The sequence below is a fragment of the Triticum dicoccoides genome, chromosome 4A (genome assembly GCF_002162155.2).
Source record: "Triticum dicoccoides isolate Atlit2015 ecotype Zavitan chromosome 4A, WEW_v2.0, whole genome shotgun sequence".
NCBI classification, from domain to species: domain Eukaryota; kingdom Viridiplantae; phylum Streptophyta; class Magnoliopsida; order Poales; family Poaceae; genus Triticum; species Triticum dicoccoides.
In genome coordinates this window covers 426,284,661-426,428,839 of record NC_041386.1, presented here as the reverse complement: position 1 = coordinate 426,428,839, position 144,179 = coordinate 426,284,661, and positions in this window count along the sequence as shown.

The window sequence follows — 144,179 nt, the reverse complement described above, 5'->3', positions numbered from 1 at the left end:
CGGACACCTGCACCGACATCATCGAGACGGCTCAGCGTGCAAGTCCTTCCCCGATTCAGCCTGCATCAAGGCATGTTTTCGTAGCTGCCATCCATGGGGCGGAATATGAGGATGGACCGGCATCTGATGGAGAAACCATTGTCTGCTATGATGACAAGTCTTCAACGTGAGAGACCGAATCACTGTATCAGTTGCAGGACGGCCGAATTAGTGGAGGTTCCAATGGAAACAGTATTCCGGACCCCCTCTATCTGCCAAACCGGGTTGCTATCTTCATGGCCGGTACACAATTAGCGCATCACTCATCCACCGCCGCGGCAATGCTTTCCGGTTCAGCAACAGCAACGCCAGCGGGAGCAGGGGGCTCAGCGCCGCCTCCCGCTCAAGTTTTGTCTGATTTGTTCGACGCTTTGGCAACATTGATGGCTGCAGAGGTGGACGCGGCAGCCCGAGATCAGCACAATGCGGAGATTGAAAAGGTGAAAGATCAGATAACTAAGGCTAAAGCAGATCCTGGCAGCAAAGAACGCTAGGATGGCAACAGAACGGACCGAGTTGGAAGCTCGGGCCTACCCGCTTAGGTTGGACCAGAATGCCTCAGAAGAGGTCATGAGAAGAAGATATCGGTCGCACCTCCCGCCGGGTTATGAGCCAAGAAATCTTTTCAACACGCCAGGAGCCGGAACCAGTAACCAGCCAGTGGTAAACCGGACGAAGGCACCGAGAACAGGAGCGCCGGTTCAGCCGCGCACGATGGACCAGCCTCGTCAGAACAACGTTGTACCGCAGTATGTTCCGACGCCCCCGGGGGATTACTCCAACCCGTTAGACAACATTGTGGCCGCCGCTTCACGATTAGCAGCACTCCAAGCTGACGGCAAGTCGCCAGTTGCGATTGAGACGCGATGGGCCAGAGAGCTCCTTCACAGAGCTTTGAACCAGCAGCAAGCTTATTCACATAGTCGCGAGAGGATTCATTCCTCCTCCCGTCTGAGCCGGAGCTACAACAGGCATGTTGAGGATGAACCGGCTGTATCAAGCAGTGCACGTCACCGTAACTCGCCGCGAGGGTACAACCCGGCGGGTGGAGGTGCTAATGCACAGGATGTGGTGGATCATGGTCGTGCACGTCGAGAGGCCGAGTTAGCCGCTCTGCATGCAGCTCGTCAACCTACTCTGGTTCGCCCTACCGCTTCAGTGGAGCCAGGGGTGGTCTTCAGTTCTTTAGGGGTGCCGTGTCTTACCCCCGCTTTGCGCAATGTACGACCGCCCAAGGATTTTAAGGGCCCTCGTAAGGTACCCAATTACACCGCCGATTTGCAACCAGAGTCATGGGTTGAAAGTTATGAGATGGCAATGGAGATGTTGGATGTGGATGAAGCAGTGTGTGCTAAATACTTCACCGTGATGTTGGAGGGGACAGCTCGTACTTGGTTTAAGAGCTTACCAGCTAACTCTGTCGGATCATGGGCCGAATTGAAACACCGGTTTATCCAGGATTTTAAATATACCTGTAAGCAGCCTATGTCGATTGTGGACCTGGCCGCTTGTGTTCAAGAGGATGGAGAGTCTACAACCCATTGGGTGAAGTGGGTCTCATCTATTCTGCATTCGTCGGATCACATCAATGCGGACACAGCAGTGTTAACATTGGAGGGCAATTGCTGGTTTCTACCGCTAAAACAGAAGTTAGGAAGGCTCAAATGTCACTGCAATGACATGGCAACACTTATGGCCACTTTGGTTAAATAAGCTGATTCAGATAATACCAAAGACCCTGACTCAGAGGAGGACAAACCTGGGAAAGGGAAGAAGAACGACAACACCAAGGGACAACAGCATAACCCGGCAGGTCATGGGAACAATGGTAAGCGCAAGGCAGACAATAGTTTGGACTTTGTGGCTAACACCAACGCTCAGTCAGCGTCGTAAGGGCAAACAACCCCAGAGGGGTAGAGGTTCAGGCCCCAACCTAGAGTGCCTGTTAAATCAACCTTGTCCAAAGCATGGATCGAAGGAAAGGCCAGCTTCACATCTTTGGAAGGATTGTTATATCATGCGAGAGTTCAAGAACTCCAATATGTTTCAATATGACAATGGCCCGCCTGGTGGTTCAGGAGGTGGTTACACTACAAAAAAAGACACATCCATGACATTTTCGGCCGAACGAATTTTTTTCTATCATACATATGACACTTCTATGATGATAATTGTGACAAAACCCGGTATCATCATAGATGTGGTGGGCTCCTACTTCTATGACAAAAAATCATGACAGAAAATGGGCTTTTCGTCCTGGGCGGGCCAGAGACGCGGCTGCATGACATTCTTTGGGCCGTCCATGACGGAAAAAACCATGGTAGAAGCGAGGCGGGGAAAATTTCGGGGAGTTCCCGGTTACGGTGGGAGGTCGGGGGCCGAGCGATGTGCGTTTCTCTCATACACGTACGTGCATGTGTGCGAGGCGTTGGCTCTAACTGAACCCGAGCAAGGCATTGGGCTCTAATTGAACCCGAGCGATTGCACCGCCGGCTATACGTTACTAAACCCGAGCGATCGATCGATGGTTGTTAACTGAACCGGTCGAGCGATTCCTTCGCTACTGCTGGTAACTAAGCCGATCGATGCTGCCTCTCGGATGAACAGTGAGTGTTGCGGGGGGTGGATGAACAGTGAGCGGTGGCGTTGCCTCTGGATGAACAGGACCCCGTGGTGTGGTGAAGGGTTGGATGAACAGTAGACGGTGGATGGGTGCCCGTGGAGCGGTGGTTGAATAGGACCCCGTGGTGTGGAGGGCTGGATGAACAGTAGACGGTGGAAGGGTGCCCGTGGAGGGGTGGTTGAACACTAGCCGGTGGAGTAGCGCGCGGTGGAGGCTGGATGAACAGGAGCCCGTGGAGGCTGGAGGAGGTCGACGGTAGCCCGTGGAGGCTGGAGGAGGTCGACGGTGGAGATGAATAGTATCCCATGGAGTCCCGTTTTCTGGTACGCCACACTCCTCCCGATGAACAGGACCCCCGTTTTGACCATGGCGCTCCAACACAAGTCCGTTCTGTCCGTTTTGCGGTACGCCACACCCCTCCCGATCAACAGGATCCCCGTTTCGACCGTAGGAGGTCCGTTTCGTCCGTTTTGCGGTACGCCACACCCCTCCCGATCAACAGGACCCCCGTTTCAACCGTATGATGTCCGTTTCCTCCGTTTTGCGGTACGCCACACCCCTCGCGATCAACAGGACCCCGTTCTGAATTTAGGAGGTCCGTTTCCTCCGTTTTGCGGTACGCCAGGCCTCGTTTCCATCGCCTGTTCCGTTCAAGCCATTCCAATCAACACGACCACGCATTCCGTTCCGACCCAGCCGGTTGGCTCCCACGTGTACCGTTGCCTCCTGATGAACACGACACATTCCGTTGCCTCCTCATGAACACGACACATTCCGTTGCCTCCCCATGAACACGACGACGACGCTGTTTCTCTGTTCCGACCCAGCCATGTACACGAGCCCTGGCCGTACGTATGCGCGAGTAGGCGTTCAAGACCCCGCCCGTATGTACACATACGTGGCCGTATTTTCTTTCTTGCACCCTGGCCGTTGTACGTACGTGTACATGCTACGTGCGTGCCTCTACTACGACACGTGCGCGCCTCTACATCCACTAGTATATATGTATGTACACGTTCGCGACCAGAATGACAACGCTACGTACGCTTCGACCAGGTGGGTCCCGGCTATCAGGCACTTCCTTGCATGCGAAGATGTAGCTGGTGGGTCCCAATAGTCAGGGGGAAACGTTTTTTTGCAAAATACGGTGGCTTGTCCGGTGGGTCCCTGCTATCAAGTGGAGGAATAATTATTTTGCATGTAATAAGGAGGCACTTCCTTGCTGCGGCCATGGACCCAGCTATCAGCCTCTCCACGTACAGTCCACGTCCGATGGAAGCCGTTCCTTGACCACGTTGACCACGCCGCCAAGAGCACCAGGGCGATGGACGATGGCAAGGCCTAGGAAGGGGACGACGCGGAGCCGGGGAATACGCGACAGTGGGTGCCCACGCGTAGAGGAGTACGAGGGTTCACTAGTTCGCTGCGGTGTGAGGCTGCCGTCGCCGCAGAATAACTGGGGGGGTGTGGGTGAGTAGAGGGATGGCCTGGCCAGCGGTGGGAGTAGTAGGGGCCGGTGAGGCCTCCGCCGCATCGCAGCCGGCCACTGGAGGCAGGAGCACGAGGCACGACCGGCGCTAGTTTGGGCAGCTGGAGCAAGAAGACCAGAGGTTGAAGAAGCAGTACGGCCGTCGGATGGACATCGTACGGTCACTTGAGCTAGAATCGTGCATATTGACTAAGTTGACAAAGCCCTCCGTCCCCGTCAACTTAGGAGGCCCACAAGTCAGCCTGCCACTATACTGGGTCCCAGCTAATAGGGGGAGTATTCATTTTTTTTGTGCGTAATAATGAGGCACTTCCTTGCGTGCGAAGATATAGCAGGTGGGTCCGAGCTGTCAGCGGCGGTAATGTTTTTTTCGCGAAATACAGAGGCCCTTTTGATGGGTCCCTGATGTCAGGTGGAGGAATCATTATTTTGCGCGTAATAAGGAGGCATTTCCTTGCGTGCGGCCATGGACCCAGCTGTCGGCCTCTCCACGTACAGTCCACTTCAGATGCATGTCGATCATTGACCATGTTGACCAGGCCGCACCGAGAGCACCAGGGCGGTGGACGACGGCGAGGCCTAGGAAGGGAACGACACGGAGGCTGGGAAGACTCGGCAGTTGTTTCCCACGCGGAGGGGAGTACGACTGTACGAGGGTTTACTGGTTCGTCTCCGTTGCCGGAGAATAACAGTAGGTGTGGGTGAGTAGAGGGATGGCTAGGCCAGCGATAGGAGTACGGTGGGGCGGTGAGGCCTGCGCGGCAGCAGAGCCGGCCGTGGGGAGGAGGGAGCAGGCATTCTCGCTGGCGCTTGTTTGAGCGGCTGGAGTAGGAAGAGCAGAGATTGAAGAAGCACGACGGCCGTTGGATGGCCATCCAACAGTCACTGCTTGTGCGTCAACCTTTTTTTAGGAAAGCCTCAAATCTATGGAAAACAGCATACAACCGATCTGCCATTATTTCTAATAATTTACAGCCCATTTGCTAATTATTAAGGTTTTTTTGAGCCCATATTCTTTTTGTTAGCATTACAGCCCATATTGTGGCCACGGTTAAAAAATTATACAATTTTTTGCATATTTCGGTGCGGTCCAAACTGTTTTTAATCCCGAAATTTTGATTCACATTCAAACTGATTTAAAAAATAAATGTATATCAATATAAAATCCAACAAATTCTCCACGCCTAAAAATTAATGTAATTTAAAATCTCGAAATGAAAAAAAGATATTTGAAACTAATTGCTGGTTTGATGTGTGTTAAAAATGTACAGCCCATTTCTCATTACTGACGGGCCATTTTCTCGGCCAGCCGAATGAAAGCTCTCCTCGTCTTGAAAGATTTGCAGCCCAACAGGCCTGACAAAGCGACTTACTTGGCAAATCACAAAAAAACTGGGCTGTGGCCGTGGACCCAGCTGTCAGCCTCACCACATATAGTACTCTTCTGATGGAATGTCGTTGACCACGTTGACCACACCACACCAAGAGCACCAAGGCGGTGGACGACGGCGAGGCCTAGGAAGGGGACGACGCGGAGCCGGGGAAGATGCGGCAGTGGATGCCCACACGGAGAGGAGTACGAGGGTTCACTGGTTCGGCTGCGGTGTGAGGCTGCCATCGCCGCAGGGCCTGGCTAGCGATGGGAGTAGTAGGGGCGATGAGGCCTCAACGGCAGCACAACCGACCACTAGAGGCAGGAGCAGGCGGTCTCCCGGCGCTGGTTTGGGCGGCCGGTGCAAGAAGAGCAGCGATTAAAGAAGCAGCAGGACCGTTCGATTCAAATCCAGCGGTTACTGATGCTAGAATCATTTGTTAACTAAGTTGACAAGCCCTGCGTACGCGTCAACTTAGTAGGCCCACAGGTCAGCCTCCCAACCGGTGCGCCCCAAATGTTAGTGGGAGGAATCTTTTTTTTGCGTAATAAGGAGGCAGTTGATTGCGTGTGGCCAGGCCAGCGAAGGGAGTAGGGTGGGCCGGGAAAGCCTACGCGGCATCACAGCGGGCCACAAGAGGAGGGAGCAGGCAGTCCCAGCGGCGCTAGTTTAGGCGGCTGGAGCAGGAAGATCAGAGATTGAAGAAGCACGTCGGCCGTTGGATGGACATCCAACAGTCACTGCTGCTAGAATCGTGGGTTCACTGACAAAGCCTTGCGTAAACAAGTCAGCCTCGAAATCTTTGGCGTGTACAACCCATTTGTTATTATTTTTATAATTTTTACTCATTTCCCAATTAATATGGAATTTATTGCAGCCTGTTTTCCATTTTTAGAATTGCTGGCCATTTTCTGGTCACTACCAAGGTCAAAAAATTAACTAAATATGTGGGAAATTTTGAAAAAATTCGCAAATTTTTGCTGGGGAACGAAATATTCTTAATCGAAAAATTAATAGCCATACTAAAACAAATTTAAAAATAAATTAGTACTATGTCATGTTAAATCCAATGAAATACGTATAAGATACAAGTGAATAACAAAAACAAAAAAAGAAACTTATATCCCATTTGCTATAAATTTTTTGGAATTTTCAACCCCTTTTGATATTACTTTTAACAGACATTGACCATTCTCTTCAGCCAGGCCGGAATGCATCCCTCCTCGTCTTGAAAGATTTGCAGCCCAGTAATTCGGAGAAAACAAATAGGCCTAGCTTGGGTATTCTTCAGAAAGAAATACTGGGCTACCTATTTTCCCAAAGAACTGGTGCATGAGCATTTAGCTTTATTTATTTACTTATTTATGTTTTGGGGACCATGCGCATGTACCTGGGCCGGATTCATGTGAGAGCCTCCCTTCCAGTTAATTATGGGATTCTCTATTGGGCCTTAATCAGTGGGCTGCATGTTATCAACAAGTGGAAAATGTGTTCCGTACGAAAAATAGTATGCGCTACATACGGTACGGGGCACAAAAGGATCGAACCGTGCAATGACTTCCAAAACATTGTGTTTGTCGTTCTAAAAACACATTTATTCAACCAACAGACGAAATATACTACTGATTGTACATTGAAAATAACAGCAGCAGCAACCAGGGTTGGGGGTGCAACAGAAGTAGTAAGCAGGCCAGAAGAGTGAAGACGCAGCTCTCTCTTCCAAACCAAACATCAGCCATCATTACAAAAGGGCTACCAAAAAAGAACAAGTGTATGCATCAAACTAAATAAAGATCCTAATACACCAAGTGTACGGATCTAACTAACTGGCTCAGTTAGACGTTACTATTTATCCAGCTGTGGAGATTGGCTGACGACTTGCACCAGATGGGTGCCTGACGGGGGAAACTCCAGCTAGCAGGTCGAAGTTTGATACTTGCGACCCTCTCTCTTTCTTTGGGCTGCAGAGTGTGGCGGCACATATCAGGGTATGGTGCATGCAGAGACGCATGGTACGTTGTGTACACACAGTTTTGCCTGATGAACGAAACCGCGCTGCCATGATGATCCTTGCCATCGGTTATCTCCTGGTTAATCGGATAATTTAGTCCGACAAATAGAGAGCATGTACCAAGGCTACTTACCAGCCTCCAGTCAAAAATTCCTGAAGGCCCAGAGAAGCTGGGATCCTGCTCAAAGACCTTGCAGTGACTGTGATTGTATTCCGCGAAACAACACGTCCGGTACGTGCGAACGATCATCAATCTTTCGCCGTCGTCTGATCGATCCAGGAACCACCTGCAACTGCCATGCCGCTTTTCTTTGAAAGGTTCTGGGATTAGGAAGGGTAGGGACACCAGGCGGCCTACAACATCATATCAAGTTGGAGTCAAATAAAAAAGGGCTCTTGATTTAGTCAATCTTAAGAACATCATGTTGACAGTAATATAATCAAGCCATCATGATATCATAGGAAAGTAACATACTACTGTAACAGTAGTTTGAAGCGATGACTGGAGTAGGCCAGCAATACGTCAGCCATAGAAGGAGTCGACAGCGTAAATGAAGCCCTTGTGTTCAATGGCATTAGAGAACCATGGAGGATGTATGATCCCGCGATGGATGTGCAGATTTATCCACTTACCGCAGTGACCTGTCAGATAGGCGAGACCGCAGTTGAAGAACACAATTAGCCCAAAGTATTTATAATTCGCAGATCTTGTGGGCACTTGGCAGATTACAACCTTGAGCAAATCAAACTTGGTATCATGTTGGCTACTGTAAGATTCCAAGTATTCTGGGCCGCGGTGCCAAAGCAGTGCAGTGTTAATTGAAGGAAGGGGGATCAATCGCCAGGTGTAGACCTCCATGAGCATCCAGCTGCCGTGACCGTCGACGAGCACCATCCAAGACGTGTTCATGCCGACCCAGTACATACCGTTAATCTAGTTGAGGCTGACGGGGATCGGATCGCAGTCAAGGGGGTTGATGCTCGCCACACTACGATCGTTATGTTGCATGACATGCTGTTTCTGAAGATCAGGCAGCATCAGCAAGCAAGGAGATGGCTTAAAAAGCTCCGGCCTGAGGGCTTTGAGTAAATGGTAGAGCCCCGACGAGCACGCGGTGAGCGGCATGGTATTGAGATTGTCCACACGCGAAACAATGAGCTTGATTACCTCTGTGGGGAGAGAATTCCAATCACTCTTTCGGCGGATGCTTCTCGGTTCTGCCGTTGTTAGTGCTTGGGTTTTGGATGAGGGGGGGAGGCGCCTTAGAGGGGATGGAAGATTGGACGAGATTATGTGCGGACAAAGATGGAGAAGCGAATATGTGCTGCGGGAAGTGGACAGGTGATGATGACTGCAGCACGCCGCTTGACTTACGAGACACATACCAGCAGCGTAGGGTCATGTCGATGCCACACAACTTGCTTGAGTGATCACAGTACTGGTACTCCCTACACTGCTATGCCCTAACTTGCTTGAGTAGAGTAGTAGAGTAGGACTCTGCTCTACTACTAGCACTGGAGGAGTAGTATATTCTAATCTAAAATAGTTACAAACTTCAATGCCCAAGAGTGGAACGACTACGAACCATGCTCAAAGACCGTGTCTACATGGTGTTTGGACATGGGCGACAACCTCAACGCCAACGGTGCTGCTCCCGTTGCACCGTATGTGTTTCTGTCCTTCCTGTTCGATATCGCTCAATGTAATCCGCTGTCTAAGCATGTGGAGACTTCCATGCAGGATCTTGCTCTATTGGAGTATCGCGCATGAATAAAAGTGTATCCGTTTATGGTTTAGTCCAGAATCTTCCATGTATGAATTTTTACTACAGTACTAGTGAAAGACTTATGATGAACCATTTCTTACATCTCCTCTGCCCGCTTGCAAGTCATCCTGATTTAATCCCTCCGTCTAGGTGTATAAGGGCATGGTTAATATTACTTAATAGTATAGGCAACTGTTGACTATAAGAAAGTGCCATGTCATCTGTAGCCAACATGTATAACAATTGATGCTCAAAAACTAATTCTTAAAGATCATTTCTTGCAAAGCACGATAAGTGTTATTTCTTCACATGTTTTGGATGCAGGTTGAAGAGTTGAACACTTTTGTTTGCAAAAGATACCTTTTATGTATTTCACCTGGATGTTTGTGAGCTCTAGAGATGAAATAATATCTGAAGAAACCTATGGATACCCGTTACACATGAGATGACCCCCACATGCTCTGTCAAAATAAACAACTCCCCGATCAATGCATTTCACTCTTCGGTGCAACGCATAGGCACCTTACTACTATAGATTAGTACGACCAAAAATTGAAATAACATTATATATAGTACGATAATGCTGATGCATGTCACCTAAAATTATATCATTCGAAACTATGTTCAAATACGAATCCAACGATATAGTTTTTGTTGACATGCACTAACATTTTGTCAGTTAAATCTTTAGTCAAATTCAATGGGGGACTAATAAACCACGACCGATGTAGTACAAGTGTAGAGGGCGGCGCTGCACGGGAGTCTCACCTCTCACCCCACTCGTGGCGCGGCAGTAAAGCCGTCATATCACAAAACCCGACCACTCCCAGTAATAAGTGGCCTGGTAAAATAAACGGACAAGCAACCCTCACATCCCTCCATCTTTTTTGCATTTCATCTCTCTGCCTTTACTTTCTCCGGTTCATCTCGCACACTCGATCACTAGCTACTACTCCTAGGGCCAGTTCTTTTGGCGGCTTCCCCAGCTTTTCCCACAAGACTAGTCACAGTGGAGAGTACTACTCATTTATTTGGGCTTCTAAACTACTACTCCGTCCTGGTTTATTCCTCACCATTGTAATTTGTGCTAAATTTTAACCAAAGATTTAACTGGTTTATTCCTCACCATGGTAAACCCTCCGTCTAGGTGTGTAAGTCATCTTACGAAAACCAAATAATCCCAAAACACTTAGGCGCAGTGCATTAACTTCTACCTCGTTTCTTGTTTCTGGACATATCAACCAATAAGAGATAAAGAGTGTGCATGCTTTTAATGACTTGAGATATCAAACACAACATGCAGTGGTTAGTTCATTGCATGCAATACTATTAATTAGCAAATAAACATTAAGGTTTCTCGTTTTCTCCTCCTCCTTGGTCACAGTGCACAGCCTAAGATGACTTACTCACCTAGACGGATGGAGTAGTGGTGACATGCACTAACATTTCATTAGTTAAATTTATGATCAAAATTTGACACAGATTACAATGGGGACCAATAAACCAGGACGGAGGTAGTAGTTATGGGATTACTAATCTAGAAGCCTAAAAGAACTGGCCCCTGGTACTCCTACTAGTAGTAGTACTCAAGTTGGAATTCCAATTGCACGGCACAACTTGTTAGGCAAAAAATTCGATACAGGGTGTAGGAAGCGGTTTGGGAATTTGCATGCCTTTCCAACCAGTGAGATACTCCGTACAAAGTAGGACAGAGAAATAACCACAGAGAAGGAAGCTAAAAGTAAACAATCAAACGAGCATTTTTGCATTTGTTTTGCATTGAATCGTTTCACAAGCTTGACTAGTGTTGTTTTTCTACTTTTACAAAAACTGCATCGTAATGTTAAAACGTGCATTTGCACGTACATAAGTAATAGTGGTACTCCCACCGTCTAGGTGTATAAGTCTTCCCTCCTTCTTGGTCACGGTGCACAACCAAAGATGACTTATTGACCTGGACGGAGGGAGTAGCACAGTCTGCAAGCATATATCGAGAGAGACGTGTAGTGCGATAGTATATATTAAAGTTTGTGCTATATGCACGTACTTGCAAAATGCGTACGAATACACAAGGTTTCCAAACTTTCCCTTTTACATACTTAATTAAGGACGCTAAAAATTCCTGAACATTCGGGATTTATCATTTGCGTCCCAAAACTAATGAGATCGCCTTACGAAACAAAAATTATACTCCTCCTAAAAGCCGGCGCTCGCAAGAGCATTTGCGGCGCTCCACGAGTGCCCTGGTGCGCGGTCGTTTCCGGGCGCGCCGACACAACGCCTCTTCCTCAGCCTTGCAACTCGCGAGGTGCTGACTGGCGGCTTGCCGGCGGGCGAGCGCGATCTCACCGGTGTGGTGATTCGATGCCAACAGGTACTCCTCCTTGCTGGAAGCGTGCACCCTGTCCACGTACCGCCAAGCGTAGAAGAGGAGCTTGGGCCCGACTGCACTCAGGGCATCGGCACGGGCGTCCCCTGCCACCCTCACGGCCCTCGCACGAGCCTTCTGCCAAAGAGCCAATTGCCTGACTCTCTCAGACGCGACATAGGCCTCCCAGGCAGCTTGTTCCGCAGTGCGCTTCTCTTCCTCGGCCTTCTTCTCCACCAATATTTTGGCGCGCTCTCCTGGAGGCAAAGCCTCCCACAAGGCGACATCCATTTCTTTCCAAAGCTCCTCAAGGCTGGGGGGGCTCGGGCGGGTGGTGCGGCGTTCTCCTTGTAGCGGGGAATCGACGCGTCCTCCGGCGCGCGTGCTGGTGAGATTGGGAACGCCGACGCGTCCACCTCGACGCGTCGCGGCGAGGAGCGGAACACCGACGCGTCCTCCTTGACTAGTGGCGGCGAGGAACGGAACGGTGAGGCGTCGCCGCGAGGAGCGGAACGCCGACGCGTCCTCCTCGACTAGTGGCGGCGAGGAACGGAACGGCGACACATCGCGTAGCAGCAAGGAGCGGAACACCGACGCGTCCTCCTCGACTAGTGGCGGCGAGGAACAGAACGGCGATGAGTGACCGTCCGCGCGGTGCAGCGAGGGGCTCCTATGGCTTGGGAGGGGTGATGCCATGGTGGTCGACATGAGAGGGAGGGGGAGGAGATAGCGATGAATGTGAACATGAGGGGGAGGAGATAGCGATGTCGTGGGAGGCGCAGTATTTATAGCGAGCAATGGCACACCTACATAAGATATGGACTGAGCTGCACTGACTTAACTGCAGGTCCAGTTGCGTCACTGACATGTGGGCCAGACCCCTGTTGGGCCCATATGTCAGTGACCCAATGCACCTACAGCTAAGTAACAGCTACGTGGGCATATTTGTTGGAGTAAATTACGGGGGAGCGAAGGGGTGGAAATATTGTTGGTCACAATGGATTGGACGAGTGCGGGGGGAGGAGGAGAGTTTGGCAGGCATATTGTTTCCACACATGGAGAGGAAAAGATTTGGAGACGAACGGGCTTCCTGCAGGTATGGGGAACGGTGCATAATAAGTCATCTTGCATGCCGGGCTAGGTATAGTCTCAAGTCATTAAAAACATACACGCCCCACACATGTTCATATTTCAAGGTGCACTAAATTATTGCGTGTGATGATTAAGGCTGGCCATAATGGTGGTATCTTAGCTGGTATCATGCACACGGGAATAGAAAACATGCTGATGTGGCAAAGAATTAAAGAAGAGAGGAGGGTTAGAGTAACTACTGTTCATGCATGCATTGGTAAACACATTTTTTTGTGAAGAACGACAGCACTAGTCGAGTACTTTTGCAGACTTCAAAAACTATTCCACCGCCTCTGCTATCTTGCCAAGAGTAGGTGAAATTTTTGAATCGAGCCCTTTAAACTAGAAGGGAGGTAGTGGTACTCTAATAGCTAACCTTGTTGTGATGACAAGATAGGACATGGCACGCACCTCGACGGAGGAACTAGTCTGCATTGTGCATTTAAGTTTTGTCTGAAGTCAATGTACCTCTACTTTCATTAGACTTATAGAAAAATGTGTCAACATTCACAATGTCAAATCAATATTTTTACACTCATTATAAAACATAGTTCTTATACTCATTATAATCAATATTGTAGATATTGATATTTTTATTATAAATTTGGTCGTGGGATTTCATTGATGCATGTCAAAGCGTGGAGGAAGCAGAGCTTAGGGCTTGCATTGCCGGTCTCTACATAGGTATTTCTCTTCATAATCCTATAATTTTATAGACTGATTGCGCTTTTGTGGTAGCGTCTCTTGCATCGGGGGACTATGACAGGTCTGCTATGCGTGACCTGAAGATGAAAGCGTTGAGCATCTCGAAGTTGATCAACAATCTTCAATTGTCAAAGATTAGCCATTCGGCCAATAAGGTGGCACAGTTAATCGCTAAGTGTAGCTTTGACAATAGATTAGATGGTATTCTTGTAAATAACGTACCGCCCTGTGTGGTGAATATTGTATCGAATGAGTGTACTGGTGTGGCTGGTTAATTAATATAAGGTGGTGTTCAAAAAAAAGTATAAATTTGGTCAAATAGTTTGCAAATGGTTGACGGGAGTAAAAAGGACTAGAGGGAGTATCATGCATGCGGAGTAGGCAAAAAAAATTGCTTGTCTAAAAAAAGACAAAAAAATGCTCATTTATAGCCGGTCGAAGTCTCAAAGGGCGCGACAGCGCGAGGGAGGCGAAGGTCGTGGGAGGCGCAACGTTTGACGGAATTAAGTGAAGTTACATCCACGCGCCGGCATGGCTTGCGAACAGGCAGAAGCTATACCGTCAGGCCTACGATATGGGTCTAGTAGACATGACATCTAGTGAGTCCCGCATAGTTCTCGAGAACTCTTTGGGGGCTTGTAGCTATTTATCCACTAGGCAAGCCAGCAACCCCACACCGTTCGCATGCCCTACTCATCCCCGTCTTCTACCTTACAATAGTTCGCTCCCAGTCGTCCCGTCCTTTCACATTAGTTCGCTCCCAGTTTTTTTGCGAGGTACAACAGCTCAACTTCTCCTAACCCTCCTCCAAAATCCATGGCCTCCCAAATCTCCATGGTAGCCATTGAGTACCAGGTTAGAGCCATCACCGGCGATCAGTTCATCGTCATCTACACACGTGGATCCGAGACAGTGAAAGCATGGCTTGCTCGCTTCCTACGCATGTTCAACAGTTCAATGGATGAGTGGGTCGCTGGGCTAGATGTTGAGTACACCACAGTCCTGGGACTAGAGAAGGATCTAAAGGACGAAGAGAGGAAGAAGCCTGCCGTGATCCAGATTTGCATACATATGCCATGCCGACGTTGAGTGCCAGGATTTTTAGAACTTCCTCCAGGACAAAAGAGTGAAATTCGTTATTGTAGGCTTTAAGAATGACAGGGATGTCCTGAGTCGGATAGGTCTCGTTGTAGGCCAGCCCTTCGATCTCCAGAAGAAAGCCTGGTGTCCTCCTCTCAGCCTTCAATGCTGACCCTGGCAGCAGCCATGATTGATCCTTTGTACGGTAAACTGAAGAAACCTCATCACGAGTTTCATCATGCATGGGAGTCAAAGACATTAGATGAAGATCACATCCTGTACGCAGCAATGGATGCCTACCTTTGTTTAAATATCTACAAGGGTTGGATGAAGAAGCAGAGCGCAGTGTCCGGTTCAAGCAAAGAAGCATCGGCGAAGATGAAGAGGAAGAGGGACGAGGACAAAGTCGAGGACGTGGACTCGGACTCCGAGTAGGTGGCAGTGTCGTCGCTCATACTGGTTCTACTACAGTGTCAAGCGGACTTGTTGCTTAGTTTATTTTCAAGGGTGTGTTGTGCTGAGGCCCCAGCAGAACTATGTTTATGTTCTTTCTCGTTATTTGAACTCTTTAATATGTACAGTAGTACTAGTACTATGTCTTACTACTGTTCTTCTTGCAGTTGGTACTACTGCTCGTATCTTTGTGTTCCTACTGTACTTAATACTTTCGTACTAGTAGTATAATTTGGGTCAGTCGATTTGTGAAAGAAGTTCGACGGAGCGAAGGAAGAAGACGGCAGAAGAGGTGGAAGAAGCCCTTCTAGCCATCCAAGTTGCATCAAACGGCTCACATGAGTTGACTGACCCAAATTGCTCCTTCGGATTGCAGAATCCACGTGGCATTCAAGGTCTCGAAGGTAGATTCCGCGTCTGCACCCGATTCGCAGGCTCGACGCGCGCGCGACCGGCTTCCGCCGCGACAACCACCATGCGCACCTCCTCTGCGGGCGGAGACGACAATGACATGCTAGTTCCTCCTTGCCAGCGTGCTGGAGCACGCGCTCGTCCTCCTCTTCGTAAGCTGCGTGCATAGATGCGGCTCCACCAGCTGCTCGCATGCTTGGCAGCGTGGCAGCATCGCGAGGAGGGACTGCAGACGACGTGAGAGGGTGAGCCTTCGGCTTCATGGCACAGGGATGGCGGCGACACGGCGGTGATGGGCGAGAAATTGTTAGCCGGAGCAGGCGGGCGCTGGCTTGCGCAACCGCGGCGGCATATTGATGAGTGCGCATGTGGGAGCTTACTTTAGTTTTATATATAAGGTTGGTCAAACTTAAAATAACACCGTACTAGTACACGTAAACGTTAGACTTAGGCGGCGCTTTTATTAGTTAGTACCAAAACCACGATACGGAATCCTGTGCAAGCGCGTGAACCGCGGCCGCGTGGTCGATTGAACGATGCGTCACCGTGTCGCGCTCGAAGGACATCCACTGAACCTTTTTTTTGTGTGTGAAAACAATCCTCGAATATTACTCAACTTTTTTTCCTGTGAAAGTTCTTGATGCTGCAATATTTCCATATATTTGAATTTAGCTCCAGTTCATGTTTATTTGGATTTGGACGTTTTAGGTGCGCCCTAGTTTTTTTAATAGTGATTTTGTGTGTGTGACCGAGATAGAACGTGTGTATGTGTCCATATGTGTGTTGTGGCGGAAGGGCAATGTGGTGACGGTGTGCGTGTGATACAGACATAGAGATGTGTGAATGTGCAAATGATCATGCATGAGTGAGACAGAGACAGATGCCGATACATTGTGTATACATGAGAGAACGGTCTTCTAGTTTACTTGTGTGTGTGTGTGTGTGTGTGTGAGAGAGAGAGAGAGAGAGAGAGGAGCATCCGTAACACAACAACCATCTCTCTCAATTCGTCCGTCCATCGCACGGTCGCATGCAACACATGCATCAACGCGCACATTTTGACACCCTCACCCGGCCCCTGCCCACCTCAAGGCCCGCATAATCTCTTCGTGAATACCCATTTATCTCCTTAGGTTTGTTTTCTCTCAATATCTGACACACACACACACACAGAGACACGCAGCACAACACACACACACACACTCCCCCGAGCACACAATTCATCCCCATCCAAGGTTATACGGCGACCACTCTCGCTTGTGCTTCTTTGCACCCCAACATGCACAACACCTCAATATTCAAAGAGGGCATCGAGCAGATCGAAGACGGCGACCACACCGCGCTAGAGAATGCGGGATCATTTGGAAGCAGGGTGATGTGACGACGGCTGACTGACTCCTGCCCCCACCCTCTCTCTCTCTCTCTTGCACAAAATTACCAATCCCTCTCTCCCCCGCACAAAATTGTCAATCCCTCAACCCATGAGATCCTTCCCCTCTCGTCCATGTTTTTCCAGCTCTCTCATCAAACATGTTGTCTCTTCTCCTTCCACGTATACAGAATCCAGATGCACACGCATCTCATGTATATTACATGTATCCATCTTTCTCACAGACCTAACTTCTTCCTCTCTCTTTCCCTCTCTCTCTCTCTCTGTCTCGTTAGGTTTGTCTCCTACTCTCTCGTCCACATACATACAATCTTTCCCGCCCTATCTGCTCCATCTTCAAAAGCTCTCTCTGCACATTTCATTCACACATTGGGATATGTCAAAATGTTGTTTCTATAATGGCTGATGTAGAGTTATGGTTGTTTTTGTTGCATCCTACAAAGTAATAACTATGAAATGCATTTAGATTCTCATTTGACTGGGATTATGTGAATTTGAGCATGTTGTGAAGTACTATAGACCTTGTATACATCTTGGGATTCGACAATGATTGTAACTATTGAATTGTATAGACCATTACATTCGAAGTCAATAGCCTAATATATTTATTTCACAATTTCAACAAATGATTAGTTGACTATAAACTAAGAAAACAAATGTGTACTCCCTCAATTTTTATTTAAGTCCGCGTATTAGCATTGGTGAAAGTCAAGTTTTGTAAACTCTCAGAAAGTTTATAACAAAAAATATTAACATATACAATAACAAATAAATACCATTAGATTCATTATTGAATGTACTTTCACATCATAAATATTTGTTATGGTAAATGTTTATATTTTTCTATAAACTTGGTCAAACTTTAGGAAGTTTGACTTTGGTCAAACCTAATATGTAGAGTTTATTACTACTTCTCGCTAGTTGCTTAGCCGAATCACTCAACATGCCACACAGGGAGTCCAGTGTCACAAAATTTTGAGGTCGGCAGGAAAATCTCCCGCGACCCTGATTCGAGCAGTAGGAAGTTACCATCATAGCCTTAGGAACAGGCCTACGGATGACTCTTGGTAGCGGCTGTTTTCATAACTTCAGGTTCACCCTACCCAGCCAACCCCACCCCAACACCTAGAGTAGTACACCTGAATACTCCCCATTTTCTATCCCCACCACAAAATAGACTTCTCCACGGCATGGTAGCCTTCTTGCTCCTCCCCTTTACATCGGCGCACTCGTCCACCGCAGCGCATCTGCCTCATCGACGACCTCGTACGCCGCACTAGAGCCGGTCCACCATCGTCGTCGTACACGGAGCCTCTTCCACGACATCGTCTTCCACGGTCTCGGATCTGCTTCCTGGAGGCCGACGCCAAGCGCAGAGGTACCACCATCGTGGACAATGAACTGACTCCTGTTGCCGACCATGACTCACAGAGGCCGCCGCGACCATCGTTCTCCTCCTCGATTGGTAATGTGTGTATTGAATCACTTAGCAGTACATGTGCAGTTCCAATTTTGTTTATACCTACCCTTCAAATTTCCTGGGTGCTATTGTTCCCATAAAAGTAATTGGTTATAGCCTCCATTGTCCAACAAAATATTAGCTTGTAATTGTGCGTCGCTCCTGTATCGCGCTGTGCTTGGGTAGGTTTTTCATCTGCAACCAGTAGTGTGGCAAATGATGGAAAGGTTTTTAGAACTAGCAAGATGCCCATGCGTTGCACGCATCAGGATGCATTTGTATGAGTTGTTTATCTTGTGGGAGAAAAGGATGAATGAGGGAAGGCCTTATTTGCAAATCTGGAGAGGGGTATGGGTATATTTTTGCATAATTCCCATTTGTTCTCTTCCTATCTGTCAGATATAAATCAGACGGCCTATATTGCAAGAAAAAAAGTATAGAGAAAAAAAGTAGACAGTAAAGGAAGTAGAGATAAATATTAAATATTAAATATTAAATAAATATAACAGTAGAGAAGAGAGTAGAGATAGCATGTTGAGATTTTTAAAGCGCCGCGCGTTGCGATTCTGTTGGAGATGCTCTAACATGGCAGAGGAGTGCTTTAATGTTGCCCACAAGATGCACGAATATTACTAGTAGTATATTTTTCTTTCAATGCTGAGATTTTAAAACCACGAGTGCGAACATGTAGAGGAGCAATGAAGACCAAACACGGGATATTCGGGACATCTTCAAGGAGCATGGCAAGTTAAAGAGGAGCTGCACCGAACCTGTAAAACGAGCTTTGGTAAGTAACACCCTTTCAATTACTTTCGTGTAGCCTCGTGTTCTTCGATGTGTATATGTTGTAGTTTCTATTTCTCTTAAGCGTGGTGTTCTTCGATGTGTAATAAGAAGAGTCTTAATCGTCCTAATGCTTTCGTTTTTAGCTTGATGTAGGAAGTGGGTGTTCTCACCTTGTAGTCTATTTTTTTCCTTTTGAATTCACTTCTCCGAGTTCTGTTTATCTTGCTTCTACTAAATGGATCTAGGTCGCTTTGAGTATTGATCTAAAAAAGAAGTAACTTCATGTCAGGATGCAGTTCCTGCGAGGAGGGAAGTATGGTCAACCTCGAGATCATGTTTCCAAAATGAGGCTGGATTACACACAAGGTGCCAGTTCCCTAATGATGCTGGATTAGACACAAGGTGCAAATTCCCAGATGATGCTGGATTACACACAAGCCAGGTGGAGTCGTCAGCTGTTCGTGTCCTCATGGCATTAGTAAAGGCTGAAAGAAAGCGTGCAGCAGCCCTTGAGAATGTAGCTGAGTTCCTGAAGAAGCGAAAAGAGCAATCAGATGCTCTCTTCACCCAAGCCAAAGAAGAGATGGAAGAAGCCAAAAATAAGCTAGCAGAGGCAGAGCAGGCTAGGCGTCTCCTGCTATCTAAAACTGTTGTCAATACAAAATTTCCTTCATAATAGCTAGGTTGAAGTGTTTATCCAGTCAGCATGCATGTTGTGATGTCCGTGCATCTACTGATGTGGCACAAAATGTTTTTTTGGGTCATGTAATAACAGCAATTACTTTCCAAACAATAACAGACAAAGCATTGGACATGGTATAGTTCATGCGCAAGCCCGACATTCCAAGTTCAACTTCCACATCAAACTCATGTTCACAGATATCTCCACATTCATACATAATGTCCACAACCATGATTCACTTCAAAGCCAAAAAATGTGAGGAGAGTTATAAATAAAGAAAATCCTCTACTAGTTCCTGCTACCAGTGCGAGCACAACAAGTCAAGACCATGCGTAAATTAATTATATTTTAGTCATTTTTTGTGTTCTAAAATGCCTGCCGGCTCGCGGAAGGACGTGTTGCCGGCACACGCGTGGATTCAATGAAGGTAGGCGGGGCAGTCTTAAGCTGGTTGCACGCGGCGAGGAGGCGTGCTCAGCCGGTCCTGCAGCGAGTGCGGCCCTCTTGGCTGGCGCGCCGGTTCAATGCCTGTGCTATGAGAGGTCGCGTCCGTGTCAGAGCAATCACTCCCCCTAGTCCTTTTTTGTTTGGGTATAACAAAATCTCGTTTTCCATTCACATTTTACAAGTAAAATTCATGGACAAACTTTGACCCAATGGACGATGGGGACTAGTAAACCAGAATGGAGGTAGTAGTTTTTTTAATCAAAGAAGGGTTTCCCCTTCCGATTTTCATTACTGAAAACTAGCATCTAAATCAATGTTGGGGATATCGCTTATCGGGAACTTATCAGTCGACCCATGATAAGGGGTAAATCGGCCAGTTTATCGGCGTATCGGCCGTTTTATCGCCATATCGGCTGATTTATCTTATCGGTCTGACAGCGGTAAGCGATAAATCAGCCGATTTATCGGCATATCGAAAGATATCTTGAACAGTGATCTAAATCTAAACCATAGTATTTGCCCTAGAACTACCAGGTTCAACATCTCGCAACATAAACCCATACAACCTCCATCGCAAAAAAACCATACAACCATACGCCAAGGAGGTACGTAGTACTATGAATTCCATTTTCACTCCATACCAATCGTTCTAAAAACTACTTACTACTTATAACGCGCCATTGAAAATCGGAACTCTTAACCCCGCTAAAAACAATATTTTAAACGTGGCTACTCGATCTATGGCAACTGGCAAGCCACCAAGGTCCAAGTCATTCACCTGTGGTCCCGACCATCAACTCCTACGGATCAAATTATCACGTGAGTTGACTATTCCTACAAAGGTGCTCCACCACGTACCCGGTACCCGCGAATGCAGCAATCGTGCACCTAGGGTTTTAGGGTTTATTTGTTAACGTCGCCTTTACGTAACACTCATGTGTGTGAGACAGCGAGAGGCCGACTGCGTGCGTGCGCCTCTTCTCTTCGTATATGTACTCCACTGTTTGTCTGGTGTCCAAAAAATTATAATAACTACTAGCAATGTGCCAATGCGTTGCCACACGATCAAAGTAGATTAATACATATTCACTGATTTGATAGAAAAAAGTCTAGTTTTGAAATACGTATATCACTAAAAATATGTTATGTTTCACTCAAAATATATTCCTTTGGCAGTTTTGATGAGATAAGGGAGGAATGTTGTTTGTTTCAAGATTCGAGAAGTGGTATATGTCTAATTTCTACTCTTACTAGCAAGATGCCCATGTGTTGCACGGAACATCAAGATCTTGTGGGAGAAAAGGATGAACGAGGGAAGTCCTTATCTGCAAATGTGGTGAAGAGTGCGGGTAAATTGCCATATTTTCCTTCCTATCCGTCAGATATAAATCGGACGACCTACATTGCAGGATGGCAGGCCCACCATCATCACCAACTCTATTTTTTATCCTTACTCTTATAAAAAGCATTTTCGGTGATGACCGTGTGCCTGCCATCCTGCAATATAGGCCGTCCGATCTATATCTGACGGATAGGAAGGAAACTATGGCAATTTTTCAAAAAGATACCCACACCCCTCTCCACATTTGCAAATAAGGCCTTCCTTCGTTCATCCTTTTCCCCCACAAGATAAACTTCTCATACAAATGCATCTTGATGTTCCGTGCAACACATGGGCATCTTGCTAGTTGTTGCAAAAAGCCCATGTGTGTGAGAGAGAGGGAGAGCGGAGGAGGACGGAGTGCATGTGTGACAAAGACACAAGGAGTGTGTGTGCGACAGGTATCAGCTTAAAATGAGGCGATAGTGTGTGTGTGCACGATTGAGAGGGCGTGTCTCAAGAAGGGAAGAAAAATTTACATAGATACAAGGAGCGGGAGAGAGACATGTATGCGATGGTGGAAGCACAAGCGTGTGGGTGTATAAACCTATCTAGAGGCTAGCTAGTCGATAAATGTTTGTGAGAGAAATACGAGTCGGGGTGCGAAAGCGAGAGTTTTGTGTGTGAGAGAGAGAGACGGTAGTCGGGAAGGGGAGTGGAAGCAGGAGTTGTGTGTGTGTCTGTGAGAGAGAGGGAGAGGAGACGGTAGTCGGGGTTGTCTGATCGGTAAATAAATGAATAATGTCAGTCTGGGATGGAAACGAAAAAGAGACCGCAACAAATGTTGTGTCTATAGGAGAGAGAGAGAGTAATTTTAGTGGTATGAGTCATATATAGAGACATATAGGGTGTGTGAGAGAATCCCATAGAGAGAAAGACAAAGTGAAAGACGAGTGGAGACTCTGTGTGTGGCGGTGAAAAAGAAAGCTTAAGTACCGAGTGATACCAGAGAATAGTAGAGACATGAGAGATAATGAAAACCGTGTAATGTATAATGATAGGGAGAGTGTGACACTTCTCAAGGGAGACGTTGAGAGACCATGTTTGCGAGGATAGGAGACACATAAAGTGAGCGTGTGGGTGAGCTGGAGAAAAGAGAGTGATAGCTACCTAAAGGAGCATGCATGCGAGAGAGATGGGCGTGAAAGGAGTGAACAAAAAAGGGATTCAAATATTTGAATTCGAGATGATGATACATGTAATCCATACTCGAACCAAAATTGATCTATCAAACATGCATACTCATATGAATTCACGCACATCTATGTTATTTAATATGTAGATATTACTGATCCATACATTTTAGTAGAACATAATTTGGTTAAATTTTTTCAAATTCAACCTTAAGATTTCGAGATCATTGGATTTGTAAATCATATTATACATATAAAGGAGCTGAATTCTTTGTTGTGCTTTTGAAAATGGATCTCGCCCAAAAAAATAGAATACAAACTGGATTCGAATTGAGTTGGCACGGTAAATGTGCACTCTGCAAAATTTGAGCGAAGCGGGGAAAGTCGCAGTAATCGCCCAAAACCAAAATCTGCGAGATGGAAATCACTACTGCCTATCCCTGCCACGCAAAGCCTATCTACTGGATTTCTATAGGTTTCGATAGGGGTAGGTTTGTAATTTCACCCAAACGTGACGTAACCGCCTCTCACCTGGATTCATACATGGTGGGCGCCAAAACACAGTGTGTCCTCGGCCGAAATCGACTCCCTCCCTGATTCATATTCATACACGGTGGGCGCCAAAAACAAACTCTCGTCGGCAAATATTCGGTGTATGCGAGATTACCGTCCAATCCCCAACCAACTAATGTTGTTGTGATGTAGTAGAAATTTGAAACGGGGGCTACGTTTGTAAATTTCCTTGCATTTAAGACAAGCGCGCCCTGAATACATGGTTCCCCCCTTCCTCTCTACCTCACTTTTCCCTATTCGTACTCCGTGGGCGCCAAAACACCCTCGCCACCCCACCCTCCTCCGTCCGCCGCCGTCCGCCACCCCATCCACCGCCGTCCTCCTCCACCATGTCGGAGCTAATACCCCAACGCCGCCTTCCATTACAAGAGATCGACCTCTCTCATCCACGGCTTCGAACCGGGATCCTTGCATCCCGTCCTCTCGCTTCATCCCCGCCGTCGTCCACCTTGCCTGTGCCACTCCTACAACCGTCTCGTCCACCGCGCCCCGCCGCCACCGTCTACCCTCCTAGATCTGCTTCCACGCCACCGACAGCCATCGCTACCGCAGCACCGTCAAATTCTCAGCTGATGCATACACGGCGCCGCACCAAAGGCGGTACTCTTTCGTATCTGCTCAACTTATTTATCATAGCAAGAAAATAGATCGCCACTGCTTTACTCTGATTTCTTGTCTTCGTTGCGAAGTTGCCTTTGTCCGGTTTGCACCTTCAGATCTGCCATGGCACGCTCAACACTATACTCCCAATGCTTATGGTTTTCCCCTTTTATATTCCACACTAGTTAAATCACAGTAGACTAAATTTCAAAATTGGGTCAGTCGATTTTTCAGAGCTCGACGGAGTTCGCCGGTGCGATCGAAGGGGCTCGGGTGGTTGTGGGGCCTCGCCGAACGAAGAAAACTCGACACAGGTGGGGGTTGGGGCGGGGTGGGGGTGGTGGAGGAACACAGGTGGTGGGGGCCGGTGGTCCGGCCGGCGGCCCGTGCGGTGTTCTGTATGGGAAGAATCAGAGACGAGGAAGAAGAAGGGTTAGGGGACGTAGGATCTTCATCCAATAGCCTGAAATGGTCGAGAGACAGCTGGGAGTTGCATTCTTAATGCGCTCTGGTTCATCATGTGTGGGCAGTGCGCAACCAACATTTTATTATCCAAAATCTGCTCGCTCTTCTTTACCATGTTCCTCTTCTGTTCTTCTTTAATATGTACTCTCTCCATTCCTAAATACGAGTCTTTGTATAGATTCCACCATGGACTACATATGGATCAAAATGAGTGAATCTACACTCTAAAATGTATCTGGATACATCTGTATGTGATCCATAGTGGAAATCTCTACCAAGACTTATATTTTGGTATGGAGGGAGTATGATAGTAGTACAGTATGTTCCTTGTACTGAAGATGAGCAGGGACATTTACAGTGTAGAGGTCTATACGGTTGGTTGTGATGGACACTTTGAGCCTCTTTGATTCGTAGGATCTTGTAAACATAGAAATAGGATTTGTAGTGGCCTTCCCACTTGAATCCTATAAGAATAACAAGGAAATGCGGGGAGCTGTGTCGCCTTTGAGAGTTACACTGATATTAACAGTACCGTGCCTTCACTTGAAGAGAGCTGGTATCCGAAGCCATTCTAGCCGTACCGACAATACTTGCACATATATTCCAGCAAGTTCCACTTTGCTGATTTTACTCTGATGCTTAAGGTTTTCCCGTTATATCTACACTATGATCTGTGTAGCTGCTTTGTGTCGCACTAGCAGCAATCCACTCTTGAAGCTAAACACTGCAATGACTTACAAAATTGGCACCAAGGCATTGAGTGCCATTCTGGATGCAATGAAACTCATACGCTCCCCATATGTTGATTCTTGTTCAGAATATGATCCTAATGACTATTCTAACCTCGAGGAGTCAAAGGCAGATGGCATGTCCTGTTCACCCATCAAGGTGCCTGTTCTAATTTGGCAATGTTTTATTGATTGCGGGTATCTTGCATATGTTGTCTTGCATTTCTTCTACTTTGTTGCACCGCCATCTGCTTAGTTTACTCATCATATATGTCGAGATCCCATGCCCATCCATTATGAATACATATTCCATCTGTCATCATACCATGTTTTTCCACTCAAATGCTGTTCTTGTGCATCATACATCAAAAAGGAAGAGGGTGATTGCCGAACCTGAAGGAGCACTAGCAAAGTCCTTGAAAAATGTGGTGGTGCCGGAGAAATCAGACAGCACCCCACTTATATTGGTTGTACAACCAGTGACACAAAACGTAGGACCGACTCCAGCAGACTATACCCATACTTCACTAGCCACACCACTAGCCCCACCACATAGGACCTGCACTCCAGCAAAAGGTATATTGATTTCATTTGCCATAGCACCAGCTGTACCACAGAAAAATCCCACTCCAGCAAAAAGTACAACAAGTCCACCGACCGAGGACCTATCCCAACTGCAGAGACGGCCAATTCTTGCAGATTGGAACCCCATTCCATTTATTCCCAGTTTAAAAGACAATTCTTTCAATGTTGTTAGGGACTACGTGCATATATTCCCATCATGGGAAGATTATTGTGAAGACAAACACCATTTTGACATCTTCCCGTCCAACTTACGTGTAAGTGCTATTATTCATGGTTATTATTTTCCTGTTTTCTGCTGATTGAACACATCAATGATTTACATTACATTGTTGTAACTAGGCGAGGGTCAATCTGGATAGTCATGACGAGCAAAGCTGGCTTGTGCTTTTCAAGGAAGCATTGTAGCAGTATCGGTGTTACCTGAGGAAATCACACTTTGATGGCAAGTCTATAAACGAATTTCCGGTGAAGTCTCCTGTGCTAAATTTAGAAGACATTGAATGGAAATACCTTGTTATGCACTGGTCTCGTTCCCAGGATGAGGTGCTGTCTATGAAATCACATGACAATTTGAACTTCTACTTTTCTGCATGTGCCTTACAGATCTTTTTTGCAGGAAATCTGCTCGAAGAAGAATTCCGGTTTGACAAGAACGACAGGATATCGCAAATATGTTGCCCGCTGCTTTGCTCTTGTTAATACTTGTTGTCCTGTATCACTGTACTTGCATACATACCTGGTTCATTATGTGACAGGAGTATGCATGATAGCTTGCTTATCAATTGTTCGCTCCAAATTATCTGATCTGTATGAATGGTTACATTAGTGTAGAATATATCCAATGCCAATGTTTTTTTAGCTTTGCATTGTTCTTGTAAGTACATGTTGTCCTTTATTAGTGTACTTATAATGACAGGTAGTTGTTCATGTACCATCACTCTGCAGCTTATTTTCCTTTGCCCTCCATTTTCTACACATCAGATCTATATTTACTCTTACCATAAGGTTGGTACTGAAGAAGTTTAGCTGTGCATTGCTCTTGGCTGTACCTTTTTCCCGTATCGCTGCACTTACATTTATAGCTACTTGGTTGTGTAGCATCACTCTTCATCTTATCTTAAATATTCTCCATTTTCGTATATTATCACATCTATATTTATGCTTAACAAAATGTAGAATAAAGGCAATGCTTTTGAAGAAGATTCTATGGTAAACTTCTTGAATTGCCCCCCCCCCATCAGCATGGACAAGGCCTTTATAGAGCCTGTCTTCACCAATAATGAAATTTTGTCCATCTCAAGCCTTCAAAATTTGTTGTATTTATTTGGTTAGGCATGACTGCAACAGCTATTTATTTTTGGTGTTTGCATCAAATTGCTTGTTTAAAGTTTATTATGTAGTTCATAAACAAAAGTTTGTCCTTTCTCAATTTAAGTTTTCAGTTGTAGAACCAAGTTCCTTCTTCATACCATGTAAATTAAACTATACAGAGCAAGTGATCTTATTTTGCAGTGCATGTATGCTTCTATTCTTCATCCGTAATCCAGTGGTGTGGTGAACCTACCGACTACAGCACAATGTCATATTCTGCAATGTCTTAACTATGAACAATGTCATATCATTCTACTATTATTTAAACCGTCTCTTTATTTGCCAATATGAAATGATATAAATTGATTGCACACTAACCATTGATACTTATGAGTTCTTGATCTGTAATCCAGTGGTGTCGTGAAGCTGCCAACTCCTTCACAATGTCATTTCCTGCCATGTCTTGACCTGAACAATACCATATTGTGTTAATGCAATTTTAAACTATGTCACTTTATTTGTCAGTAAGAAATGTGATGAATTGTCAGCACTGATACTTTTATGTGCAAAACCTCTCATCTGTCTGCTTGTTTATCTTTTAGAGTGAGGAAGATATAAGTGTTGAACAAGCACAGTCTCATCATCTTGCTCAGCTGCTTGCGCTGTAGCTCCCCAGCAGGGCTAACCTTTCTTGAACTCTATTGAAGTGCTGTCGGTTTTGTATATTATTTTGTCGGCATGTTTATTTGCACTGGTGGCGATCTTTGATGCCCGGTGTATGTAATCTGCTGTCTGCTTGTGCTTTATTATCATAGTGGCGAAATTTGATGCCCAGTGGATGTAATATGCCGTAGTTTCTTTATTGTATAGTCTAGGTTTTTTCTTATTCACGATGTTGCAATTATTTTACTGTATATATATATATCCTGTCTTCGCAATAAACCGGCCAAACCATAAAATTACGGTACATAATCGGGCCGTCATGCAATCACGATGTAGGTTGTGCTTGAAACGTGCCGAACAGGTCACGGGCCGGCAGCAGCGGAAATGAACCCCGACCCATGATTATGCGAATCAAATCACGGGCTTTTAACATGCCATAATTGTCTTGGTCCTTGTTTGGCCCAATCAGATATCGGCTGCGAGCAGGCCGGATGCAAACCAGGCCGTAGTTAGGCCAAACTATATGACGGGCTTTTAATGGGCTGAAATTAATATAGGGCCGAAATGTTAAACGGGCCCTTAACAGGACAAAACTAATATCAGGCCGAATTACTAAGTGGGCCTTTAGCAAGTGGGCCTTTAGCAAGTGGGCCCAAAAGCATAGTGTCCAGTTGATGGGCCGAATCTGATATGGGCCATAATTGAGCCCAAAGCCTCTTAAAGGGCCGGACCTGATCTGGGCCGTAATTTGGCCCAGAACGTGGTAGCCTTTTAACGGGTCGGATCTCTTATGGGCCACTATTAGGCCCGGAGCGTGGCAGGCCATTAATGGACCAGATCAAATATGGGCCGGCATTTGGCCCAAAACATGGCAGCTAGTTAATGGGCCGGCCTACTAGGGTCCACAAAATCTTGTGGGCCTACAGCTGGGCCAGCCCATTAATGTCGACGAAATCTCATGGGCCTTTAGCCGGGCCGGCCCATTATGATCTGCAACAATCTTGTGGGCCTTTACCTGGGCCGGCCCATTATGGCACACAAAAATCTTGTGGGCCTTTAGCTAGGCCGACCCATTATGGCCCACAAAATCTTGTAGTCCTTTAGCTGAGCCAGCCCATTATGGTCCGCAAAATCTCGTGGGCCTTTAGCTGGGCCGGCCCATTATGGTCCGCAAAATCTCATGGGCCTTCAGTTGGGCCGGCCCATTTAAACTTGATGGGCCGGTCCACGTGACAACATATCATAGGCGCGTCTCACCCATTGGATGAGTGACACCAGCGCCAACGCGGACCTGACACGTGTCTCCTCCGGCCAATGATGATTTTACACGTGGAAAATCCCCATTGGTCGAGGCTGTTAACGGGTTATCGGATCCAAAACCCGACTCGATAGCTTAACGGTGTTCCGTTACGGTGGACGCCACGTGTCAGTCACCCTTGACGAAAGCACTTCTGTGACGCAAGATTTATCTTCATGGAAGTGGACACTTCCGTGATGATAATTTTGGTAATGTCATGGAACACTTCTACGACAGCACATGTATGACTATCTTGATTCTGTCGTAAATTTGTCATAGATGTACATGCATGACAAAAAAAGCGACCTACTGTGACAAACACGTATCATCACAGAAGTGTATTTTTTGTATTGTTTTCATGGATCGGGTTATGGAGGCGGTAGCTCCGGTTCAGGATTTCAAGGCAATCAAACCGTACATAGCAATCAAGGGAACCAGGGCAACCAGGGAGGTTATAATCATCAGGGGAATCAGCAGCAGCAGCAGTCGGGTTATCAGAGCAATCCGAAGCAGTTGAATAGTGGGCAGTATCATGTCTTCACAACTATCTTGTGCAAACATGATCAAAAGCTTCACAAGAGGGACGTGAACTCTGTTGAACCGGCAGTACCTCAGTATTTGTGCTGGTCTGAGCAACCCATTTTATGGAGTAGAGAGGATCACCCACCCCGGGTTGATAATCCGGGTCATCTGGCCTTAGTGGTGGCACCCCAAGTTGGGGGGTATAAGTTCACCAAGGTGCTCATGGATGGAGGGAGCACTATCAATATTCTCTACTATAATACCTTCCGCCGTATGGGGCTGACAGATAGGAATCTTAAACCATCGAACACTATTTTTCATGGTGTGGTTCCCGGTAAATTTGCATATCTGGTGGTCAAGATAGCTCTAGAGGTGGCCTTTGGAGATGATTATGATTCAAGGTCAGAAATGTTGACTTTTGAGGTGGTGAAAATCAAGAGTCTGTATCACGCTCTGTTTGGGCGACTGGCTTATGCCAAGTTCATGGCAAGGCCATGTTATGTTTACCTGCAGCTTAAGATGCCAGGTCATAAGGGGACCATCACAGTACATGGGAGCAGGAAGATTGCTTTGGAATGTGAGGAAGGTGATGCGGCTTACACTGAGTCGGTTTGTGCTACGGAAGAGCTGAAGTTTTATAAGGACAAGGTTGATCCGGCAAACATGACTTCCTTGAAAAAGCCAACTACAGAGCACGATCCGGCATTGAAGTTTAAATTGGCCACAAACACTAAGATGGTTGATTTTGTTCCTGGCAATTCATCCAAGCAGTTCAGCATCAGCGCTAACGTGGATCCCAAATAGGAAAGGGCGCTCATCGAGTTCATCCATGAGAACCGGGACATCTTTGCATGGAAGCCTTCTGACATGCCAGGTGTACCCAGGGAACTCGCTGAGCACACACTTAATATAGATCCCAAGTTCAAACTGGTCAGGCAGTTTCTCCACCGCTTCAACAAAGAAAGGCGTAAGGCTATTGGTGAGGAGGTAGCTCGGCTGTTGGCCGCAGGGTTTATCGTGGAGGTTTTTCACCCTGAGTGGTTGGCTAATCCGGTGCTGGTTCTTAAGAAAAACGGCACTTGGCGTATGTGTGTGGACTACACAGATTTGAACAAAGCTTGTCCAGCAGATCCTTTTGCCCTCCCACATATTGATCAAATTATTGACGCTACGGCGGGTTGTGACCGTTTGTGTTTTCCGGATGCTTACTCTGGTTATCATCAGATCAAAATGGCAGTTAAGGACCAGGAGAAGACAGCTTTTATACCTCCCTTTGGAGCCTTCTGCTATGTCTCCATGCCCTTTGGGCTCTAGAGTGCCCAGGCGACTTATCAGCGTTGTGTTCAGAATTGTCTTCATAAACAAATTGGGTGCAATGTTCATGCATATGTAGATGATATTGTGGTGAAGTCCAGGAAGGAGGAAACATTGATAGATGACTTGAGGGAGACTTTTGACAACCTCCGATTTTATAAGATGATGCTTAATCCGGACAAAAGTGTCTTTGGTGTTCCAGCAGGGAAGCTCCTGGGTTTTCTGGTGTCAAACAAGGGCATTGAGGCTAATCCAGAAAAAATTAGAGCGATCACGTCCTTGGCTAAACCGGCGTGTATCAATGACGTTCAACGTTTAGCCGGCCGGATTGCGGCGTTGAGCCGGTTTATCAGTCGTCTCGGGGAGAAAGCTATCCCTTTATATCAGATGCTAAAGAAAACGGATGACTTTGTCTGGAGTGATGCGGCTGATAAAGCGTTTGAGGAGTTGAAGAGGCAGTTAGCTGAACCGCCTTTCCTTGCGGCTCCGATCGATAAAGAGCCTTTACTGCTATATGTGGCTGCTACTGCCGGGCTGTTAGTGTGGCTATTTTTTTGGAGCGCAAGGAGGCTGGAAAGGTGTATCCGGTTCAACGGCCGGTTTATTATATCAGTGAGGTACTTATCGAATCAAAGCAGAGGTATCCGCATTGGCAGAAGCTGGTGTATGGGGTGTTTATGGCAAGCCGGGAGCTCAAGCATTACTTTCAGGGTCATCCTATCACAGTGGTCAGTTCAGCCCCTCTGGGAGATATCATTCAAAACAGAGAAGCAACTGGCCGGATTTCCAAGTGGGCTATTGTGCTTGGACCTCACGGGCTCAAGTATACACCTCGCACAGCAATCAAATCTCAAGCACTAGTGGATTTCATCAATGATGGACAGAGTTGTAGGCACCAGAGGTAAAGACAGATAACACTTATTGGACTATTCACTTTGATGGGTCCAGGCAATTGGAGGGCTCGGGGGCTGGAGTCATATTAACTTCCCCACGAGGTGACAAGTTTTGTTATGTTCTTTGCTTAATGTTCCCTTATACTAACAATGCATCTGAGTACGATGCTTTACTCCACGGTCTTCGGATGGCTAAGGAGATGAACTTAAGCCGGGATAAGTGCTTCGGTGACTCGGACCTGGTGGATCAACAGGTATCTGGCACTTGGATTCTAAGGACCCACTCATGGCTGCATATCGACACGAGAGGTGGATATAGTGGCTAGGCATTTCAAGGGTTATCAAGTTGACCATATAGACCGGCGAAAGAATGAAGCGGCGGATGCTTTAAGTCGCCTTGGCTGTCAGCGTAAACCGGTCCCACCTAATGTCTTCCTCGATGTACTGCATAATCCGTCGGTCAAGATACCAACAGAGGAGGAATTGGCTATTCCTGACCTGGAGGCCCAATTGGTGGTAGTTTTGCATGTTATACAAGATTGGACAGTCCCGTACTTGGTTTACATGAACCGGGGCGAGTTACCTGAGGACGAAACCTTGGCTCGGTAGATAATCCGGCGTTCCAAGTCAATGACCATAATCAATGGGGAGTTACATCGTTATAGCGTCACAGGGGCAATTCAGTGTTGTGTGTCTCCTCAAGATGGTTGTGAGATTTTGTGAGAAATCCATGAAGGAGATTGTGGTCACCATGCCGATTCAAAATCCTTGGTGGCTATGCCTTTTCTCCATGGTTTCTATTGGTTGACAGCTCATGCTGATGTTGAGGATTTAGTCAAAAGGTGGAAAGTTGTCAAAAATTTGCACGCTGCGCTCATGTTCCAGTTCAAGAATTGAGGATGATTCCAATAACTTGGCCGTTTGCAACTTGGGGGCTTGATATGGTGGGACCCTTTAAGAGATCCAAGGACAAAAAGACCCACCTGTTAGTGGCAGTGGACAAGTTCACCAAGTGGGTGGAAGCAGAGGCAGTCAGTAAGTGTGATGCAGCCACAGCGGTTCAATTCATCAAAAAGGTGATATTCCGGTTTGGTTTCCCACACAGTATTATAACTGACAATGGTACTAATCTATCAAAGGGTGAGATGGAGGAATTTTGCCAACGTGAGCACATCTAGCTTGATGTAGCATCAGTGGCTCACCCCCAGTCTAATGGTCAAGCAGAGAGGGCAAATCAAGAAATTTTGAGAGGTATTAAACCCCGGCTTATGGTTCCTTTAAAGCGGACATCGGTTTGTTGGATGGAGGAGTTACCTTCTGTGTTATGAAGCATCAACACCACACCTAACATATCTACGGGTTACACGCCTTTCTTCATGGTTTATGGAGCAGAGGCGGTTCTCCCTAGTGACATCCGTCACGACTCGCCCCATGTGGCGGCTTATGTTGAAGCTGACAATGAGAAGGCACGTCAGGACTCACTGGACCTGTTAGATGAGGATCTTGCAGCAGCACGTTCGGCGATTTATCAACAAGATCTCTGACGTTATCACAGCCATCGGGTTAAGACCAGAACTTTTCAAGAGGGTGATCTGGTGCTCTGGCTCATCCAGGATCAGACTGATATGCACAAGTTATCCCCACCTTGGGAAGGACCTTTTGTGGTCAGCAAAAATCTGCACAACGGGTCATACTACCTCATTGATGTTCGAGAGCACAAAGACTCACATAAATCGGAGGAAGAGACCAAGCGGCTGCAGAATATAGCTCTTTTTCGGCCTTACTATACTTGATCCACGGGCTCCTCTTATGCACATACTTATGACAATGTATATATTATATAATAAACCAGAGCCTCAAATAAAGCGGGGTCTCTGTTCTTTTTACATCACGTGTGAGCCTGCAAGAGCTTCTACTGACAAAGCGGCGTTTAATTAAACCGGCCTATACGACCACACAGATATAAAGAAAATCACTAGGGGGCTTGGTCGTATCCGAACCATAGCTACACCTCTTGATCGGTTTAAAACCAAAAAGGGATATCACTAGGGGGCTTGGTTGTTTTCACACCATAGCTACACCTCTTGATAGGCTTCAATCCAATAGGAAATTATGTGGAACCAAAGAGATAATTTTACATTAAGCACAACTCAAACATAGGTAACCATTGACAACAACTCAAATATTACCTGGGGGCTCCTTGCTTCTCAAAGAACAACGAGCTTGCACCCTTGTAATAGGCTATCAAGCCAGGCTTGGAAGCCAGGTGTATTCACCTAAAACCTCAGGTTATCCTGCCTCTTTAAAGTAAGCCACTCCGTCCAGGTAAACCTGGTATGACCCATCGAACGTTTGACAAGTCAATCCCATGGACCCTGAACTTGTAAAAGTTAAAACGGTGATTGGTTAAAGATTGAGGTCCATCTTAAAAGGCTTTGCAAAATGGTTTAACTTAGCGGCCTGGCAGCCCATGAAAAGCCTCGATTTAGAGCCTGGAAGCCCATGAAAAGCCTTGCATATTTCTTTTGTCTTTGCTATTTTTTATGATAAGGGATTTATGAATATTTTTGTGATAAACTGGTGTTCATTACAACCCGGCATGACTTTCAACGCTTAGTTGCTAGTACATGATCAGTTTTTAAACAGGTAGCATATTGCTCCGGTCTGGTTTTGACTAGATGTCACCAGTATTATATGAACAAATCAAAGGCTATAATAGCCCAGTATGGTTTCTGTATGAACCGACAAGAGGGCAAGGAGTTATCAACACTCCGGATTGGTGTTGTTCACCTTTACCATACAAGCAGTTGGTCAGCCAACGAGGTATGTCACAGATATTATTTATTTTATCTGGTTTATACAAATCTTGGTTATTCATCCATGTTATGTATATACTTTTGGGCATCATGACCCGTCTAGTGGTAAACCACTAGGACGCTTTCAAGTTCTTGTATGCAGGAACAGAAATCATAATGGACTATGCATAAATAGATCCCAAAAGTGAAACAAGTTTTCAAGATATCAAGCAACCTAAACATGCTCGATGACATGGCCGATAAAGGAGTTCCTGCTATCCTCTTACAAGGCGTTTCAAAACGGCCCAAATTGAATAATTGTTTTCAAGACGTGGCAGACTGTAGCTGATATACCGGCCGCCAGTTTAGGATCCTTCATTGCGACGGCTTGACGATTGAGGGTCATCTTGCGCAGTTACATCCTCTTGATCCCTCCCCAGACGCTGGAAATCAACCGTCGACCAATCGATTCCAGTTAAAGCTTGAAACATGGCCTCTTCATGGATAAGGCTGGAGGGGTCAATGTCAGGAGTGTACGTATGCTTACGGATTGGAGGCACAAGATCTTCAACATCATGGATCACCGCGGGCTGTCTCTTTCCCTCAGCATCATAAACCGGTTGGAAATGAGATAAATCTGTGTCTTCAACATCATTGGCCGCATCTCCTTCGTCAACCTTCGTAGATCGTCATTGTTGAAGTCTGAGCCATCTTATTTCACACCAGGATACCCCTTGATGATATCTGCCGGTTCAAGATCCGGAATCCATGCCTTGGCCCGGATTAGCGCGGTCAGTGCTCCTGATTTGGCGGCTGATCTCTTCAGTTCATTGATCCGGGCAGGTAGCATGGCTAGCTTCTCAAGTGTTTCCTTTATCAACGATGGCACCAGCTTGTTATATGCTGCAGTGCAAATGGCACGTTGGGATCCAGAGAACAACTGTTCTATTAAGTGTAAGCCGCTTTAAGTTTCATCCGCATATCAGAGCCCAGATGAACAATGCAGGTCCCTGTCATGGTTCAGCATCAGTAAACCGGATATTGATAAGATCTTATGAATTAGACGAACTGCATGTGAGGGCACTTACCAAACACAGCAGAAGTCATGGCGTCAATTTGCCGTTTTAAGCCGGCCAGTTCTTCCACCACCAGTTTCAGGGCTGCCTCTGCATCCTCGGCCTTTTTTATCAAACCGGCCTTTTCTGTTTCCCAGTCAGCACACTCCTTGTTGAAGGTCTCTTTTAACTTCTCCATAGCTACCAAAGCATTGGTCAGCTCTTCTTTGGCTTTGAAAGCCTCTACTTGTTGATACTTTACATTCTCTTGAAGGTCTACGGTTTGAGCATCCTTCTTATTCAGCTCAGCCTACAAAGATGAGATATATCATTAAAATAGGGTATGAAGTACCAAGCGTATAAACAGTTATGCACTTTGTACTTGGGGGCTAATGCCTATTTGTTCTATCATCAACACATTTTTAACAAGTCTCAAGTGCAATGCAAGAATTATCCTTAACACTTGGGGGCTAATGTACATCTGTTCAAAGCTGACGAATTGATTCATGACCCGGTTTACCTCGCACAGCTAAACCGGCCCTTGGGGGCTACACAGGTGAAAAACTATAGGAATATAATGGTCACGTCTGATTTACTTCAAACGATCAGTTGGTATATGGAGGACAAGTTTGTAAAGGTTACTGTTTTACAAAGTCTCAGTTTATGATTATCATCATAAACCGGCCCTTGGGGGCTACTTGGGTTGATGCTTGTACTTTGGATTTAAGGAACGAAAGTGATAAAAATACCTCATAGTGCTCTTTCATCAAATTCACCAAACCGGCTTCATAATCACGGTTTGAGTGCAGATGGTTTAGAAAGTCGGAGTGGAGTTCTTGAGCGCTGAGATGAGCGTAGCTTGACAAGTCAGTGCTCTATTTGCCTTTTTTTCATGGTAGCACGCTCTTCCTTGGCACTATGTTGGGCCAAGATTACATGATGGCCAGGAGAGGTGTGACCAATACCAGTAATGGTAACCTCGCCTTCTTTATCTCTAGCAGCTTTTTCTGGAGTTGATGGAGTTTCAGTAGCTCTCACCGGACTAGCCCGGATTGGATCTGCCGGTTCAGCATCAGGCACAACAGTATCAACTTCTGGTTGTTCATCGATATTGTGATCTTAAAGGGGTGGTTCATCAAAGCTAGCTTCATGATTGGGACCCTCTGGTTCCATAGCTTGTTCCGGTTCAACCGTTTGCTCTGGTTCATGAGCTTCCTGGTCTTCAGATGGATTATTCACCCGAGCCTTTTTGCTGGGTCTGGCCTTGGCTCTTAAAACAGAAAAGCTGCGAAAGTTAAGCATAGTATACAAAGTATGGAAACATTCAAAGAAGGGGTTTAAGTACTTACCCAGCTACAGTTTTCAGGGGAGGAAGTTGGGTTGCTGTGGACTCGCCAGAAGATGAGGGAGGTGTCACCTAATAATTTGAATCAGACGGATTAAGATGTTGTCGGAAATAACCTACCTTGGGATAAGAATTGTCAGAAGGAGGTGAGACCTCAGATCGGCGCTTTCGAACAGGGGTGTCAGGTAAACCGTCTGAGGTGACCTTTTAGCCATTGTGCCGGGTTGTGCAGCGAGCCTCGTGCTGCTGCTTCTTCAAAATAAATGTTGGATCCAAGTGAGCAAGAGGATGTGAAAAGCTTACTTTCCAGATCGCTTGATGGATTTTTTGTGTTGGCAAAGAGTCTGAACCGGAGGAAAGGACAATTACCTCTACATCGCCGGCTTTGTTGCCTTCCGCGCCCTCCTGATAAATATCATTGTTAATGAGATGCATAAAAAGGGAACCAAGTGAATCAAGTTCTACTTCAACTTCCGGTTCATCTGCGTCGTCATCTAGTTCCATGCTGATATGTTCAGCTGCCTTCCGCTTTGAGGTTTTCTTAACGGTTTTTGTTTTGGGGCAGGAAAGCTTTGCCGCTTTTTCTGCAGGTTTCTTCTTCCAGAATGGATCATCACCCTGTTTATAAACAAGCAGAAGGATATTCACAGGTTGAACAGTTTAAAAAGATGTCAAAGGTGAAAAGGAAGGACAGTACTTACAGCAGGCGGTTTGTTTTTTTTGCGTAAAAGGGGTTTAAGTAGGTTTGGCGGCAGACAAATTCCGATTCATTCATAATCTTCTTGACACCCTCAGTGACTTCTTCATCAGTTAACTGAATGTTGATGTGACGTTGGGAGTCTTCTACTTCACCAGTGTACTCACACATTAAACCGGAGTGACTACTTAATGGCAAGATGCTCCAGGACATCCAGCAATGCACAAACTCGACACCTGATAAACCGTTGGCCATAAAGGCTCGGAGCTTGCCCAGTTGAGGGGCATAAGAGGCCCGTTCCTGGGCACTTACACGTTGCGGCAGTGAATGAGTGTTGGAAAGTCGATGGGCACGGTAACCCGGCAGAGGGTTCTCGTCTTCAGGGGAGGTGTCTTTACAGTAGAACCAAGTTTGGTTCCACTCTTTGGGCTGACTGTGCAGCTTGGCATGAGAGAATTCAACTTCTTTTCTTTTTTGAATAGAGACGCCACCAAGTTCAGTGTTGAGTCCGTCTACAAATTCAGTGCGCTGGTTCAGATGGAAAAAATCCCGGAACAGCTCGGCAGTTGGTTCTTCTTGTAAGTACACTTCACAGAAGACTTGGAAGTTGCCTATATTGGATACTGAGTTAGGTCCAATATCTTGAGGGTGGAGCTGGAAACTGGCAAGCACATCCCGGAAAAACTTTGACCCGGGCGTTTTGAAACCACGGCCTATGTGATCAACAAATACCACTACCTCCCCCTGCTTAGGGGTAGGAGGATTTTCCGGTCCAGGAACTCGCCACCGGATCTCATTCTTTTTTGGCAAGGTACCAATTCTGACCATTCCATTAAGCTTCTCTTCGGTAACCCGGGAAGGAGCCCAGGTACAAGCGTAAAACTGTTTGGCCATTGCAAGAGAAAAGCTGAAAGGAAATACCGGTTTACAAATCATTCATGGTGATACATAAGATGCGATGGAATAAAGATATAAAGGTATGTAAATTGCCTAAACTGGAGGCTGATACAATAATGAATGACAAGGAAATATCAGAACAAAAGGTATACACATGCTGTTAAACCGGAGTACAACAACGGAGGTAAAAAGGCTTGCCGGTTCACCAGGGGATTAATGGTATGTGATAGATTGCTTTTACAAAGGTAAAACCGCCTATGTGGTAAAGAGGATACAGATCTAAAGTAAAAATTACTGAGTAAGGTAAAACATATTTCACAAGGTTGAAGGGAAATTTTCGATCTACCGTAAGACAGGAAATCAAAAAGATTTTGACCTAAAAGGGTTGGTCCCGAAGGAGTTCACGAAGGACCAGATCAGTTTTTATGCGCATAAGGGTTTGTTGTGGTAGCAGAAGATAAACCATTACACAGAATATATCAGGCTTGAGGTTTTTATCCATGGACTAAGGAGGAACATGGAAGAATAGCACCGGAGCCCTGATGGACTTCGATGAACTACGAAGAACAAGGAAACCCTAGACAGATCTACAAAGGGGGGAAGGAAAAGACTTACAGCGACTGTTGAAGCAATGGAGGCATGTCGCAGCTCTCTGGTGTGACCAGGTTGATGCAGCGGCCAAGGAGAGGCGGAGGTAAAGCTCGGCGACGGCGGCGGCGCTCGGATGCAGAGACGTCGCAAGGAGGAAGAAGAAGTGAAGGAGGCGAAGGGGAAAAAGAGAATGGCCCTTGGCCTATTTAGAAGGTGAACTGATAAGCGACAAGTGCGTAAATCGAGGAGCTTAAAATGGATAGTTAATAAGGATGTCGACTCGAGGTTGGATATTCGTTAATGAAAGGTATCTTTGGCTTCAATGGATAGATTACATCATGACGATTTATTACGGATCTAAAGGATGACATCATGGTGGTTTACCATATTTATGCGAAGGTGCCAGGGCAAGGTTTTTTTGAAGTATCGAAGATTGACATGAACAAGTTCAAATCAATCTGGGGCCTAATGTTGGCGATATGATTACTAGAGGTAAACCGGCTAGGAGTTGCTGGGTTAGCTCCATGAAGATAGAAGCCCATGAAGACGTGAGGATGGTGGCGCTTTAAGAAGGCCAAGGCCCAAAGGCGGGTTAAGGACTGTAGATGTAAACTGACTCTTTCATGTAACTTGTATTGTAAGTTAGAGGAATAGAGACCGAGCCGGACACGTTTATGATCTGGCCTCGGGACTCTGTAAACCGGCGGGCGTCGACCTATGTATATAAAGGGACGACCCGACAGCGGTTTAGGGACGACAGACAACAACTCGAGAGCCAGGCAAGCGGATTCGCTCCCTGGTCATCGAAACCCTAGCAATACCAATCACAAACTAGACGTAGGCTTTACCTTCATTGAAGGGGCCGAACTAGTATAAAATCCCTCGTGTCCCTTGTCCGGTTTAACCCCTTTAAACTAACCCGTAGCGATGGCTCCACGACTAAGTCCTTTCACGAGGACATCTGCCGTGACAAACCCATGACAACACCAGCAAGCTCTTCACCAAGGCAGTTCATTCGCGCCCATCGCCTCCTGGAAGAGCTCGTGGCGGACCACGCTGCGCCCGCGAACGAGCTCGAGCTCAAACGCTTGGCCCACCTCGTCCTCCACCTCAGGGGCTGCGGGTGGAGCATCAAGTGGCGCACCACCTCCCGGTTGGGGCTGGGGCCTGGCACAGCCCCAGGCGCCAGCTGACCCTCGCGAGGGGCACTAACCGAACAAGGCCCGCTGCTTGAAGAAGACTCCAGGATCAAGGCTAGCCAGCTACCAACCATGACTAAGGGAGGATCCATTGGCGCGCCTGCTGCGCTCCAAGCAAGGCCGCGAAGAAACGACGACGAAGGCGCAAGCTCGAGGCGCCTTGATGATGGACCAACTCCCATGGCTGACCCCACGCCATAGGCAGCATCTGACCTTGTAGCACTGGAGCTTGGCGGGTGTGATGGGACGAGAGGGAGCTGCTTCTCTGGAGATTTCACGGCCTTAGCAGAAGGGGACCTGAGGGGACAATCGTTAGGAAAGGAAGGCGGCACATCGAAGATCACCAAGATAAGGTACTTACTCATCGATAGCGATGTACTTCCGTCGCTTCAATGGTCTGAAGATGTTGCCGCCGCTAGGGATCCTTTCCTCTTGCAAAGCTCCTCGAAGTCCATGCAAAGGCGACCGAAGAGCTGGACGTGACGGTCGGAGCGCGGCAGAGCCAAAGAAGAACCAAGAGGGATGGCTTCAGGGGAACCCGGCTACAGCGAACAACCCGACTCTTTCTCGCTGCGACCTCCTGAGGCTCCTGGAGCCTCGGCCTCGGGAGCCGCATGCCGCATCTCATCAGTGACCGACGCCTCAAGAGGGGCGTCGCAAGCTCCCGAGGACGATGCCCCCGGATCACCACTCGGCATGTGCTCCTCGGCACCTGAGCAGCCGGCCCTCGTCGCAGCTCGCTCCCCCGCACTGTCACCTGGGGCGAGCTCGGCACCAGCAGTGAAGAATGGGACCACAATGACGGGATTCTCGCGGGGCCCCACCAAGCATGTTCGCGGCAAAGGTGACCTTGTTCTCGCAGCGGTACAACATGCAGCTTTTCCTGGGCATGTCGTCCAGCAGAGGGACATCAGATAGGACCGTGAGCCTCGTTTGCCGCGCAGTGAGAGGAAGCCCTCCTCCTGAACCCTCATGTTGTCCTGCCTGCTGAGCAAGTCCCACATAGGGCGAGAATGGCGCTGAAGCGGAGCAACTCGACGCCTGACGAACTCCCTCACCACCATGGGCGCAGTCACGCCAAGGTCCTTCAACCACCTCAGCCTAGCCCAAACGGGGGCAAGGCAGGGGCTCGTGAGCTTCTGATGACCCCAACCGGAGTTTGGAATGGCAGGCCCCACCGGAGCTTGGAGCTGAGGGTTGAGCACGCCGGCATCAACAAACACCCATCGCGTGCGGAACTCGCTTGCGGATGAAAGGAGCTCGAAGTCGATCCCCATGCCTGCTGTCGTAGCCACAGCCTGGAAGCCCACACACCCTAAGCTCTGTCGGGCACCGGTGAGATGCAGCGAGAAGAAGTGGCGGAGGAGTGCCACGGAGGGGGTGATGCCCACCATGGCCTCACACACGAAGGCAAAGACGGCAAGAAGGGTCACAGATTGAGGGTCGAGATGGAGCATGTGGATCTGATAGTGCTCGAGCACCGCGTGGAAGAAGGCGGAGAAGGGAGGAAGCAGGCCAGCCCTGAGGGCGTCAATGAAGATCAGAACCTCGGTGACTGACCGAGCTATACTGGAGCGAGACGCAGGCCAGGCCGGCATCTCTCCCCACTAGTTGAAGCTAGAGGCGAGCATGGGGCGCACCTTGCCCATGGCCTCGTCGTTGAGCACCAGAGGCCGGCCGAGCGCCAGCTCAAAGGATGGAGGCGCAGTTGGCAAGGACAGAGGTTTGTTCCCCTTTTAGGCTTGCTTCGGCGCCATGGCAGTGAAGCGGGCGGAGCGCTGGTCGGATTGGGAAGGCGGAGCAGGGCGTCGACGAAGCAGGGAGATTGGAAGAACCAGGCATGGTGAAGGAAAAATAACTGTGTAGGCCGCAGGGGCCGCATAGCCAGGAGGATTCAAGGGCAGCGAGGGGAAGCGAAGACGCCCACGTCCAATCAACCGCCACGCGTCAACTGAGGCCGCAGGCTTTTGGGGCCCGCGGTGCTCCGAACTTGACCCTTGGCTTCGCTGCGAAACCAAGCCCGAGCGCACCTTGGGCCCGAGGGCTACTATCGGTGCTCTGGAAACGGGGTCCCCAGACTTGCCTGCCTGCGGCCCGCGGCGTGGCGGAGCGAGCAGGCCGTACGACCCATCTTCATCAACAAAGCATCCAAGGCCCTCACGAGGGGGACGACACAAGGCCTCCTCCCGAGCGGCCTAGTCAGGCAGGCTCACGAGGGGCGGAGATATCAAGGCGAGGCGAACCTCACGAGGCTCTCGTGACGTGAGCCATGACGATCGACACTGGGCAGGCGCCAGGCGGGCGCCAGCGCGCGCAGTGTCCTTGTTTCCCCTTTGGTGCAAAGGAGGCAAGCGCAGCCGCATAGTACCGAGGCCTCAGGCAAAGGTTGCCATTTCGGTGCAACAAGACCAAGACCATGGACTGCAAGACGGAGGTCATCGTGGAGCCCAAGACGGCGTCACCCCAGAGCCTTTCACAGGCGCAGACTACTTTTTGTCAGGATAGCTTGTACTAGGTGTCCCCCTTCAAATTAGCCTGCCATTGTTGGCTCCCTTCCCGCTTAATATTTGGGAAGAGGACCAGGGCCTCTATAAATAGGACTAGCCACCACCATAGTAGGGGATTGGATCGCATCTCATCTTAGCTTAAGGGAATCTACACACCACAAGCTCATACACACAAGAACACCTCAACCTCAGGAGGCTGTTCTTCCCCTTGTATTGTTCATCATCAGCCCAAGAAGCAATCCACCACCACCACACTGGAGTAGGGTATTACACCACAACAGTAGCCCAAACCAATATAAACCCCGTGTCTTTCTGTGTTGCGAGTTCGTTGAGTTTGTCCGCGAGATCTAGCGAGCTAGAGCGTAGATCAGTAGGAGGGATAGACTTCGCGCGCACCCCAGTGTTCGAACCTTAAGGGTTTGCTGGAACCCCACATCTGACACACAGGTATGATATTTTATTAACAATTGTATAAGGATTGCAGTTCTACCAGCCCTGGTTATGAACTATTTTCCCCCAGTGGTTTAATACGGGGTATTGTGACCCGCCCCGCGGTAAACCGCCAGGGCACTTGTGACCTGTTTGTGTGCAGGGTATTGCTAAATCTGATCTACATAAATCGACGCTATCATAACCATAATGTGGTAGTTTGTCAACTGGCGGATCAGCAATTTGCGCAAAACAAAACGTGCACGATGGCACGACAGATCAAAGTTTCACTAGCCTATTACATGACTCAGTGAGCCAAAAAGGTCAAGTGTTTTTTGGAAGATCAAATATTTGAACCGCCCAGCGAATCAATGTTCTTGGCCTTCACGACTTGAAGCTTCTGGATCATCCTTCTTCGGTTCTTCGTCCTCCTCCGCCATCTGGAAGTTTGGTGATGACCAATCAATGCCACACAAGGCTTGGAATTCAGCTTCATCATCTATAAGGTCGGACGGATCAATTTCAGGGGCGAAAGTATGCTTACGGATTGGGGGAATCAGATCCATCACTTTATAAGCCGGCGTGAGCATCTTCTGATTTTCTGTATCATAAGCCGGCTGATATTTTGATAGATTTGTTTCATCAGCAATTAGAGTTGCCAGAGGACGTATTTCCTTCACACGGGCAGCGAAGTATTTTTGGTCGAATGGAGTGCCATCTTCTTTCAAGCTTGGATATCCAGTAGCTACCTCGGCCTAGTCTAGCTTTGGTAACCATGCCTTAGCCCGGCTCAAGGCCCTCACGGCACTGGCTCTTGCAGATGACCGCTTTATCTCTTCAATCCTAGTAGGCAGAATATAAAGTTTCTTCAAGACGTCACTCAACGGCGTGGGAGCCTGATTAGTTGGAGAAATCGTGGCCAGCGTGCGCCGAGTCCTGGTATATAGCTGTTCAACAAGCGTATATACGGCTTTAAGCTTCACCAACATGTCTTGACCAAGATTGCTACTCCTAGGACCTATGTAATAATTGCGGATTGATCAGCAGCAGTTTATGACATGAAAGACAAGACTTGATTATGATGCTAGTATTGTTATTTACCAAAGATAGCAAAAATCATCTAGGAGACGTGGTGTTTTAAGCTGGTAAGCTTAGTGGTTATCTCTTGAAGAGAAGTTTTAGCTTTTTCAGCCTGTTGTATCAGAGCAGTCCTCTCCTCAGCCCAGGCGGTTCTTTCAACATCAAAACTAGACTTCAGTTTTTCTGTCTCAGCCAGACTAAAATTAAATTTTGAGTCGGCCTTCCGGGTCCCAGATTCTTGATGTTCAAGCCAGGCTTTCACGTCATCCAACTGCGATTCCAGTTGAGCAGTGGTGTCCTGTACATGCATAGGTTTGCATATCATGTTCATATTCGGGTCACGGGAATAAAAGTTCCAAGCCTTTTGCAACCAAAAACACTTGGCACTTGGGGGCTAATGCGTACCAAAAAATTCTTCATACAACTGCTCAGATGAATAAGTCCCAAGCCCTTTGCAAGCAAGAGTACTTGGCACTTGGGGGCTAATGCATATTGCTCACGTTTCATTACTAGTTTATGATGACCTAGTTGGGCCGCAAACAACCACAGGCGGCTCATGGGGGCTACACGAGTAAGCTTTGATTTATAAACAATGATGAACAAGTACCGGTTCATTCATGCTGATTAAACCGGCCCTTGGGGGACTACAGATGCAATGTTAATCATTAAAGATCTGGTTTAAGTACGACGGTGACAGTCGGCCTTTGAAGGATTCTACCAAAGATGCTTTTTACACTCATGGCTATTCTAAGTCTACAGCATATTCAATCTTATCATACGCATTAGAATTGGGGGCTGACGGGATATGCATAATGTATCAAGCCAGAGTTCATATCTCATATTTCTGATGCATCTCCTTCACCATGTCAATTTCAAGATCGCGGCTGGTATGCACTTGGTTGAGATAACCAGAGAGTACTTCACTAATGCTTAATTGAGAATAATTGGCGATATCAAATCTCACTTTCCACCTTTCAATGAATTCCTCTTTGGCGAAGTGCTTGGCCAAGACAGTAGGTTGTCCCAATTCTTTGAAGCCGGAGCCACTGATCACAACATCGTCAGCATGTGTTTTGACGGCTTAATTGGGCTTGATGATTCATTGCTCAAAGGATTGAGGTTTGTATGGTCACTGGAGAGGTCAGGAATTTCTGGTGGAACATCATGAACAGGCTCTTGGGGTTGCGGCACGGTGGTGTCAGATGCTGGAATTTGCTGTTTCGGTTCATGGACTTTGGGGTCTTCAACCGGCTTGATCACCTTTGCCTTCTTGCTAGGCTTTGTTTGTCCACTGCATGGGTTATGTGAGGTTAGTACAAGTATAAGAGCATAAGGAGGTAGAGAATAAAAAGTAATTGTTGTTACCCAGGGGCAGTTTTGAAAGCCGACAGCTGGGTCTGTGATGAGTCACCGAAGGAAGAGCGAGAAGCCTCCTGATAGTTTGAATCGGAAGAATTAAGTGGCTGGCAAATGAGACCCGCCAGTGGATAAAAAGAGTTTAAATTTGGAAGGACCTCACTTCGACGTTTCCGCGGAGCTGGAGTATATGGTAAGCCGGAGGATAACTCTTCACCTCCGCTAGTCCGAGTTTGTCGCCGGTTCTCTTGCTGGCGTTGCTTCAAAAGAAAGTGAGGGTCCAAATGAGCTAAGGGGTGTGAAAAGCTTACTTTCCGGGTTACACGTCGAATTTTCTGTCTTGGCAATGGCTCTGAGTCAGAGGAAATAATAGTTACCTCTTCTTCGACCGCTTGACTGGCCCCCGTGTCATCCTGATGATAATCAGTGTCAATAAGATAGTTGCAAAAGGAGCCAAGGGAATCAAGGGCTACCTCCGACTCAGAACTGTCGTCTAGTTCAAACATCTCAGAAGCCGTTAATTTCTTCTTATTCTTCTTGGCGACTCTCTTGGCGGCTTTCGTTTTGGCCCTCGTTTTCTTGGCAGCTTCATGGTCATATTCCTTATTCCAAAAATCGGATTCAGCCTGTGAAAATCATCAAAGTTGAGTAAATAGAACATTTGAATGATAAGGTGAAGAAAGTGATTTTAGAGACTCACATATGGTGGCGGGTTAAGTTTGCAGAAAGGGTTCAGTCCCACTTTGTTGTAGCTTTCCAGGCTGTTGTTCAGAAGGGTCTTTGTCATTTCATTGACTGCATTATCAGTTAGGCACACGGAGTTGTGGTGTAGTGGATCTTTTGCACCACCCGTGTAAGTGCACATTAAGCCGGATCGGCGGCCCAAGGGTATGATTCCCCATGAAACCCAACAACGAACGAAGTCAATGCCGGTTAACCCATTTCCCAGCAGGGCCTTGACCTTTGCAATAGTGGGTGCAAGCTCTGCACGTTCAACAGTTGAAAGTGCAACTATCCCTGGATGGTTTTGGTAATTCCTAACAAGACATAGCCGATTGAGCTAATGCTATTTCATGATAAATATTTCAGGAAAGCTCAATGTTTCGCATGGCATGGATTAGAAAGTGGACCCCTCAAAATACTAAGAAGACATGTTGGCTCAAGCTCAAGACTCTACATTTTACTTTTAGTGATCCAAGATCACATTGAGTCTATAGGAAAAGCCAATACTATTAAAAGGGGATGAGGTGTTGCTTAATGAGTTACTTGCTCAAAATGCTTAGTGATATGCTCCAAAAACCCTCAACTACTTTCTCATATACACATATGTCCCAAACCAAAAGTCAAACTCGGCCTCACCGAAATTTCCTACCCGGCGCCACCGAGTTCACTTGACATAGCCACTACCACAAACCCTAGTCATTTCGGTCTCACCGAGATGGGATTGCAAAATCTCTGTTTACCTTCGTAATGTTTTGGTCCAACCGAGATGAGCGATCGGTCCCACCGAGATTGCAATGCAAACTCTCTGTTTCCCCTTCGTAATGTTTCGGTCTAACCGAGATGAGCGAATCGGTCCCACCGAGTTTGCCTGACCAACTCTCTGTTTGCCTATTACCAAAATTGGTCCCACCGAGTTTGTGTAATCGGTCTCACCTAGATTACGTTATGCCCTAACCCTAATGGAATCAGTCCCACCAAGTTGACATGTCGGTCCCACCAAAAATCCTAACGTTCACATTTTGAACTAAATCGGTCTGACCCGAGTTTGATGATTCGGTCCCACCGAGTTTGGTGATTTGTGTGTAACAGTTAGGTTTTGTGTGGAGGCTATATTTACCCCTCCACCCACTCTTCATTCATGGAGAGAGCCATCAGGACATGCCTACACTTCCAACATATATTTTCTGAGAGAGAACCACCTATACTTGTGTTGAGGTCAAGATATTCCATTCCAACCACATAAATCTTGATCTCTATCCTTCCCCAAGTTGCTTTCCACTCAAACCCTCTTTCCACCAAATCCAATCCTATGAGAGAGAGCTGAGTGTTGGGCAGACTATCATTTGAAGCACAAGAGCAAGGAGTTCATCATCAACACACCGTCTATTACCTTTTGGAGAGTGGTGTCTCCTAGATTGGTTAGGTGTCACTTGGGAGCCTCTGTCAAGATTGTGGAGTTGAACCAAGGAGTTTGTACGGGCAAGGAGATCACCTACTTCATGAAGATCTACCCTAGTGAGGCAAGTCCTTCATGGGCGATGGCCATGGTGGGATAGAGAAGGTTGCTTCTTCGTGGACCCTTCGTGGGTGGATCCCTCCGTGGACTCGCTTAACCGTTACCCTTCGTGGGTTGAAGTCTCCATCAACGTGGATGTACGATAGCACCACCTATCGGAACCACGCCAAAAATCTCTATGTCTACATTGTGTTTGCTCCCTCCAAACTCCTCCCTTTACCTTCATATGCAATTTTTATACATTTCGCTGCTATACTCTTAGAATTGCATGTGTAGGTTGATTACTTGACTTGTGCTAAGTTGTTAAAATCTGCCAAGAACTAAAATTGGAAAAAGGCTAGATTTTTATTTGGTCAAGTAGTCTAATCACCCCCTCTAGACATACTTTTGATCCTACAAGTGGTATGAGAGCTTTGGTCTCCATTTTCTTTGATTTCCATAGCTTTTGATGATCATAGCCTTGGTTTGACAACCTAGGAGAGTATGGCGTCTAGGGAGGAAAATTACCACCATAGAGGTCATTACTTTGATGGTACAAATTTTGCTATTTGGAAGCATAAGATGTAAATGCATATTCTTGGACATAACCCCGCTGTTTGGGCTATTGTGTGTATTGGCTTGCAAGGTGAATTCTTTGATGGGGGAGAATCAAACCGTGAAGTTACCACAGAAGAGTTGAACATGTTGCAATACAATGCTCAAGCTTGTGATATTCTCTTCAACGGATTGTGCCCCAAAGAATTGAACAAAATCAGCCGTCTTGAGAATGCAAAGGAAATTTGGGATACTTTGATTGATATGCACGAAGGTACCGACTCCGTCAAGGAATCCAAATTAGATGTGCTTCAAAGTCAACTTGACAAGTTCAAAATGAAGGATGGTGAAGGTGTCGCTGAAATGTACTCTAGGCTTGCTCTCATCATAAATGAGATTGCCGGCTTAGGAAGTGAAGAGATGACCAATAGATTCATCATCAAGAAGATCCTAAGAGCCTTGGATGGAAAATAAGATACCATGTGCACATTGATCCAAATGATGCCCAATTACAAAGACCTCAAGCCAACGGAAGTCACTGGAAGAATTGTTGCTCAGGAGATGTCACTTAAGGATAAGGAAGAGCTCCACAAGTCAAGTGGTGCTTACAAAGCCTCATGTGATGCTCCCACATCATCAAGTGAGAAACAAGCCTTCAATGAGGAATTGAGCTTAATGGTGAAGAATTTCAACAAATTATACAAGAGTAGAAGCAAGAAAAGAAGTTCCAAGTCAAGGTCCTACAATGACAAAAAATCTTCAAGTCGTGAACGTAATTGCTACAATTGTGGAAGACCCGGACACTACTCCAATGAGTGTACGGCTCCCTACAAAAGAAGAGAAGATTCTCCCAAAAGAAGAAGTAGGAGAGAAGAATCACAACCAAGAGAGAGAATGAGTAGAGATGATCGTTATGAGCGAAGACCCTCACGGAGAAGCAAGGATTCGGAAAGGAAGGACAAGTCATAAAGGAGCTACAAAAAACAAAGACATTAAGCTCATGCTGGTGAATGGGTATCCGGCTCCGACTCCAACAATCACTCCGAGAGAAGTTATCACTCCGACTCTGAATATCCTCAAGATGAAGGTGTTGCCGGTCTAGCACTTGTGTCAACCAACTCCTACAACATATTTGACTCACCAAATGCTTCATGGCTAAAGGCCTAAAGGTATCACACCCCGAGTATGTTGATTTAATGAAGATGATTTGCTAGGTGATAATGATTTACTTGTTGACAACTCTAGTTATGAAAAGTATGATGAACTTGCTATTAATCATGCTAATCAAGATAAAACGAATGACAATGATAAGAAGGAGATTGAGCGTCTAACTAAAGAACTAAACACTCTTAAGTTAGCTCATGAAACTACCTTGGAAGATCATCGAGAACTTTTAAAGACTCATGAGAAGCTACACTTTGAAAAGCTCAACCTTGAGCAAGAGCATGTGTTCTTAAAGGCAATCAATGATGATCTTCGCAAGAAAAGTTCTTCTTACATTCCCAAGAGTTTACTCTTGTATACTTACATGCCTCAAGTTAAATCTAGCAACAAGAGTAAGAAAGATTCTTCTTCTAGTAGTAACAATAATCATGCTAAATCCAATGATGTTGCTTCTAGTAGTTCTCTTGATTCCACTAATGATTCTCTTAGCAAAGTTACACTTGAGCAAGAAAATAGATTATTGAAGGGAATCATAGAGAAAGGTGTTTAGAAGAGTCTTGCCAGAAGTAAGCAATTTGAGGAAATTGTACACAAGCAAGGAAGGTGTTGGTTTGAGGAATTTGAAGAATCAAGGTGTTGGTTTTGAACGAAAGTTCAATTCCAATGGAGTTGAGTGGGAAGAAGATCAATACCCTAAGACAAAGTTTGTTCCTAAACAAGAGAAGTATGATCGTACTTCTTTCCAAGGAACACAAGCCCAATATGATCTTCCACCACAAGACCACAAGCTAGAGGGCAAGGAAAAGCTTCAAGAGGAGATTGATGCATTTGAAGAAGCTCCTAAGGCATTGGTCAAGTGGATTCCCAAGACTACATCAAGTTCTACTTCATCAAGTACGACTAAAACTCCAAGGATTCCCATCAAGATGGTGTGGATCCTGAAGAAGAAGAACTAGAGAGTTCTTGAGGGTGACTCCGCCAACATACTTCACTCGTATCATTCTGGCAAGGACAAGTGCAAACAACTTACATATCTTGCACTAGTTCAAGGAGTCACAAACCCTCTTGTTGGTAAGACAAGGGACAAGGTAACCTAATGCATTCATGGACATCATATCATGTGAATATCACTCTATGTCTATGGATATCCCTGTTTGTTCCTTGTGGGACTAACCCGTGTAGGTATTGAAAGTGTAACTCACTCCAAAGGATTGCTCCGAATGATCTACATCAACTTTGAGCACCTACATCTTCAACACCTACATGAAGTCATCATCGACAAAACCCAAGGTTAGTTCATCCCTATTAGGGGGGATATCACATCTAGGGGGAGCTTTACTCTAATCAATTGAGCTAAATCAACTCTAACGATGTGAACACAACAATGCATTATGTAAAAGTGGTAACCCCACTTGTGCTTAAACGATGAGTATGACCTATGATAAAATGTTCTCATTTGACTCCTCAGTCAATATACTCATATATAGATGACCTAGTCATCGCCAAATTGCTTGATATATGCTAGAGTGATTGTGCATGATTCGCCACATATTTCATTTGCCATCTTATTGTGTGAGCATGTTGGTTGCATGTTTTACTCATTCGAGGACATCCATTTGTTGCCTTGATTGTATGGCTTTTTCTATTTTTCCAAATGGATGGACAAGAATTCCTAAGGACTTCCTATAGCTATCTATGCTTTTCTCGTCTCAAACTCTAGTCATGCTACATCACAAAGTTTGATCAAGTCAGATTCGAACCACTCCATGTGAGGAGCACTCGGATCCCCGATTCGTCATAGACTTAAACTTCCAAAACCTCTTTGTGCATTCTGGTATGACCGAGTCATCCATTACGGTCACACCGAGATCACTAAGTTGATCTAGATTTTCAATCTCGGTGCAACCGATTTGAACTTTCCTGTCACACCGAGTTGCAGTAACCGCTTGCGATTATGCATCTTGGTGCCACTGAGTTGTTCCACGCGGTCACACTGACAGGTGATGTCTACTACACAAACTTCTTATATGCGTTATTGGGCCTCCAAGTGCAGAGGTTTGTAGGACAGTAGCAAATTTCCCTCAAGTGGATGACCTAAGGTTTATCAATCCGTGAGAGGCGTAGGATGAAGATGGTCTCTCTCAAGCAACCCTGCAACCAAATAACAAAGAGTCTCCTGTGTCCCCAACACACCGAATACAATGGTAAATTTTATAGGTGCACTAGTTCGGCGAAGAGATGGTGATAGAAGTGCAATATGGATGGTAGATATAGGTTTTTTTAATCTGAAAATATAAAAACAGCAAGGTAGCAAGTGGTAACAGTGAGCACAAACGGTATTGCAATGCGTTGAAACAAGGCCTAGGGTTCATACTTTCACTAGTGCAAGTTCTCTCAACAATAATAAGATAATTGGTTCATATAAATATCCCTCAACATGCAACAAAGAGTCACTCCAAAGTCACTAATAGCGGAGAACAAACGAAGAGATTATGGTAGGGCACGAAACCACCTCAAACTTATCCTTTCTGATCGATATATTCAAGAGTACGTAGTAAAATAACACGAAGCTATTCTTTCCGTTAAATTATCATAGAGTTCGTACTAGAATAACACCTTGAGACACAAATCAACCAAAACCCTAATGTCACCTAGATACTCCAATGTCACCTCAAGTATCCGTGGGTATGATTATACGATATACATCACACAATCCAAGATTCATCTATTCAACCAACACAAAGTACTTCAAAGAGTGCCCAAAGATTCTACCGGAGAGTCAAGACGAAAACGTGTGCCAACCCCTATGCATAAGTTCATGAGGTCACAGAACCCGCAAGTTGATCACCAAAACATACATCAAGTGGATCACATGATATCCCATTGTCACCACAGATAAGCATGTGCAAGACATACATCAAGTGTTCTCAAATCCTTAAAGACTCAATCTGATAAGACAACTTCAAAGGGAAAACTCAATTCATCACAAGAGAGTAGAGGGGGAGAAACATCATAAGATCCAACTATAATAGCAAAGCTCGCGATACATCAAGATCGTACCACCTCAAGAATACAAGAGAGAGAGAGATCAAACACATAGCTACTGGTACATACCCTCAGCCCTGAGGGTGAACTACTCCCTCCTCGTCATGGAGAGCACCGGGATGATGAAGATGGCCACCGGAGAGGGATTCCCCCCTCCGGCAGGGTGCCGAAACGGGACTAGATTGGTTTTCGGTGGCTATGGAGGCTTCCAGCAGCGGAACTCCTGATCTATTCTGGTCTCTGATGTTTTTAGGGTATATTGATATATATAGGTGAAAGAAGTCGGTCACGGGATCCACGAGGGTGGGGGCGCGCCCAGGGGGGCAGGCGTGCCTCCCTGCCTCGTGGCCACCTCTAAGTTTCCTTGACTTCAACTCCAAGTCTCCTGGATCACATTCATTCCAAAAATCACGCTCCCGAAGGTTTCATTCCGTTTGGACTCCGTTTGATATTCCTTTTCTGCGAAACACCGAAACAAGAGAAAAAACAGAAACTGGCACTGGGCCCTGGGTTAATAGGTTAGTCCCAAAAATAATATAAAAGTGCATAATAAAGCCCATAAACATCCAAAATAGATAATATAGTAGCATGGAACAATCAAAAATTATAGATACGTTCGAGACGTATCAGCATCCCCAAGCTTAATTCCTACTCGTCCTCGAGTAGCTAAATGATAAACACATAATTTTTGATGTGGAATACTACCTAACATTTTTCTCTAAGTAATTCTCTTTATTGTGGCATGAATGTTCAGATCCATAAGATTTAAGACAAAAGTTTAATATTGACATAAAACTAATAATACTTCAAGCATACTAATAAAGCAATCATGTCTCCTCAAAATAACATGGCCAAAGCAAGCTATCCCTACAAAATCATATAGTCTGGCTATGCTCCATCTTCATCACACAAAATATTTAAATCATGCACAACCCCGATTACAAGCCCAGAATTTTTTTCATACTTTCGATGTTCTCAAACTTTTTCTATCTTCACGCAATACATGAGCGTGAGCCATGGACATAACACTATAGGTGGAATAGAATGGTGGTTGTGGAGAAGACAAAAAGGAGAAGATAGTCTCACATCAACTAGGCGTATCAACGGGCTATGGAGATGCCCATCAATAGATATCAATGTGAGTGAGTAGGGATTGCCATGCAACCAATGCACTAGAGCTATAAGTGTATGAAAGCTCAAAAAGAAACTAAGTGGGTGTGCATCCAACTCGCTTGCTCACGAAGACCTAGGGCATTTTGAGGAAGCCCATCATTGGAATATACAAGCAAAGTTCTATAATGAAATATTCCCACTAGTATATGAAAGTGACAACATAGGAGACTCTCTATCATGAAGATCATGGCGCTACTTTGAAGCACAAGTGTGGTAAAAGGATAGTAGCATTGCCCCTTCTTTCTTTTTCTCTCATTTTTGGGCCTTTTCTCTTTTCCCCTTTTTTGGCCTCTATTTTTTTCTTTTCTTTTTTTATTTTTCGTCCAGAGTCTCATCCCAACTTGTGGGGGAATCTTAGTCTCCATCATGCTTTCCTCACTGGGACAATGCTCTAATAATGATGATCATCACACTTTTATTTACTTACAACTCAAGAATTACAACTCGATACTTAGAACAAGATTTGACTCTATATGAATGCCTCCGACGGTGTACCGGGATGTCCAATGACTCATGAGTGACATGTATGAAAGAATTATGAACGGTGGCTTTGCCACAAATACAATGTCAACTACATGATCATGCAAAGCAATATGACAATGATGAAGCGTGTCATAATAAATAGAACGGTGGAAATTTGCATGGCAATATATCTCGGAATGGCTATGGAAATGCCATAATAGGTAGGTATGGTGGCTGTTTTGAGGAAGGTATATGGTGGGTTTATGGTACTGACGAAAGTTGCGTGGTACTAGAGAGGCTGGCAATGGTGGAAGGGTGAGAGTGCGTATAATCCATGGACTCAACATTAGTCATAAAGAACTCACGTACTTATTGCAAAAATCTATTAGTTATCGAAACAAAGTACTACGTGCATGCTCCTAGGGGGTTAGATTGGTAGGAAAAGACCATCGCTCGTCCCTGACCGCCACTCATAAGGAAGAAAATAAATAAATAAATCATGCTCCGACTTCATCACATAACGGTTCACCATACGTGCATGCTACGGGAATCACAAATTTAACACAAGTATTTCTCAAATTCATAACCACTCAACTATCATGACTCTAATATCACCATCTTCATATGTCAAAACAATTATCAAGCATCAAACTTCTCATAGTATTCAATGCACTCTATATGAAAGTTTTTATTATACCCATCTTGGATGCCCATCATATTAGGACTAGTTTCATAACCAAAGCAAACTACCATGCTATTCTAAAGAATCTCAAAATAATATAAGTGTTCTTCACTTATATCGTATTAGAGCATGGCGGTGGTTTTATTTTTAAGAAATAGATGAACTCTCGTGCTTCACTAGAGCAAACAACAAACTACTCCGAAAGATATAAGTGAAGATCAATGAGTAGTTGAATAGTTATTTAACTATGTGAAGACTCTATAATATTTAAGAATTTAAGATCTTGGAATTTTATTCAAACAGCAAGAAAAACAAAATAAAATAAAATGACGCTCCAAGCAAAACACATATCATGTGGTGAATAAAAATATAGCTCCAAGTAAAGTTATCGATGAACGAAGACGAAAGAGGGGATGCCTTCCGGGACATCCCAAAGCTTAGGCTCTTGGTTTTCCTTGAATATTACCTTGCGGTGCCTTGGGCATCCCCAATCTTAGGCTCTTGCCACTCCTTATTCCATAGTCCATCGAATCTTTACCCAAAACTTGAAAACTTCACAACACAAAACTTAACAGAAAACTCGTAAGCTCCATTAGTATAAGAAAAGAAATCACCACTTAGGTACTGTTGTGAACTCATTCTACATTCATATTTGTTTAATATCTACTGTATTCCAACTCATCTATGGTTCATAACCTCCGATACTACTCATAGATTCATCAAAATAAGCAAACAACACATAGAAAATAGAATCTGTCAAAAACAGAACAGTCTGTAGTAATCTGTAGGTTCCGAATACTTCTGTAACTCCAAAAATCCTGAGAAATTAGTAAGTCCTAGGAAATTTGTTTATTGATATACTTCAGTTGGAATTGGTATTTTATCGCTCTCTGATAAAAAACAAAAATTATTCTTGTGAGCGCATACTTTCTGTTTTTTACAGCAAGATCAAATAACAATCACCCAAGAAGATCCTAAAGAATTTACTTGTCACAAACACTAATTAAACATAAAACCACATCTAACCAGAGGCTAGATGAATTATTTATTACTAAACAGGAGAAAAAAACAAGGAACAAGAATAAAATTGGGTTTCCTCCCAACAAGCGCTCTCGTTTAACGCCCCTAGCTAGGCATGATGATTTCAATGATGCACACATAAAAGATAAGAATTGAAGCATAAAGAGAGCGTCATGAAGAATATGACTAGCACATTTAAGTCTAACCCACTTCCTATGCATAGGTATTTTGTGAGCAAACAACTTGTGGGAACAAGAATCAACTTGCATAGGAAGGTAAAACAAGCATAACTTCAAAATTTTAAGCACATAGGGAGGAAACTTGATATTATTGCAATTCCTACAAGCATATGTTCCTCCCTAATAATAATTTTTAGTAGCATCATGAATGAATTCAACAATATAACTATCACATAAAGCAATATTTTCATGATGCACAAGCATAGAATTTTTATTACTCTGCACATAAGCAAACTTCTTCTCACAAATAGTAGTGGGAGCAAACTCAAGGAAATAACTATCATGTGAGGCATAATCCAATTGAAAACTAAAATCATGATGACAAGTTTCATGGTTATCATTAATCTTTATAGCATACATGTCATCACAATAATCATCATGGGTAGAAACTTTCTTCTCATAATCAGTTGGAACCTCTTCCGAAATAGTGGATTCATCACAAAATAAAGTCATGACCTCTACAAATCCACTTTCACCAATATAATCATCATAAATAGGAGGCATGCTTTCATCATAATAAATTTGCTCATCGAAACTTGGGGGACAAAAAATATCATCTTCATCAAACATAGATTCCCCAAGCTTGTGGCTTTGCATATCATTAGCATCGTGGATATTCAAGGAATTCATACTAACAACATTGCAATCATGCTCATCATTCAAATATTTAGTGCCAAACATTCTAATGCATTCTTCTTATAGCACTTGAGCACAATTACCATAATCCTTATTTTCATGATAGATATTAAAAAGATGAAGCATATGAGGTACCCTTAATTCCTTTTTTTGTAGTTTTCTTTTATAGACTAAACTAGTGATAAAACAAGAAACTAAAAGATTCGATTGCAAGATCTAAAGATATACCTTCAAGTGCTAACCTCCTCGGAAACGGCGCCAGAAAAGATCTTGATGTCTACTACACAACCTTATTCTTGTAGACGTTGTTGGGCCTCCAAGTGCAGAGGTTTGTAGGACAGTAGGAAATTTCCCTCAAGTGGATGATCTAAGGTTTATCAATCCATGGGAGGCGTAGGATGAAGATGGTCTCTCTCAAGCAACCCTGCAACCAAATAACAAAGAGTCTCTTATGTCCTCAACACACCCAATACAATGGTAAATTGTATAGGTGCACTAGTTCGGCGAAGAGATGGTGATACAAGTGCAATATGGATGGTAGATATAGGTTTTTGTAATCTCAAAATATAAAAACAGAAAGGTAGCAAGTGGTAAAAGTGAGCACAAACGGTATTGCAATGCGTTGAAACAAGGCCTAGGGTTCATACTTTCACTAGTGCAAGTTCTCTCAACAATAATAACATAATTGGATCATATAACTATCCCTCAACATGCAACAAAGAGTCACTCCAAAGTCACTAATAGCGGAGAACAAACAAAGAGATTATGGTAGGGTACGAAACCACCTCAAAGTTATCCTTTCTGATCGATATATTCAAGAGTTCGTAGTAAAATAACACGAATCTATTCTTTCCTTTCAATCTATCATAGAGTTCGTACTAGAATAACACCTTAAGACACAAATCAACCAAAACCCTAATGTCACCTAGATACTCCAATGTCACCTCATGTATCCGTGGGTATAATTATACGATATGCATCACACAATCTCAGATTCATCTATTCAACAAACACAAAGTACTTCAAAGAGTGCCCCAAATATCCTACCGGAGAGTCAAGACGAAAACGTGTGCCAACCCGTATGCATAAGTTCACGAGGTCACGAAACCTACAATTTGATCACCAAAACATACATCAGGTGGATCACATGATATCCCATTGTCACCACAAATAAGCACGTGCAAGACATACATCAAGTGTTCTTAAATCCTTAAAGACTCGATCCGATAAGACAACTTCAATGGGAAAAATCAATTCACCACAAGAGAGTAGAGGGGAAGAAACATCATAAGATCCAACTATAATAGCAAAGCTCGCGATACATCAAGATCGTACCACCTCAAGAACACGAGAGAGAGAGAGAGAGAGAGAGATCAAACACATAGCTACTGGTACATATCCTAAGACTCGAGGGTGAACTACTCCCTCCTCGTCATGGAGAGCGCCGGGATGATGAAGATGGCCATCGGAGAGGGATTCCCCCCTCCGGCAGGGTGCTGGAACAGGTCTAGATTGGCTTTCGGTGGCTACGGAGGCTTCTAGTGGCAGAACTTCTGATCTATTCTGGTCTCCGATGTTTTTAGGGTATATTGATATATATAGGTGAAAGAAGTCGGTCAGGGGAGCCACGAGGGGCCCACGAGGGTGGGGGCGCGCCCAGGGGGCAGGCGTGCCTCCCTGCCTCGTGGCCACCTTGAAGTTTCCTTGACTTCAACACCAAGTCTCCTGGATCACATTCGTTCCAAAAATCACACTCCTGAAGGTTTTATTCCGTTTGGACTCCGTCTGATATTCCTTTTCTGCGAAACACTGAAACAAGGGAAAAACAGAAACTGGCACTGGGCTCTAGGTTAATAGGTTAGTCCCAAAAATAATATAAAAGTGCATAATAAAGCCCATAAACATCCAAAACAGATAATATAATAGCATGGAACAATAAAAAATTATAGATACGTTGGAGACGTATGAACAGGGTCGGGATATATATACCCACGGGTGAGATTTTGGAAATTTCTTCAAAGTCCTCACCCCGCGCGTGTGTCATATTCTGCCTCCTCAGGTCTCCGAATCGTCTCCTCGCCGCCAGCGACCTCCCTCCACTGGTTTCCATCGCCATGAACGGAAATCTGCTCCGCCGTTGTTGCCGTAGAGAACTCCTGCCGAACTAGGGTATGGGTTCGACCTTTGTGCTATTCTTTTACCTCTGATTCATAGCTCATTGTTTTGCCATGATCCTTACCACGTATGCAAACACTCTATCCACTGAAAACATCCTTTAGTTTAGATTTGATTTGAAAATTTAGGGTTAGGTCTCCGCTGAACTCATCTCGGACCGAGCGAGTTGTAGAAATCAGTCTCACCGATTTGGCTTAGGCCATAGCACTTGCAATTTTTAGTCTGACCGACATGACCGAGTTCAATTCTTTGTGAAACCATAGCAGTCTTGGTGCCACCGAACTGTGACTCGGTCTGACCGAGTTCACCAGTTTAGGTTCCAAAAGCTGCTTCGGTATCACCGAGTTTACAAATCGGTAGCTCCGAAATGCTTTCTATGGAGAACTAAAACTAAGTTTTTAAGTCATCTGTTTTGCAAAAACTCTGCACTTTGTGATGCTCATCCACTATCTCATGTACATCTATTCACAGGGTCTGCTGTCAGTGAGTTTGCAAAGATGTCTGATCAGAGTGATAGTCAGAATAACTCTGAGGAACATGTGTAGCTGAGTGAGGGTTCAGATCCCTTGAGCACTTCTGATGATGGCACAGCTGCTACAGTTAAGCCAGGGATGAATACGAAGGCTCCAGCAAAGAGAATTCCTATGTCTAAGGCCAGATCCTCTACTCAAGAAACAATGGAGTTCACTCTTGAACCCAAAGAAGCTGGAGAGGGAAAGAAGAGAAAGGAAAGAGTCAAGAAGTCCATTACCAAAGTCATTGGCAAGCCCTCCATGATGAAAGATCCCTCTGAGGATGATGAAGAAGAAGAGGATGCTCCAGCACCCAAAGCTCAGAAGCTTATGGGAGATGCTATAAAGTCAGGGGTTGCAACATCAAATCCCAAAGCTGCCCCCAAAGCTCAAGCTCAGAAGCCTCCAAAGCCCAAGAGGAACACCAAAAGTATACTTGCTGAAGAAAAGAACAAGGCCCCAGTGCTTGAAGCTGAAGAAGAAGATGATGAGTCTCTTATGCTGAGAAAATTGAAGCCCAAGATTCCAGACCACAATGATGCTCATCCAGTCGCTGAGAACATGAACATCAAGAAAGATTCAGGACTAAGATTGTGGAGATAGTCTAATCCCTATGCTATGAGGAGAAGGACTTCAGTTGACTACATGTTTCACACAAAGTAACAACAAGACTTTTATGAAACTATTCTGCTTGACAAGAAGCCCATTGTGTGTGACATGAGAGGGTTGATTGGGAATTCATCCAGGAGAATGAAGATCACTTCCCAGGAGTTTATGACAGCTTCAAAGCATGTGGAGTAGATGAGTTTGTTGGACTGAAGCTCACAAAATGGAATGATGAGCTAATCATGCAGTTTTACTCCACTGCTCACTTTTACCCATATGGAAAGATTGTTTGGATGTCAGAAGGTACTAAGTACCAATCCACAGTTGAAGAATGGGCAAAATTGATAAATGACCCAGCAGAACATTAAGATGGCTTGGATGTGTATGCCAAGAAGAAGAAGGACCACAACACTATGGCTAACATGTATAAGAAGATCCCAGACAAAGCTTTGGAGACTCACAAGCTTGGATCTGTATATTTCTTGTTGTCTGGTCTGCCTACTATCAACTGGATCCTAAGGCACACTCTGCTACCCAAGTCAGGAGATCACAAAATGATCAGATGGCACTCTATCAACCTGCTACAGGTTTTTGATGTACGTCAGAAGTTCAAGGTCATGAGTTTGATTGTAGAGACAATCAAGAGGTCTGCTGCTGACCAGAAGAGAAGCTGTGGGTATGCTCCACACATTCAGGAGCTCATCAACTCCAAGATGGGCACATGAACATATCTGTTGGATAAGGAGCATCTACCCCTGTATCCTGATTTTGAAGATAATACTATTGTGATGAATGAGGAGGAACCATCATCAGTTCAAGCACGAGAGAAGAGAGCCAAAGAAAAGGCTGAGAAAGCTGCCAAGATGCCAAGTGTTGAAGAGGCATCTTAGATTTTCCTGAAGAGCAAGCAAGATTAACTTGCATATCTGATCCAGTCTACACTAAGGATTGAGAAGGGCTTGGCCACCCTGACTCAAAACCAGGAGAGCTTGGAGAGGATCATAGAAACTAAATTTTATGATCTTGATCTGAAGGTAACTGAGATTCAAACAGTAGTTGAGCAGCTTCAGGAGGAAGCAGAAGAGAAGAGAGGCAAGGCAACCACAGATGCATTCCAGCGAGTGCCTAGAGGACAGAGGTCTGCTGCCATGCCAGTGACAGATTCTAGAGCTACAACATCAGCACCAGTAGCTACAGCCTCAGTACCACCTCCAGCAGCCACTCCACCAGCTCCAACTACATCAACGGATGCCTTCGTCCTTGGAGTTCTCTCTACACCACCTCCCGAAGACCAAGCCTGAGAGACGCATAGCACTATGCATATTTGAACTTTTTGGTAACTTTTTGCCAAAGGGGGAGAAATATGTATAGATCATAGGCTTCGAGAGAGTGTTTTGCTTCTTTGCCTTTGGTTGAACTTTTTATTGTGTGAGATACTTTATGTCCTTGCGTGAGATACTTGTGTGATCATGTGATTGATCATTTGCTACCTTAATGCTTGTTTAGATGATACTATCTCTTATATCCATATATGATCATTCACTTTCTTGGTGATGAGTGCATGCTTTTAATCTCTATCATTTTGAGCGCTCGGCCCAGATGTATGTGACATGGAAGAGTAACCCATGATCCTAATCGATTGTGCATTTGCATTCAAAAGCAAGTTTTAAATAATGCGCAAATTTAGGGGGATCTCTTGCTTATCACATACTTCTCAAAGCGACGATGTTTTTCAAGCTTATTATCATTTGTCGAAGCTTTGATCTATATATTGTCATCAATTACCAAAAAGGGGGAGATTGAAAGTTTCACTATCCCTAGGTGGTTTTGGTAATTCCTAACAACATATAGCCCATTGAGCTAATGCTATTTCAAGATAAATATTTCAGGAAAGCTCAATGTTTGGCATGACATGGATTAGAAAGTGGACCCCTCAAAATACTAAGAAGACATGTTGGCTCAACCTCAAGACTCTACATTTTACTTTTAGTGATCCAAGATCACATTGAGTCTATAGGAAAAGCCAATACTATTAAAAGGGGATGAGGTGTTGCTAAATGAGTTACTTGCTCAAAATGCTTGGTGATATGCTCAAAAAACCCTCAACTACTTTCTCATATCCACATATGTCCCAAACCAAAAGTCAAACTCGGCCTCACCGAAATTTCCTACCCGGCGCCACCGAGTTCACTTGACATAGCCACTGCCACAAACCCTAGTCATTTCGGTCTCACCGATAGGGATCTCGGTCTCACCGAGATGGGATTGCAAACTCTTTGTTTCCCTTCGTAACGTTTTGTTCCAACCGAGATGAGCGATCGGTCCCACCGAGATTGCAATGCAAACTCTCTCTTTCCCCTTCGTAATGTTTCGGTCTAACCGAGATGAGCGAATCGGTCCCACCGAGTTTGCCTGACCAACTCTCTATTTGCCTATTACCAAAATCGGTTCCACCGAGTTTGTGTAATCGGTCTCACCGAGATTACGTTATGCCCTAACCCTAATGGAATCGGTCCCACCGAGTTGACATTTCGGTCCCACGGTAAATCCTAACATTCACATTTTGAACTAAATCGGTCTGACCGAGTTTCATGATTCGGTCCCACCGAGTTTGGTGATTTGTGTGTAACGTTTAGATTTTGTGTGGAGGCTACCCCTCCACCCACTCGTCATTCATGGAGAGAGCCATCAGAACATGCCTACACTTCCAACATATATTTTCTGAGAGAGAACCACCTACACTTGTGTTGAGGTCAAGATATTCCATTCCAACCACATAAATCTTGATCTCTAGCCTTCCCCAAGTTTCTTTCCACTCAAACCCTCTCTCCACCAAATCCAATCCTATGAGAGAGAGGTGAGTGTTAGGGAGACTATCATTTGAAGCACAAGAGCAAGGAGTTCATCATCAACACACCGTCTATTACCTTTTGGAGAGTGGTGTCTCCTAGATTGGTTAGGCGTCACTTGGGAGCCTCCATGAAGATTGTGGAGTTGAACCAAGGAGTTTGTACAGGTAACGAGATCGCCTACTTCGTGAAGATCTAACCTAGTGAGGCAAGTCCTTCCTGACTGATGGCCATGGTGGGATAGAGAAGGTTGCTTCTTCGTGGACCCTTCATGGGTGGAGCCCTCCATGGACTCGCACAACCGTTACCCTTCGTTGGTTGAAGTCTCCATCAACGTGGATGTATGATAGCACCACCTATCAGAACCATGCCAAAAATCTCTGTGTCTACATTGCGTTTGCTCCCTCCAAACTCCTCCCTTTACCTTCATATGCAATTGTTTTACATTTCGCTGCTATACTCTTAGAATTGCATGTGTACGTTGATTACTTGACTTGTGCTAAGTTGTTAAAATCTGCCAAGAATTAAAATTGGGAAAAGGATAGATTTTTATTTGGTCAAGTAGTCTAATCACCCCCCCCTCTAGACATACTTTTGATCCTACAGCAGCGGTAAGCTTTTCGAGAAATGATGCTTTGGGTCGAGCCGCTAGACACGATAACTCGACAATGGATTTTCATGAGCCGGAGAAGTATCTTTACAATAGAACCATGTCTGGTTCCAATCTTTGGGGTGACTCGGCAGGCGAGCATAGGGGAAGAAAGCATCTCTTCTTTGTTGAATTGAGACCCCGCCAAGTTCTAAGCTGGGTATGTTTGTAAACTCATTTTGCTGGTTCAGCTAAAAATATTCCCTGAAGAGTTCAACACTGGGTTCTTCTTGAAGGTACACTTCACAGAAAAATTGAAAATCGCAGATGTTTGACACGGAATTAGGTCTGATATCTTGAGGATGGAGTTGAAAGAAGTGCAGAACGTCTCAAAATTTTTTGGAACCGGGCGGTAAGAAGCCCCGATTCATGTGATCAGTAAAAAAATGACCTCATCATCCTTTGGATGAGGTCTTTCTTCGCCTGGTTTGGGGGCGCGCCAATGCATGATATTTTTTGCTGGTAAATAGCCGACTTTGACAAAATCTTTGAGCGTGTCTTCGGTAACAATAGAGGGAACCCAATTACATGAGGTGACTATCTTCGGCATTGTGAAGGAAGAAGCCTAAAACAAATAAAATTTTCCGGTTTAAGTTGATTGGTTAAGCCGAAGGTAAACGCTGTAGCATATGTTCACATTGGCGGCTTAAATTGGGCCGAATGACATATGAGTAGTTATAACCGGTGATGTAAGCCACCAGGACAATATGGATATTTAAGATCTATCAAGAGTAAATTCTGCTAAGTGTTGGACAAACAGGTTTTATACATTGGTGCACTCAATTTTGGATCTGACGATGTTCGGAAAAGAAAGATAAAATCAAAGTCTAATATCACAACGGCCAAGGAACTAGCATATTGGCAAGATTTTTGCATCTAAGAAGCATATTTGGTGATTAAAGGAAGGTACAGAAATACATTCCGCATGTTTTAAGTGTTATCTTTGGATCAAAATAAAGATTAAACAGAGATAAGGTGAAGAACAACGATGAACTCCTAAGAACTTTAAAAACCTTAATGGAGATCGACAGTGGGGAAAAGTGATATGCTTACTAGGTCTGTTGAACAACGGAGAGGCGCTGTAGTTCTCTAGATTCGTTCAGGTTGATGCAGCAGCCGGAGTTGAGGAAGCTGACGTGCTCGGCGGCGGCGGTGCTCAGGTGTGCAGATGTGTCGCAAAGAGAGAGATTGAAGATGAGAAGGAGAAGGGGGAAAATGAAAAGGCTGCCTGACCCTATTTACAGGAAAGGAGTAATAGGCAGGCGCAAATATCGAGGAGGCAAAAGAATGATTATCTAGCCGCTCAGATGCCTCGATCTTCGGGATGGTTATTAAAGATAAGGATCTATTAAGATATGATGGGTATTGTGCGAAATTAATGGTAGATGACGTCATGTCGGGTTTCCGTAATTCCATGAGATGGCGTCATGGCGGGTTACAATATCTTGCAAGAACAATTGAACAAGGATTTTTCCTAAGTGTTGAAGATTGACATGAACAAGTTCAAATCAACCCGGGGTCTAATTTTGGGGGTATAAATATTGGCTATGACCCGCCTAGGAGGGGACGAGTTATACAAATGGCGATTTATCATCATGAAGCCCATGAAGATGTCGAAGATGACGATTCAGGATGAAGAATTACTAAAGGGCCCAAAGCCTAGAGGCGGCTTAAGGCCCATAAGTGTAAACCGCCATATATGTATGACTTGTATCATAAGGCAACTATAGTTAGTCACCGAGCCATACACGTTGTTTATGAGCTGGCCAGGACTTTGTAAGCCGCTGGGCATCAACCTGTGTATATAAAGGGATGACCCAGCGGCGGCTTAGGGACAAGAAACAACAGATCGAAAGCAAGGTCAAGCGTATTCGCTCCCTGGTAATCGATACATAAGCAATACCACCTCAAACTAGATTAGGCCTTTACCTTCACCGCAAGGGGCCGAACCAGTATAAACTCCTTGTGTCCTTTGTCCCATTTAACCCCATTAAGATAACCCTATTGCGATTGCTCCACGACTAAGTCCTTCTGCTAGGACATCTGCCATGACAATTCCCCGACAGACGCTGATGGTAATATAACCATCTATAAAGCTTGACTTGTCGCAGAAGGTTTTCGACAAGTTCAAGGGGTTGACTACGATGAGACTTTCTCGCCCGTAGCGATGCTTAAGTCTGTCCGAATCATGTTAGCAATTGTCGCATTTTATGATTATGAAATCTGGCAAATGGACATCAAAACTGCATTCCTTAATGGGTTCGTTAAAGAAGAGTTGTATATGACGCAACCAAAAGGTCTTGTCAATCCTAAAGGTGCTAACAAAATGTGCAAGCTCTAGTGATCCATTTATGGACTGGTGCAAGCATCTCGGAGTTGGAATATACACTTTGATGATGTGATCAAAGCATATGATTTTATACAAACTTATGGTGAAGCCTGTATTTACATGAAAGTGAGTGGGAGCCCTGTAGCATTTCTAGTGTTATATGTGGATGACATATTACTGATTGGAAATGATATAGTATTTCCGGATAGACTAAAAGGATAGTTGAATAAGAATTTTTCAATGAAAGACCTCGGTGAAGCTTCTTATTTATTGGACCTCAAGATCTATAGGGATTGATCGAGACGCTTGATAGGACTTTTACAAAGCACATACCATGACAAAGTTTTGAAGAAGTTCAAAATGAACAAGTCAAAGAAAGGGTTCTTGCCTGTGTTGCAAGGTGTGAAATTGAGTCAAACTCAAAGTCCGACCATGGCAGAAGATAGAGAGAAAATGAAAGTCATTCCCAATGCCTCAGCCATAGGTTCTATTATGTATGCCATGCTGTGTACTAGACTGTAACATCCCAAAATTCTAAATTTTGGAATGTTATATTAAATAAATAGTTTTGCTTGGTTGTTTGTTTGTTGTGTGATTGATTGTGTGAAATTGAGTGGAATTTGAAACTTTTTGAAAGTTGAACGACAGGGAATGAAATGACTTTCCCAAACTTTCATCCTTGCATTTTGATCTGAAGGAATTCAAATTCAATTCAAACACAAAACCCTAGAGTGAAGATGGTATGCCTTCTTCCATTTGAAATGAAAAGGGTTTTTGAAATGATTTGAATTCCATCTGAAGATATTTCAAATTTAGAAACTTTAAGCAACTCAATGAGTTTCATGAGAGAAGGTAAAATAACATCTTGATATTTGAGGAAAGAGAGTTGGAAGTTTCAAAGAATCATTTGGAAAGTCATTTTGATGTTATTTAAATTTCCAAAATTCAAATTCTCTGAAAGTTATTCAAATGAGAGAAGTAAATATGACACTTCATATAATCATAGACATTTAAAATATTTCGGCCATGAGGAAAAACAGAAAAGATTTGGAAGTGGTTTGAAATTCAAATTCGAAACCATTTAGGAGTTATTTAGCTTTTATTAAAATTATTTTCACCTAAAAATAAAAAGATGGAAATAAGGGTAAAATGATTCCCTTCAATGGAAAATTAGGAGAAAATAAATTTGAAATTATTTTGGTATTTTTAAAAATATTTTTTACTGGGTTTTATTCCAACAGTAGCACTTTTGACTTTTGTGAATTTTTGTGAATTTTATTTGTCTATGAAAATATGTTCATGTTTTAGGATTTATTTTTTTGAACATTTTGATATATTATATGTCTCTGTATAATTTTTATTTATTCACTTTTTTATTAGTTTTATTCTCTGTTTATAAAAAAAACTGGCAGAAGCCACCAGGGCCCCATCTCTCCTTCTCTCTCTCTCTCTCTATCTCTCTCTCTCCCCTTATCCCATCTACATGCTAGGCTGGCCCAGCAGCCTCCCCTCGCTCAAACCGTTATCACCTCGGGCACCCGATCTCTCTGCCTCTCCCTCGCAATCATTGGTACGTCTCCAACATATCTATATTTTATGAAGTATTCATGCTATTATATTATCATTCCTAGATGTTTTACAATCATTTTATAGCAACTTTATATCATTTTTTGGGACTAACCTATTGACATAGTGCCCAGTGCCAGTTGTTGTTTTTTGCTTGTTTTTTACATCGTGGAAAATCAATACCAAACGGAGTCCAAATGCAATGAAACTTTTTGCAGATTTTTTTGGATCAGAAGACCACCAATGGGCCGAGGAACTACCAGAGGAGTGCCCCGAGGGGGCACAACCCACCTGGGCGTGCTTGGGGGCCCAGGCGTGCCTTGGTGGGTTGTGCCCACCTTGGTGGCCTCCTGCACTGCCTCTTCGCCTGATAAATTCCCAAATATTCCAAAAACCCCGAAGGTAACCCTAGCTCAGAAGTTCCGCCGCCACAAGGCACTGTAGCCATGAAAAACCAATCTAGACCCCATTCCGGCACCCTGCCGGAGGGGGAAATCATCACCGGTGGCCATCTTGATCATCCCGACAGCCACCATGATGAGGAGGGAGTAGTCCACCCTCGGTGTTGATGGTTTGTACCAGTAGCTATGTGTTTAATCTCTCTCTTTCTCTCATGTTCTTGAGATGTCACGATCTTGATGTATCGCGGGCTTTGTTAATATAGTTGGATCATATGGTGTTTTCCCCTCTCTATCTTGTTGTGATGAATTGATTTTTCCCTTTGAGATTTCGTTCTTATAAGATTGAGTACCGATACGTCTCCAACGTATCTATAATTTTTTATTGTTCCATGCTCTTATATTATCAATCTTGGATATTTTATAATCATTTCATATCATTTTTTGGTACTAACCTATTGACATAGTGACAAGTGCCAGTTGTTGTTTTCTGCATGTCTTTTACATCACAGGAAATCAATACCAAACGGAGTCCAAATGCAACGAAACTTTATGGAGATTTATTATGGAACAAAAGACACCTAACGGGCCAAGGCAGTGCCTGGGTGGTGCTCCGAGGGGAGCACAACCCACCAGGGCGCGCCATGAGGCCCAGGCGTGCCCTGGTGGGTTGTGCCCACCTCGGGTGCCCCCCAGACTGCCTCTTTGCTCTATAATACCCCAATATTCCAGAAACCCTAGGGGATTCGACGAAAATCAATTCCAGCCGCCGCAGAGTCCAGAACCACCAGATCCAATCTAGACACCATCACGGAGGGGTTCACAACTTCCATTGGTGCCTCTCCGATGATGCGTGGGTAGTTCTTTGTAGAACTTCGTGTCCATAGTTAGTAGCTAGATGGCTTCCTCTCTCTCATTTGATTCTCAATACAATGGTCTCTTGGAGATCCATATGATGTAACTCTTTTTGTGGTGTGTTTGTTGGGATCGGATGAACTTTGAGTTTATGCTCAGATCTATCTTTTTATATCCATGGAAGTTATTTGTGTTTCTTTGATCTCTTATATGCATGATTGATTTTAGCCTCGTATTTCTTCTCCGATATTTGGGTTTTGGTTGTCCAAGTTGATCTATTTATCTTGCAATGGGAAGAGGTGCTTTGTAGTGGGTTTGATCTTATGGTGCTTGATCCCAGTGACGGAAGGGGAACCGACACATATGTATCGTTGCTATGAAGGATAAAACAATGGGGTCTATCTCTACATAGATAGATCTTGTCTACATCATGTCATCGTTCTTATTGCATTACTATTTCTCCATGAACTTAGTACACTAGATGCATGCTGGATAGCGGTCGATGTGTGGAGTAAGAGTAGTAGATGCAGGCAGGAGTCGGTCTACTAATCTTGGACGTGATGCCTATATAATGATCATTGCCTGGATATCATCATGATTATTTGAAGTTCTATCAATTGCCCAACAGTAATTTGTTTACCCACCGTTTGCTATTTTTCTTGAGAGAAGCCACTAGTGAAACCTACGGCCCTCGGGTCTCTTTCTCATATTATTTGCCTTCACGATCTATTTTATTTGCCTTTTATTTTCAGATCTACTAAACCAAAAATACGAAAATACCTTGCTACACTTTATTTTATTTGGCGTTCGATCTATCAATATTTACAACTTTCTCCCGTCCACGTGCCAATTTCTGGCGTCGTTACATGAAAGGGATTAACAACCCCTTTTACACGTCGGGCTGCGAGTATTTGTTATTTGTGTGTAGGGGTTGTTTACATTGTGTTGCTTGGTTCTCCTACTAGTTCGATAACCTTGGTATCATATCTGTGGGAAATACCTACCACCGCTGTGTTGCATCATCCCTTCCTCTTTGGGGAAATACCGACGTAGCTTCAAGCAACATCAAGTACTTTTATGGATTTGAGAGCACTTGATATATGTCTTACATATGAATACCTGTGGTGACAATGGGGTATCATGTTGATTCACTTGATATGTGTTTTGGCACTCAAGTCACGGTTTCCCGAGGTGACATAGGGGTAATCTATGCATAGGGGTTGATGCAAGTTCTCGTCTTTTGTTTCTCCAATAGAAATCTTGGGGCACTCTTTGAGGTTCTTTGTGTTGGATTGAGTATTATGAATCTGAATTTGCTTTGGTTTTATTTTAGTACGAACTCTTGATAGATCGACCGGAAAGAATAACTTAGTGTTATTTTAGTACGAACTCTTGATAGATCGACCAGAAAGAATAACTTGGTGTTATTTTAGTACGAACTCTGGGATAGATCGATCGGAAAGAATAGCGACAAACAATTTCTTCTTATGTTCTTCGCTAGATAAGAACTTTGGAGTGATTCTTGATCGCACTTTGAGGGATGGTTATATGATCCAATTAGATTAGCATTGTTGAGAGATTGCACTAGCGAAAGTACAGACCCTAGGCCTCATTTTCAAGCATTGCAATACCGTTTGTGCTCCATTTTTGAATTGCTACCTTGCTGTTTTTTATTGTTCCTATCACAAAAATCAATATCTACTATCATTACTACGCTTTTATCACCATCTCTTTGCCAAACTAGTGCACCTATACAAATTGCCATTGTATTTGGTGTGTTGGGGATACAAGAGACTTTTTATTATTTGGTTCCAGAGTCGTTTGAGAGAGACCATCTTCATCCTACACCTCCCACGGATTGATAAACCTTAGTTCATCCACTTGAGGGAAAATTGCTACTTTCCTACAAAACTCTACGCTTGGAGGCCCAACACAAGTCTACGAGAACAAGTTATGTAGTACACATCAGTCACCGACATGTGGGACCCGCTCGTCATCTCCCTACCCTCTCCAATTCGTGTTCTTCATGAACTGTGCGTCGAATCAAATCCCGCCTTATTCGATCTGATCCTTGCCCCTTGCGCAGGACCTTCTTCCTATATATAATGCTCTCCCACTCTCTCCTCTAATGATTTTCACAAAAACCGCTAGCTCCCGTACCCTAGAGCGCCCGATCGATCTTGCATGATCTCGCCCGAAAGCTTCTGTCGCCAGCCGGTTTTGTCGACGCCGAAGGTTCCCCAAGTCCCTCCTCTTCTCCATTCGCTCCGCCTCGACACGGTGCATCTCCCGGACCTCTTCTCTCTCGCGGAAGCGCAAGGGACCGAACTCCCCATATCTTCCGAAGGTTGCCGGAGATGCCGCAGCTCCGCCGTCTCGCCTCACGCCGTTCCGATGCCGAAGGCGAACTCCGCCACCAACATCGGCTTCACCACCTCATGCTGCTTCTCTCCGACCTTGCGCCCATGGCAAAGGACCGCCGGAGCAGGCGCCATGACCACGCCTGAGCCGCCGTGACGTCCTTCTCCTGCGACGTCGACGCCCAACACCGCGGTAAGCCGTCGCTCCCTCTTGTCCTTCCGATCTGGAACAAACCGCTGAAATTAGATCTAGGTTCAATGTTTTTGAAGCGTTAACTTCTATTTTGCGGTCGTTCGTTCGATTAGCCAGGCAACGAACACTCATCGGCCAGTCGCAGCGTGACATGTCGCGCTAGATTATTTTTTCTTCAGCCGCTACCGCCGAGACCACTAAACATCGGCCACCCGCTGCAACAGAAAACTGCAACTGCTCAAAGGTCGCCACCTGGCACCACTGCCACGGTTGACCGGCCCGTAGCTCTTTCGTTCTATTTTTTAGTTTTTGTTTTAAAAACAGAAATAGTTCTGTTTTTAGATTGCTTATAACTTTTATGTTTTAGATCCAAATCGAGTGATTCTTTTTGCATTAGATTCAAAATTTCTTCAAGTTTATGTTAGTTCAATTGGATTTCAAAACTGAATAGTTTAAATTTGAATTATATCAAATATGCTTCAAACACGGTTTTGGCTCTAGTTTAAATTCTATAATGGATTTTTGATTGATTCTTTTTTATACTATTTTGTTATTGTTTTGTATATCCATAAGCATATACTGATTTATTTTTAGTTTAGTTAAATTAGGTTTATTGCAAAAAGAGTACTGTTTTGCTTATGTAGTTGTTTTAGTCATATAATTAGTGTTTTTTAGTTAATTCTTTTTGTAACTTTTTACATGTTGGCATATGCTTCTGTTAGACATCAGTAGATGGATTTTTATAATTAATTATTAGTATTTAGCTACTTTTTTGTATTTGGTTGCTTAGCTCATAGTTTTAGTTAATTGAAATAGTTTTATGCCTTTTAAAGTAATTCTTTTTGCCTCTTTACTGTAGTTAGTTTTTGTTTCTATCAAAAAAGCAACAATTTAGTTTTATAGTTATTTAGTATTGTTTAGTATTGTATTAAGGTATTTTTGGTTGATATAGTGGTTTAGTGTTAATTATATAGTTATAATAGATGTTAAATTAGTTCTTTTTGTTAGTTAATTATTTATTAAATTACTTTCTGTTCTTTTATTAGTATTATATTTTCTTTGTTGTAAAAAGTCATTAATGTAATTTAGTGTTGTTATGATAAAATTTGTGTGAGTTGGTCTCAACTAGTTTTCCTTGAAGTTTTCTTTTGAAGTTGTACTTTGATTTTCATTTGTTTTCATTTGAAAATTATTGTTTCTTTATTGCTTTTGATTGTTATTTTGATTGATAGAATTGATTTCTAGAATTGTTGCTTATGTGAATACAATGTTTGACTATATATATTTTCTCGGAGTGACGAATAGTTTATCAAAGTTTCCAAGAGCATTATTATCTTCATAAACATACCATGCAAGTTCACTTTGACCATGTTATTCATATCCATGTTTATATTGCATTTAGTGTCACCATTCATGATCGCTCCGGTTGTGTTATTGACTTCTTGTAGCTGAGTAGAATGCATGAGGTAGGAACCCATTTATGTTATCAAGCCTGGGACGTTATGTAGTTTAAGTGCTACATGATAGTAGACGGGGTTGGTATGAGTGTTCAGGAGTGGTGTGAGAATGGAGGACTCTACGACAATGGCGATAACTCCATGATGGCATAGGTAAGGACTGCCTCTTCAACACCTCAAGACTTCGATACTCGAGACAAGAATGCAATACACACTACTGGGTGAAGGATGGTTTAGATGGGCACCCTGGAGCAACCAGTGGATGACCCGGGATGCATGGAGAAATGCCATGACATCTTGCAGAAAGCTTCACCCAGACTCAAAGAGATGGAAGAATACTTCATGCCCGGAAGCTTACCTGTGCAATCGCAAGTCATTATGGGCTTTGGCTTGGTTGACCTTACAGGTGACTCTGGCTCGGACGGTGCTAGCAGATGTAGAACTATGGTAGGATTGGATGGGTATCGGACAGTGGTCAGGGGAACTCTTCGGAATACCATGTTTCGGTCGTCTTATTCTCAAACATCATGAAGTGCGAGAATGTAAAAAGAGGGATCGAATCTTGCTGGTAAAGTGTACAAACCTCCGCAGAGGGTTAAAACCCAATCGATTAGACGTGTCCCTGATTACAGACAATTTGAGCATCTGGACTTGGATCTATCTCAGAACTCTCAACACCGGACTAATAACATAATTGTGGGCAACTTATGATGATTTGGGGCTATGAGACATCGGTTGGCGGAACCATGTCATGATTGAAAACTCCATAGTACAGACTCCTGATATTCCTTTGATGTAGGGAAAATAAAACCAGCTTTTACGCAAACAAATCTCAGATACAGAGCCACAAAGACATATTGCATATAGTATAGTTTATGATCTATTTTTCTTACAGTGATCTTATCGGTACATTCAGTATACTAACCTACACGGTGCAACCTCTTGAGCTTGCGTTGGTTTTTCCCTTGAAGAGGAAAGGTGATGCAGCAAAATAGCTTAAGTATTTCCCTCTGTTTTGAGAACCAAGGTATCAACCCAGTAGGAGACAACGCGACAAGCCGCCGAATACCTGCACAAACAAACACAAACTTGCAACCAACGAGAAAAAGGAGTTATCAATCCCTTCACGGTTATTCGCAAAGTGAGATCTGATAGAGATGGATAAACGGTAAGGTAATATTTTTGCTATTTTTGGTTTATTGAACAAAAAGTAAAAGATTACAAAATAAAGTAAATAGGAAACTAGAATTGTTGATCGGAAACTTATATGATGGAAAATAGACCCAGGGGCCATAGGTTTCACTAGAGGCTTCTCTCAAGAAAGGAATTATTACGGTGGGTGAACAAATTACTGCCGAGCAATTGATAGAAAAGCACAAAGTTATGACGATATCTAAGGCAATGATCATGAATATAGGCATCACATCCGTGTCAAGTAGACCAAAAATATTCTGCATCTACTACTATTACTCCACACATCGACTGACTTCTGCCTGCATCTAGAGTATTAAGTTCATAAGAACAAAGTAACGCACTAAGATGACATAATGTTGCGGGATTAACTCAAGCAATATGGTAAAAACTGTTATCCTCAATGGCAACAGTACAATATGTTCCGGTTCCCCTTCTGTCACTAGGATCGAGCACCGCAAGATTGAACCAAAAGCAAAGCACTTCTCCCATTGCAAGAAAAACCAATCTAGTTGGCCAAACCAAATTAATTTTTTGAAGAGACTTGCAAAGATATCAAATCATGCATAAAATAATTCATTGGAGATTCAAATAATATTCATAGATAAGCTGAACATAAATCCACAATTCATTGGATCTCGGCAAACACACGGCAAAAGAGTATTACATCGAATAGATCTCCAAGAACATCGAGGAGAACATGGTATTGAGAATCAAAGAGAGACAAAAAGCCATCTAGCTACTAGCTATGGACCCGTAGGTCTGAGGTAAACTACTCACGCTTCATCGGAGAGGCAATGGTGTTGATGTAGAAGCCCTCCGTGATCGAATCCCCCTGCGGCAAGATGCCGAAAAAGGCCCCAACATGCGATGTCACGGTACAGAAGGTTGCGGCGGTGTAAAAATGGTTTCATGTCTCCCCTGGAAGTTTTCAGAGTATAAGAGTATATATAGGAGGAAGATCTAGGTCAGGAAGCCACCGAGGGGCCCACAAGGTTGGGGGCGCGCCCTCCACCCTTGTGGTCGCCTCATGGCTCTTCCGACTTGCACTCCAAGTCTCCTGGGTGTCTTCTGGTCCAAGAATGATCATCGCGAAAGGTTTATTCCGTTTGGACTCCGTTTTGTATTCCTTTTCTGCAAAACTCTAAAACAAGGAAAAAACAGAAACTGGCACTGGGCTCTAGGTTAATAGGTTAATCCTAGAAATCATATAAAATAGCATATTAATGCATATAAACATCCAAAACAGATAATATAATAGCATGGAACAATAAAAAATTATAGATATGTTGGAGACGTATCAAGCATCCCCAAGCTTAATTCCTGCTCGTCCTCGAGTAGGTAAATGATAAAAATAGAATTTTTGATGTGGAATGCTACCTAACATATTTATCCATGTAATTCTATTTATTTTGGGATGAATGTTCAGATCCGTAAGATTCAAAACAAAATTTTAATATTGACATAAAAACAATAATACTTCAAGCATACTAACAAAATAATTATGTCTTCTCGAAATAACAAGGCCAAAGAAAGCTTATCCCTACAAAATCATATAGTCTGGCTACGCTCCATCTTCATCACACAAAATATTTAAATCATGCACAACCCCGATGATAAGCCAAGAAATTGTTTCATACTTTTGATGTTCTCAAACTTTTTCAACTTTCACGCAATACATGAGAGTGAGCCATGGATATAGCACTATAGGTGGAATAGACGATAGTTGTGTAGAAGACAAAAAGAAGGAGATAGTCTCACATCAACTAGGCGTATCAACGGGATATGGAGATGCCCATTAATAGATATCAATGTGAGTCAGTAGGGATTGCCATGCAACGGATGCACTAGAGCTATAAGTTTATGAAAGCTCAAAAAATGAAAACTAAGTGGGTGTGCATCCAACTCGCTTGCTCACGAAGACCCAGGGCATTTTGAGGAAGCCCATCATTGGAATATACAAGCCAAGTTCTATAATGAAAATTCCCACTAGTATAGGAAAGTGATATCATAGGAGACTCTCTATCATGAAGATCATGGTGCTACTTTGAAGCACAAGTGTGGTAAAAGGATAGTAACATTGCCCCTTCTCTCTTTTCTCTTTTTTATTTGGGCCTTCTCTCATTTTTGGGCCTCTTTGTTTTCGTCCGGAGTCTCATCCCGACTTGTGGGGGAATCATAGTATCCATCATCCTTTCCTCACATGGGACAATGCTCTAATAATGAAGATCATCAAACTTTTATTTACTTACAACTCGATACTTAGAACAAAATATGACTCTATGTGAATGCCTCTGTCGATGTACCAGAATGTGTAATGAATTAAGAGTGACATGTATATTGATGAATGATGGCTTTGCCACAAATATGACGTCAACTACATGATCATGCAAAGCAATATGACAATGATGGAGCGTGTCATAATAAACGGAACATTGGAAAGTTGCATGAAAATATATCTCGGAATGGCTATGGAAATGCCATAATAGGTAGGTGTGGTGGCTGTTTTGGGGAAGGATATGTGGTGGGTTTATGGTACTGGCGGTACTAGAGAGGCTAGAAACGGAGGAAAGGTGAGAGTGTGTATAATCCATGGACTCAACATTAGTCATAAAGAACTCACATATTGCAAAAATCTATTAGTCATCGAATCAAAGTACTAAGCGCATGCTCCTAGGGGGATAGATTGGTAGGAAAAGACCACCACCCGTCCCCTGCCGCCACTCATAAGGAAGACAATCAATAAATAAATCATGCTCCGACTTCATCACATAACGGTTCATCATACGTGCATGCTACGGGACTCACAAACTTTAACACAAGTATTTCTAAAATTCACACCTACTTACTAGCATGACTCTAATATCACAATCTTCATATCTCAAAACAATCATAAGGAATCAAACTTCTCATAGTATTCAATGCACTTTATATAAAAGTTTTAATTATATCCCTCTTGGATGCCTAACATATTAGGACTAATTTTATAACCAAAGCAAATTACCATGCTGTTCTAAAGACTCTCAAAATAATATGAGTGAAGTACAAGAGTTCATCAATTTCTATGAAAACCACCACCATGCTCTAAAAAGATATAAGTGAAGCACTGGAGCAAAATTACCTAGCTCAAAAGATATAAGTGAAGCACATAGAGTATTCTAGTAAATCACGATTCATGCATGTCTCTCCCAAAAGATGTGTACAGAAAGGATGATTGTGGAGAACTAAAAAGCAAAGACTCAAATCATACAAGACACTCCAAGCAAAACACATATCATGTGGTGAATAAAAATATAGCCTCAAGTAAAGTTACCGACAGATGAAGACGAAAGAGGGGATGCCTTCCCGGGGCATCCCGAAGCTTAGGCCTTTTTGACATCCTTGAATATTACTTTGGGGTGCCTTGGGCATCCCTAAGCTTAGGCTCTTGCCACTCCTTATTCCATAGTCCATCAAATCCTTACCCAAAACTTGAAAACTTCACAACACAAAATTCCAACAGAAAATCTCGTAAGCTTCATTAGTATAAGAAAATAAATCACCACTTTTGGTACTGTTGTGAACTCATTTTTTTATATTGGTGTAATATCTACTGTATTTCAACTTTTACATGGTTCATACCCCCCGATACTAGCCATAGATGCATCAAAATAAGTAGGCAACACGCGAAAAATAGAATCTGTCAAAAACAGAATAGTCCGTAGAAACATGCGCATTTGGAATACCTTTGTAACTTCAAACATCCTGAGAAATTAGGAAGTCCTAGACAATTTGTTTATTAATCCTCTAAAAAAGAATCAGTATTTTATCGCGCTTCTGTTAAAAATGAAAACTAATCTCCTGGGCGCAAAAGTTTCTGTTTTTCAGCAGGATCAAATCAACTATCACAGTAAGCTATCCCAAAGGTCTTACTTGGCACAAACACTAATTAAAACATAAAACCACATCTAACCAGAGGGTAGAAGAAATATTTATTGCGAAACAGGACCTAAAAAGCAAGAACAATATATTATTGGGTTGCCTCCCAACAAGCGCTATTGTTTAACGCCCCTAGCTAGGCATAAAAACACGAATAGATCTAAGTATTATCATCTTTGGCATGCAATCCATAAGTGGCTCTCGTAATAGATCATAAGGCAATTTAATTTTCTCTCTAGGGAAGTGTTCGATGCCTTTCCTTAACGGAAATTGAAATCTAATGTTTCCTTCTTTCATATCAATAATTGCACCGATCGTTCTAAGGAAAGGTCTACCAAGAATAATAGGACATGTAGGATTGCAATCTATATCAAGAACAATTGAATCTACGGGCACATAATTCCTATTAGCAACAATAAGAACATCATTAATTCTTCCCATAGGTTTCTTAATAGTGGAATCCGCAAGATGCAAATTTAAAGGATAATCATCAAATTCACGGAAACCTAACACATCACATAGAGTTTTTGGAATCGTGGAAACACTAGCACCCAAATCACACAAAGCATAGCACTCATAATCTTTAATTTTAATCTTAATAGTAGGTTACCACTCATCATAAAGTTTTCTAGGGATAGAAACTTCAAATTCTAGCTTTTCTTCAAAAGATTTCATCATAGCATCAACGATATGTTTAGTAAAAGCTTTGTTTTGATTATAATCACGAGGAGAATTCAACATGGATTGCAATAAGGAAATACAATCTATGAATAACAATTATCATAATTAAATTCCTTTAAATAGAAAAGAGTGGGTTCATTGCCACTTTTATAAATTTTTGCATCAAGATCTAAAAACTCCGAATCATTGGGACGCCTTCTAACTAAAGTTGAATCATCTCCAGTCCCATGTTTATCAAGATTAACATTGGAAAACAAAGATTCAATAGGAGTCACATCAATCACTTTAAGATCTTCAACATTATTTTCACGGAAACTAGAAGAACACGCTTTTAGAAACCAATCTTTCTTAGCATGCATCTTAGTGGTTCTTTCTTTGCACTCATCAATGGAAATTCTCACGGATTTGAGAGACCCATTGATATCATGCTTAGGTGGAATAGATCTAAGTTTCAAAGAATCAATATCAAGAGAAGTTCTATCTATGTTTCTAGCCAAATCATTAGTCTTAAGTAGGTTTTTTCAATCAAAGCATTGAAATTCTTTTGCAAACTAATAAATTCTTTAACACTATTCTCAAAATCAGAGGTCATCTTATTATAATTTCGATAAGAATTGTTGTAGGAATTACCATAATTACTAGAGGAATTACTAGGAAACAGCCTAGGATTAAAATTACCTCTATACGTGTTATTACCAAAATTGTTCCTACCAACAAAATTCACATCCATAGATTCATTATTATTTTCAATCAAAGTAGACAAAGGAATATCATTAGGATCAAAACTAGCACTCTTATTAGCAAACAATTTTATAAGTTCATCCATCTTTCCACGCAAAACATTTATTTCTTCAATCGCATTGAGAGTAATTAACCATAATATTATCAGTGGAAGATCTTTCAGTATGCCATTGAGAATAATTAACCATAATATTATCTGGAGTTTAGTAGCTTATCCTAAAGTAATTTCCATAAAAGTGCCTCCCACGGCCGAATCTAAAAGATTTCTAGAAGCAAAATTCAATCCGGCATAAAAGTTTTGTATATTCATCCACAAATTCAAACCATGAGTAGGGAAATTTCTAATCATCAATTTCATCCTCGCCCAAGATTGTGCAACATGTTCATGATCAAGTTGCTTAAAATTCATAATGTCGTTCCTATGGGAGATGATCTTAGCGGTAGGAAAGTACTTGGAAATAAAGACATCTTTACACTTATTCCATGAATCAATACTATTTTGAGGCAAAGATGAAAACCAAGTTTTAGCGTGATCCCTAAGCGAGAACGGAAATAGCTTCAACCTAACAATGTCATTATCCACATCTTTTTTCTTTTGCATATCACACAAATCAATGAAATTATTAAGATGGGATGCAACATCTTTATTGGGAAGGCCGGAAAATTGATCTTTCACAACAAGATTCAGCATTAGCATCGGGGGCAATCGGAGTACTAATGAAATCATTGTTGTTGGTATTGTAAAATTCACACAATTTGGTATTATCTTGAACCATCATGACAAACCAAGCAATCCAACACACAAGCACACAAAAAGCAAACGAAGAAGACGAACGAAAGAGGGGCGAAAAAGGAAAATCTTTTTGAATTTTTTTTAGAAGTGGGGGAGAGGAAAATGAGAGGCGAATGGCAAATAATGTAATGCAAGGGATGAGAGTTTGTGATGGGTACTTAGTATGTCTTGGCTTGGCACAGATCTCCCCGGCAACGGCGCTAGAAATCCTTCTTGCTACCTATTGAGCTTGCGTTGTTATTTCCCTTGAAGAGGAAAGGGTAATGCATCAAAGTAGCGTAACTATTTCCCACAGTTTTGAGAACCAAGGTATCAATCCAGTAGGAGTGTAACATCCCAATTTTTACTAATTTGGATGTTAATAGAATCATTCAATGCATATCATATTTCTTTGCATTTTGGAGTTTTTGAAATATTCAAATAATAGTTTTCCACCCGAGAAAAAACAAATGAGAGGGGATAAGATGACTTCCTAAAAATATAAAAAGAGTGGGAAATTTTATTTTGAATATTACTTTAAGTTTTGGAGTTGTTTGGTATTTATTTTATTTGCAAAAAGTGCATTAGTTGCATTAGGAAAATTATTGTCAAAATGTTGTGTGCTTAAGTTAATGTTCATTAGGCTCTAAATATTACGTAGTTATTTTAGAAATTTATTTGGTGTTTTTAGAAATTCTTTTGAATTAGTTATGAGCACTTTAGTCTCCAAAAACAACAAACACGCACGCACGCACTCACTGCAGCCTGGACCGAAACCGGGTTCGGCCCAGGAGCGCCCCAACCGGCCCAGTTGGCCATTTGGCCCAAGGCCAACGCCCCAGCGCCCGAAACCTCCCGCACCGGTCGACCGCTCCGCGCACGCCCTCCCCTCGCCTATAAATGCCCCGGGCTCCCTTGTGTCGATCTCGCCGTCCCGCTTCTTCCCATGTCGCCCCGACCGCCCGCAGGCGCCGCTTGGATCTCGCCGGCCGAACGGACCTCGCCGGAGCATTCCGCTGCCAGTAAACCACACCGAGCCCTTGTTCCTTCATCAATCTTGCCACCGTGAACTCGCGCATCTTGTTGACATCTTTTTCTCGCCTAGGTCCCGCCGGAGACGACGCCCTGACGATGCCCGACCTCGCCGGAGCCCACGGAGCACCGCCGCCTTCGCCTCGCCGAGCCCGACGCCCCTGAGGAGCCCCGACGGCACCATCCGGATGCCCAAGCCGCGCCGCACCTCCCCGTCTTCTTCCCCGACACCGAGGACCACCGTAGCCGCTGCCCCGCCACCACCACCCGCTGTAAGCCGCCGCCCCACCCTCGCCCGTTAGATCGGACACCAACGGCCTAGATTAGATTAGGTTAGTTGTTTTTTTAGTTGAACCGGTACGCGGTTAACCGCAGTTTTTATTTTAAAAACTACCGGTCGGTTTCCTTTAGACCGTGCAGTTTTATTTAAACCGAGCGTCGATTTTTATTTAGTTAGCCACCGCCGATGTTTTTCTTATTTGGCGGCTGTTCGCTGTATAGTCTCCGCAGCGGACGCTGCCCGGCCAGCCAGGAGCCGCCACGTGGCCAGGGACCTGTTTGCAGTAGTTTTCTTCACCATTTAGTCCCTGCAAATAGCAAATTAGTCCCTGATCTTAGATTAGCCATAACTTTTTAATCGTAGATCCAAACTCGATGAAACCAGCGGCAAATTCTTCGTATTGTTTAGATCTATCTAGTAGCATAGTTTTTGCAAAAAAAATTTAGATTCAAATTTGAATTTATTCAGATTCGAATACAAACTTCAAATAGCCATATCTCCCAAACCGTAGCTCCGATTAAGTTGATTCCTTTTGTAGGTTGTCACCATAACAAAGCCCTCACCTGGACCTTTGTCACAATAATTTTCACACACTAGATTCTGCCCTTTAATATTTTTACTAGTATGCATAGTATGCACTATACTTCACATCACTCCTTGAACCATAGGACTATGTTGTTTTGCACTTAGAATATTTCTGTAGTAGCTTAGTGTGTTGTATGTTCATTTGGGTTTTCCAAGACTTTTTGCTATGCATGTTCTTTTGGTCTCTGGATTTTTGCTTATGTTTGTTTATCTTCCTTGCAATAGATTGCCCGGAGTGCGAAGCAGAATATTATCAGTCTTTAGAATTCAACCAGCAGTATCAAGGCAAGTTGCATCTTGATCATGTTTCATTACCTATGTTTTTACTATGCACCTAGTTCTTTGCGGTAGGACTGCATGGTAGGAAACTGGTGCCGCATGACTTTGCTTTTCACCCAGTAGTTCATTGAGGCAGGTCTGAACCATATAACTTTGTCACCATCATTTTACCTTATGTTGCTATGCTAAGTAGACGTGGATTGGGAAGTGACCATTGTAAAGTTTGAGTGACAATGTAGTAAATAGGACCTAAGTTAATTAATGAACTACCTGGGCAGAAACTTGTGGGAATGGTGGCGAAGTACAGTGGGGCACGCATGGGAAATCCATGGTGGTGCACCACTAGTGTACCGTCCGCTCAGGCTCAAAGAGATCAATCGTATTCCCATGTCTAGAAGCTTACGTGTGCAGCCACAAGCCAATATGGGCTCTGGCTTAGTTGAGTAGTTAGTGTGACCCCTTCCGGGATGGGCTAATAGATGTAGAATGATGTAGGTGTACCAGCCTATCCGTGGGTTAAGGGGGAACATTTTTGAAAGGCTGTGTCTCAATCTTCCGATCATGGAGGTGGTCGAGTCTTGTGGGGAAAGTGCACAACCTTTGCAGAGTTTTCAACCTAATTGATTAGCCGTGTCCCCGGTTACAGACAACTTGAGCATCTAGTAGTGGAAATGCCGGGAGATCTCCTCACCTTTAATTAAACAATTGGGTTTTAAATGAAACTTGGGGACGGATGGAGTTCGATTTGCCAAATCATCCTATGAAAATGTGTAGTAGTAGAATAACAATCTTTTCTAATAGGGAAAAACTAGCTTTATGCAAAAAACTAAACTTAGAGCTTTCCACCAGCCGAACTGCATGTAAAAGTAGGTTCATTACACTATGATGTGACTTGCCAGTACATTCAATGTACTGACCCATTTGGCTGCAACTTATCACGTTGCAGATATATCCGATGAGGATTAAGGTGCGATAGGTCGATGTTCTACACTCAACCTTGCTCGTGGAGTTGGACTCATTTACTTCTTTGCGTCCGTAGTATTTGCTTATTGGCTTTATGCCCTATTTTGTAATAAATGTATTGCTCCTAGACTATCGATGTAATAAAGAGATGTGTGTTATTTCTGTTATTTCATTGAGTACTATGTGTGCTAGCAAGTCGATCCAGGGAACTAGCACGGTAAGCACAGAGACTTCGACTCTTACCGAGTTGGGTCGCTACAAGATGGTATTAGAGCACACATTGACTGTAGGACGCGACCCCTAGAAATGGAGAAAAGCCATAGGATAAAAACTATAGTTTTCATTTTCCATATATATCCTTTGGTCTCGTACCTTCTCTGCTTCAATACTAATTTCTTCTCTTTTTCAAAATTTAGATGTCTTCTGCCCTTGTTGAGTTCGAGCAGCCCGACGAGACCATGCCCTTTGGAAGGCAGCTGGTGAAGATCACGAAGCACCTAAAGATTGGGCTTCGCACATTCACTGGAACCTTCACAGCCACCCTGCCCGAGGAGACACGTTGGAGGATCGATGCTCATATCCCCGGACGCATCCTCGGAAACCGCACCAAGCCCATTGATTTCCATGTGGATACCACAACATGGGGCTTGGGCAGGGGTATCGCTGCTCACATTGCTCTCGGACGCATTTGGGAGGTGTATGACGAAGACCTCAAGAGGACCTCCTTCGTGATGTACGGACACCGCGACGCAAATGGAGATGTGGTGCATACCCTGGAGGACGAGACGATAGCATCCCATATCCAGGACATGGAGGAGCACATTCGTATGATGGAGCTGGAGCTGTCCGACAACATGGTCGTCATCAAGAACCTCATGACTCGCAAGGCCGAGCTAGAGGAGGAGCTCCAGGACGCTCGCATTGAGCACGAAGGAGAGCTGGACGCACTGCTGGAGAAGATAGACGACATGAAGCTTGAGCTCGAGGAGTCCGAGGAGAAGCTGGGTGAGGGAGAAAACATCCAGGAGGATCACTCGTATGGTGCCTATGTCAGCCAGGAGAGAAACCAAAATGATGAGCTCGGAGATGACGGCATGGAGAGCGATGCAAGGACACCCGATGTCGACATGGTTGACTGGTCCTCATCTGATGAGAGTTAGATTTTATACCACCATGAGAGTTTAGAAATTCGATTTCGTTATCCGATTAGTTTTATTTCATTTGTAAGACCTTGTCAAATCTTGTGACATGGCTTACCTTAGGTTTGATTATTCATGTGAACCTCTTTGTTTGAAATTGAATTGGAGTGATTTGAAGTTTTATTGCTATCATGTGCATATGGGTAGTGTGATTTTACTCTCTAGGCCTTGTTCTATTCTAACTCCTCATCCACTCTGAAACCCATCAGATGCCTCCAAGACGTGACCACGGATTCAATTTTCCGCCGGAGCTTACGCAATTGATCCAACAACAGAATGCTCTTATGCAGATGCTCATTCAGAACCAGAACCAGAACCAGAACCAGAACAAAAACAACAACAACAACAACAACAACAACAACAACAACAACAACAACAACCCACCGCCGCCACCCCTGGTTGACAGTCTTACCCGTTTTCTAAGGCTGAACCCACCCGTGTTCTCCAGCAGCACAGAGCCGATCGTCGCAGATGACTGGCTCCGCAAGATAGGAAGGGAGCTAGCCACGGCAGGATGCAATGATGCGGAGAAGGTGAAGTTTGCTGCCCACCAGCTGGATGGACCGGCAGCTGCTTGGTTGGAGAACTACACCACCACATACCCCATGGAGAATGTGACTTGGGATCAGTTCCAGCGGGCGTTCCGCACTGCTCATGTTTTAGCTGGAGCCATGAGTCTGAAGAAGAAGGAGTTCTGCAGCTTGCGCCAGGGAGGACGGACGGTATCTCAGTATGTTGATGAGTTTAGTAAGTTGGCCCGTTACGCCCCAGAGGACGTGGCCACCGATGCAGCCAAGCAGGAGAAGTTTCTGGAGGGACTGAATGATGAGTTGGGAGTTCATTTGACTGTGGCAACATTTTCGGACTATCAGGAGCTGGTTGATAAGGCTATCATTCTTGAAGGCAAGCACCAGCAGATGGAGATTTGTAAGAGGAAGTACGGTCATGGGAAGTATAACTCGGGAGTTCAACAGAAACCCCGCTAGAGCCCGTACTCAGGGAGTTCTGGATCAGGCACTAGCAAGTTTGGAGGCAATCACCATAACCATGGGGGCCACATTCATCATGGAGGGAATGGACACAACCACCATGGTCACAAGCAGGGCAATGGTAATGGAGGAAATGGCAATCAACAGCATTTCAATTCTTCCACACCGATGAAGAAGGACCTGAGTCACATCACCTGCTTCAAGTGCAAGAAGACAGGTCACTACTCCAATGAGTGCCCTGAGGCACAGAATGGAAATGGAAATGGCAATGGGAATTCTGCAGGCAAGAAGCCCAATCCTTTCACTAAGGGACATGTGAATCATGTCAATGTGGAAGAGGTTTATGAGCAGCCTGACGCAGTGATTGGTAAGTTCTTGGTTAATTCATTTCCAGCACTCATTCTTTTTGACACTGGTGCATCGCATTCATTCATATCAAGGGGATTTGTGGATAAACATAAGTTGCCTACCATAGCTCTTAAGGCACCCATTCTAGTGAGTTCCCCAGGAGCCGAGTCTATGGCTAGTCAGGGATGTTTCCAATTGCCTTTGAACATAGGGGGACATGTTTTTCCCACAGATATGATTATACTAGAATCGCAAGGGTTGGATGTAATCCTAGGGATGGATTGGATGTCCAAGTATGAGGGAAACATTGATTGTGCTAGTAGATCGATTTTTCTCACCACCCCGGAGAAGAAGAGGATCAAGTACGTATCCAGGCTTAAGCCTAAGAGGACTCAGGTGAACTCTCTTACGGGAGTTGTCCAGGAAGAAGTACCAGTGGTGAAGGATTATCCCGATGTATTTCCGGATGAGTTACCGGGTATGCCGCCAGATCGGGAGATTGAGTTTTTGATTGAGTTGCTGCCAGGCACAGGGCCTATCTCCAAGAGGCCGTATCGAATGTCTGCTAATGATTTGGAGGAAGTCAAGAAACAAATTAAGGAGTTACTAGAGAAATGGTATATTCGCCCGAGTTCATCACCTTGGGGAGCCCCAGTACTTTTAGTGGAGAAGAAGGATGGAACCTTGAGAATGTGTGTGGATTACCGCTCTTTGAATGAGGTGACCATCAAGAACAAGTATCCCCTACCGATGATCAATGACTTGTTTGACCAGCTAGAAGGAGCTAGTGTTTTCTCCAAGATTGATCTTCGATCAGGTTATCACCAGTTGAAGATTCGTGAGAAGGATATACCCAAGACAGCTTTTACCACAAGGTATGGGCTTTATGAGTATACAGTCATGTCCTTTGGTTTGACTAATGCCCCTGCCTATTTTATGAACATGATGAAAAAAGTATTCATGGAGTTCCTGGATAAGTTTGTTGTGGTATTCATTGATGACATATTGGTTTACTCCAAGAATGAGGAGGAACACGCTGAACGTCTGCGCTTAGTTTTGGAGAAGCTCATAGAACATCAACTTTATGCCAAGTTTAGCAAGTGTGAGTTTTGGCTGAAGGAAGTCAGATTCCTTGGACATGTAGTGTCAGGTGAAGGGATTGCAGTGGACCCTACCAAGGTAGAGTCAGTCACGGAATGGAATGCACCCACCACAGTTGGCGAGATTCATAGTTTTCTTGGGCTTGCAGGATATTACCGGAGATTTATTGAAAATTTCTCCAAGATTGCCAGACCCATGACAACATTGTTGAAAAAAGACACCAAGTTCGTTTGGACGGACGAGTGTGAAGCCAGCTTTCAAGAGTTGAAGAAGCATTTGGTTACAGCCCCAGTGTTAGTCCTGCCTGACGTACACAAGGACTTTCAGGTGTACTGTGATGCTTCATGTCAGGGACTTGGAGGTGTTCTTATGCAAGAGGGGAAAGTTGTAGCTTATGCTTCACGACAGCTTCGACCTCATGAGTTGAACTATGCCACACATGATTTGGAGTTGGCAGCTGTAGTGCATGCACTCAAGACATGGAGACACTATCTTATTGGGAATCGTTGTGATGTTTACATGGATCACAAGAGTTTGAAGTATATCTTCATGCAGAAAGAGTTGAATCTCAGGAAAAGGAGATGGTTGGAACTTATAAAGGATTATGACATGAGTTTGCATTATCATCCAGGAAAAGCCAACGTTGTGGCAAATGCTTTGAGCCGTAAGAGTTATGTTAATACCCTTACAGCAGGAGGTTTACCTCAGGAGTTATGTGATGAGCTTAGAGACCTTCAATTGGAAATAGTTCCAAGAGGTTATGTTGCCGCACTCGAGGTGCAATCCACCTTGTTGGTAAGAATCAGAGAAGCCCAGAAGTTGGACCAAGGTATTGCTGAGATCAAATAAATGATGAGCAAAGGGAAAGCAGAAGGATTCCGTGAGGATGAACATGGAACCATATGGTTTGAGCAACGGATTTGTGTACCCAATGACCCAGAGATCAGGAAGTTAATTCTTCAGGAGGCTCACGACTCACCATATTTGATACACCAGGCAATACCAAGATGTATTTGGACTTGTAGGAAAGTTTTTGGTGGGCCGGTATGAAGCGAGAAATTGCCGAGTATGTGGCAATATGTGATGTATGTCAGAGAGTAAAGGCAGAACATCAGAAACCAGCAGGATTACTTCAGCCGTTGCCAATACCTGATTGGAAATGGGATAAACTTGGTATGGACTTCATCATGGGGTTACCCAGGACCCGTTCGGGTTATGATTCCATTTGGGTGATAGTGGATCGTTTGACCAAGGTTGCTCACTTCATTCAAGTGAAGACCACCTATACAAGTGCTAAGCTAGCAAAGATATATATGACCAGGATCGTATGTCTGCATGGTGTTCCAAGGAGCATCGTATCAGATAGAGGAACACAGTTTACCTCCAAGTTTTGGAAACAGTTACATGAAACTTTGGGTACCAGGCTAGAGTTCAGTACAGCCTCCCACCCACAGACTGATGGGCAGACAGAGAGTCAATCAGATTCTAGAGGACATGTTGAGAGCATGTGCACTAGACTATGGGTCTAGTTGGGATGATAACTTACCCTACGTAGAGTTCTCATACAACAATAGCTACCAAGCCAGTTTGCAGATGGCCCCTTTTGAGGCATTGTATGGAAGGAAATGCAGGACACCTTTGATGTGGGATGAAGTTGGAGATTGCAAGTTGTTTGGACCTGACTTGATCAGGGATTCTGAGGAGAAGGTCAAATTGATTCGTGACAGACTTAAGATAGCCCAGTCAAGGCAGAAAAGTTATGCCGATGCTAAACACAAGGAAGTGATCTATGAAGTGGGAGATAGAGCATATCTTTGAGTGTCTCCACTTCGAGGTATTAAAAGATTTGGAGTCAAAGGGAAGTTAGCACCACGATATGTGGGACCATACAAAGTTCTGGAACGTAGAGGAGAGGTTGCATACCAGTTGGAATTACCAGAGGATTTGTCGGGAGTTCATGATGTGTTTCATGTTTCCCAGCTGAAGAAGTGTCATGCAGAGATGGCGGACATTCCTTTGAGAGATACAGTGCCACTGGAGGCAATTCAGTTGGAGAATGATCTGACTTATGAGGAGAAGCCTATTAAGATTCTTGAGACTGCAGAGAGAATCACTCGTACCAAGATCATCAAGTTCTGCAAAGTTCAGTAGAGTCACCATACCAAGGAGGAAGGGACTTGGGAACGAGAGGAAGATCTTAGGCAGGACCATCCGCACCTTTTTGCTGGCCAACCCGAATCTCGAGGACGAGATTCATCTTAAGGGGGGTTGTTTTGTAACATCCCAATTTTTATTAATTTGGATGTTAATAGAATCATTCAATGCATATCATATTTCTTTGCGTTTTGGAGTTTTTGAAATATTCAAATAATAGTTTTCCACCCGAGAAAAAACAAATGAGAGGGGATAAGATGACTTCCTCAAAATATAAAAAGTGTGGGAAATTTTATTTTGAATATTACTTTAAGTTTTGGAGTTGTTTGGTATTTATTTTATTGGCAAAGAGTGCATTAGTTGCATTAGGAAAACTATTTTCAAAATGTTATGTGCTTAAGTTAATGTTCATTAGGCTCTAAATATTACGTAGTTATTTTAGAAATTTATTTGGTGTTTTTAGAAATTCTTTTGAATTAGTTATGAGCACTTTAGTCTCCAAAAGAAACACGCACGCACACACTCACCGTAGCCTGGACCGAAACTGGGTTCGGCCCAGGAGCGCCCCAACCGGCCCAGTTGGCCATTTGGCCCAAGGCCAGCTATAACACCCTCTATGCGACTATCTCTCCCACGTCTCGAGGCACGACTTAGAGGCATAATCGCATTGAAGGCATATGTCGCAAGTTAGGCAATCTTCACAACATCCCATGTAATATAGATAATAAAAGGGGAGATAACATAGTTGGCTTACACTCGCCACGTCAATAAAGTACATAAAATAGCATTACATCATTCAACACTCATGGCCCGACTACGGCGCCAAAATAAAAGATAAGCCAACATGCGACACGGTCCCGATCACCCCCAACAGGGCACCACTACTGATCCTCAGGAAAGGAAACATAGTATCGTTGAGAGTCCTCGTCAAACTACCACTTGAGCTCGAGCGCGTCACCTGGAGCGGAATCGTCTGGCCCTGCATCTGGTTTAATAGTAATCTATGAGCCACAAGGACTCAGCAATCTCGCACCCTCGCGATCAAGACTATTTAAGCTCAAAGGTAAGGCAAGGTAAATATGTGGAGCTGCAGCAAGCGACTAGCAAATATGGTGGCTATCCTGTTCGCAAAAGAGAGCGAGAAGAGGAGGCAAAGCGCGAGCGAGAAACTAGAGGGCAACCTGCGCAAGCATTACTCCAACACCGTGTCCACTTCTCGGACTCCGCCGAGAAGAGGCCATCACGGTAACACACTCAGTTGATTCATTTTAATTAAGTTAAGGTTTAAGTTATCTACAACCGGACATTAACAAATTCCCATCTGCCCATAACCGCGGGCACGGCTCTTGAAAGTTCAAATCCCTGCAGGGGAGTCCCAACTTACCCCATGACAAGCTCTCACGGTCAACGAAGGAATAGACCTCCTCCCGAGACGTTCCGATCAAACTCGGTATCCCGATTCTTTAAGACAACTCCAACAGTGGTAAAACAAGTCCAGCAACACCACCCGCTGTGCCAAAAAATCCCGATAGGAGCAGCACATATCTCGTTCTCAGGGCACACCGGATAAGCTAAGCGTACGGGAGCCAACATAACCCAAGTTGCCAAGGGACGGCCCCGCACGGTGCTCTAGGTTGGACCAACACTCAGAGGAGCACTGGCCCGGGGGGGTTTTAAAATAAGATGACCCTTGAGTCCGCAAAACCCAAGGGAAAAGGCTAGGTGGCAAATGGTAAAACCAAGGTTGGGCATTGCTGGAGGAGTTTTATTCAAGGCGGACTGTCAAGGGGTTCCCATTATAACCCAACCGCGTAAGGAACGCAAAATCCGGGAACATAACACCGATATGACGGAAACTAGGGCGGCAAGAGTGGAACAAAACACTAGGCAAGAGGCTGAGCCTTCCACCCTTTACCAAGTATATAGATGCATTATGATAACAAGATAATATAATGATATCCCAACAAGTAAATAATGTTCCAACAAGGAACGGCCTCCAATCTTCACCTGCAACTAGCAACGCTATAAGAGGGGCTGAGCAAAGCGGTAACATAGCCAATCAACGGTTTGCTAGGACATGGTGGGTTAGAGGTTTGACATGGCAATTTGGGAGGCTTGAAAGCAAGTGGTAGGCATCGTAGCATTGGCATAGGAAAAGAGCAAGCATCTAGCATAGCAAAGATAGTACTGATTTCGAGGGTATGATCATCTTGCCTGCAAAGTTGTCAGAGTTGACTGGATCCTCGAAAGAAAACTCAACGGGCTCCTCGTTAGCGAACTCGTCTCCCAGCTCTACCCAAACAAGACAAACAAGCAAACGGAACACAATCAACCATGTGCAAAGCTCAAACAATATGATGCAAAGATGATATGCTATGCGGGATGCGATGCGGGATGCATATGCAAGATGTGACAAGGAATGCATGAACCTGGCCTCAACTTGGAAATCCAAGTGTGCCACTGGAAATATGAGATGAAATCGCTTGAAAACGATATAAAGAACGCCGAAATCGGAGTTACGGTTTGGAAATGGCAAGCAATTCAAATATGACCACGTTCTACGATTTACAGCAAGTAGCCATCTAAATGCAACAAGATGAACATGCTACAGCACCCAAACATGGCAGGGATGCATTCAAGATGCTTAACAAAAGTCTAGCACTGAGCTACGGCCAATTCATCCTTTAACAGGTTCAAACAAGCATGGCAAAAATGCATATGGTAAACAGATCTCAGACTTAGTGAAATTAACACTTGTCTGGAATTTCAGATCAGGTAGCACACTTCGGAGCAACAAAACTATATGCTACAGGACCTGAACATGGCAAAGTAAAGCACGACATGGAGCTACTCAAAGAACTTAACAAAAGTCCCTTAGTGACCTTGAGCCGAAAGGGATCAGAAAATACAATTGCAAGCATGTGAACATGGCAAACACATAATCAGTTCTCAGACTTAGTGAAAATGGTAACATGCTGAAAACAAGTATCAAGTAGGCATGTTTACGAGCTCGATGCACTCACTATGGAGCAAGTCGTGACAAGTTAAGCATACATCCATCAAGAATACAGAAAATTCAAGCTATACATGGCAAGAACAATAGCATAGCATGCACGGATCAACTACAACATCCTCGGCAAAATCACTAACAAGTAGACAATCTGCCCAGATTCACGAAGTAGCAAAAGTAGAGCTCGATTGACTCAAGCTAGGTTGCTCCATAATTGCAAACAAAGACATGGATGGATAGAGCACTACAAGATTAACAAAACATCCTTACTGATCATCCTCAAAAGAGGCACAGATCAGTAGGAAACAACATGAACATATGGCAACATGAGATAAACAGCTCAAGGACTTGGTGGAATTGCTAAGTCCTTGAAATCAGCATTACCAAGTGCCTCACTTTGCAAGCTCGTGCTAGTCACCACACACATCACAAAAATACATGGGTTGCACCTCTGGAAAGATGGCAAAACCCTTAACAAAACATATGTAGAGCTCATGGGCATATCATGCACACAATAATCATGGCAAAAATGACAAATATCTAAATGGAGCAGCAGATCTGACAATTATCTCAAGTAGCCCTCTTCTAACAGCCTTTCAGGCATCAAGATGAACTCAAATGAAAATGATGGAATGAAATGAAATGATGTACTCTCTGAGACGAACATTTTGATATGCTATAAGCCAAAAATGGAGCTACAGATGCAAAGTTACGGCACGATGAACATGGCAACATGAACTAGGGTTTCGGGAGAAAGTCAGCCCGCGGTGGATCTGGATCTCAGATCTGGCACTGTAGCAGCTCGGCTGGTACTGTTCACCGGTTGACCCCGAGGTCGCTAGAGGCTCGCCGGACTCCGGCGAAGCGGTGAGGGCGCGGGGAGGCAGGAGGAGGTCGGAGATGCCCGGATCCGGCCCGGGACGGCGCGGCGGCGAGGTGGAGAAGGCCGGGCGGCGAGGAGGCGAACTGGGGCGGCGGAGGCAGCGCGGAGACTCGCCGGCGTTGACTGCGAGGCGGCGGCGGGGCACGCACCGGTGCGGGAGGCGGCGAGCGTCGCGAGGAGGAAGAGGCGCGGGAGGCGGCGCTCGGCTTCGGGCCAGGGAGGGCCGGAGGCGGGCCGCGCGGGCCTCGGCGGCGGCGGGGACAGGCCGGGACGCATGGCAGGAGGAGAGTGGCTGGGGGGAGCGGGGCGGACACGTCCGGCGCCGGCGGACGTGTCCGGCGGCGGCGGAGGAGATCTTTTTTAGGGTTTGGGAGAGGGGATCCGCGAATTTAGAGGAGGGGTCTATATATAGGCATAGAGGGAGCTAGGAGAGTCCAAATGAGGTGCGGTTTTCGGCCACACGATCGTGATCGAACGCTCTAGATGATGGAGAGCGTTTTGATGGATTTTGGGCCAAAATGGAGGGGTGTTGGGCTGCAACACACACGAGGCCTTTTCGGTCCCTCGGTTAACCGTTGGAGTATCAAACGAAGTCCAAATGGTACGAAACTTGACAGGCGGTCTACCGGTAGTGAACCAAGGTCGCTTGGCAAGTCTCAGTCCAATCCGGGAATGTTTAATCCCCACACACGAAAGAAGGCTAGAAATAACCACCGGAGGAGAACGAAGCGCCGGAATGCAAAACGGACAACGGGGAAAATGCTCAAATGCATGAGATGAACACGTATGCAAATGCAATGCACATGATGACATGATATGAGATGCGTGGCAATGATAACAACACACGGATACAAAGACCCGAACCCGAGAAAATAAAATAACTTAACACCGGAAACGGCAAGAGTTGGAGTACAAATTGGGTAAGTTACATCCGGGGTGTTACACCAGTGCCCCAGCGCCCAAAACCTCCCGCATCGGTCGACCGCTCCGCGCACGCCCTCCCCTCGCCTATAAATGCCCCGGGCTCCCCTCTATCAATCTCGCCGTCCCGCTTCTTCCCACGCCGCCCCTACCGCCCGCAGTCGCCGCTTGGATCTCGCCGACCGAACGGACCTCGCCGGAGCATTCCGCTGCCAGTAAACCACCCCGAGCCCTTGTTCCTTCGTCAATCTTGCCACCGTGAACTCTCTCATCTTGTTGACATCTTTTTCTCGCCTAGGTCCCGCCGGAGACGACACCCTGACGACGCCCGACCTCGCCGGAGCCCACGGAGCGCCGCCGCCTTCGCCTCGCCGACCCCGACGCCCCTGAGGAGCCCCGACGCCACCATCCGGATGCCCAAGCCGCGCCGCACCTCCCCGTCTTCTTCCCCGACACCGAGGACCGCCGTAGCCGCTGCCCCGCCATCACCCGACGTCGCGCCGCCGTCCTCTGCTCGTCGCCGGCCACCACCACCCGCTCTAAGCCGCCGCCCCACCCTCGCCCGTTAGATCGGACACCAACGGCCTAGAATAGATTAGGTTAGTTGTTTTTTTAGTTGAACCGGTACGCGGTTAACCGCGGTTTTTATTTTAAAACTACCGGTCAGTTTCCTTTAGACCGTGCGGTTATATTTAAAACGAGCGCCGGTTTTTATTTAGTTAGCCGCCGCCGCTGTTTTTCTTATTTGGTGGTCGTTCGCCGTATATTCTCCGCAGCGGACGCTGCTCAGCCAACCAGGAGCCGCCACATGGCCAGGGACCTCTTTGCAGTAGTTTTCTTCACCATTTAGTCCCTGTAAATAGCAGATTAGTTCCTAATCTTAGATTAGCCATAACTTTTTAACCATAGATCCAAACTCGATGAAACCAGCGGCAAATTCTTCGTATTGTTTAGATCTATCCAGTAGCATAGTTTTTGCAAACTTTTGTTAGATTCAAATTTGAATTTATTCAGATTCGAATTCAAACTTCAAATAGCCATATCTCCCAAACCGTAGCTCCGATTAAGTTGATTCCTGGACCTTTGTCACAATAATTTTCACACACTAGATTTTGCCCTTTAATATTTTCACTAGTATGCATAGTATGTACTATACTTCACATCACTCCTTGAACCATAGGACTATGTTGTTTTGCACTTAGCATATTTCTGTAGTAGCTTAGTGTGTTGGATGTTCATTTGGTTTTTCCGAGACTTTTTGCTATGCATGTTCTTTTGGTCTCTGGATTGTTGCTTAGGTTTGTTTATCTTCCTTGCGATAGATTGCCCGGAGTGCGAAGCAGAATATTATCAGTCTTTAGAATTCAACCAGCAGTACCAAGGCAAGTTGCATCTTGATCATGTTTCATTACCTATGTTTTTACTATGCACCTAGTTCTTTGCGGTAGGACTGCATGGTAGGAAACTGGTGCCGCATGACTTTGCTTTTCACCAATCAGTTCATTGAGGTATGTCTGAACCATATAAATTTGTCACCATCATTTTACTTTATGTTGCTATGCTAAGTAGACGTGGATTGGGAAGTGACCATTGTAAAGTTTGAGTGACAATGTAGTAAATAGGACCTAAGTTAATTAATGAACTATGTGGGCGGAAACTTGTGGGAATGGTGGCGAAGTACAGTGGGGCACGCATGGGAAATCCATGGTGGTGCACCACTAGTGGACCGTTCGCTCAGGCTCAAAGAGATCAATCGTATTCCCATATCTAGAAGCTTACGTGTGCAGCCACAGGCCAATATGGGCTCTGGCTTAGTTTAGTAGTTAGTGTGACCCCTCCGAGATGGGCTAGCAAATGTAGAATGATGTAGGTGTACCGTCCTATCCGTGGGTTAAGGGGGAACATTTTTGAAAGGCTATGTCTCGATCTTCCGATCGTGGAGGTGGTCGAGTCTTGTGGGGAAACGTGCACAACCTCTGCAGAGTTTTCAACCTAATCGATTAGCCATGTCCCCGGTTACGGACAACTTGAGCATCTAGTAGTGGAAATGCCGGGAGATCTCCTCACCTTTAATTAAACAATTGGGGTTTAAATGAAACTTGGGGACGGATGGAGTTGGATTTGCCAACTCATCCTATGCAAGTGTGTACTAGTAGAATAACAATCTTTTCTAATAGGGAAAAACTAGCTTTATGCAAAAAACTAAACTTAGAGCTTTCCACCAGCCAAACTGCATGTAAAAGTAGGTTCATTACACTATGATGTGACTTGCCAGTACATTCAATGTACTAACCCATTTGGCTGCAACTTATCACGTTGCAGATATATCCGACGAGGATTAAGGTGCGATAGGTCGATGTTCGACACTCAACCTTGCTCGTGGAGTTGGACTCATTTACTTCTTTGCTTCCGCTGTATTTGCTTATTGGCTTTATGCCCTATTTTGTAATAAATGTATTGCTCCTGGACTATCAATGTAATAAAGAGATGTGTGTTATTTCTGTTATTTCATTGAGTACTATGTGTGCTAGCAAGTCAATCCAGGGACTAGCACGGTAAGCACAGAGACTTCGACTCTTACTGAGTTGGGTCGCTACAAGGAGATAACGCGACAAGCCACCGAATACCTACACAAACAAACACTAACTTGCAACCAAAGCGGCAAAGGGGTTTTTAATCCCTTCATGGTTATTTGCAAAGTGAGATCTGATAGACATGCATAAACGGTAAAGTAATATTTTTGGTATTTTTGGTTTACGGAACGGAAAGTAAAAGATTGCAAAAGAAAGCAATAGGAAACTAGAATTGTAGATCAAAACTTATATCATGTAAAAAAGACCCGGGGGCCATAGGTTTCACTGGAGGCTTCTCTCAAGAAAGGAATTATTACGGTGGGTGAACAAATTACTACCGAGCAATTGACAGAAAATCGCAAAGTTATGACAATATCTAAGGCAATGATCATGAATATAGGCATCATGTCTGTGTCAAGTAGACCGAAACGATTGTGCATCTACTACTATTACTCCACACATAGACCGACTCACCTGCATCTAGAGTATTAAGTTCATAAGAACAAAGTAACACATTAAGTAAGATGACATGATGTAGCGGGATTAACTCAAGCAATATGATGAAAACCTCATCTTGTTATCCTCGATGGCAACAATACAATACGTGTCGGTTCCCCTTCTTTCATTAGGATCGAGCACCGCAAGATTGAACCGAAAGCTAAGCACGTCTCCCATTGCAAGAAAAAAACAATCTAGTTGGACAAACCAAATCGATAGTTCGAAGAGACTTGCAAAGATATCAAATCATGCATAAAAGAATTCAGAGGAGATTCAAATAATATTCATAGATAAGCTGAACATAAATCCACAATTCATCGGATCTCAGAAAACACACCGCAAAAGAGTATTACATCAAATAGATCTCCAAGAACATCGAGGAGAACATGGTATTGAGAATCAAAGAGAGAGAAAAAGCCATCTAGCTAGTAGCTATGGACCCGTAGGTCTGAGGTAAACTACTCACGCTTCATCGGAGAGGCAATTGTGTTGATGTAGAAGCCCTCCATGATCGAATCCCCCTCTGACAGGATGCCAAAAAAGTCCCCAAGATGGGATCTCACGGGTATAGAAGGTTGTGGCGGTGGAAAAGTGGTTTCGTGGCTCCCCAGGAAATTTTTAGGCTATAAGAGTGTATATATAGGAGGAAGATCTAGGTCACACTATTGCAGGATGGTCCAAACGTGACACTACGATCAGAGACCCTTCGGCGAAATTGCGTGCGATGCTATAATCGCAAACGGGGGGCTGTAAAAAACCGTCAAAAAAGGTGCAAAACATTTGCGATGACGGATGCATCAAACACGGTTCAGATTTTAGTTCCGTGTGCAATGGAGAGCATAGGGTTCAATTCAATTAACTGTTTGGGACGAGGAGGAACAAAAGAAACGGGCAGCCAGATGAAGGCGTGTGCGATATAAAGCATACGGTTCACTAGGATGAACCGTGTGTGATTAGGCAACACAATGGAAACGGTTCAACTAAACAAGATGTGTGTGATACACGGCAAACAGTTCCGTAATAAAAAAATGTGTGCGAAGACCAATAATAACATAGACGATTGCTGCTAATAAGCCATGTGATTTTCTCTCTCTACAGTAGAATAACATGTATATATATATAACTGAAATAAACATCCAATTACATAGTGACTACACAGATCATTCGCACACACCTCAATAAACAATTGCGTGCATTCTAAAGTAGGAGAAATGATCGTCTAGTCATCTACTTCTTGTGACGCTCCCGCCATTGCTATGTGGCTCGATCCCTCGTCTAGGTCAGGAAGAAGACATTTCCTCATGTCAACGATCCGCCTGTACATCTCGTAGCTTGTGTACGCGTCCATGGCCGCGTACTTGACATGTTGTTCATCCAGTCTCTTATGCCATGCATTGTACCACGCGTTCCTGTCCTTATTTCTCTCATTCTTCATCTTCATGTAGTAGGGGGTGATGATGGCCAAGACGAGGTCAACCAAGGAGTTCATTTTGTTTTTGTCGTTGCCCCAGACCTTGTAGTGGCTTTGGATGTCCACAAGATTCAGGCATTTCAAGCATGAAACCTTGAGCGCTTTTAGATCGTTGGTGGTGTCCACCCAGCGAAACTGTAGTCAGAGCTATTGATAAACCTGGAGAAATGCTCGCAAGGCGTTGTGGCCAGGTGGTAGTGGTAGACGAGGACGTCATGTCGCACGCACAACTGGGTGGCGACAACCTTCTGATCGTGCCCGGCACGACCCATGGTGTACTCGAGGTCAAAGCCGACCACTTGGTACTTGTCCTTGGCAAGGAACTGCTCCATAGTTTGGATGGAGCTCTCCACTGAGACCGGATCGTTAGTGTACACCATCGAGAGAGCCTCCCCCCTCACGTGGGTGTCCACGATGTGTTGCATGGTGAACTGCCCGCCACTGTCGTCGGCCGCTGGGAGCGCCATTGGAGCCACGGGGAGCGGCATTGGAACCGCTGGATGTCCTCTCTGTATGTGTCCTTGTAGGTGTGCTTATTGTGTCGTGTGAGACGAGAGATGAAGGTAAATGGCCGTAGGAATAAAAGGGGTCTAGGCGGCGTGGATTCTTGGCGCGTCCGCATGGTAGTTTTTGCAGCGGGTAACTGCATCATCACGTCGTGCCCGTGCAATCGCATGCACACGAACATGCGTGATCATGCGCCGGCCCATAACACTGGCAGCGCACGTGGAGGGACGAGGGCAGAGCATCTGGAGGGACGCGAGAGCACTACGCACGCGGTGGGACGTGAGCAGAGCGCGCCGCGGCCTCCTGAACTGCAAGCAACCACACACATAGATTAGTTGAACACGCAGGAAATGGTCGCGTCCAAGCCAGCCGACAGTTGCGTCGGTGCGTAGAGAGCGGCCGTGTGCTACCACCTCCGTCTAGTCTATAGTCCCCTTTATATTCTGTGCCATACTTTGCCCTCCAATTTAACCAACAAAATGTTTATGCATGTTATAAAAATTATATAATTGGAAATTATGTTCAAATATGAATCCAACTATATAATCTTTGGCGACATGCATTTGTATTTTATTAGTTAAATCATACTTATAAACCAGGACGAGGGTATAGTAGGTAATTAAATCGCAAATGTTTTTTATTAACCATATGTGTACGTGGCCTTTCGTCCTCCTCTCGCACTCTTGTCACCCTGTTGCCGCAGACGGCTTACAGCGCAAGCTTGCGCAGCGCGCGGGGGCGTTCTTTTGGCCAAACGGTGGCACCAATGAATCGTCGGTGAGCCCGTTCCCATGCAACCTCGCAGGTTCCCACACAAGATTCCCTCCCGACTCGGTGAAATCCCAAAATCCCAATGCTTACCGGCCTGCTATAAAAACCCTCATGGCCGGCGGGTCCTGTGTCGCATTTTCCGCTCCCTTCCTGTAGCTTATCGTGTCTGCTTCTCCCACCATCGCCAGGCACCGGTCCATCATCGTCGCTTAGCCACTCCACCATTATCATAGGACAGCTCCAGCTAGGAGGCTACACCACGGCGGCGGCGTAGTCCCCGGTGTAGTGTAGTGCGCGTGGCGTCTCTGTTGGGTGTGCGTGGAACACCCACCACACGCTCCACCGCCTGTGCCCGTCGGCAACTGCTGCCGGCTGGCATTGCCGCCACACCACCCTCGAAAGCCAGGTCCATCACCTGCTCTGTCACCATGGCCATAAGGCGGGAGGTGGCCATCATGGCCTCCACCCCACTGCCGGCCACTATGGCCATCACTCGCTCCGCCATCGTGGCCCGAAGGCGGGAGGTGGTGGTCGTGGCCGCCACCCTGTCGTCGGCCGCCGTGGCCGCCAACCCACCATCGACTGCCGGGGTCATCACCCGCTCCACCACCGCCGCCCGAAGGCGGGAGGCGGAGGTGGATGCCCGCACGTGTGTCTGCGACCTTGCGCGCTACACCGAGTTCCTGTGGGAGGAGGAGGAGCACCTTGTCGAGCACGCAAAGATCCTTACCGCCGTCATGGCCGCGGCACATGCTGCCTTAGAGGCGAGGAATCAGGAGATCTATGACGAGAACCACCACTTCGAGAGGGGTCATCTAGAGCGGCAGAGGGCGTTCGAGGTGAGCATCGCTGAAGCTGCAACAGCGGCAGGCATCGTATTGCATTTGCCCAGCTCGTCGGTAGGCTCCTCCTCCGCCTCTTACTGAGCACGCTCGGCAGAGGAGAGGCAGCCGGAAGTAGTACAAAGCCCCTCCACAGTAGTAGTAGTATTTAGGGGCTATTTTGTTTAGTTCATCTAACTATAGATGTGGTGGAACTGTACAATGTACTTAAAATGAGCTAGTATATGTAGTTGAACTAGCTATTTGAGTACATGGTTGGCAACAATTGGGGAAAAGTTTGGTCGGTTCAGCTGTCGAGTTGAACTTTTTGTATAAATTAAGAACGAATGCTTAATCTATGAATGAAATCTATGCTTAATTATTGAATTTAGTTGCAAAAATTAGATACAGCTAGTGATTTTTAGCTTCATATTTTGGCAAATCGCAGTGCTACAAGGTTGACAAATGGCAATGTTACTAGATCAACAAATGTCAATCTTTCCAGTTTGACAAATGGTAACATACCCAATATGACAGATGCAAATCGCACCAAATTGTTTGTAAGTGGTTGCACATGGGTCATCCAAAAGAACCGTTTGTGTTAAAGAGATGTTCAAATCCTGCTCTCACTTTGCATCATGTCGTCCCGGGGTCAACATGCGAGGGGTGGGAGGACAGCAGCTGGCGGCGCTGAGAGGTAGCGTTCAATGGCGGCTTCCCATGCCGCTGAGGGGGCCGCGCACACGGAGAGGAAGGCGGGCGGCAATGGAAGTCAAAGGGCTCGCTTCCAAGTGAGCATGTGCAGCATACAACTCGCACGCTTCCTGGTGAGCCTGCGCATTCGAGGACAACTTGCACTCCTCTCGGTCAGCCTACGCACCGGACTATGCTCGCACGCCTCCTGTTCAGTCAAGGTCAAGCAACTGTCCGCGCGGCACCTCCTACAACCATTAAAACCAAGACACGTGGCGTCACGTCAATGGTTAACAGAACACACACGGTTTGTATTATACAAACGTTTGAGATATTAAAGTGGCAGCTATTTTTTCAAAATGCCTTTGCTAGCTGTCATTATTTGAGTGCGCCTTCTCTCAAAATGGACACTAAAAATATCACATCATGTCGGGTGCCATTCCATGATAGCATGCCAAGTTTCATGAAATTCAGACGAGTTTCTGATTTACTAGAATTTAAAAACCAGGCATCTTAATGTTTTGCCGGCAATCAACGGTGCCCTGGTGTTTGAAATTCATTCCTATTTATTGCATAGGACCTAATCATGCACCCAAGGACACATATTTGATTTTTCAACCAATTTATATGCACTTGAGCATGTGCATGTAGTTCAAATTTGAATTATGCACATAAATGCATTGAAAACTCAGCTAATGCATAAAAATGTCCAAACGAACCCCGAAAAATCACAAAAATTGACACAACACTCCTGTTGTTCTATGTTGACACGAGAATTTTTTTGGAAGCAATAAGAGGCAATGGATATAGTTTCATCCCCAAAGGTGGGACGTTCCCTACCGAAACCATCATGCTTGTTGTGAGAAGCTCTGGTTTGTGAGAAGCATATACCCAAACCTGCCCCAAACAGGACAATTTTTTACCAAGGCATGTTGATGCCGCTCAATGAAAGCATGCCAAGTTTCATGAATTTCAGACAAGTTTTCGGATTTACTAGAATTTCAAACCAGGCATCTCAATGTTTTGCTGGCAATCAACAGTGCCCTGGTGTTTGAAATTCATTCCCGTTTCTTGCATGGGACCTAAGCATGCACCCAAGGACACATATTTGATTTTTCAACCAATTTATATGCACTGGAGCATGTGCATGTAGTTCAAATTTGAATTATGCATATAAATGCATTGAAAACTCAGTTAATGCATAAAAATGCCCAAATGAACCCCGAAAAATCACAAAAAATGACACAACACTCCTGTTGTTCTATGTTGACACGAGAAATATTTTGGAAGCAATAAGAGGCAATGGATATCATTTCGTCCCCAAAGGTGGGACGTTCCCTACCCAAACCATCATGCTTGTTGTGAGAAGCTCTGGTTTGTGAGAAGCATATACCCAAACCTGCCCCAAATGGGACAAAAGTTTTACCATGGCATGTTGATGCTGCTCCATGATAGCATGCCAAGTTTCATGAATTTCGGACGAGTTTTGGATTTACTAGAATTTAAAAACCAGGCATCTCAATGTTTTGCCAGCAATCAACGGTGCCCTGGTGTTTGAAATTCATTCCCATTTCTTGCATGGGACCTAAGCATGCACCCAAGGACACAAACTTGATTTTTCAACCAATTTATATGCACTAGAGCATGTGTATGTAGTTCAAATTTTAATTATGCACATAAATGCATTGAAAACACAGTTAACGCATAAAAATGTCCAAATGAACCCCGAAAAATCAGAAAAATTGACACAACACTCCTGTTGTTCTATGTTGACATGAGAAATTTTTTGGAAGCAATAAGAGGCAATGGATATCATTTCGTTCCCAAAGGTGGGACGTTCTCTACCCAAACCATCATGCTTGTTGTGAAAAACTCTGGTTTGTGAGAAGCATATACCCAAACCTTCCCCAAATGCGAAATTTTTTTTACCACGACATGTTGATGCCGCTCCATGATAGCATGCCAAGTTTCATGAAATTCAGACCAGTTTTGGATTTACTAGAATATCAAAACCAGGCATCTCAATGTTTTGTCGGGAATCAACGGTACCCTGGTGTTTGAAATTCATTCCCATTTCTTGCATGGGACCTAAGCATGCACCCAAGGACACAAATTTTATTTTTCAACCAATTTATATGCACTTGAGCATGTGCATGTAGTTCAAATTTGAATTATGCACACAAATGCATTGAAAGCTCAGTTAATGCATAAAATGTCCAAATGAACCCCGAAAAATCACAAAAATTAACACAACAATCCTGTTGTTCTATGTTGACACGAGAAAATTTTTGGAAGCAATAAGAGGCAATGGATATCGTTTCGTCCCCAAAGGTGGGACGTTCCCTACCGAAACCATCATGCTTGTTGTCAGAAGCTCTGGTTTGTGAGAAGTATATACACAAACCTGCCTCAAACGGGACAAAAAAATTACCACGACATGTTGATGCCGCTCCATGAAAGCATGCCAAGTTTCATGAATTTCAGACGAGTTTTGGATTTACTAGAATTTAAAAACCAGGCATCTCAATGTTTTGCCGGCAATCAACGGCGCCCTGGTGTTTGAAATTCATTCCCATTTCTTGGATGGGACCTAAGCATGCACCCAAGGACACATATTTGATTTTTCAACCTATTTATATGCACTGGAGCATGTGCATGTAGTTCAAATTTGAATTATGTGCATAAATGCATTGAAAACTCGATTAATGCATAAAAATGTCCAAACGAACCCCGAAAAATCACAAAAATTGACACAACACTCCTGTTGTTATATGGTGGCATGAGAAAAATTTTGGAAGCAATAAGAGGCAATGGATATCGTTTCGTCCCCAAAGGTGGGACGTTCCCTACCCAAACCATCATGCTTGTTGTGAGAAGCTCTGGTTTGTGAGAAGCATATAACCAAACCTGCCCCAAATGGGACAAAAAATTTACCACAGCATGTTGATGCCACTCCATGATAACATGCGAAGTTTCATAAATTTTGGATTTACTAGAATTACAAAAGCAAGTACGTCAACATTTGCTGGAGAGCCACGGTGGCATCATGTTCGAATTTCATCCCCATTTCTTGCATGGGAGATAAGCATAAACTTATAGACACATATATGATTTTACAACCCATGTTGGTGCACCGGAGCATGTGCATGTAGTTTAATTTTGAATTGTGTACCTAAAATTGCTAGAAAACCGATTTAATGTATAAAATGTTCAAACGAACCCTGAATAATTCCAATTCTTTTACAACACACATATAGTTGCATGTTCACTCCAGATAAAAGGTCTACAATTCAAACACCGTCCATTGCCTCCGTGACCCTGTTATGTAATTCAAATCAAGATGAAAAATCAAGTAGATCGCACACAGTTTATTATCAGCAACCATGTGAAATGCAGCACAAAATATCCTGGAGCACCGTCGGTGTATAGTACGCCTATGGCTTACGCGAGAAGGTGCGTCGGCTACAGTCCACAGTCGGCGTCTCAAGCACACTAGCTCGCTCCCCAAATATCTTTTCACTATTCAATCGTCGGAGGTGAAAGATGGGCACATGGACCCGCGTCATGAGGGCAACTTCGGTGGCCCACTCCGACGAGAGCGCGGTCACAGCCGCCATGCGCGTGCTAACAAGGTGCATGAGCGCGGCCGCAATCTGCGACCGGGTGGCCATGATAGCCCAAACGACCGATGTTGCTTCTCAGGTGGCGGCAGTAACATCTGTCTCGAGGATAACAACTGGCGGGAGTGGCACAACAACTATCCGTTCTGCGGCGACAGCCTTAGACCTAATGGAGGCCGCCCACACCCAGCTCCTGGTGGTCACCGCACAAATCGAGCGAAGCTTCTCCGACAACGGTCGGCAACCCACGGCCGAAGAGCTGGCAATCATCGAGAGCGCTCTAGCAACCGTCCGTTCCTCCGCCGCATACCTTGCGACGACGGAGCCCGTCCAAGCCCAGATCGTGTCTGCCCATGCCCAGCTTGTGGAGGCCTTTTCCAAAGAGATGGAGGATGCGGATGGCGAGATACTTGCCAAGTATGGTGCGATGGATTCCATGGAGCCCTTCCCCAGGAGATCGTCGGGCACGAGCTGGACATGGAGGCGGCGGCGGCGATCGACGAACACCAGTCGTAGTAGTACTCTTTGTTTTGTTTAAATAAGAGGGCCACTCTTTAATTTGTTAGAGTAATGTTTAGGTCAGCTAGCTCTGTTTAATTGCTGAACTTGCTCGATTAAGAAGTTAGTCTCCTTTGTGTACCCAAATTATGCAATGACGTGGATGACCACTGTAAGCAGGGAAATTCGAACCAAAATTTTTGACGTTCAAACTCATAACACACGGGTTAAGGTATCTGAATTGTTTGTGATGTTCACATATCATACACAGTTCTGAATAAGGGACCATGTCTGATGACACTTTGCGCGCCAGTTTTTTCACTGAAGCGATTCCAAATTTTCGGCTTCTACGGAAATATCTTCCTCCTTGCCCCCTCTCCCTTACCAAAAGCCACATTTCCCCTGTTTCCGCCTTCCTTTCCAAGTTGAAACCTTCACTCCTTGCTTGCATCGCCGCCTTCTCGTCGGCGACCCTCTGTCACGCTGCCCGGCCTCGTCTATCCAGGCAGGTAATCCACACCCTACCCCCATCCTCCTCCTCCTTCCACATCCCACATGCCCTGACCGCCAGCGCGAGCGCGACACCTTCCACCCAAATCACCGACCCCTCCACCAAATAAGCACGTCCCTAAGCCATGGTGCGCACAGTATGGCCGGGATCTCAAGGAGCATTTGGCAGCGGAGAAGCAAATCGCGGCCGCAAGCGCGGATGAGGTCGTGATGGTTGCCATTCGTGCCGACCCCTAGATCTTGGAGTAGCACCTTGCCATTTGCTAGCTATGCGGGTTAAGCATGCTCGGTTTACCCGTTGTGTGTGATGCACCTGCATTTCCTTCACAAATTCTAGTGAATTGTGCTACCTAATTTTACCATGCAATCTGTTGCTCTAGTGTATATGTTCTATATGTCGTGCAGTGTGGTGCTCACTTATTAAATGTTTTGTTAATTAGTTGTCGTCTTCAGTTAACTATTTGGTTCAATTCTACAAATGTGATGTTCAATTCTTCAGGCTGCAATTTTGTATTGTCTTCCATGTGAGAAATAAATCGAATTTATCTTTACAAAATACATGAGAAATGAATACAATGGCTATATTTCCAAGTTGTCAAGCATGCTTGGTTTGGTTATACATTGTGCAATGTGGTGCTTAGTTAACGTTTGGTTCATTTGTGTTGTGGTGTTTAGTTAACTGTTTGGTTCAATTCTACAATGCGATGTTCAATAGTTGTGGGTACATTCTGTTATTGTATACCATGTGAGGAATAAATTGAATTTGGCTGCAGTAAATACTTAACGTGATGACTAACTACCGTATATGTGTTGTAGGGAAACAATGTGAAGCACTGAGGTTTACAATCGAGGTTAGCACGTGCATGGTCTGTTGTCTAATAGCACATTATTGTGCAATTGCAGGAACCATTCTAATATTTTGGTTTTTAACAATGGGTCTTGCATATGTAGGTCCTGCTGTCAGAGGTTTTGACCCACTGTTCGACCCTTTTTGCATATGGGGAAATGAGTTGTCCATGAATATCAATCAAATCAAGAAACTCAGAAAGATTGTTAGGATAAAGAAATTAGCGACAAAAAACAACAAGATCTTTGTCTACACAATGAAGAAGACATCAGTTCACTACAAGATGGTACTAACTATTATACCTTGCCTTTTTTATTCCTTTGCCCCATTTCCAATATAGAGAAGATATGTATGCACATCCTTGTTTTCAGGCGTTTCCAAAGCAGTTCACTGATGATTACCTCTCAACCCACCTCTCTGGCCAGGAGGCGAGGAAGGTTTTCATACAACACCTATGGTTCAATATTGAAGTGTTCCTGAAGAGGACAAAGGACGGACGGCCAATCATCCACAAGCACTGGCCTAAAGTTGCAAAGACCTTCAACATGAATGAATGCTCAATATCCGCCTTCCGCTTCAACAGTTTTCCAGATGAGATGCATCTGTCTATATACCGTCTATGATGCTAATTTCAAAAGGTTCTACATGTTGCATGTGAAACTTGGTGCTGGTGCAGTTATGTAATGGGGTAGCTGAGTGCTGAAGCTATATCATGTTGTACTCTGATGTATTTCAATTATGAAATTCTGCTTCCTTAATATGGAAATGAAATATATTATGTGCTTAATATGAATGTCAATTAGATTAATAAATGGATTATTAATAATAGGGCAATTAGCCTGCTAATGGCGAATTAGCCTACTAATTGGGTTTTGCTATTGCAAATGGTTGTTGAAAAAATACCATCGGCGATGACCTCAGGAAAGACACAAAGTTTCTAGGAATAAACCGTGTTGGATCAATGAACAATCACACACAACTTTATCTTGAAAACTATTTGCGTTAGGCCACCTTGCGCAGACATTTACCACATGAAAACTGTGTGTGATGGACAACCTTTGCCACACAGTTTCTTCTACGGACCGTGTGTGATACATTCAATAACGTAAACGATTTAACTGGAAAAATTGTGTGTGGTGTACCTATAAATGGAAACATTTTCCTTGGAGCGACTGTGTGGGATGTACATATGGATGGAAACATTTAGCGGGGACTGACTGTGTGGGATGTGCTTGCGACCGGAAACAATTTTGTCGTATAATTGTATTTTTTAGCTATACTGTATGTATTTCCGTATTTGAGCGCAAGCCAGTCGGACACGACCTCATTTTGCTGAGCGTCTGTGCTAGGAGGGCATATCCCCAACGGTTTTTGTGTCGTGTAGGAAGGACCCCCGTATCGCCCACGCTCACTTGGCGACGGTTTCAAATGCCGTCGCGGAAAGGGTTAAAAGCCGTTTGTTTAAGACCGACGCGTACTAGTGTCAGGAGGCCACCGAGGGCCCACAAGGGTGGGGGGTGCGCCCTCCACCCTTGTGCCACCTCGTGGCTCTTCTGACTTGCACTCCAAGTCTCCTGGGTGTGTTCTGGTCCAAGAAAGATCATCGCGAAAGTTTTATTCCATTTTGTATTCCGTTTCTGCAAAACTCTAAAACAAGAAAAAAAACAAAAACTGGCGTTGGGCTCTAGGTTAATAGGTTAATCCTAGAAATCATATAAAATAGCATATAAAACATCCAAAACAGATAACATAATAGCATGGAACAATCAAAAATTATAGATACGTTGGAGACGTATCACACAGTTGCAATGTCTCATGCTACAAATATTTCTTCGACGAGTAAGAGTTACGATACAGGGTTATGGTCTACGCTCAACTTGCCGATGGCGTTGATGGGACTCCACACCTGTTTGATTGTTTCCACTGAGACTTATGAGGTATACATATATCAGTTTTACGTTTTTTATACATGTGATTGCACTTTGATATATACATTGATGTACTGTGTGTGCCAGCATACTGACCCAGGGATGGCACAGATACACAGAGGCTTGACCATTTGAGATCGGGTCGCTACGGAGATGGTATCAGAGCACATGCTGAATGTAGGATGTGACCCTAGAAATCGGAAAGCCCCTAGGATAGGATATCTATACAACTTTATTTTCAAAAAGATTCTTTCTTCTCATCTTTTCTGATTTTATCAAATATTCCCTCTTACCTCAAATAGTTAAAATATACCCCTTTTCCTTTTGACCACATGGAGGATCAACTGAAGCCGCTCCAAGAAGGACAAGATATCGGCCAACTAATGACCTCATCGGAGTAAAGAAGATTTCACCATGCATTAGAAAAGTTGAAGGTACAATAGTTGAAGACTCCGAGGACTTGAAGAATTTGAAGAATTATTTTTTAGAAGACCAAATCCCTGCTATATACTTACGTTAGATGCGATGATTTGTGAGCAGTTATTTGTTTGATGTTTTTCCGCCAGCCACAAAATAAAAACCCATTTCTTCAAAACTTTTGTTTGTATTGTGTGTATATTCCTCTATTCTTCTCTCGTATCTCATCCCAAAAACTTTGGACCCCATAGATGATGAATGAAGTTGGACTGAAGCAATGGACAGAACATGGAGAATCACTTCAGGAAATATTTGATTGCAAGGAAGTATGAGGTTCAATATGCTCTCCAGTATTTTACCGAGAGTGCCGCAACCTGGTGGAAAATGCATCAAGCCATACAAGTTTGCAATGGAGCAAAAACTTGGGAGGAATTCAAGAAGACTTATCCGGACGCACTGTGATAACCCAAAGAAGAAACCTTGTGCCTGCAAGATTTGCGGAGAAATAGGACACACCAATGAAGAACACAAGGATGGATGCCCTTATTGTGAAGTAAATCACCTAGCTGAAGAATGCCCGACTAGGCAGGTTAGTTGTTTCCTTGGTGAAGGATCTACTCATTTCCCGGCTCAGTGCCAAATCTACCCCATGGTACAAGAAGTTACCAAACAGCAGATAGAAGCCCTCAGGGAAAGTTTAGAAGAACCCATTATGGGGGAAGTTATTGAAGACCCTGATGGAGAAGGCCTAACCAGATTTTTTGCTCATGCCTGCTATTCATGTCGAGAAGAAGGACATTTTTCATGGTATTGCACAAAGGAAAGAGAAGAGTATCTGGGAGATTTCTCGATAGTAGAAGTGAAGTTTGACCTCCGGAAATAGAATCTCTGATCATTACGGAGAAACCTAGGAAGAGAAAACGAAGGCATCCATAGAACAACCCAATGTCTGCAGAAAAAGACATGAGTTATATCTGTGACGCCCAGATAATTAAGCTACAGTAATCCTCTCCTAATGATGCCATGTCATCACATTACTGTTGCTAATCCCTGCTTGATCTAAATCTTAGTTCAAACTCAAATTCAAATAAAGTCAAAAATTCAAATGTGTCCAACATGGAAACTAAAATGTTCAAAGTGTGGCAAATAATCCCTGGATATTTTTCATGTTGGAACCAACCTCTTTTGGTTTCCCAAAGTGCCCCTGGAAATTATTTAGTGGCCCAACAACAATTTAAATTGTCCTTTTCAATTTCTAAAAAGGGCTAGACAACTCCTTTTTGCCTCAAACTTTTTATGACTCCTACAAATAATGTGTTTGATTTATGTGACAAGTCTCATATCTAACAAAACTCATTTAGTCTTGCAATTAAATAAAAAATAGTAGCTAAAATCGAAAATAGTAAATAAAATATAAATAAAAAGAGAAGGGCCTATTCTACTTGGCACTTTGGCACAACTAGCCAAATGGATGGCCCAACCCACCCCTCTCCTTCAACCTGCTACAGGGAGACAGGGGATCGTGGCAACCATCCGCCGGCCATGTCGTGCGTGGCGGCCATCCCCGCCTCCCCGATGGCTACAAGGGCACCCCAAGCCCCTCCTCTCTCGCCTGGTTGAACCCTAGCTGCCACTACTTCCCCCCCTCACATCGTGGTTCGCTCCCGCGCACATACCTGAAGCTACCATCATCGTGCCATTGTCACCCTCGCGGCCATCATCGTCGCCTTCGCGTGGGAGGACGTCCAAGAGGACCGCGACCGTCGGCTTCGTCCATACCGAGCATCAGCTCAAGCCTACGTGGCTCGTGCACTCGCCATCGCCGTCTTTGTCGTCGTGTACATCTCTGGCCGCCGACGTTGATTCCCACCACTTCGGTCCACCCCCGGCTTCCACGTCTGTGCACACGAGCTCGCCGTGAGCTCCTCTTCCAAAACCCCCTCTCCCCCTTTCGATTTGGATGCCGTAGGCCGCCATCTCCGCCGTGCCTCACTGTCGTGCGCCCGCGCGTGCTGAACCGTGCTACCTCTTGAGCACTACGTTGGTTTTCCCCGAAGAGGAAGGGATGATGCAGCAAAGTAGTGTAAGTATTTCCCTCAGTTTTTGAGAACCAAGGTATCAATCAGTAGGAGGCTACACGCGAGTCCCTCGTACCTGCACAAAACAAATAAATCCTCGCAACCAACGCAAATAGGGGTTGTCAATCCCTATAAGCCACTTACGAGAGTGATATATGATAGATATGATAAGATAATATTTTTGGTATTTTTATGATAAAAGATGCAAAGTAAAATAAAGGCAAAGTAAATAGCAAAGGAAATAACTAAGTAGTAGGACATCAATATGATAAAGATAGACCCGGGGCCATAGGTTTCACTAGTGGCTTCTCTCGAGAGCAAAAGTATTCTACGGTGGGTGAACAAATTACTGTTGAGCAATTGACAGAATTGAGCATAGTTATCAGAATATCAAGGTATGATCATGTATATAGGCATCACGTCCGAGACAAGTAGACCGACTCCTGCCAGCATCTACTACTATTACTCCACTCATCGACCGCTATCCAGCATGCATCTAGAGTATTAAGTTAAAAACAGAGTAACGCCTTAAGCAAGATGACATGATGTAAATGGATAGACTCATGCAATATGAAGAAAACCCCATCTTGTTATCCTCGATGGCAACAATACAATACGTGCCTTGCTGCCCCTACTGTCACTGGGAAAGGACACCGCAAGATTGAACCCAAAGCTAAGCACTTGTCCCATTGCAAGAAAGATCAATCTAGTAGGCCAAACCAAACTGATAATTCGAGGAGACTTGCAAAGATAACCAATCATACAGAAAATAATTCAGAGAAGATTCAAATATTGTTCATAGATAGACTTGATATAAACCCACAATTCATCGGTCTCAACAAACACACCGCAAAAAGAAGATTACATCGAATGGTTCTCCACAAGAGAGGGGGAGAACATTGTATTGAGATCCAAAAAGAGAGAAGAAGCCATCTAGCTACTAACTATGGACCCTTAGGTCTGAGGTAAACTACTCACACTTCATCGGACGGGCTATGGTGTTGATGTAGAAGCCCTCCGTGATCGATGCCCCCTCCGGCGGAGCTCCGGAACAGGCCCCAAGATGGGATCTCATGGATACAGAAAGTTACGGTGGTGGAATTAGGGTTTTGGCTCCGTATCTGATCGTTTGGGTGTACGTAGGTATATATAGGAGGAAGGAGTACGTCGGTGGAGCAATAGGGGGCCCACGAGGGTGGATGGCACGCTTGGGGGGGGGGGGGTAGGCGCGCCCCCTACCTCATGGCCTCCTCTTTTCTTTCTTGATGTAGGGTCCAAGTCTCTCGGGTCTTGTTCATTGAGAAAATCACGTTCCCGAAGGTTTCATTCCGTTTGGACTCCGTTTGATATCCCTTTTCTTCAAAACCCTAAAACAGACAAAAACAACAATTCTGGGCTGGGCCTCCGGTTAATAGGTTAGTCCCAAAAATAATATAAAAGTGGATAATAAAGCCCTATAATGTCCAAATAGTATATAATATAGCATGGAGCAATTAAAAATTATAGATACGTTGGAGACGTATCAAGCATCCCCAAGCTTAATTCCTGCGCATCCTCGAGTAATGCGGAGTGCTACTTGGCATAATTTTAATGTAATTCTTCTCAATTGTGGTATGTATATTCAGATCCAAAAGATTCAAGACAAAAGTTCATATTGACATAAAAATAATAATACTTCAAGCATACTAAGTAAGCAATTATGTCTTCTCAAAATAACATGGCCAAAGAAAGTTCATCCCTACAAAATCATATAGTTTAGTCATGTTTCATTTTCGTCCCAGAAGAATGCTCTCATCATGCACAACCCCGATGACAAGCCAAGCAATTGTTTCATACTTTAGTAATCTCAAACCTATAAACTTTGACACAATATATCAGCGTGAGCCATGGACATAACACTATGGGTGGAATAGAATATAATGAGGGGGGTTATGTGGAGAAGACAAAAAAGGAGAAAGTCTAAAAATGGGCTATGGGGATGCCCACCGATTGATGTTAATGCAAGGAGTAGGGATTGCCATGCAACGGATGCACTAGAGCTATAAATGTATGAAAGCTCAACAAAAGAAACTAGTGGGTGTGCATCCAACTTGCTTGCTCACGAAGACCTAGGGCACTTGAGGAGGCCCATTGTTGGAATATACAAGCCAAGTTCTATAATGAAAAAATTCCCACTAGTATATGAAAGTGACAAAACAAGAGACTCTCTATTCATGAAGATTATGGTGCTACTTTGAAGCACAAGTGTGGCAAAGGATAGTAACATTGTCCCTTCTCTCTTTTCCTCTCATCTTTCTTTTTTTGGGGGCCTTCTCTTTTTTATGGCCTTTCTCCTTTTTATGGCCTTTCTCATTTTTATGGCCTTTCTCTTTTTTTATTCCTCACTTGGGACAATGCTCTAGAAAATGATGATCATCACACTTTTATTTATTTACAACTCAATGATTACAACTGGATACTAGAACAAAGATGACTCTATATGAATGCCTCCGGCGGTGTACCGGGATATGCAATGGACCAAGAGTGACATGTATGAAAGAATTATGAACGGTGGCTTTGCCACAAATACTATGTCAACTACATGATCATGCTAAGCAATATGACAATAATGAATGTGTCATGATGAACGGAATGATGGAAAGTTGCATGGCAATATATCTCGGAATGGCTATGGAAATGCCATAATAGGTAGGTATGGTGGCTATTTTGAGGAAGATATAAGGAGGTTTATGTGTGAAAGAGCGTATCATATTACGGGGTTTGGATGCACCGGCGAAGTTTGCGCCAACTCTCAATGTGAGAAAGGGCAATGCACGGTACTGAAGAGTCTAGAAAGGATGGAAGGGTGAAAGTGCGTATAATCCATGGACTCAACATTAGTCATAAAGAACTCACATACTTATTGCAAAAACTTCAAGTCATCAAAAACCTCGGTACTACGAAGCATGCTCCTAGGGGGATAGATTGGTAGGAAAATACCATCGCTCGTCCCCGACCGCCACTCAGAAGGAAGACAATCAAATAACACCTCATGTTTCAAATTTGTTGCATAAGGTTCACCATACGTGCATGCTACGGGACTTGCAAACTTCAACACAAGTATTTATCAATTTCACAACTACTCAACTAGCACGACTTTGATATTATTACCTCCATATCTCAAAACAATCATCAAGCATCAAACTTCTCTTAGTATTCAAAACACTCTTAAATTTTTTTACTAACTTTGTATACCTAGCTTATTAGGATTTTAAGCAAATTACCATGCTATTGAGAATCTCAAAATAATCTAAGTGAAGCATGAGAGATCAATATTTTCTATAAAACAAATCCACCACCGTGCTCTAAAAGGTATAAGTGAAGTACTAGAGCAAAACTATATAACTCAAAAGATATAAGCGAAGCACATAGAGTATTCTAACAAATTCCAAATCATGTATGGCTCTCTCAAAAGGTGTGTACAGCAAGGATGATTGTGGTAAACTAAAAAGCAAAGACTCAAATAATACAAGATGCTCCAAGCAAAACACATATCATGTGGCGAATAAAAATATAGCTCCAAGTAAAGTGACCGATAGAAGTAGACGAAAGAGGGGATGCCTTCCAGGGCATCCCCAAGCTTTGGATTTTAGGTGTCATTAGATTATCTTAGGGGTGCCATGGGCATCCCCAAGATTTATCTCTTGCCACTCCTTGTTCCAAAATCCATCAAATCTTTACCCAAAACTTGAAAACTTCACAACACAAAACTTAAAGTAGAAAATCTCGTGAGCTCCGTTAGCAAAACAAAATAAAATACCACTTCAAGGTACTGTAATGAACTCATTATTTATTTATATTGGTGTTACACCTACTGTATTACAACTTCTCTATGGTTTATAAACTATTTTAGTAGCCATAGATTCATCAAAATAAGCAAACAACACACGAAAAACAGAATCTGTCAAAAACAGAACAGTCTGTAGTAATCTGTAGCCAGCGCAAGATCTGGAACCCCAAAAATTCTAAAATAAATTCCTGGACGTGAGTAATTTATCTATTAATCATCTTCAAAAAGAATTAACTAAATGGAACTTTCCAAATAAAAATGACAGCAGTTCTCGTGAGCGCTAAATTTCTGTTTTTTACAGCAAGTTCAACAAGACTTTCCCCTAGTCTTTCCAACGGTTCTACTTGGCACAAACACTAATTAAACACAAAAAACACAACCAAAACAGAGGCTAGATAAATTATTCATTACTAAAAAGGAGCAAAAAGAAAGAAATTAAAATAAAATTGGGTTGCCTCCCAACAAGCGCTATCGTTTAACGCCCCTAGCTAGGCATAACGAGCAAGAATAGATCTAGGTATTGCCATCTCTGGTAGGCAATCCATAAGTGGATCTCATAATAGATTCATAAGGTAATTTAATTTTCTTTATAGGAAAGTGTTCCATGCCTTTCCTTAATGGAAATTGGAATCTAATATTTCCTTCCTTCATATCAATAATTGCACCAATCATTTTAAGGAAAGGTCTACCAAGAATAATAGGACATGAAGGATTGCAATCTATGTCAAGATCAATAAAATCTACGGGCACATAATTCCTATTTGAAACAATAAGAACATCATTAATTCTTCCCATAGGTCTCTTAATAGTGGAATCCGCAAGGTGCAAGTTTAGAGAGCAACCATCAAAATCACGGAAACCTAACAAATCACACAAAGTCTTTGGAATCGTGGAAACACTAGCACCCAAATCACATAAAGCATAGCATTCATGATCTTTAATTTTAATTTTAATAGTTGGTTCCCACTCATCATAAAGTTTTCTAGGGATAGAAACTTCCAATTCAAGTTTTTCTTCATAAGATTGCATCAAGGCATCAACGATATGTTTAGTAAACGCTTTATTTTGACTATAAGCGTGAGGAGAATTTAGCACGGATTGCAACAAGGAAATACAATCAATCAAAGAACAATTTTCATAGTTAAATTCCTTGAAATCCATAATAGTGGGTTTAGCAACATCTAGGGTTTTAATTTCTTCAATCCCACTTTTATCAATTTTAGCATCAAGATCAACGAATTCTGAATTCTTGGAACGCCTTCTAGGTCAAGGTGGATCATATTCAGTCCCATCATTATCAAGATTCAAATTGCAAAATAAAGATGTAATAGGGGACACATCAATAACTTTTAGATCTTCATCTTTGTTTTCATAGGAACTAGAAGAACACGCTCTTATAAAGGCATCTTTCTTAGCACGCATCCTAGCGGTTCTTTCTTTGCACTCATCAATGGAAATTGTCATGGCTTTGAGAGACTCATTGATATCATGCTTAGGTGGAATAGATCTAAGTTTCAAAGAGTCAACATCAAGAGAAATTCTATCAACGTTCCTATCCAAATCATCAATCTTAAGCAATTTTTCTTCAATCATAGCATTAAAATTGTTTTGCGAAGTAATAAATTCTTTAATATTAGATTCAAAATCAGAGGGAATCTTATTATAATTTCCATAAGAATTTTTGTAGGAATTACCATAATTATTAGAGGAATTACCAGGATAAGGCCTAGAGTTGAAATTTCCTCTATACGCGTTGTTACCAAAATTGTTCCTACCAACAAAATTCACATCCATAGATTCATTATTATTCTCAATCAAAGTAGACAAGGGCATATCATTAGGATCAGAAGAAACACTCTTATTAGAAAATAACTTCATAAGTTCATCCATCTTTCCACTCAAAACATTAATTTCTTCTATCGCATGCACCTTTTATTAGTAGATCTTTCAGTACGCCATTGAGAATAATTAACCATAATATTATCTAGGAGTTTAGTAGCTTCTCCTAAAGTGATTTCCATAAAAGTGCCTCCCGCGGCCAAATATAAAAGATTTCTAGAAGCAAAATTCAATCCGGCATAAAATTTTGTATGATCATCCACAAATTTAAACCATGAGTAGGGCAATTACGTATCATTAGTTTCATTCTCTCCCAAGCTTGTGCAACATGTTCATGATCAAGTTGCTTAAAATTCATAATATCATTTCTAAGAGAGATGATCTTAGCGGGAGGAAAATACATAGAGATAAAAGCATCTTTGCACTTGTTCCATGAATCAATACTATTTTTAGGCAAAGACGAAAACCAAGTTTTAGCACGATCTCTAAGCGAAAAAGGAAATAGCTTCAATTAAAAAATATCATTATCCACATCTTTCTTCTTTTGCATGTCACACAAATCAATGAAGCTATTTAGATGGGTAGCGGATCTTCACTAGTAAGGCCAGAAAACGGATCTTTCATGACAAAATTCAGCAAAGCAGTATTAATTTCACAAGATTCAGCATGAGTAAGAGGAGCAACGGGAGTACTAATAAAACCATTGTTGTTGGTATTGGTGAAGTCACACAATTTAGTATTATCTTGAGACATTGTGACAGGCAAGCAAACTAACACACAAGCAAACAGAGAGCGAGCGGGCAAAAAGAGGCAAATAGAGAAAGAGATGGAGGATAGAGAGATAGGGCGAATAAAACGGCAAGGGTGAAGTGGGGGAGAGGAAAACGAGAGGCAAATGGCAAATAATGCAATGCAGGAGATAAGGGTATGTGATGTGTACTTGGTATATTGACTTTTGCGTAGACCTCCCTGGCAACGGCGCCAGAAATCCTTCTTGCTACCTCTTGATCACTGCGTTGGTTTTCCCTGAAGAGGAAGGGATGATGCAGCAAAGTAGCGTAAGTATTTCCCTCAGTTTTTGAGAACCAAGGTATCAATCCAGTAGGAGGCTACGCGCGAGTCCCTCGTACCTGCACAAAACAAATAAATCCTCGCAACCAACGCAAATATGGGTTGTCAATCCCTATAAGGCCACTTACGAGAGTGAGATCTGATAGATATGATAAGATATTTTTTGGTATTTTCACGATAAAAGATGCAAAGTAAAATAAAGGCAAAGTAAATAGAAAAGGAAATAACTAAGTAGTAGGAGATCAATATGATAAAGATAGACCCGGGGGCCATAGGTTTCACTAGTGGCTTCTCTCGAGAGCATAAGTATTCTACGGTGGGTGAACAAATTACTGTTGAGCAATTGACAGAATTGAGCATAGTTATGAGAATATCTAGGTATGATCATGTATATAGGCATCACGTCCGAGACAAGTAGACCGACTCCTGCCTGCATCTACTACTATTACTCCACTCATCGACCGCTATCCAGCATACATCTAGAGTATTAAGTTAAAACAGAGTAACGCCTTAAGCAAGATGACATGATGTAGAGGGATAAACTCATGCAATATGAAGAAAACCCCATCTTGTTATGCTCGATGGCAACAATACAATACGTGCCTTGCTTCCCCTACTATCACTGGGAAAGGACACCGCAAGATTGAACCCAAAGCTAAGCACTTCTCCCATTGCAAGAAAGATCAATCTAGTAGGCCAAACCAAACTGATAATTCGAAGAGACTTGCAAAGATAACCAATCATAGAGAAAAGAATTCAGAGAAGATTCAAATATTGTTCATAGATACACATGATCCTAAATCCACAATTCATCGGTGTCAACGAACACACCGCAAAAATAAGATTACATCGAATGGTTCTCCACAAGAGAAGGGGAGAACATTGTATTGAGATCCAAAAAGAGAGAAGAAGCTACCTAGCTACTAACTATGGACCCGTAGGTCTGAGGTAAACTACTCACACTTCATCGGAGGGGCTATGGTGTTGATGTAGAAGCCCTCTGTGATCGATGCCCCGTCTGGCGGAGCTCCGGAATAGGCCCCAAGATGCGATCTCGTGGATACATAATGTTACGACGGTGGAATTAGGGTTTTGGCTCCATATCTGATCGTTTGGGGTACGTAGGTATATATAGGAGGAAGGAGTACGTCGATGGAGCAATAGGGGGCCTACGAGGGTGGAGGGCACGCCTGGGGGTGTTAGGCGCACCCCCTACCTCGTGGCCTCCTCTTTTCTTACCTGACGTAGGATCCAAGTCTCACGGGTCTTGTTCGTTGAGAAAATCACGTTCCCGAATGTTTCATTCCGTTTGAACTCCGTTTGATATTCGTTTTCTTCGAAACCCTAAAACAGGCAAAAACCAGCAATTCTGGGCTGGGCCTCCGGTTAATAGGTTAGTCCCAAAAATAATATAAAAGTGGATAATAAAGCCCAGTAATTTCCAAAACAGTAGAAAATATAGCATGGAGCAACCAAAAATTATAGATATGTTCTACTTTCGCCGCCGCAGCCTCTTGCTGCCACCGCTGCAGCATCCTCCCCCTTTCTCTGCTACGCCCGCAGCTCGCTGCTCCGCCCGTGACCACCCGTAGCCGTGCCGGTGTGCCCTGCCCGCCGCGCCAGGAGCTCCGCTGTCGCACGCACCTGCATGTATGCGCTTTCGTCGCGCCTCGCGCACCCGCCTGCTGCTGCTGCTCTGCTGCTCTTGCGAGCCACTACTTCTGCTTCTTGTTGCTGCCGCAGCACGCCGCTGCCTGTTCCATACCGCGTTTGCCCTTGCCCGGCCACACCGTCGCTGGTCACCGCTGCCCTGTCACCCGCTGACTGCGGCGCTCGCTCGTGCCCACCCCGCGCCGCCTGCCTGCGCCGCACCCCGCGCCTAGCTCGTGTGCATGCTCTTGCTGCTCTGCTGAATGTGCTATTGAATGCTACTGTAGCTACTACTTGCTAGCTTTCCTATTTCCACAATGATTAACCCCCTTGACAGCCTTTGATCAGCGGTTAAACAACTACAAACAGGCTGTCGGGGGCGATGCTGATTCCACCAACACCTATGGGGACAGGGCCCCTTTCGGTTCGGTGGGGGGCGGAGAGCGCACAAAGAGCGGATCGAGGCAGTGCACGCGGGCGATTTTACCCAGCTTCTGGCCGCACGGATGCGTAAAACCCTACTGCTGCTTGTTTGTGTATATTGGATTCTTGCTCAGGAGCGATGGACGCTGCCAGACTGAGCGTGAGAGTGTTCCTGGAGTTGAATGAGCCGAACTGGCCGAACCTTCGAACCCTTTCTACGTTGCGCTTGGGCCTCCTTTTATACTCTCAAGGGGTCACCGACGGGGGGCAACGTAGACAAGAAGGGTAAAAATGGAAAAGGATGCGGTAGGTGCAGCTACCGCTACTGTGGATACAGTGCGCCCTACCTAACTCTGACGGCAGGGGACAAGGGCATTAAATGCCTGTTTGAGTCTCTTAAACAGTGCAAAAGGTGACCGTTAGGAGTGCCACCGTTTGCCACAATGGGCTTCTCTTCATCTCCGCTTGCCACCACGTACCCCTAGCTGCACGGCCTCCTGCCACGTGTGCTTGGGGGAGTCCCAAAGCGACACGTTAGCAGGTGTGCTGGAGCGCGGGCACGAAGTGGGGGTTTCCGGCGGCAAGCTCCTTGCCGCGGCCGTTGTCTTGTCGCGTCCGGAAGCTTGTCGCTCGCCGGATCTTGCCGGGACACAGGGCGCGTCGCGGCAAGCTTTCTTGATACGCCTTGAGTGGCCTTCCTGGCAAGCTCCTCTTGCCGGGGCCTGGGTTGGCCTTCCTGGCAAGCTCCTCTTGCCGGGGTCTTGTCTCTTCCCGGCAAGCTCCTCTTGCCGGGGCCTGGGTTGGCCCTCCCTGGCGAGCTCCTCTTGCCGGGGCTTTGGTTTGAGTACTTTGTTCTTGAATGGTCTTCAAGGGAACCACGGAGGGGCCTGGCGGTCACCCGGCAAGCCTTGCCGCGGGGCGCTGCAACTGCCCGTGCACGAGATCGGGGTAATAGGGTACCCCTACTCTAGTACACCGACAGGAGCCCCCGGGCCTGGGCCACACACGGTGCCGAGCGCTGTTGGGCCAGGCCCAAAACAGTGCACGGGCACGCGCGCCTAGGTCACGCCGAATATCTCTCCGCTCCCACCGGGCACGCCCAGAACGGCACGCGTCAAACGCGGCATCGTGGGTGAGATCGTGGGTGGCGTGCGTGGGGCTAAGCCCCCCGAGCATGCGTCAGGCCACGATGATGGGGACGGTTCACACCCTCCTCCCTAAACGGAGGCAGGTGTGGGGGCGTGGTGCATTTACTGGACGAGGCCGGCGCGCGGTTTTTGGGACGTCCACTCCCCGCGTTCACGGGGTGGAGCGAGGCCACCTCATCTGTCGCCTTGGTTCTGCATCCCCGCCACGCAGCTCCCATGCGCTTGGGGTCACGGACGGTGGAGTGGGAAACTGGGCCGTCGCGAGCGGGTTGGCCCCGACTCCCTGCCCTTCCCGTGTCTTGATTCGCTGAGCGGGGCGGCCGAGCCCCCACCTCGCTCCTTTATAAAGAGCGGGATGGTAGCACAGAAACCCGCACTCTCTCATCTTCTCCTTTCTTCAGCTTCTACTCCCCTTTCTCCCATCTGCCATGGAGAAAGGGAACTCAGGCCCTTCACCGGTGGCGGCGAGGGTCACCACCAGACAGCGCATCTCTCCCTCTTCCGCGCCCGTGGTGGCAGAGCCAGCCATAAGGGGAAGAGGGAGGGGGCGAGGTCGCGGACGAGGTCGAGGACGAGGTCGAGGCGCTCGGGGAAGAGGCGGACGGGGCGGTGCGTCAGCTTCACCTCCGCCGGCAGCTCCTCCCCCCACAGTGGTCCATATAGGGGACGACCCTTGCGAGTTCTTCGTCAGGCTGCGCCGGGTGCCTCGTCGTCGCCTCCGGCTTCCAGCTCCGTTTGCGCGCGCGATGGAAGTGGACCCGCCCGAGATGCTGAGACTGCACATGAGGGGCTGTGGGATCAGCGGCACACGAGTCCGCGTTGCATTCCCAGCCCCTAATGTGATGTATCTTGATCGAGGGTGGAAGACGTTCGCCCGCATCCACAGCTTGACGGAGGGGTTTACCCTCCATTTTAAGTTGATGGAGGGCGGTCTCCTCTCCGTCAAGGCCTTCGGGTGCTTCGGCACTCGGGCGAAGTGCTGCGTGGATAGCTCCTCCGACAGCGAAGGCTCCTCCCCGAGCGAGAGCGACGAGGAGGGGAGCGATAGCGACGACGAGGGTAGCGGGCGGCGGGGTAGCGGGTCCGACTAGGCGTCGGGCGCCGCTTTGCGCGGCACCGGCAACCCCATCATCCGCGTCGCCGGCTTCTTGAACTCCCCGGGGTCGTCTCCTTGGGCGGCTGGCGTAGGGAGGCTGCGGAAGGGGAAGAGGGCAGGCGACAAGGCCGTCAAGCCGGAGTACAAGGGCGTGGTGCCCTCGATAGCATGCTGACGTCCTACCGCCCCGTCTTCTAGCCCCGCTTCCAGCGCCGCCATCGCCGTCCAGCCTTCGGACGGCCCTGGGATGTTCTCTTGGTGTCTTCTGGCACCCGTAGCTCGCCTAGGCACTCCTTTTTCCCTTTTCGCCTCCTTGACCTGCCTCCTGAAAAGGGGGACAGGAAAGGGGTTACGGGCATCTTATCTTTTTAATTTGTAAGCCTTCGGGCCTTAGCTGTATCTAGAACTTGTAATCCTCTCTTTCATGTTTTTCATCCTCTATGGACTGTACCTGAGTGGGATGTTTTTTAATGAAAAAGGGATGCTTGCCGGGTTATTTGTCTCGCGAGTTAAACCCACGCCAAGGCGCAAATCCTTGGTATCCCTCGGACAGACATTTCATCTCCCGGCAACAGACCCTGCCGCCTTCCCACGTCGCTCGACCTTTCTCACGCTTTTGACGGAGGCAGGAACGAGGTGGGTGCGGTCTCCTCGTTTCATCCCTTTGCTGCCGCGACTACGACCAAACTTGGCCCCGAGAACGAGCCCCAGGGCCTAGAGTCGAGGGAGCACGGCAGTTTCCGGGAAGAAACGTGGTTTCGCATTCCCCAGTCCATAAGAGGATGCATGATGAGGTATGAAAGACTTATCTGATATTGCAGCCCCCGGCAACTCTGGTTTGCCGTGGACGATTCTTGGCACTCACAGCCCCCAGCGATACTGGCTTGCCGGGAAGGCTTTTATCCTCAGCAGAGAACTTTGTCGTTCTCGATGCCGGCTTCCGGCAAGCTGGTCGTCAGGAAGGCTTTTGTCTTCGGCAGAGAACTTCGACGTTCTCGATGCCGGCTTCCGGCAAGCTTGTTGCCAGGAAGGCTTTTGTCTTCGGCAGAGAACTTCGACGTTCTCGATGCCGGCTTCCGGCAAGCTTGTTGCCAGGAAGGCTTTTATCTTCAGCAGAGAACTTTGACGTTCTCGATGCCAGCTTCCGGCAAGCCTGTTGCCAGGAAGGCTTTTACCTTCAGCAGAGAACTTTGACGTTCTCGATGCCGGCTTCCGGCAAGCTGATTGCCAGGAAGGCTTTTACCTTCAACAGAGAACTTTGACATTCTCGATGCCGGCTTCCGGCAAGCTGATTGCCAGGAAGGCTTTTACCTTCAGCAAAGAACTTTGACGTTCTCGATGCCGGCTTCCGGCAAGCTGATTGCCAGGAAGGCTTTTATCTTCAGCAGAGAACTTTGACGTTCTCGATGCCGGCTTCCGGCAAGCTCGTTGCCAGGAAGGCTTTTATCTTCAGCAGAGAACTTTGACGTTCTGGATGCTGGCTTCCGGCAAGCTCGTTGCCAGGAAGGCTTTTATCTTCACCAGAGAACTTTGACGTTCTCGATGCCGGCTTCCGGCAAGCTCGTTGCCAGGAAGGCTTTTATCTTTAGCAAAGAACTTTGACGTTCTCGATGCCGGCTTCCGGCAAGCTTGTTGCCAGGAAGGCTTATGGCGAAGAACTTCGTTGCTCTTGACACCGGCTCCCGACAAGATCGTTGCCGGAAAGGCTTATGGCGAAGAACTTCGTCGTTCTTGACACCGGCTCCCGGCAAGACCGTTGCCGGAAAGGCTTATGGCGAAGAACTTCGTCGTTCTTGACGTCGGCTTCCGGCAAGATCATTGCCGGAAAGGCTTATGGCGAAGAACTTCATCGTTCTTGACACCGGCTCCCGGCAAGATCGTTGCCGGAAAGGCTTATGGCGAAGAACTTCGTCGTTCTTGACGCTGAAGAGATTGGCCCTAAGGGCGTTGCCAGCCCCCGGGCCATAACTGCGTTCAAACATAGCAAGCGATTAGTATCCGAAGTGCACTTAACTCGCTTGCAAATTTCGACTTTTGCTGCATATTCCCTATGCCTGCTGGAATGCTTTCCGGTGCGTACGATCCAGCCAGTAGCGCTTGAGGGAACGGGCCCTTAGCGGCTATTCGGGAACAACGCCTCCCGGAAAGGTTTACCTTCTTGGTTCTAGCGCAAGCGCACAAGTTGCTGAGCGGACTCGAGGCAACATGGAGCGCAACTAGCCCCGAGAAGGCTCCTCGGCATACAGGTCTATGCAGAAATCTCAAATAAATAGCGCATGCTATCTTCCTGTTCAACCCCTCTTTGTACGTCCACCCTACGCTTTCTAGGGAAACTTGCCGGTGCAGGCACCCTTGCCGCGAGCGCTGACTGCGGAACTTCAGCAGCCTGCTGGCGGGGTCGCTACCGACAAGTAATCTTGTCGCAACTAGTTGCAGCTCGCTTAAGTTGTTGAGCGGATTCGAAACAACGTAAGGGCGCTAGCGGCTCACTTAAGTTGCTGAGTGGACTCGAAGCAAAGTAAGGGCGCTAGCAGCTCACTTAAGTTGTTGAGCGGACTCGAAACAAAGTAAGGGCGCAACTAGCTACGAGTCGACTCCTCCGCGCACAGGTTTTCCGTACAAAGAACAAAATCTCCGAGGCGGATAACCTTATATAGAAAGGAAATATCTAAAGTTTCGCACGACTTAGCTTTTTCTGTTGCCGCACTGGCGCCGTTCTTTTACTCGCCCGCTCCTTAGGAGCCATGACGATGAAGAACAGCTGAGCCTTGCGCGCACGCCGGATCGGATTCGCACAATCTCGACGCCCCCTACCTGGCGCGCCAGAGATGTCGGGGGTGATGCTGATTCCACCAACACCTATGGGGACAGGGCCCCTTTCGGTTCGGTGGGGGGCGGAGAGCGCACAAAGAGCAGATCGAGGCAGTGCACGCGGGCGATTTTACCCAGCTTCGGGCCGCACGGATGCGTAAAACCCTACTGCTGCTTGTTTGTGTATATTGGATTCTTGCTCAGGAGCGATGGACGCTGCCAGACTGAGCGTGAGAGTGTTCCTGGAGTTGAATGAGCCGAACTGGCCGAACCTTCGAACCCTTTCTACGTTGCGCTTGGGCCTCCTTTTATACTCTCAAGGGGTCACCGACAGGGGGCAACGTAGACAAGAAGGGTAAAAATGGAAAAGGATGCGGTAGGTGTAGCTAACGCTACTGTGGATACAGTGCGCCCTACCTAACTCTGACGGCAGGGGACAAGGGCATTAAATGCCTGTCTGTGTCTCTTAAACACTGCAAAAGGTGACCGTTAGGAGTGCCACCGTTTGCCACGATGGGCTTCTCTTCATCTCCGCTTGCCACCACGTACCCCTAGCTGCACGGCCTCCTACCACGTGTGCTTGGGGGAGTCCCAAAGCGACACGTTAGCAGGTGTGCTGGAGCGCGGGCACGAAGTGGGGGTTTCCCGCGGCAAGCTCCTTGCCGCGGCCGTTGTCTTGTCGCGTCCGGAAGCTTGTCGCTCGCCGGATCTTGCCGGGACGCAGGGCGCGTCGCGGCAAGCTTTGTTGATACGCCTTGAGTGGCCTTCCCGGCAAGCTCCTCTTGCCGGGGTCTTGTCCCTTCCCGGCAAGCTCCTCTTGCCGGGGCCTGGGTTGGCCTTCCTGGCAAGCTCCTCTTGCCGGGGTCTTGTCTCTTCCCGGCAAGCTCCTCTTTCCGGGGCCTGGGTTGGCCCTCCCCGGGGAGCTCCTCTTGCCGGGGCCTTGGTTTGAGTACTTTGTTCTTGAATGGTCTTCAAGGGAACCACGGAGGGTCCTGGCGGTCACCCGGCAAGCCTTGCCGCGGGGCGCTGCAACTGCCCGTGCATGAGTTCGGGGTAATAGGGTACCCCTACTCTAGTACACCGACACAGGCCTAAAAATAATATGAATAGAAAGTATACATGACAAACCTCATTTTATCCCACTAGACCAAATCCTTGTGATGAATAAATTAAATCCTACAAAAATCACAAAATGACATATTATGTTAATAACTCCTAGCCTACTAACTTGTGTGCGTTGTGTGTGTGCGTGGTGCACATGGCCGGAGTAGTGGCCTTGCTTAGATTAAGTACTACTAGGTGTTAATTAATGGCTAAAATAGTCTATGTACAGATGACATGTGGCCCCTTTTATTTAAAATCCTAATTAATAGTTTGTGCCAATGACAAGTAGGGCCCAACGCAATGTTCATTGGTTGACTAGTAAAGGTGTTGACTGAGTCAACCCAGCTCCTTGACCCCACATGTCATCGAGTGTGACTAGCCCCCTGCTGAGTTAAACAAAATTCATAGTTTATAATTTGAATTAAATAGATTAAAAAAATCATTTAAACTTTAGAAAGTCATATAAAATAATCCATAGCTCGGATGAAAATGTTTTCTACATGGAAGTTGCTCAGAAAAATGCAAAGAATCTCAACGCGCGGTCCGTTCATCTATCACATGCCCCTAGCATGCTGAACATGGAACTTTCCCCTCTCTTCCATCTGTCCGGAAAATGCCTAACACCAGGAAAACCCCTTTGGATGTTTTCCCTCTCTGTTTTCAACGTGTATTACCGCGTTAGTTCACCTCTAGCACCTTGTATTGCCATGTTATGCCTTGTGATGCCTTGTTTACTATGTATTTTCTGTTTATTCCCCCTCTTCTCTCTGGTAGACCCCGAGACTGATCCTCCCCCTGTGATCGACTACGTCGACGACGACACTTCTTCCTTTTCAGCAGAGCTTCAAGGCAAGCAAACCCCCCTTGAGCATTCCGATATCGCCCATTTGTTTCCCTGTCATGCTTGCATTAGAACTGCTACTGCTTTCTGTATGATCATACTCTGATGCATAGCTTGTTTTTGTTACCTGCTTAATATTACCTACCTGCTTATCCTAAACTGCTTAGTATAGGTTGGTTAGTGATCCATCAGTGACCCCCCACCTTGTCCTTGTTGCCCCACTTTATGTTCGATGTCTCGACCAACCTGATCGACGTCCGGGCCCCGACACCTCACATCACCCCCCTAGTTGTACGACTCTGCAGAGTTACTATCAAGTGCCGAGGTTGACACCTCATACATCACTCCTGATGAGTTCTCTGTATTGTATTTATCCGATCGTGGTCATCGAGGGTGATTTCCTCCTTAACCACTTCCGATACAACTCTGTCGTGCAACCCCTCAAGTGTGAACCTCGAGGGTGATTTCCTCCTTAACCATTATGTTCACCTTGATGATTACATCGAGTGGAATCCACCGAGGGTGCTTCCTCGGGGTTTCCCTTGGTGTTAGACACACAGTTACTATGGTTACTATGACTTTACAATGAACCATGTTAGTAAAGACGGGTCGGTCCTGAGGGGTACCCGCGTGAGCTTAATTGCGAGTGATGTGGAGTCGGGTTGACCTGGAAGGTGCCCGCGAGATACTTACGAGGCGTGGCCGGGCATTCTTAGCCCTTGCCACAAGTACTCGAGATGGGGCGACGAGGTCACATCGTTCGTGAGTCTCTGCTTGTGATCGCACTACCAACACACTAACGGTATGGATATTTGATCCGAGGGGCCTCTGGCTTGATATCACTGACCATCACGTGGGCATAGTATGGGCGTTCTGCGTCGTATACATCAGCCGAAGCTTAATAGACGCCAGCGACTGAGCGGCGCGCGCCAGGTTGGACTGCATAACCTCCTGCCTTGTTTAAGGAGGTAGTTAGGTCTGCTCACCGGGCACGTACGCAACATGCAGGAGTTCCCGGGGAGATGACCCATGACCGCTGGGGGCGTAGGCTTAGTCCTGTGTGCTGACCTCTCTATTAAGCCTAGGTCGGGTTGCGGCGTATTGTTTGGCCGAGGCCGGGCATGACCCAGGAAAGTGTGTCCGGTCGGAGTTAATCGAGCATTGTGGGTAACTTGGTGCACCCCTGCAGGGAAGAAAAATATCTATCGATAGCTTGTCCTATGGTAACGGACACTCGGAGTTGTATCCCGATCGATACAACTAGAACTGGATACTTGAGATGAGAAATGGATAGTATGGCTCTGGGATTGCTTTCTCACAGAGAGTCGAGGATCTCTGGCCGAGTTTGATCACACTACTACTACTGTACTTTATGCTACTCTACTCCCTCATGTTGCTGCAAGATGATGGTTTCCAAAAGATGCTAGTCTTTGATACGACTAGCTTCTCCCCTCTATTCTGGCTTTTCTACAGTCCAGTCCACATATACAGCCTTCCTTTGATAATGTTGCATATGTAGTGTAGATCCTTGCTTGCGAGTACTTTGGATGAGTACTCACGGTTGCTTTGCTTCCTCTTTTCCCCCTTCTTTCTTCTTTTCGGTTGTTGCGATCAGATGGTGGATCCTAGGAGCCAGATGCCACCCAGTCGACTACTACTACACTGAGGGTGTCTACTACTACGTGGAGACCGCCGACGACCAGGAGTAGTTAGGAGGCTCCCAGGCAGGAGGCCTTGCCTTTTCGATCGATGTTGCTTTTGTGCTAGCCTTCTTAAGGCAAACTTCTCTAGCCTATGTCTGTACACAAATATTGTTGCTTCCGCTGACTCTTGTGTATTCGAGCTGATGTATTCGAGTCCTCGAGTCCCATGGCTTGTAATATAAAGCTTGTATTATTTTTATTTGTGTCTAGAGTTGTGTTGTGATATCTTTTCGTGAGTCCTTGATCTTGATCATACACATTTGCGAGTATGATTAGTGTACGGTCAAATCGGGGGCGTCACAAGTTGGTATCAGAGTCGACTGCCTGCCCCTTCCACACTCCTTGACCGAAGTTGAGTCTAGTCGATGAAAACTATTTTACTAACATGGATGTGCGGCCCATGGGCCCACGTCGCCGTTGGGTGGTATTATGATCTTTTATTCCTCATCTATACTTTGGGACTCTAATCTCTCTTCTCTTCTGGTTAATGAATTTTGCTAAGACTGCCACTAGGATCCCGTGATCACTTTCACCAAGAGAGCACCTTATTACGATGATCGTCTACTGCACCAGAATATTCCAAGGATACTTAATGATGTTCTCTTGAGACTTTGTGCCATCGCTTTTGCAATTCCCATCCATCGATAAACCTCTATGGATAACCACGTACACTTGCCATTCATACAATCATTCCCCATTGATCTTGTTATTATAAGATACCTTAAAATTCTCTCTATTGTTCTGAGAATACTTGTGCCTACTGCCTTGCTGTTCTTTGCCAGATGAATACCCCTACGGATAATTCCTCACACTACTGATTATTCGCTCATCACCAATTGTTCAAGTGTTTCACAAAAGTCTTTGATATACTATTCGATCCTTCAAAAATACTTAGAAGCTTATTGCTCTGCAAATACTTGTCTACTTGCATTAGGGATGCTTCCCATATGTCTGGTAATATTCATTAGTCTCCTTTGACACCGTCATTTTGATCCTATTGATTCAACATGAGTGCGAATGCACGCAATCATCGGTTGTTCCTTTTAAATTTTCCTTTCTGGCCCAGACATCGTTTCTCATATGAGCTGGTTCTTTCCCAATCAAGATTTGATCGGGTGGACCTCTAAGTCTATTCAACTTACTCATCTTTTGATCAGAGCCTCTGCTTCTGATCCTTCGTCTTGAAATCATAATTCCTTTGTACCCAAGCATCGGAGCATTCAGACGTTTCTACAAGCCGATGCCTTTGCATCCCCTTCTTCATGTAATTGATTACCGATACTCACATCAACTCTGTCGTGAATCGCCAGATCCATTGCTGGGTTGTTGTCCGATAGAGTCCTTCACATCCAAAATCTTGTGAGTTTTTCCCTGATACATAATACCTTCGATAAATTGTATCATCTACTTTGATTTCGATACTCATACTTCGAACTCATTTCTTTTGCTTGATTGATGGTTGTATAGATTCGTAAAAATACCCCGATGGGTTGAACTTATGCCTTCCATAATCCGTATGAACCCGAGAGTTCTCACGAGTCTTACTCTTCTGGTACTTCGCCAGATAAATCTTCTGTGCTACAATTTCTTCGAAAACAAGGAGTGAATGAAAGGTTATGCATTGAAGAAATGGGAGTCGACCTTGAACATTTGTGTTCATGCCCATGGACCCGATGTGGAAATTATCATGGAAGCTTCTTATTATAATAATAATAATCGCCTTGTGATAAGTTCATCTTGTATCTATGTTTGGTCCTTTGCAACCGTGGTTCCGACCATATTGTTCTTCTTTGATCCCATTTCTCGGACAAGTTAAAGTGTGTCGGATTTCGGGTTCCGGCAGACCCTTGAGGTTCGAACACTGGGGTGCGCACGGAGATCTCTCCCCTACCGATCTATGTTCAATCTCCTCGCGTGATCTAAGCTGAAAACAACAAACAACACAAGGGACACAAGGTTTATACTGGTTCGGGCCACCGTTGTGGTGTAATACCCTACTCTAGTGTGTGGTGTGGTGGATTGCCTCAGGGGCTGATGATGAACAGTACAAGGGAAGAACAGCCTCGCGAGAGGTGTTCTTGAGCTGGTGCGATGAACTGCTTGGATGAGTTCAGTCGCCTCTCTCTCTCTCTCTCTCTCTCTCTCTCTCTCTCTCTCTCTCTCTGCTAGGGCTCTACCAGATTTCTAGCTGTCTAGGTGTGTCTCTCTTCCTCTCGATGTCTCCCTCTACTCTCTGGTGGCTAGCTCTATTTATAGAGGCCCTGGGCCTCTCCCCAAATAATGAGCGGGAAGGGCGCCAACAATTGGCCATTTTGAAGGGGAACATCTAGTATAAGTTATCCTGACCAAAGGTGGTCTTTGGCTGCCAAAAGTACTGGTGATGACGCTGTCTTGGGCTCCACGGTGACCTCTGTCCTGCCGCTCTGCTGGTCTTGGTCTCGTTGCACCGGAATGGCAACCTTTGACGATGCCTTGGCCTGTGCTTGCCCCCCTTGCACCAAAGGGGAAACAAGGACACTGCGCAGGCCGGCGCCCGCCTGGTCTCGATCGTCATGGCTTGCGTCATGGGCTCCTCATGAGGTATCCCTGCCTTGATCTCTTCGCCTCCTCGCGAGCCTGCCTGATGAGGCTGCCTCTGAGGAAGCTTCCTATCATCCGCCTTACGAGGCTTGGCCCCTCGCGAGGGTCTTGAGCTTGAGCTGATGAAGATGGGTCGCGCTGGGCCCCCACTTGAGCCATGTCGCGGGCCGCAGGCAGGCAAGTCTGGGGACCCCCGTTCCCAGAACGCCGATAGTAGCTCCCGGGCCCAAGGCGCGCCCGGGCTTGGCCTGGCAGGGAAGCGAAGGGGCAAGCGCGAAGCGCCGCGGACCCCAATAGCCTGCGGCCTTGGGCCCCGCGTGGTGATTGATTGGACGTGGGCGTCTGCGCTTCCCACGATGCTTCGACAACTGTCCATCTGACAAAAGAGGTGCCCGGGCCAGACTTACCTGCTTTGTTCTTGTTCGCCTCGCCCTAGATCCCCTTTCTCGCTCTCCTCCTTCTTGCTCCTGAAATCCTCCAGATCTGTTTCAATCCTCCAAATCTGGCACACCATGGCGCGTCGCAAGTCCCTGATCGAGGCCTGGTACTCGCCGGCTCTGGATTCCCCGAACCTGCCGGAGAAGAACCTCGCCCTCACGCGCCTGATGACGGTGGCGCAGGGCAGCAAGGGGGCGACTATGCGCAAGGCCGGCTCCGACCAGCCTGAAGGCAGGGGGAGCACCTTCTATCCGCTGTTTGTGAGCGCCATCGTCGCCGGTCTGGTGCCTCCTTTCTCTGAGTTCTTATTTGTTGTTCTCCGCCAGTACAACTTGCAGGCTCTACATCTCCACCCCAACTCTGTTCTTCTCCTGGCGATTTTTGCTTACTACTGTGAGGCTCACATCGGGGTAAAGCCCTCGGTGGCCCTGTAGCATCACTATTTTTCTCTCCGGGTTTCTGGTGGCCATATCTCCGCATGTGCGAGCTTCATCGCATACTCCAATTCCAATGCTATCTCGAAGCCTGGGAAGAGAATCGAAGGCTTCTGGAGCAAGTGGGTCATGGTGGACGTCGGGCGCCTCCACCCCCGTCTGGTGTTGCCTATGGGACAGCGCAAGGCTGTCGACGCGTGGTCCCGCGCGGAGCTCGTTGACCCCCGTGCGAAGGCGGTGCTGAAGAGGATGAACGTGGACCTAAGGCCAAGCAACTTGGGGGCGGCGAAGCTGACCGGGGCCATCCTCCAGAGGGAGTTCTTGGAGCACCGGGTGGATCCACTCCAGGAGCACTCGCTCCCGTTGTGGAGGCTTGGGGAAGCGGACGCCGCCTTGCGCCTAAGCTCTGAGGCCCTGACCGACGAGAATCTGGTCGCGGCCGTCCATTCCTTGGTTGGGGGAGACGTGGCGAAGCTGGTGGGCGCCCCCGTCCCCCTGTTCCTTCGTGACGACTGGGAGCAGGTGGTGAACGCCATGCCCACCTTCAATGGTGAGGGGCTGGTGCCCACAGAAGCTCCCTAGGGTCTTGCGGTGCTGGCGATGGTGAACGTGTCCTCCAACAGCTCCAGCGGGAGCGAGGGGGAAGAAGAGGCGGAGGAGGAAGAGTCTGACTCCGAGGCGACTGGCGAGGAGTCGAAGGAGTCTTTCCCTCGGTGCAGGTCCCAGGCCCTCCGCTCCATGCCGACGATGACGAGGCCGGCTCCAGGCGAGGAGGGGAGGACTCCCCCTTTGTCGCAAGGAAGGGCAGGTCGGGGCTGGTTCCCCCAGGATCTGCTCTGGTCCCTGGGTTGTCTGAGGCCAGCTCCAGCCCTCCTGACGTGCCCTCTGCTTCCGGGCCTCCCGAGGCTGACCCCAGCTGCAGGCTCTCGGGCTTCAAGTTTGGCCGGAGGTTGCTTGGGTCCGCGAGCGACGACCAGTAAGTGCTCGATTCGTTCTTTGCTTGGTTTCTGCTGCCGAGGCTTGACGTCCATATTCTTTTGTCAGGCCGGCGCCTGCGGCGAAGAGGTTGAAAGGGGCTTCTGCGGCCCTGCTTGGGGCAAGTCCACCTGCCAGGATGGCGCCTTCGTCCGCTGAGGGGAAAGACGGCGAGGCTCGCGCCTCCCCTGCCCGGTCGTCCTCGCGAGGCCGACTGGGATGCCTCGGCGAGGAGTCAGCCCCCGTAGCCCTGCTGACCCTGGAGTCGACTGCGCTCGATGCTGCAGCCGAGGCAGCCAAGGCCCAGGGGGTTCCTTCCTGCCAAGCCGTGATCACGCTGCCGTCCTCTTCGACTGCTCCGCCGGTTCCTGCTTCTTCTGTTCCCTCTGCCGCCGTCCTGGACCAGGTCGGTGGCGAACTGAGCCAGCTGCGGGAGGATGTTCTGAGCGCGGACCCTCGTCTAGTGGCCGGGCGCCTGGAGCTAGCTTCTGGCTGGGCCCGTTTCGCTGCCTTCGTCCGAACAGCGCTGAGCCAGGCCGTGTCGGCCTTCGATGGGGAGAAGCAGGCCGCCAACCAAGCCAAGGCCGCTCACGATGCTGCCCTGGGCGACGCTGTGGCTGCCAAGTCTCGCTGTGAGGCGCTGGAGACCAAGCTGCAAGGCCTGCGCAATGAGCTCGCCAAGGAGGTCCACGGCGGCCAGGAGAAAGAGAAGGAGATGGAGGCTCGGGAGGCTGCCGTCAAGGACCGGGACGTCGAGCTTGATGACCGCCACGGCCGATTGGAAACGCTGGAGGAGTCACTGCAGGCGGAGAGGACAGAGCTAGACACCAAGGCGAAGGTCCTGGCAGAGGATCGGGTGGCCTTCGCGAAGATGGAGAAGAAGGCTCGTGCCGCGCTGACCACCCTTTACGAGAACGGCTTGGAGGAGCCGTTGGCCGGTGCGGAGGATGGCCCCGCCAAGCTGCTTCCCTTCCTGGTCCGTGCGCTTGAAGATGTCGTAGACGGCCTTGGCCCCACGGCCGAGGCGCGTGCCCTATCTTCTGCGGCGCTGACGCATGTCCTCAGCCACGTCTACCTGCGCGACCCCGACGTCGACTTGGATAGCCTGCTAGAACCCGTGAGTGACGACCTTTCCGCCACTGCCACTGAGGCCGTGAAAGGCCGAGCCGAAGCTTTGATGGGGAGGTTCCGCGCCTTCAGCATCTTGCCCGGGCGCGGTGCCGCCAGCTCCGCGGCCCCGGGAGGCGGAGTCGTCCAGCGTGACTCCGCCACAGGCGGTGGCGCCACTAGAGAGTGATCCCTTCGCGGCTTCTGTGCTGTTTTTATTCCTGCAACATGCACCATGCCTCGCGGAGGCATTTAAACTTGTGTTTGGCGTCGTGAAACAATCTATGGCTTGTAATATTTGCTTTGAATTTCCTGGAATTTGCATTTTTCTCCCCTACTTGCTCGCGCTCTACGTCGGTAGGGCCCGAGCCCGCGCATACCTCACCCAGCGTTAGCCCCGACCAGAAACCAGGACGGGGCTAAGGAGCAAGGGGCTACGTGGCAAGTTAGGCTCCTGAGTCGTGATGCTCAGGAGTCCCCCTTGACGCGCAAGCAACAAGTAGAAAGGGGGGGGATGAGGAGTGGATTGATCGTTCTACGTCGGCAGGGCCCGACCCCGCGCATACCTCACCCAATGTTAGCCCCGACCGGAAACCAGGACGGGACTAAGGAGTGAGGGGCTACGGGGCAAGTTAGGCTCCTGAGTCACGATGCTCAGGAGTCCCCCTTGACGTTCAAATGGGTTTCCATACCTTGGCTCCGCTCGGGGAGGGGCGCGTGACGACCAGGTCCAAGGGACCTGGCTGGGTGGCGTGCGCTCGGGCGAGGCCCGGGCGTAGCCCCCGTGTCCAGCCCCCTCGTGCGGCGCTCCTGAGGGGAGGCATTGCGATGGTGCCGGACACTGAGCTCTGGGCTCCCTGAGGTTGGTACGGCCGTAGGACACACTCGGTTGTTTATCACCAACGCGGAGCATAGCGCTTCCGTATGTGTACGGGCATAGCCGCTCCTCGATAGTGTCGTCAGCTAGCGCGGAGCATGGTGATTCCACTGGTACATGGGAGGGGGGCTCCCCTCCGGGAGGAGCCCCGCCCTGACATGTGGCCGGCACGGTAGGGCTAGGAGAGGTGTATCTAGGCACTCGTGAGCCAGCGCAGGACTCACGAGGCCCTACCTCGAGGCGGGTTGCGCCTGGCTCTGGGCCTTTATCAATGGTGTGTTCCTGCAGGGTGGTTAGAATGCAAATGCTCTACGTCCTCAGGTCCTGGCCCTCGAGCTAGCTCAGCCGCCGCTGGTATGACAGGTCGTTGTGCCATGGATCAAGGCCAGGGGGTGAGGGCTGGAGAGCCAGTAGGAGCCCATGAGTCGCGATGCTCAGGTACCCCCCTTTTAACGTGCAAGTGATTTGCATGAAAGCGGAGAAGTCCGCGATAAGCAGCAGGTGAGAATTAAGCGCGAAAGAGCAAATTCATTTTAAGTAGACGCGAGAGAAGCAAACGCCGCTGGGCCAGGCCCGAGCAGCTCGGAGATGATGCAGCCCGAGGGGCGCCCCCAACAAGGTAGGTAAAGAGCATAACAAAAACGGATACATGCCGCAGGGACGGACCCACGCGACCTGGGAATGATGCGGCCCTATGGGCGCTCCCAGCTAAAAATGGAACTTAGAAAAATGTCACCTGGTGCCGTTGAAGATGAAGTGATGTTGAAGAAGCAGGCGATGCGCGATGAAGACGTCGACCCTCACGAGCCCCCAGGCTCAGGAGCCTCGGGAGGCTCCGAGCGCACAGGTGGGTTTCCGAGGGCCATCTCCATCTCCGCCAGGACCGCACAATGCCTGACCTCCTGAGCCTCCAGAATGCTCCTCAGCAGGCGTTGATGAGTGGCGACCGCGTTCGGCAGGCCGAAAGGCATGCGAACGTAGCTGTGAGGTGGACCCTCGCAACGCCCCACGCGCGAAGGCCAAAGGCGCTCCTGAGACGTGGCTTGGTAGAGCCCTGGCACGTCGATGCAGACGCACTGCCCACCATCCTCGCCTGGATGTGGGGCTACGGCGGGCAAGCGGCGGCTGCCGCGCATGACTTTCGACTCCTGTAGCTCCTGGGTGTTCCTTGCGATGAACTCCTATGGGTTTGGTCTTTCTAGCCTTGTACCTTCCTGAGGGAAACGTGCCTGGAAGCACCCCTCCAAGTGGTGCCCAAGCTCCTCCCTCGCGACCTTGGCAAAGTCGGTGGCTCTCCAAGAAAGAGCCCCCGAGCCCTGCCTGAGGAGGCCGCCGGGCGCGCCTTCCTATGCGAGAGAGGGTGGCGCTCCCTGATTGGACGCAGATCCTGACACAACACCTCCGGAGGCGACTGCCTCCTTATGGCTTGGGCCAGGCGAAACCTTCTTCTTCTTAAGGGTCGCCTCTGGAAGTCTTCCGTTCCTGTGGTCCGGGTCTTCAATTGCTGCGGCTTGGAACGCGCGCTCAAGTGAACACACCGCGTCCCTTTCTTCACAGGGTACGGTGATGACTCCACCGCTTCCTGGCATCTTGAGGACATTGTATCCATGGTGAGTCACTGCCATGAACTTGGCCAGGGCTGGGTACCCAAGGATGGCGTTGTATGGCAGACGGATGTGGGCGACGTCAAAGTCAATGAGCTCGGTGCGGTAGTTGTTGCGCTGCCCAAAGGTGACTGGAAGGCGAACCTGCCCTATTGGAACAGTGGAACCGTCAGTGACTCCTGAGAAGGGCTTAGTCGGCTGAAGCTGATCGTATGGCACTTGGATATTGTTGAACGTCTCGACGGATAGGATGTTGAGTCCTGCTCCGCCGTCAATGAGGGTCCTGGTGACCTGCATGTTGCTGATGACTGGGGAGCAAAGCATCGGGAGGACTCCGACCGTTGCCGCGCACTTGAGCTGATCCGCTGAGCTGAACGTGATAGCGCACGTAGACCACCTGAGAGGGCGTGTGGCCTCAAGCTTGGGGAGGACTGCATTCACATCGCGAGCAAACTGCTTGAAGATGCGCTGTGAGGCTGGGGCCTGCGCTCCACCCAAGATGCAAGCGATTGTGCGCGGCTCCTGGAAGCCCCCAGCCTCCTCGTCTTGATGCTGGCCTTCATTCCTCCTTGGCGGTGGCGGCAGAGGAGGAAGGCCTGTGTTGACACACGGGCGATCCTCACGAGGCTGATCTCTCCAGGCTCCCTCGCGAGGCTGGTCCTGCCAGCGATCCTCGCAAGGTCGGTCACGCCACCCTTGGCGAGGGCCAAGGGCTTCCCATCGTCCGCCACCTCTTCATCCTCCTCGGCCATAGCCCCTGTCGTTGCGCTCAGGATGTCGGCCGATACGTCTGTCTCTCACGGCCCTGAGCTCTTGACATTCGTTGGTGTTGTGGGTGTGGAGGTCGTGGTACACGCAGTACCGGCTACCCTTGGATGACTCAGGCTGATCCCTGCCTCGCTTGGTGTTTGGTTCCGCTGCTAGCATGGCAGCCCCCTTGCGCCTCACGTCCTTGGCCTTGGCCTTCTTCTCTTCTGGGTCGGCAGCCGAGAGTTCGAGGAGGGAAAGGCACCCTTCCTCAGCCCTGGCGCACTTGGTCGCCAAGTTGAACAGCTCCAGGGATGTGCATAGGTCTTCATGGATTGCTAGCTCCTCCTTCATCTTGATGTCGCGTACGCCATCGGAGAAGGCCGAGATGATGGCTTCTTTAGTCACCTTGGGGATCTTGAGGCGAGCGTTGTTGAAGCGGTGGATGTATTTTTGTAGGGTTTCCCCTTGCTGCTGCTTGATGCGGTGCAGATCGCTCATGGCCGGTGGCCGGTCGCGAGTGCCCTAGAAGTTGGCGATGAAGCGAGTGCGCATCTCGTCCTAGGAGGAGATCGTGCCAGCAGCCAGGTTCAGGAACCAGGTGCGGGCCCCATCCTTGAGCGCCATGGGAAACTAGTTCGCCATGACCCTTTCATCTCCGTTGGCGGCTTCGATGCATAGCTCATAGAGCTGTAGGAACTCCGCGGGGTCTGCGGTGCCATTGTAGCGAGGGGGCAGGTCAGGCTTGAACTTGCCTGGCCATGCGACGCCGCGTAGCTCGGGGGTGAGGGCACGGCAGCCTGCTGTGGCCACCGGCGCCTTTTGCTGGTGCTGGGATTGTTCCTGGGGATTACCACACGCCGCCGCTTGGAGCAGCATGGGGTCTTGGCGTGGAGGTGCAGGGCGTGATCTTGGCACGCCGGCGTTGGGAGCGCGCGAGCACCTTCTTGGGGACGAGGGATCTCTTGGCAGCTCCTTTCTTGCTGCGCAGGCACCGGACGCGGAGGGTCTCGCCCTGGGGCTGCGCGCCTTGGAGCCATGGCGCCTTCTTGGGGAGGAGGTGGTGGAGGCACCTCCTGATCCTCGCCTCCTGTGCGGAATGGTGGGCGAGGCAGCGAGAGGGACGGCAAGGGGGAGCCCCCTGCGGCGCTGACGAGCTCGGTGATGCGTGCGAGCCAGTCCGCGTAGAGGTCGTCGACGGGGCGGTAGTGCCAGAGCTCTCTTGCCAGGAGCAGTGCGGCGTGCGCGTCCGTGGGGGCACAACGGGCATGGAACGACGAAGCGGCTGGAGTCAGCGACGGTGTGGCGGTGCGGCCCTCCCGCCGTACCGAAGGATGCTGGGACGAGGCCTACTGCTCGTTCCCCGCCGGGCCGGTGGCAGTGTTGGCGGCAGACGACGGGGAACTACGAGGGCGTCCGCCGACGGGCGCCGTCTGGGCGATGCGGGTGGCGAGAGCAGCTCGGCGCTCGGCGCGAGCCCGACGAGCGTCAGCCATGGACACGACGGAAGATCACACGCGAACAGAAGAAGAAAGATTCTGGCGCACCCCTACCTGACGCGCCAAATGTCGGATTTCGGTTTTTGGCAGACCCTTGAGGTTCGAACACTGTGGTGCACGCGGAGATCTCTCCCCTACCGATCTATGTCCAATCTCCTCGCGTGATCTAAGCTGAAAACAATGAACAACACAGGGGAGACGAGGTTTATACTGGTTCGGGCCACCGTTGTGGTGTAATACCCTACTCCAGTGTGTGGTGTGGTGGATTACCTCAGGGGCTGATGATGAACAGTACAAGGGAAGAACAGCCTCGCGAGAGGTGTTCTTGAGCTGGTGCGATGAACTGCTTGGATGAGTTCAGTCGCCTCTCTCTCTTTGCTAGGGCTCTACCAGATTTCTATCTGTCTAGGTGTGTCTCTATTCCTCTCGATGTATCCCTCTACTCTGTGGTGGCTAGCTCTATTTATAGAGGCCCTGGGCCTCTCGCCAAATAATGAGCGGGAAGGGCGCCAACAATTGGCCTTTTCGAAGGGGAACATCTAGTACAAGTTATCCTGACCAAAGGTGGTCTTCGGCTGCCAAAAGTACTGGTGATGACGCCGTCTTGGGCTCCACGGTGACTTCCGTCCTGCCGCTCAGCTGGTCTTGGTCTCGTTGCACCGGAATGGCAACCTTTGCCCGATGCCTTGGCATGTGCTTGCCCCCCTTGCACCAAAGGGGAAACAAGGACACTGCGCAGGCCGGCGCCCGCCTGGTCTCGATCGTCATGGCTTGCGTCACGGGCTCCTCGCGAGGTATCCCTGCCTTGATCTCTCCGCCTCCTCGCGAGCCTGCCTGATGAGGCTGCCTCTGAGGAAGCTTCCCGTCGTCCGCCCCACGAGGCTTGGACCCTCGCGAGGGTCTTGAGCTTGAGCTGATGAAGATGGGCTGCGCTGGGCCCCCACTTGAGCCACGCCGCAGGCCGCAGGAAGGCAAGTCTGGGGAACCCCGTTCCCAGAACGCCGACAAAGTGCTAGTCTTCTGCAGATCTTTTCACCTGTCCAACCTCTACTTTAATCTACCTTCGAGTATTACCCTCTAGTATCTCGAGAATATCACAGAACTACATAACTTATGAGTTCTTCATCAACTATTATTTCTCGCTGATTCAAATTTTCCACAGGTTCTAAGTTGTTAGGCACTCGAGAACACCGATAACTGGTTCGAGTCTACACTTCCTTTTCCATTGATTTTTTTAACCTTTCTTGTAACCTGACATACCTGAGAAGTGATAATTCCCTGCTTATGTAACACCTCGGTGTACAAACTCTGTCAGTAAGACCTTGTTACTATTGTTTATGACATTCTGGTAGCCACCTATGGACGAGAACTTTGCCTATTGGTCTGCCTCGTCTTAATGAGCAGGAAAATGGTTCTCTTCATCCCTCGCCCTTGGTACCAATGTTGTTGTCGACATAACTGACATGCGATACTCTGACCTGCCTTGCTATCATGACCGTGCAAATTGATTAGCGCCTTCCTACTGTTAACCCACATGGTGGACCCATAAGCCATAGTTCCACAGGATCGAAACCTGACTCTCCTGTACATCCCAGTTTTCTAAAATTGTTTTCACGCACTTGGATTCGTATGTAAATCACGAGCCACTTTCCCAGTGATCAATTCTGGTATCAGACGCAATACTTATTCCCATTGCTCTGAACCCATTTCACCCTCTGTTTCGGGCAACGAACGATTGCCTACCCGCTTAAATCTTATTATTGCACCTTCCTACCTTGCTTTCAATGACTTTCTTGAATTCCAACTTGAGAGATGCCTCTATGCCATGTTCATTGAGATAGCCCCTAGGTACCTATCTTGTGTTGAGCTCCGTCCTTCCCGAGTCTTTCCCCCTTACTCCACCCTTTAAATCTCGGGACGAGATTTCTTGTGGTGGAGGACAATTGTGACGCCCGGATAATTAAGCTATAGTAATTCTCTGCTAATGATGCCATGTCATCACATTACTGTTGCGAATCCTCGCTTGATACAAATCTTAGTTCAAACTCAAATTCAAATAAAGTCAAAAATTCAATTTTGTATAACATGAAAACTAAAATTTTCAAAGTGTGGAAAATAGTCCGTGGATATTTTTCATGTTGGAACCAACCTCTATTGGTTTCCCAAAGTGCCCCTGGAAATTATTTAGTGGCCTAGCAGCAATTTAAATTGTCCTTTTCAATTTCTAAAAAGGGTTAGAACACTCCTTTTTGCCTCAAACTTTTTGTGACTCCTACAAATAATGTTTTTGATTTATGTGACAAGTCTCATATCAAACAAAATTCATTTAGTCTTGCAATTAAATAGAAAACAGTAGCTAAAATCGAAAACAGTAAATAAAATATAAATAAAAAGAGAAGGGCCTATTGTACTTGCACTGTGGCCCAACTAGCCAAATGGCCGGCCCAGCCCACCTCCCTTCTCCTTCAACCAGCTACAGGGAGACTGGGGATCGTGGCGCCTATCCATCGGCCATGTCGTGCGTGGCGGCCATTCCCCGCCTTCCCGATGGCTACAAGGGCACCCAAGCCCCTCCTCTCTCCCCCGGTTGAACCCTGGCCGCAACTACTTCCCCCTCTCGCGCCGTTGCTCGCTCCCGCGCACACACCCGAAGCTACCGTCGTCGTGCCATCATCATCGTCGCGGCCATCGTCGTCGCCTTCGCGCGGGAGGACGTCCAAGAGGACCGCGGCCGTCGGCTTCGTCCGTATCGGGCATCATCTCAAGCCGACGTGGCTCGTGCGCTCGCCATCGCCGTCTTCGTCGTCGTGTACATCTCCGGCTGCCGACGTTGATTCCCACCGCTTCGGTCCACCCCCGGCTTCCTCGTCTGTGCACCCGAGCTCGCTGTGAGGTCCTCTTCCAATACCCCCTCTCCCCCTTTCGATTTGGACGCCGTAGGCCACCGTCTCCGCCGTGCCTCGCTGTCGTGCACCCGCGCGTGTTGAACCGCAACCGCAACCGCCGCACGCCCACGACCACCCGATGTTGCTTGCTGCTGCTTTCGCTGGCACAGCCTCTTGCTGCCACTGCTGCTGCATCCTCCACCTTTCTATGCTACATCCGCAGCTCGCCGCTCCGCCCGTGACCCCCCGTAGCCGCGCCGGTGCGCCCTGCCCGCCGCGCCAGGAGCTCCGCTATCGCACACGCCCGCGTGTACGCGCGTCCGTCGCGCCTCGCGCACCCGCCTGCTGCTGTTGCGAGCCGCTACTTCTGCTTCTTGTTGCTGCCGCATCGCGCCACTGCCTGTTCCGTACCGCGTCTGCCCTCGCCCGGCCACACCGTCGCCAGTCACCGCTGCCCTGTCACCCGCTGACTGCCACCCACGCTCGTGCCAACCCCGCGCCGCCTGCCTGCGCCGCACCCCGTGCCCAGCTCATGTGCATGCTCTTGCTGCTCTGCTGAATGTGCTACTGAATGCTACTGTAGTTACTACTTGCTAGCTTTCCTATTTCCACAATGATTAACCCTCTTGACAGCCTCTGATCAGCGGTTAAACAACTACAAACAGGCCTAAAAATAATATGAGTAGAAAGTATACATGACAAACTCCATTTTATCCCACTGGACCAAATCCTTGTGATGAAAAGATTAAATCCTACAAAAATCACAAAATGACATCTTATGTTAATAACTCCTAGCCTAGTAACTTGTGTGTGTTGTGTGTGTCCGTCGTGCACGTGGCCGGAGTAGTGGCCGACCTTTGCTTAGATTAAGTACTACTTGGTGTTAATTAATTGCTAGAATAGTCTATGCACAGATGACATGTGGCCCCTTTTATTTAAAAGCCTAATTAATAGTTTGTGCCAATGACAAGTAGGGCCCAACGCAATGTTCATTGGTTGCTAGTGAAGGTGTTGACTGAGTCAACCCAGCTCCTTGACCCCACATGTCATTGAGTGTGACTAGCCCCCTGCCGAGTTAAAAAAACATTTCACACTTTATAATTCGAATTAAATAAATTAAAAAATCCTTTAAACTTTAGAAAGTCATATAAAATAATCCGTAGCTCGGATGAAAATGTTTTCTACATGGAAGTTGCTCAGAAAAATGCAAAGAATCCGAATGCAGGGTCCGTTCATCTGTCACAGGCCCTAGGATTCTGAACATGGAACTTTCCCCTCTCTTTCATCTGTCCGAAAAATGTCTAACACCAGGAAAACCCCTTTGGATGTTTTCCCTCTCCGTCTTCAACGTGTAGTATCGCGTTAGTTCACCTCTAGCACCGTGTATTGCCATGTCATGCCTTGTGATGCCTTGTTTGCTTTGTATTTAATCTTTCTTCCCCCTCTTCTCTCCGGTAGACCCCGAGACTGATGCTCCCCCTGTGATCGACTACATCGACGACGACACTTCTTCCTTTTCAGCAGAGCTTCCAGGCAAGCAAACCCCCATTGAGCATTCCGGTATCGCCCATTTCTTTCCTTCTCATGCTTGCATTAGAACTGCTACTGCTTTCTGTATGATCCTACTCTGATGCATAGCTTGTTTTTGTTACCTTCCTGCTTATCCTAAACTGCTTAGTATAGGTTGGTTAGTGATCCATCAATGACCCCCACCTTGTCATTGTTGCCCCGCTTTATGTTCGATGTCTCGACCAACGTGATCGACGTCCAGGCCCCGACACCGCACATCATCCCCCTAGTTGTACGACTCTGCATAGTTACTCCTGATGAGATCTCTGTAGTGTAGCTATTCGGTTGTCGCCATCGAGGGTGATTTCCTCCTTAACCACTTCTGATATGACTCTGTCGTGCAACTCCTCAAGTGTGAACCTCGAGGGTGGTTCCTCTTATGTTCACCTTGATTATTACACCGAGTGGAATCCACTGAGGGTGGTTCCTCAGGGTTTCCCTTGGTGTTAGACACACAGTTACTATGGTTACTATGACTTTACGCTGAACCATGTTACTAAAGACGGGTCGGCCCTGAGGGGTACCCGCGCGAGCTTAATTGCGAGTGATGTGGAGTCGGGTTGACCCGGAAGGTGCCCGCGACATACTTACGAGGCATGGCCGGGCATTCTTAGCCCTTGCCGCAAGTACTCGAGACGGGGCGACGGGGTCACATCTTTCATGAGTCTCTGCTCGTGACCGCACTACCAACACACTAACGGTTTGGATATTTGATCCGAGGGGCCTCTGGCCTGATAGCACTAACCATCACATGGGCATAGTATGGGCGTTCTGTCGTATACATCAGCTGAAACTTAATAGATGCCAGCGACTGTGCGGCGCACGCCGTGTAGGACTGCGTAAGCTCCTGCCTTGTTTAAGGAGGTAGCTAGGTCTGCTCACCGGCCGCATACGCAAC